The sequence below is a fragment of the Balearica regulorum genome, chromosome 6 (assembly GCF_011004875.1).
Source record: "Balearica regulorum gibbericeps isolate bBalReg1 chromosome 6, bBalReg1.pri, whole genome shotgun sequence".
In the NCBI taxonomy this organism is placed as follows: domain Eukaryota; kingdom Metazoa; phylum Chordata; class Aves; order Gruiformes; family Gruidae; genus Balearica; species Balearica regulorum.
Window position 1 is genome coordinate 39,118,852 of NC_046189.1, and position 144,179 is coordinate 39,263,030.

A 144,179-nucleotide genomic window follows, 5' to 3' on the forward strand; every position below is an offset into this window, starting at 1 on the left:
GGACATTTTTTTTTCCTAGGAAGGATTAGAGAACTAAGGAGTATGTGTGTGTGTCCCACACACTGAATAACTCTTCTTTTTTTTTTTTTTTTTTTAGTAGATCAATTTTTAAATGTTGAGTAACTGTAAAAAGATCTGCATTTATTTATCTGTTTCCCACTAAGCGAAGCTGTCTGAAAATAGAAAAAGAGGAAGAGACAGCAAAATCTTCCAAACAAATATGTTGTGAAAAAACTACTTTTGAAAGTAATCTAGGGTGAGATTCTATAAAAACGTGTCTGCTTCGCACGCCACCGAACTCAGCACAAGACTGCGCAAGCCTGGAGAAATCAAGTTTTATTTTAAGTCTTGCATGGATTTCTGTGCTGAGGAAGCTGGAAATCATTTTTTTATTGAATCTGGTCTTTCTACGTGCTACGACAGGATCCAGAAATAATCGCGGGGGTCCTGTCATTTGGCGGATAAACATCTTCTCTTGCGGTGGGCTCCCTAGGATTTGGTTTTAACCTGCACTAAGATGTGGGCTGATCTGCCCGTTAGAAATGTGCCTTTTCCTGCAAAATCAGAGAAGCTTTAGGGAACAGCCCTCCGTCCAGCATCCGCCCGCTGCCTCCCGGGCTCTGACACGCTGGTCTATGGGGACCAGGAGCTTTAACCTGCACAGCCCTTGCCCCAAGCCATGAGCTCTGGCTCTGGGGACATCCCGGAGCCTCCCCAGCAAAAGCTTTCGGTGCCATGAGCCGCTGCCGTGCGGGTCTGGGATGGGGTCTCCCATGGAGCGGGGTGGCCGGGAGCTCCCCTGCAAGCTCCCCATCCGTCTTCCATCACCCATCAGGAACCGTCCTGTTTGTTTTCAAACTCTCCCTGCGTGTCTGTTGGGCTGCCTTGGGTTGGCTCTGTTCTCAGTTACACCCATTGATGTCAGTGGGGTTGCGTTGGTGGAATCAGGAGTAAAATTTGGCTCCTCATCTTTTCATTCCCCCCCTCCCCTTTTTTTTTTCTTTTTTTTTTTTTTCTTTTTTCTTTTTTCTTTTTTTTTCTTTTTTACACTGCTCAGGCTAAGCCCAGCCCACTGCCTGGCTTGTCCCGGGCTCCTGCTGCCGCTGGGGTGAGAGCTTCTCCTCTGCAGCTCCTGCTGCTTGGCATGGCTTCGCTGCTTCGTATCCAATCTCGGCTCAAAACATATCTGTTCTGCTTTCTGCTTCCTCCCTCCCTCTTTGCTCGCTGTAAAGCATTTTATTATCCAGACTTTATGGAAGGCTCTGTACAAAATGAAGTTGTGAGGTTATTTGTTTTGGTGCAGCCAATCCAATAGTGTAAGCTACTTCCCTCCTTTAATCTTCTCCTCTTTAGATAATACATAGGCTTTTATGTCCATTAATTGTCAGAAATAAATGCTTCTTTAGCTATTACTTCCTGAAACAGAGCAGCGATCTCCCTTACATACAGCTGTTTATATTATGCATAGCATAGCCCTGTCACAAGAATATAAGTTTTCATAAGACCTTGTGCTCGCATTTAGCATAATTCCCAGTTCAACTTTCCTTTTTGCAAAAAAGGAGGGAAAAGGATCCAGTGGGCTACCGAACTGCAGTGCCCGCTGCCCCTTGGTTGACGTGGCTCGGGAGCAATCCCTGCTGAAGCCAGCAGGCATTAGAAGAAACAGAAGAGTGATAGGAGCGGTGGGTAAGGTTAGTGGAGTTTCACATTGCTGCTTTAGGACCTAATTGTTATTAATTATTCGCTTAATAGTACAGACTTCATGTCCCAGATGAGATTAAGACCAAACAGTGCCAGATGTAGTGCAAACACCTATTAAGTCATGGTCCCTTTATCAAACACTTTACAGTCTTAATAGACAAGACAGAGAAAAGATGGGTGATGAACAAAGAGGTGTCAGCACCGGAGACAGGAAATTGGAGGAACAGGGGCATTAGGGATAGGGAGAGAAATGAAGGCCACAATGTAATTTCTGGAGATAATCAAGGGAAGACCCACAACTGGAGTAAAATCATAGACACGCTCCTTTGGAAACCTACTTCGCCAGCTGAAAACGGTCCTGCCTGTCACCGCTGCCCGCAGGGCTCGGGGGAGGGGAAGACGTGGTGCAGATGCTCCTTACCCACTTCCACCAAAGCAACCTGAGCTCCGCTACCCTGCTGATGGAGAGCGTTTGAACTAACCCAGCCGGGTATTTCTGAGCTGGGCTAGAGGACGTTCACATCACCCTCTTCCGCTGGCCTTGCAGGGAGGCGAGCGAGCGGTGCGGAGGATGGGTGCTGCTATTTCATCGAGCGCAGCTAGAGCTGGAAGAAGACATCGCCGTAGCCCTGAGGGCCGCCTCTCTCCCTCCAGGCTTGGTTGGTGCCTCTCTCAGGGCCCTTGGCATGCAAGCACCACCAGCCCAGGCTCTCACACTCACTCACATCTACTTACACCTACTGACACAATTTAATTTGCATCGCCTTACAAATCACCTCCCAATTTGTCCCCTGGTTCAGTTCAACACTGAAATAAACAGATCTACGTGGTCGGCTACAAACGGTCTGACCGCTGCGGTTTGTCGTGGGGAGTACGTTGCTTTGACTCCCGTCCGTTTTTTAAGTTTAGCTCTGTGCAGCAGAGACGAGCTGACAACTTTCTGAAGTTCCTTAAATTCTCAAAATGCTACACAAATGTTAGCTATCTAGCAACAAAGTACTTAAGCTGCTTTGCTTATGTCTTCATGAATAACTTTCTGAAAGGGTTGTGACATACTTGTACCATTATTTTGTATGGCAATTGCAGGAAAAAAAAATTTGGAAGGACGTTTGTTTTTATTTTTCTTCTTCTGACCACTCTGTTTGGAAGAACTGCCAAGTTTGGCTCTAAACTTGCAAGTACAGTAACTTTTTTCTTTGAAACTTGGGTCTATAATGTCTGGAGCTGCTTTTGGTTGAAAGCAATTGTTTCGTTCCTGACTCTTGTGATCAATCGAAATCAATTTCATACAGAAGGTTAACAGAGAAGGTCCAAACAAATGAATCCATGTGCATTTATCTGACAGTATTTCATATACAAATAACGAAAGCAGTACATTATCAATTCTCCGTAGTAAGAAGTATTCTTCATGTTTTTATAAAAAGTACTTAAGAGCTGACTTTGAAGAAAGACTTTGAAAACTTGCCAAACCTTCTTTGTATTTTGAAAGTCCACATCAAGAAAGTAGTAAATAGTCATTGAGCGTAGGAAAAGGAAACTATTAGCATTGTTTTCTTTGAAAGATAAAAAGAAAAATGCAGTGCAAAACTTCATAATCTCTGAAATGTGTATTTGTTATTTGAATCAATTTAAAACAATTGTCACTATTAAGTTCATGTTAGCCTGCCTACTGAACTGTATAAAATGGCTCTGTATCTGCTAGTTTCATATATATGGGTTCCCCCCTTTCCTCATCTCCTTCTAGTTTTACAGGCTTAAACATTTCCATTTAACTGCAGAGTTAGAATTTATATGAAGGCTCTGCTTAAAAACCCTACTTCAGCTCCCCAGTCCTCCTCAGGATTTTTTTAACCTATATTCATTCCTCTAATGTAAGGATATCCATCCTTGATTTCTATAAGGAAAGAGCTCCTCAGATTTCCCTTTCTGGGGCCCCATTTCCATCACGCAGCAGTTCTCTGTAACATGTTCAGATAAGATATCCTTTTTTGTTGTTGTTGTTTGGGTTTTTTTGTTGTTTTTATTTTCAGATAGCTCCTGGGCCAGGCTTTCTGTTGTTGTTAGTGTGATTTGGTGCAGCATCATTTTAAAATCGCTGCTCATCACCAGGAGAGATGAGACCAGCGCCTTTCCATAGGTTTTTAAAAAAGAGAATCATTTCAGAGCGAGCTTTGCCATGGGTTTGGAAGAAACTAGGCATAGGCTCATACCATATACCACCTTTGAACAGGTACATTGCATGCTTGCACCCAACACAAGAAGCTTGGTATTGTTTAATTACGTGTAATCAAGTAGCCAACTTGCCTTTTACCACCGACAATGCAGGTTGTACTTATGCATATATTAATTGCAAAGCCATTAAGCTGTCCCGTGTGTGAGGTAGTACTATGAGGAAATGCCTGTTCACTTCATCTTTAATAAGTTCAGCATACATTCAGCTAAAAGGGGATCTAAGCTGTGTGTAACCTGTGAGAAACAGAAGTGGAAGTTGGTACGTGAAGAAACATATGTCTGCCATGTAGAAATGGGATATTTTCCCCTGTTTGCCATAGAAGCGTCTGTAGGTTATAAAATAGATATGGTAAAGAGCTTGAATGTTTGGGTAGGCATATTGGTGTGTTTGGTAGCCAACTAGAAATGCTGACCTTTTAAGAGGGATCGTGTCTTTATATAGAAAATGTATATTTGTGGATGAGATAAAGGTAGGATTACAGTAAGGATTTTTTGGGCAGGAGTTTCCGTGATTGTATTTCTTAAGAAGATAGTTGATGGATTAAACGATCATCTGAGATTTTCAGAGTTTGTAAAGACTTTCAGATTTACCAATTCATCATCTCTTGTCTCCATCTAATTATTACAAATCTGTTGCCTCTAAATATTTGTTGCTGCTGGATATTGACTCATCTCCTGCTCTAGTTTTGTTTGAAGTATCTATCCCATTTTACAATAAACAATCAAGAAAACATAAAATAGATTAAATTGTGATAAATGCCAAATGCATGAAAATATCCTGCTGAAAAGTATGAAAATTTTTCATGCTTCTCTACCTCCAGTTTTTCATTGAGAAAATAGATCTAATCACATTCACATCTCTTATGGTTTTATCGTAATGACCAGGCCAAGCCTGGACCTGCTGATGGCCAGTTCATGACCTTTCTCCTTGTGTGGAGGTGATGAGTGAAATTTGGTGGGATGAGGTTTTGTTGAAGCAGCTCTTTCACAGGGACAGTTTGTTCCCTGTGGATGGGACAGGGCTAAGGGTTTGGCCTGACCTTTTGGGGAGGGTAGAAGTGACGCAACGAATATGGGAGGATGCAGAAGGAGTTACTTCAAGCTTCCAGTGGAAGATGTGTTTTTCCCATCAACACCCTTGCAAACCTCCTTCTCCAAATCCTCTAATGTAGTTCTGTGTGGTGCTCTGAGATATGGCTTTCAGGGCAGCATAGGGATTTAGGATGATGACACTCTATCTGCAAAGACCCGAAAAATAAAACCTCTTAATAGCATCTTCTCTGTTTGATGGAGCAGAAGGGGTCTCCGAATCATGTTTACTTACTCTTTGTGAAATGGCACAGCGTCCTCACGTGCAAACTGGTCAAATTCCAGCTTGACTATTTTCCTAATGAAGATATCATGTGAATTTTAATCTTGCAGTGAAAACACACTTCTCCCCCACCCCGCCCCGAATTCTCTTTTCAATTTATTAACAAATCTTCCCTGAAGGTAGGGGTGAAATTTTAGAAGGGGTTTTTCCCTAATGACCAGCATCAAACAGGCAACCCCACAACAGATGAAGAGGAATGTCACATTTGTCCTCACGTCTAAGAGAGTGATGCAAATCACTATTCAGCATTTCAATTATAATTTTTTCCTTGTGTAAGGATGCTCCAAGGGACTGTTTCAAGAGCCTTTCCCACACTGTCATTTTGATTGTGACATCAGGATGTATCTGATAGATGAGTAAATGGTTTATTTTATCATTGGTGTGCACTCTGTAATGTTTAGCAAGCAGAACATAGCTTGAAAGAAGCCATTTTTAAAGTTGCTGGGAATTTGACTGATTTCAATGAGGCCAGATCTTCGTCACAAGCCTGTGAGCATTGCCACAGCTTCATGGAGCTGGATAGGAACAGTTTGGATGTTCATGTAAAACAACAAAAAGAATTTTATTTTTTTTTTTTTAGCAATGGCACTCGCCCATTTCTGCATTCCTGCTAAAAATCATCTACATGTAGTTCTTTTAAGGATGACTTTTGATCTAGTTACCTGTTTAGTGATAACATCAAATGCTCTTTATTCTTCTAAAATACAAAATTAATACTGCATTATTCTAGCCAGTATTATTCCTGCAATGAAGCAGAATTTCATCAAGTTAAACTTTTCTGTTAGAAAGATTAAAGGAGAAGGCAGAGGGCCAAATTCTCTGCTGTTGTATGAGTGTTGGGCTAGACGATCCATTGACATCAAAGAAATTAGAATTTACACTAGTGTAATCAAAACCAGAATTTCTCACACAGATTTTCTATATATTTTTGTTAACTCCCGAAATATAGGACCATAATAATCCTTCTGTTCCTAAAGATGCACAAACTACAACCCCACTGACAGTCATACTATAGTGGACGTGCAGTTTGGATTGCCTACGTGGAAGTCCCGAGATAGCTGCAGTCCAAACGATTTACAATGCATAGATGTGTTCGTTAAAGCTTTAGCTATTGTAACTATGTCTTGTGCTTCCTAGAAGCTTGCTGCCCGTATTTTTAAGAAGAAACCCAAGTTATTCAGCAAAGGTATACTTGTCAGTGCTTTGCTTTGGTTTGCCATTGCAAAAACGTGCTTTTTCAACATTCAGTGTATAAGTGCAGAAGAAACACGTTGGGGCTCCACGTCTTTGGGAAAGGGGCTTGTGTCTAAGCCATCGGGGGGGTGTCACCACGTGGTGCATCCAGCCACCATCCCAGGCACCCTCCGAGTGCCGGGGTGAGAGCATCTCGCTGCCGGCCCCCACCCCGCAGCCTCTGGGACATTCCTACAGCCGCTTTCCAGCGAAATCCCACGCCGGCGGGGTGACTCACATCAGAAGACATTCCAGAAAGAAGAATAATTATGCCGTTGCTGGAATTGATGTAATGGTGTTTTTCAGGATGCTTTAATAGACATGAGTGATGTTTTGGCAGGCAATAGAAATAACCCTAGATATCTGATTGCATTACTGACTGCTACCAAGGGCATCTCTGGGGAAAGGGACATTACTTAAGGTACTTTCTCCATATTTTTAACTTGCTGGAGCTAACTTTTAGTGCAGCATAGGGTTCTTTTTCAGAAGACAGACATATTGGAGAGCTTAACCAAGACATATAACAAACCGACCTCTAAACATATACAGATTCCAAGAGACAGGCCTGTGTAAACAACATCATAACTCCCTGGGTTATGTGCTGTTTAAAATAACATTCAGCTATGCATTCACCTCAAAAGATTGCCACTTAACAGCATTGTTTCTTTTTGTAATCTTTATTGATTAGGTTTACTATGGCTCTCATTTCTCCCCCCCAACCCCCCCGCCCCGAACACATAAACAATTCCCTTCTTTGCCCCGCGAGCTGGACGCCCGTGTCCTGGCGGAGCTTCCTCTGTGCTGTGGCCAGACGAAAAGATAACGAATGAGGGCTGCATTGAGCCTCCTTCTCCCAGAAAAAAAGTTTATTCTCCCTGTCCGTATCTGTTTTAATACCGTGCTCCTTAAGACGGTGTTTCTTGTTATTAATGATTACTACCGGCGTTTAAACACATCGGTTGGAATCGCGCTCTTGTTTAACACCCACACAGCCCCACCGAGGACTCATCGCCTTCATTTAGGCTATATATTAAAAAAAAAATAAATAAAAAAAGCCCTGCACGGTGATGTCCCGGGGTTGTTTTGCAGAGCCCCGTCGCTTAGCTGCTCTCTGCAGGTAAATAGGTCTTTTTCTTGGTCTGGCATGTTGATAAGCCTTCACACTTGGCTGGGCTCGAGGTGCGTTTGTGCAAAGGCAGATTGTTTTAGTTAACATAATCAGTGAACTCACTGTTCTACCTGGATGTCTGGGAGAATTGCCAAGAGATTTCCCAACATTTCAATCAGAGGCAGGGGCTATAAAGCTGTCAGTTTTCTTGTAGGCCAATTTGCCTTTGCCATGGTTCTAACGTTGTGCTCATTTATAAAGAAATCAGCCCAGGTCTTTTGGGGTAATATTTTATGCTGGTTTCAATTTGAAGAAGAATGATTTCTTTTTCTTTCTTTCTTTCTCCTTTTTTTTATTTTAAAGATGCATTTTAAAAAAGCATTTCCTGACACAGAAAAATGCCCCACTTTAAGATTCTGATACAATAGTAATTTTTTAAAAAATAAATTAATTAATATTCCATTTTTGTTCCCGGCAGTGGAGCCGAGCTCCTTTCACATATTGCACCAGCCTCAAGTAAATCTGTTCTTAAACAAAGAAATGGAGCTACTCGGGTCAAACGTTCAGGGTGATCTTGGTCTGCGTAGTAATTACAATCAGAGATATGTTAAACTACCTGAAAATAATTCACTTCCACAGGAAAAAAGTACACCTACAAGTTTATGGTTTGCAGGTCATTGTCATCTACCCTACTTCCACCTGCCATAATAAATTCCAGTGAAATATCTACTACTGAGTACTGAACTTAAAGATTTTTTTTCCCAAGCCTTCAATATTTACCACCTTGTGCCAGATTACATCATGTAACCTTCAACAATGTTGTGACATTTTTTTAGTTGATGGGATGTAGAGGAGCAGGGGACCACATCCGCTTGAAATTTCTTTGATGTTCCCCACAGGAAGTTTTTCAATATTTGATCACTTGGATGTTTTTCAAGTATTTCATTGTGGTCAGGACCTAGGACAACCATCTGCTGTTTTTGCAAGTTGACGATGAGAAAGGTGGACCCATTCATTTTGCTCTGCAATGCTTCTGGCTGCAGGGAGCAGCTGTGGTGAGCAGTGGCAGGAAAGATGCTGAGCATATGGTCCCACGTGAACCTACAGGACAGGTATGTGGTGCCATCTAACACGTTTTGCAAGAGCAATCTCAGTTGGTTCATGGTTTTGAAGTTTTGGGTTCCTGAGGGTCAGCATCTCAAGAGTGTTTTCGTGCAATAAAGAAGGATGGTGGTGACCCTGGGAGATAGGAGAGCTGGAAGTAAAACTAGGTTGAGCATCACCTGTAACAGGAGGATTTCACTCGTATCAGGAGAATATCAAGGCTAACAAATTCACCTGTCAGAGGCTTTGCACAGCTGATTTATTTGCCAGGACAGGTGGAGAGCTGCCTAGGCTTATCCCTGAGCAAAGTGGCATGAGAAGAGGCACATTAAAGAAGTTCTGCCTCTGATTGCAACAGTGAGAGCGCGACTGTTACAGAGCTGCAAATTAGCAGAAAGTTTTAAACCAGCTCCCAAGCACTGCAATTAAAAGCACTTAATACAGGAATCATATTCTCTAGCTAAGGCACAACGGGACTCTGGTGAATTTAGTTTATAATGTTTCTGTGTTGTAACAGAAATTTGTCTTTTTGAGGCAATCAGGGGAGCCACATTACAGCAGGACTTGCAAAGATTCGTGTTTGTGTCTAATGGCTGCAAGCACATTAACTCTTTCATGTGAACTTCTCTGCGAGTGTCGTGGTTTCTTCTATGCCAAATTCAGTGGACGTCCAGAAAATAACATTCAATTCAAGGTGAGTAGGACGTAGGTAACAAAATCTGCCTCATACTGCGTTCTTGAAGAGAAAAAAGGTTCGTGTCATGGGATTATACAAGAAAAGATATTATGGACCATCTCCTCTTGAGGTAATTTGTTGCAACTTTAACAATCAAGCAACAGTCAACCTCTGGTGATGTGGCTCACCTAACAACCATATCCATGAACGTTTCAATCAAGAATGCAATTTTTGAATGATTACTGTTTTCCAGAAGATATAAAATAGTCTTATTTTAACTATTTTTTTTTCTACCCAAAACGATATTGGGTAGACATGTCAGCCTTTCTTCCCTTTCTCTCAGATGTTGTCAAAGCACCACAATACCATGTATTGTAATGAGATAGCAGAGAAGACGACTGCCATGCTCATTACTGTTTCATTACATGGTGATGGTGAGAGCTTTTTTCCATCAGTGCCTGATTTCTATATTACGAGGAAAAGGGCAAGGTGTTTGATGTTTTGTAACATTCTTCACCGCCACTAGAAAACTACTTGTTTTCTTCCTTTGCAAGGATACTTCAGTGGTTTATAATTGATCCATAGCAGATCTTTCAGATTTAACCTTAGGTCATATATAAAATATTAAATACGGCCATTATAGGGTCTGTGCTTTTTTAAAAAAAATGCATGGGTGTTAGCTTTTATGTCCTAGACAAATTCCAATTTGGGTAATTAAATGATGCCTGCATTCATTTTCCATGCAATTTTAATTGGATACAATATTTTTCATTTCCAGTGCAAAGTGATAGTGCATTGTCCTGTGTTGTGAAAGGGTTAATACGTGCAGAGCTAGAGGTTGCTGCACTTCAGTAGCAAGTGAATCTACTACGTATGTTTGAAGAAACCAGCACAGAAAAATGCCAAATCCTCTTGAAATAAGGTACAAAATTTGTCAGCTGTTTTGCCATGCCAGGTAGCGGATGCTGTAAAAGTTTAAAATCACATTGGTGCCATCCAAGTTATCACATACATATCCTAAAAAGCAGATTTTCATAGTGTTCAAATATTCGGTATGCGGCTCATCAGATTGCATTAACCACCGCTACAAAAGGGAAAGGAATCAATACATATGTAAATGTGACTCTGGTTTAAAAAGCTGTTCTTGGTTTTACTGTTACCATGCTAAAAGACGTTGTAAACTGCAACAGACCCATTTCCTACGGGTTGGCTTCCCTCTGCCACCGGAGCACGCGGCTCACCAGAAGATGAGTGCAATGAAACAAGGGCTGGTGTTAATCATTTACAGAAGATCTTGTTCCATCTTGAGGAGGTGCCTAGAGATGAAACTCGTTTGAGAGGTTTTCCTGGAAGTTGGAAATCGCATAGATTGTTTAAACATTTATTATGGATTACATATCACGGGTGAAACATACTTTGGTTTTTGGATTAGGCAGTAAGTATTGTCATTATCACTAGGCTTTGTCTAATTTAAGAAATCTGAGTCAGTTATTCGAGGCTGTGAGGTTCATTAGCACATTTTTCTCCATCTGTAGAAAATTTTACAGGTCACCTAGCATTATACTTTTTAGTTTTCTACTCTTGAAGATAAAAACAGATTCAAAATGTTCACAAAGTCTGAAATTATATGAACAAAAAAGAGCAGACAAATAACATTTTCACTAAGCAGTGGTCCTTGAAGTTGTTTACATTCACATATACCAATAAAATCAAAAGCCGGGTGTTTTTCTTCATTCTCTCCTTTGTACAATGTATTTGTTTTCTTTGAAAAGAGTTGGCACTGGAGAGAATAATGATTGAAATCCCAAAGCTGACAGAATCTGACCCTGATAAGGGTTGAGAAGTTTGGCTGAACACAGCAAAGCAGCGAGACCCGTGAAGTGCTTAGGGGACAACGGTCACCCCAAGGGTGAAGTGCAGAAGGGTGTTGCAAGGATGGGAGCTGCTCTTGGGTAACCCCAAAAGATGTTAATCGCTCTGAGATGACATCTCCTCCGATAAAATTTGCTCACCCAGAGGTAGGGCATGGAAATCTGGCAAAGGCGAAGAACACGAGGGGAATTTTGGATCGGTTTGCTAACAGATGCCCGAGGGGGATCAGGAAGGCCATGTGAACAGACGTAAGGATTTAAACCGTTTAGGAGATAAACAGGCAGTAAGAGAAGGCAGAGGTGAGAGAGAACGGAGACCTGCTCTGCCGTCGGTATGGGGAACAGAGACTGGGGTTAGGGAGAAATAGAATAGCATGAATTCACGCTAAAATGCAAAGTATTTTGTAGAATCAAAATCTCAGTGAAGAAATTCTTATGCATGAAATACAGACAGGTGATCAATAGGGAAAGTTATTCATGAAAATATGATCTGAGAATATTCTGCCTTTTAAATTGAATAGCCGCAGTGGACCTTTGGTTTGTTTATGCTGAGGATCCCAAGAGAGATCCTCCAGAATATTTGAGGATAATCTGTGGGGATTTTTGCTCCCATCTGTGGCTTTCCTCCTGGAATTTAGTTTTCATGCTGTAATCTGAGCATCACTTTAGGTCATTCAAAAACATTTATCATCTTATTAAACGGAAGTACCTTCACTGCTCCTGCATCAAATTTTATGCAAATAAGCCCCCAAAGCATCACGAGTGATGTTGTGCTTTGTAGGTTAAAGCAATGCAAATGCAATTTTTAACCTTGTGTTTAAGAGAGTAACAAGCATCCTATTTTTATGGGGTTTTGCGTGTTCAGTGCTGCTTTACGGTGCACGCCACCACACCAGTGAAATGTCACGTCGTGGCATGTGCCACCCCTGCCCAGTTCCCCAAGAGCATTCATGAGATGGCTCGGCATGGAGAGCAGTGTACAAAGCCTGACACAGTTGGTCCTTCAGTATCAGTCTTCCTGTTTACCACAGTATTGAAATGAATGAGAGTTGTAGTCCTCTTCACAGTGCCGTTTCAGGCATTTGACTCTCAAAAGCCAGCAGCAAATTGGTCTGCATTGTCTTCAGGTTAGCATTGGTATGGAAAAGGATTAGGAACAGCAAAGAGAAAGGGAAGCTCTGTGTCCTTAGCATACATCCATCTTGAGCATGTTTAGATTTCGGTTGGGGTCCCTGGTGCTTTTCTAGCAAGGCATCCCAAGACTGTGCTGTACATAGTCGCTGTAAGCATCTCCCATCAAGGGGGAGCAGGACCCGTGTGCGAGCTGTTTCTGGCACTGTTAACTCATTGGATGTAGGGATGGCTGAGATATCTGCTGTTGGTAAAGGATGAGCACTAAACAGTAGCTCTCGCTAGAGGTAGAGAGGTTCTTGGCTCCACAAGCCCAGGGACTTGCAAATTCAAAGATCTTTATTAAAGTAGCTTCAGAGGAACCGGAGGGAAAGAAAAATTATGCTGTGGACCCCCTAGTCCTATGCAGTAACTGCTTGGTCACTTGGATATTTAACAGTGATTTACAAGCATTAATGAATCGGAGCCTCAATTACATCCTCAAGGGCAAGGAAGTATTGTCAGTCCATTTCCCTTCCCTCCCCACACAATTTGCAGATGGGGCAAAGGTAGCGCAGCAAGGAGAGGGCTGATGATTTCTCATCTGATGCTATTACCACTGGGATATATTTCCTCTTCTCTCTTTTTCCCCTCCCCCTATCCCAAATGCCTGAAAATGACACTTCTTTTCTGAGTATCTTTTGATACATCGGTGTAGAATGTCTGGAAAAACAAAGTTTTTGATTTGAAGTAATAGCCGCTGAGAACTCATTGCATATAGCACTTACTTTTCTTTCCAACCCTTTTTTTTTCTGCATCAGATCTCCAAATTTGTAATCTTTCAGCTATTATATGACTCCATTATGACTCTATCCAATGATTAATGTGGGGTTAATAATGTTGTCCGGTGAATGTTGGTGTAAAGGAGTGACTGCTGCCCACTGCACTCCTATTAAAGGTTCATTACGATTGGTTTGGAGAGCTAATTATTGTGTGCTTCACCTACTCAGAAACAGCTTTTTCATGAAAAGACAGAGTAAGACTGTATTTTTAGGAACAATCTGTTTTCTGTCTGTAATTAATATGTTCTGGATTGTTTGGCTACTTTGGTCGGTGTATCACAAACTAGACTATTATGCTCAAAGCTACTTTTGGGACATCCAGTAATAGCTCCTTTTGAAAGCATTAGGAGCAACCCCTGTAAATCACTGTGGGTTTGAGTAACTATCTAGCTTTGCCTAAACCATGCCAGGTTTCTGTAACAAGCTGATGAGCTATGACTGGGTAAAAAAAAATGTATCCTTGATTCACACCTCTCTGGTGTAAATCCTGTTCCAATTTTAAAAGCACCTTGTTATAACAGTGTTGGACAGAGGAATTCTGGAGGCTAAGTGACATTTACAGCCTATGATACTAGTGTATCTGCACTGTGTATCCATCAACATTTGGCATTTAAGAAAATCTGCTCATCCTCGCATCGCCTGTTAAACACTCACTCTATTAGCAAAAAAAAAAAAAAAGAGAGAGGAAAAAAAAGAAGAAAATCATCCTTTTTGCTTTTGAGTTTTTAATGGGCAAAAAAGGGGTCAGTTTGACCGCAATGGCGTAAAATCAGCCCCAAATGACCTCAGGCAACTGCACACCTGGAAGCAGAAGGTGGGTTAAAATGTCTTTTTTTTTTTTTTTTTTGTGTGTGTGTGTGTGTGTGTCCACAAGTTAATGCTGGAATAACTCGCACTCTTTAGCGTGCACAGCTGTATTATCCCGGGGCAGTTTTTGGCTCAGCGTGAGTTTACACATCTGTCAGATCGCTTGGAGATCCATAGGCAAAATGTAGCGCTCGGGAACATTGTGTGGATTTGGGATGTTTCCTGTAGGACCTGGGAAGCGCAGAAGAACGAACGGCTCGCCTTCCTGCCGCAGCCAGCACTCCTCGCTGCCCATCTCTCTCCGCGCTCCGAGGAATAGGACAAAAACACTTCTGTCTGCAGGTGATTTTAGGCTCCGCTTCAGAACTTCATTCTTAAGTCAAACCCACATTTTTCAGTTCAAAACTGCGTTCTTCGTTCAAAACCGCTCGCGCACTTCCTCCGGTTTATTCCAAATAGCGGTCCCCAAGGGGTGTTTGAATTCGCATTAAGGACTACAGGTTTGTCTGGTTTGGGTTTTAGGGAGCGTGAGCTGAACATCAGACTATGATTACTGAAAGCTAATCTACGGCTTCGTCCATGGATCATGTTCCTTTTTCCCCCTCCTACTTCCTATATTGCTTCAGCTGTTTCTACGTCCTCTCTTCTTCCTGGGTTACCATGCTGTAGTTGTTCAGCTCCCTGTATTTCCACGTCCTCAAAACCAAGGGCATATCCCACGTCTCCTCCAGGTGCTCTGCTGTGCGTGTGATTCTGATTTCCTCTCCAGAGCTCTTCATACCCTCTGGAAGTTGTGCCATGGCCTGAGCCGGAGCCCTGAAACCACGCGGTTCCTTGCACCTGCCTCTGCTGCCGGCTTCCCAGGTGGCCTTCGGAATATTTTCATTTATTCACTATACAGTGCTTTTACACCGCTCTTGCCTCTAACTTGTAGCTGAGGCTGCTGCCATGTATTTTAATGCATAATGCATTTTGGGATGCAGTTTGTGTGCTACTACATAAAATACGGTTGTATTGTTCATATGGCAAATTATATTTTAATTCATAACCCTGGGACAAGCTAAATGAACACAATTTTTCTTCAATTTTTATAGAGCGAAAGTGAACCCGGTAGAGCAGAAAAGGTTTTTCTTGTTTGCGGATCCGCGTTGCAGCGTTCGGGGCCATGTCGTGCGTGTTGGCGGAGCGCGATGCAAGGCAGACGCGCTCGCTTTGATTGGTTTTGGGGGAGGTTGTGCAGTGGCGTAGCTCGCAGTGGAGCTGGCACAGCTTCCAGGCCCGGGGTTAAGTTGCTCAGTTTGGTTCAATTGGTAATTAATAAAAGCAATGGCCAATTTGACTTTACACCATGTGTCTGTCTGTGTGGATCCTGGCACACGCAAACCCTCTTTCTACCGAGCAAGATGGTCAGTGTATTTTTTGACGTGCACATTGTTTTGGGAACTTGGAAGCGTGTGATGTTTCAGGGAAGGGGAAGAAGCCTCCTGGCCCCTGACATAGGTTTAAAACAGTAGTTAAACATGACTGTCAAAATGTTTCTCAAGTGCTGGTGTAGGTGCACCTCCTACAGCTTCCAGATTTTTAGTAGACAGGTCCATCAGAGTTACAGGACGGCATCTCAGCGGTTGGGTTGTCTCGTAAACCCAGAAGGGGCCACCAACATTTTGGTGCAAGACTTCCCCCCAGCCCCTCCAAAGAGGAACATCTGCTCCTTAGCATGCTGCTCATTTCCGTGGCAGGACTCCAGTTGCTCTTCCAACGCAGAGCTCGGCAATAGTAGCGCTGGTGTCTGAGCTCTGGAACAAACCAAGTGGTTTGCGTGTGCTTTTGTGTGCCATGAGTTATTTCTACTGTGTGCTTATTTATAATAATGGGCATTCATTATTATGAGAGCGCCTTTTTGCTCAGGAGTCATCACAGTACACGCTGTAAATGCATCTTGACAATAGTTTGCGTTTGTATATTATGGACTCATAATACGTATTTATTTGTGTGTATAAAACTGTGATACCGAATGCATAGTAAAAAAAAAAAAAAAAAAAATCCTTAGGAAATTGCACGAACAGTAGTTCCATTTAAAATATCATATCTTGGCCAATTTTGTTATGTCCAAATATCCTAGTCACATTGTAGACTAACAGCCTGCCAAATTTCACTTAAAAGCACAGCCAATTTTTAAGTTACAGAAGCACAAAGAGCAGTGGAATGTTCTTTTTTAGGACTCCTCTAACTTACACAAAAATTATAAGGTTTTTATTGTTTTGCTTAAATCCAAGGGAAAAAAAAAAATGTTTGCTGCAACTCAGCCTGGATCACACTGCAAAATTCAGCATTTGGCTACAGGACCAGAGTATGCTATTTAAAACAAGTTGATTTGCTTGCTAGAAGTTCAAATCCCATGTAAAAGTACATTTATTAGTAAACATGAGTCAGTTAGAGGAATTTTTATTAATGGAATCCAGTTTTATTTTTTTATTTATTTATTCCCACCCTCCCCTCAAAGCAGAGTAGTTCTCCCATTGGGCTATTAGCTAGAGATATTTTCCCCACCGACTGTTGTTCTGATTTGGGGTCTTTACAGACGCTTTATCTTTATCTCTCTTTTCAGATCGTAACAGGATACGTTGTCTTACTCACAGTGCAATAAAGAGAAAGTTGAACATAATCTAAAGTAAGGAATACTGACTGATTTTTGCTCCTAGCAGTGGTGGTCAGGAGCTATTATTAAAATGTCTTAAAGGAAAGAAAATAATATTCAAATTGTGGACATAACCCCAAATGTTTGCATGAAAGAATTGGTTATTTTATTTTAACTAAGATTTTGTTGTCAGGGAAAAAAAAAAAAAAAAGGATCCGCTTTTAAGATTTCTCATCTACATACTTAAAATCATTTTCCACTGGCATCAAAGGAACAAATGCATGGATTCATTAGAATAATTACAGAAAAAAAGAGAAAAATGGAGTCAGTGCCTTAAAAATCTCCATTTTAGCTCCGTATAGCGCCTGCCGTGCAGGGGGGAAAACAGTTAATTAGGACAGCAAAAGACAGCACTGAGAAAATGCGCTGCGTGACAAAGGTGGCAGAACTCGTCAAAGATTTGTATTGAATAACTAAGTTGCAACCATCCCTATAAGATGGCTTAAAAATGTATATATATAAGAAAAATAAAAATATGTCTATATAAAAGCCCCTATAGCAATCCCCCATCACTTGGTTAGGATATTTCCAAAGGTTACGGATGTAAAATAGTATTTATTTCTCCTGCGCAGCCGGCTGGCTTCTCCGTCTCCCCTCTCCGCGCTGCCTCCAGCCCTGCGCCGGGCTGCCTGCTCTTTATTCCCAGCGCAGCTTTGAGCCTGCATGGCCAATCGGGGCTGCAGCGCCGGCCCAGGACCGCGCTTGGTGCTGAGCTCCAAATGTGATTCCAGCCCTGACAGGGGGATTATAGGAAACAGATGACTTACGCTTCTAATTTGTGGCCTTAAATTGCAAACAGAATTTCAGGAGTCGAGCGGAGTAATAAATGGCAATAGAGAAAGCCACACACAGCCAAATCAGTATGTGGTGGTTGTAGGTTAAACTAAATAGGAAGAGACAGGTTATGATGGTTTAGTGTATTACAGAGAAGAAAGTCTTAAATTACTAGTGCTGAGAGGTATTGCACTATGGCAGACAGTATTGCATTGTGTAGTCTGCAGATATCACGAGCAGAACAATAAAAAAGCAGGTTTAGCATAAAACCTGTTGCTGGACAAATCTTTTTTTTTTTTTTTTTTCCCCCCTCTTAGAAATGGAAGCTGTGTTTTATGTTTGTTTTGACCTTAACTATATGCTTGCCCCTTAACATCTGTTTTCTACTGTTGCAGTTTTTCACACCAAATTAACTGTCAGGGCTTCAGATAAAATAAGTTAAAAATACTTCCAAATTATTTTTTGTTGACTTTCAGGTCTAGAAGAGTGTCCTGTTACTCTTCCTGTCCTGGATTACAGCGCTTATCTCTCGCAGGCGTAAAATATACACCGTTAAACATTTTCAAACGATTAAAAATTAGAATGGCAGATTTTAAACTTTTCCCCCTCTTTTTTTTTTTTTTTTTTCCTTCCTTATGGCAGCTCTGCCAGCCGCTGCTTTTTGTGTAATGGCATCAGAGTGCGTTTTGGAGGAGGTTTTTGCGCTTTCACGCTGGATCTGCTGACTTCTTTTGTTATCATTTGTAGCTTCTGGTTCTGAAAAGCTTCGGCGTGTTTATTTAATGATGATTTGTATCAAAAGCTTGGTGTTAATTGGTGCGTGCTCCTTGTAAGCCTTAAATTATAAAGATATATTCTTAGAACCCAGAGCGGTTTCAGATCTGATATGCCGACGACTAACGTGGGATTAGATTTTTTTTTCATCTCAGTACAAGAGGGAAGGAGAGATGAGGAGTATTCTTAAAGGTCTGGAGGAATAGCTGGTACCACAAAGGCATATGTCAATTGTTAGTATTTCTTAAGCCTCTTAATTTGAAGATGTATTTTAAAAAATGGAGCAAGTCTTTTCTTTAACAATATGTGATCTCTGGAGTCTCTGGAAGCCGTTAGAAAAACATTCCCATTACACACCAAGTATTATCCTACCACCCAGATAATACCGCCCTAAAATGACAACTGGCCAGACCTACAAATAGCATTAGCCCAAAGATTTAAAACAAGAGAGGAAAAATAAACCTTTGGCTCCCCGGTACTTTGCATTGCTGCACCGTATAAGGCATTAATCTGTGCAACCTGTAGGCTCCATCCTGGTGATTTCCCAGTCGGAGAAACCCTTCAGTCTTTCGGGGCATCGTAGCGGGGTCCAACGTCGACGTTTCATTCCAGGCAGCGAAGCCTGCCTGCATTTGAATGAACATAACTGTTATTATTGCAAAATGATTATTGTTTTAAGCAGGTCTTTTGATTATCATTGAAAATGACTGGCTAAATACATTTTGATTAATCACTTGCAAAAATTACGCTTGTTAGAGCTGTTTTATATTCTCTGTCGCTGTGTTCTCACTGTAGGTTATAGCCATTTCTTTACAGCTGAAGATTTTTTCCCTTTAAGTCACCTGGTGAGAAAGGAAAACAAATCTTAGTTGAAAGCTTTTGTCTGTGAGACAGACTCCTCTTTTCATCCCTATGTCCTTTAAAAAAATGCTCAATTATTGTCTGTGCCATAGAGGAAAGAATGGGGCCTACACAGGACCTGAACCTTTTCAGACAGGAGATGGCTTTTGTTTTTGCACCCCATCAACACCACTCACCTAATTAAATCTGATATCTCTGGCTGAAGCAAAATGATTTGTTAATAGTTCTTTGGGAATTTTCTTAATGAGTGTAGATGTCTTTTGTATGGTACATGTGGGGGTATTTTGCAAATGGAGCTGAAAAAGGAAAAAAAAAAAATAAAAAAAAAAAAAATGGGGCAAAGAGAGAGGAGAAAGAGCACCAAAGCAAGGAGCAAGGTGTGGGCTGCCGGCGGGTCCGGGTGGGCTGCAGCCAGTCATTAGATGCTCGGGAAGAGCCCTCCCCATCCCACGCAGCCAGGGACATCTGTCAGGGACTCAGATACTACACCTTGATCAGGCTGAGACAGTGACACCATTTTCTTTAGCAAACACCAGCAGCTTTTCTTTCTCCTTTATTTTAACATTTCTCAGGGGTTGGATTCCCTTTCTTCTCCTGCTCTGCTGAGAGTAAAAGGAGCTTGTTAACTTGCTTAGATATTTTGACTGCTGATGCACTTTGGCCACTTGCCTGTGGTAACAGTGTCAAAGCATTACTTGGGATAATTGCTATATTTGCAGTCTGAAGAGTGCTCTGACTTAGTGTTCAAGCTGCTGAATAAAAAAGAAATTGTCATTTTGGAAGAAATCTGTGAATTACCCTCCCAGTTAAAAAAGCGCACAATTTTCAAAATGCCTTTTCGCCTTGTATTCAAGCATAATGTTATTCAGATAATTAACATTTTAATAAATCGCTTAAAATATGAGATAGCGGCTTAAAAGGCTTTGGTTTCAGTAGGGTTTTGTTTTGTTTTTATTTTTAGCTTTGGGGATTAACCACTATGGGGCTCTATTTCTTCATTCTGTGCATACCCAAAAGTACCCACCGGTCCATAAAAACACCGTGCGCTTCTAGCTTGGGGTTTTCAAAGGATGCAGGATCAAGCCCATAGGTTTCGCCAACTTTACTAGTCTTCCTAGTTTCATACGTTGAACTAGTACTGTAAAATATCAGCGTTCTTGTAATTATGAAATAACTGGGATATTAAAAATATTAGTTACATTGTCAATTGTGTCTCAAGTCATACTGCATATGGATAGGCTATGACAATTTTTTGATAGCCCTTCATTTAGTAAAGATGTGAATAATTTATACACGCTCTTATGACATCCATTTTCCGAGTGGAAATTGAGACTATAATAGAATTTAATTGTATGAATATGCTATAAGAAATGGCATCTTTAAATTATATTTGTTATGCATTACACCTTTCTGATATGTTTGTGCACCCCATTTGTTGTGCAATCTTCTTTGAAAGATTAGGGCAGATACTGTAAGCAAGCTTTGGTCTCGGATAAAGTCCAGATTCCTTGCAAACTCACAGAATGCCCTCAAGCTTCCTCTGATCCACCTTTCGCAGGGACACCCGCCAGGATGATGTCTGGTACCAGCAAGGGGTTGGAGTCCAAGGACCATGTGTGTAGAGTCAGGTTCAGACTGCCATCAGCAGCTCAGGGCAAGCAGAGGAAGAGACGCTCCAAGCAAACGTTGCTTCTCGTGGCTCCTTTTTTCAAGTTTGCCCAAAAGCTCTAAAATAGAATATAAACAAAAAGATATTTTCTGATGGTCTGCATCATGTTTCAAGTGCTTTTCTTCTGGATTCACCCTTTCAAAATTGCACTGGATCTACTGCGTCACAGCACCTAGGCAACGTATAGTAGGCTAAATCTGTCTGGAAATCCATCATTCAGTACGATCTAGAGGAGATCCAATAGGAGAAACTGAACAATGAAAGACTTGAATGAATGTTTCCAACGCCCATCCTCAAACCCGAGTTAGTCAGCCTAGCGATTACCAGCGTTAGCAGCCCTGCCGCTGTTCTTCCCGTACCTGTGTTACGGTTCAGTCCTGTTGCATCTGGCTCCCGTCATTTTATGGCATGCTGATAAACAGCTATTGATTTAATCAAAATTACGTAGGCTGGAAGCCAGGACAGTGCTTGGCCCCAGGAAATCTTGCGAGGAAGCACCTAGTAAAATTACTCATCCTGCATTTTTCTGTTGCTCGTAGGCTTCAGTGCTCGCCCGCTCTAATGCAAAGTGAAGCATACTTTGTTCTACTGCCTCCAGATACCTTGTGTGGCTGCCTGATGCACTCTGATGTGCATTTTACCTGGCATTTGGGAGTATTTATTTAACATAGGCATGATTACTTCTCTGACGGTGTTCATTCTGAAAAACGCTGAGCTCTTCCAAAAAGTGCTGATTGCTCTACTGACGGACAAGGTGGCAAAGGGGAGAGGTACCAAGCGTGGTGCAGGGTCCCAGCTGACGTGACCTGAGGCTGTTGTTGGGTAGGGTTTAATGCGCATGACAAATCTGCTGCTAACAAAATTGTTCAGGGGCCAGTTTTTACTCTAGGTTATGTGGATTTAAATTTGCAACAGTTCCAGAGGCTTCATTTGGTACTGGAAATTTCACAGGTTGGTTAGGTCAGAGTCTGGCTGCCTGCATTTTGGGGTGCGTTCTGCTCAGTGAGGGAAATCCTGTCTGTTTTAACTCTTCCTTTATTTAGTTCTGCCTTTATAAATTACCTTTATGTTTTTGGAAGAGCTTTCTTTTTTCAATTGGCTGTCCTGCACATTTTCAAACTACTTTTGAATTAAAAAAAAAAAAAAAGCAAACCAAAACTAACCCCCTAAAACCCCCTAAAAAAAAAACAAAACACAGCCCCCCCCCCCCCAAAAAAAAAAAAAAAAAAAAGGAAAGAAATTCCAAAAGTTAAATAGTATGAAAGAAAAGCTCCTTTCTGTTAGGGTAGGATGACCAGGGCTGGGATAAACCCCTTGCAATATTATACATATTTGAAACATGAGAGCTATTGTTTTGAAGCTTTACTATGTTATTGTCCTGCTTGTCTGAGTAAGAAGCGTATATCTCTGGTGGATGGAGGTTAGCTAAGTAAGTCATGCATAGATGGAATTTATTAAGTTTGCATGGTAGTGACAGCTGTGAGTGGGAACAGTAACTCTGAACGTGCCAAGGGCTGAGAAAGGGAAGGAATTTTCATATGTGTCTTAAAGGAAAACGGCGGGGTAATTGTGAAAGCTCTTCTAATCACTCCATCTCATTACCAAGGGGGAAAGTCACTGAAATGATTTTTAAAGTGTAATAGTCTGGCAAGGAGCTGTCTTTGGACAATCTCAGCAGGCAGACGAGGACACGGAAGAGTCGGGTTTTGTTAAGAACCACTGAAAATCAGACAATTTAATACAAATCCATTGAAATAGACTTATAAATATACATCAGTGCAATGTAGCAACTGGTTAAGTTATCTGTTAAATTGGCTGAAAATGTTTTTTAAATATAGAATTCACCCCCAAATCGCTTCCTAGACATCTGATCTTCAGGAGCCTCTTGCGGAAACACTTTTTTTTTTTTTTCCCACTTTCTTTTTTTTTTTTTTTTTTTTGCATTCCTGTTCTGCCTCCTGCGATGAAATTCACCTTCGCTGCTGGATCATTAAAATGGCAGCTGTCACTTAGAGGGAGACAAATTCCAGTTGCTGGGGCTGATCCTGGCAGCACTGTGCGTGCGAGTGACACGCGGCTCTGCGGGACCGCCGGCAGAAAGGTCAGCCTGGCCTGCGAGAGGTGCCAACCCAGGCGGGGACAGAGGTAGAAACACTGGGAAAGGGGGAAATAATTATTAATAGCCCACCTGAAATTAAGTCACCTTGTCCTCCAGGGTTTTTTTTCCTCTGGTTGTGGTGGATGAGGCCAAGCAACAGAACTCATCTGGGGCAGGGATGCTCCAACCCAAAAATAGTGAGAGGAGCTGTCTCCTGCCTCCCAGTGCTATGGTGAGCAATTATGGACCAGAATTTACTAATATGGCTTTTTAATATCCCTTTGAAACCCAAGATCCGCCACCGGCAATTGTGGGGCCACCAAAATGAGAGGTGACCCCTTTGCACCTCCTCTGCCCCCCACCTTTTGTGTCCTTCCTCCTCTGCACCCTCCATCCCAGCCGTGTAAAGTGTATATATCAAACATGCGACAGGATCGGCCCTGCCAATACGTTTGCATTTGATATAGGTATTACACTGACCGGCAGAATATGATACCTGCCCTGTTTTTTCAACAGGGCTGCTTTGTCCTTTTGTTTGATATTACATATATCTTAAAATAGCCCCCATCTTTATAGCTCTCAGCACCACCCAGATTTTTTCCCGACAGATTAAAATTAATTCTAATTTTAGAGAGCTCTTTAGGTGGCATCTTTTAATTTTCACCTTTTCTGAGGCTTTTGTTGCAGCCTAAGAATGAGTTTACAGTAGGTTAAATCCATGTTCTTAATGAAGCACTTCTTGCTCTCTGGTTTTTTGTTGTTAGACCACATAGGATATGTTCTGTTGATGTGTGGGGAGTTATGATTAGATGAGAATTTACCTCTGAGGAAGCTCAGATTATCACACATAAAGCATCAGAAATAGAAAAATGATGTGCACAACCATGAAAAAAACAATGGATCTTATCTTTCGTTTTTTTTCTTAATCACCCTCCAGCATCACTACAGCAGTTAAGTTGCCTCAGGGCTCGCTAGGATTTATGGTTTATTATAACATTGATAAGAGCAGCTGAGCGAACAGTGAACTGGATGTTCGGTAAATATTAGTTGGAATTCACGGCAGAATTTTGATTCGATGTGTTCACAATTCTCCTGTATTTACACAGTTCACTGCAAAATCGCACTGCATCGACTAGTTTGACAAATTGTGTGTATGTGCGTGTGTTTTTTTTCCTGAGTAGATTCCTGAACTAACCCACGTAGATCAAACAGCTCTCGTCATGGCTGGAAACACAGTTTGAAGTTGATGTTCTGTCTGTCACACGAATTACGTATTTCAGTTAATAAGTTATGCAAATGGAAAATTTTATGTTCGGCTTTTGTAGCGTTGACTTTGAATTTTGAATAACATCCAGGCTAATAGTTTGATGGTGAAATTAGTGAATAATTGGGAATAGCAAATCATTGCTTTTGTGATCTGTCGGTGAATCATTTAGATAAAACTGTTCCCCGTGAATTGTTTTCTTGTCTTATGTTTTGACACTTGATGCCACATCATTAAGGGATTACCCCGAGGAGCTTTCCCTTGATTTGCAGGGGACTAAAATCCAGCCCCCAACGAGAAGCCCCGCGCTGATGGGAATACCAGCACTACCTTAATGCTACCTAATGGATGTCACCTCCGTGGATTTATGAATCCCATTGCATCTAAATAATGGAGGAGAAGTGATGCAATACCCTTCACCCCTTGTTCTCTGTGGCTCGCTGGTGCTGGAGTCTGAAAGTAGCTTCTCATAATCCAAATTCACTATTCGATGGGAATTTTGGTATTCAGACTTTTTCTAGGCATGGTCAAAGTTAAGAAATCCTGGGTTAGAGTCTTTTTTAAAAAGGAGATGAAATAACACAAAAAATAAACTAAAGGTTTAATTCCACATCAGTTTTTTTTAAGCAACAAATGGAAACCCATCATAAATCCCATTATGAAATGCGTGGCTGCAATAGGTTATAAAAATACCGAGTCACCTGTAACGAGCCCATCGGTTTGCAGTGTCTGTCTGTTAGTAGGAAGGCAGGAGATCGTGCCAGGCTTGATGCACGCCATGAGCCCATGCATGGACATGACCCACATGCCCAACCTGCCAGGACAGTCTCTGCTCCCCCAGGCCAGGCCATGCCAAGCTCTGCCACATCTGGCCTCATAGCTGCAGGGCAAAGAAACCTCCATCACCTTCCTGACAGCTGTTTGTAAGCTCATTAGAAATAATAATAATAATAATAATAATAATAATAATAGCCCAAATCCCAGCTGATCAGATCTTGCTGGATAATTTAGAAAAAATACTCATATTCTGCCCATTTCAGAGGAAGGGAGTATTTTCTTCCAGGATTTTCCAGACTAAGAAAATCTGTTGGTTCTGTGAACCAAAGAAGGAAGAAATGAACCCCCCACACACTTTATGCTTCTCTAACTTAAAGCACTTATCCGTGTTTTACCAGCATTTATCAGAGTTTGTACACTTGCTCCAATTAAATTATTTTTTCTTCAGGGGAGCTCGCAAGGCACTTACATAAATTCTCTTAATTTCTGAGTAATGCAGTCCTGACAATCACTTAAGACAGTATAGTTGATACTGCTGTCAGGGAAGACTCTTTTTCAAAAGAATGTTTTTACAGAATATCACTGTGACACTTTGCTTAGATGGATGTCTTTAGCAGAATTTGATTAATGTAATGTAATAAAAGAGATGCACACTAAAGTGTCTGTACATGTCTTGTTAAGTATGTTTGATTCATTATATGTAGTTCTCCTCACTTCTTTTCTCTTTCCTCAGTTCATTTTTTATCATTTCAATAATATATCTATAAATATGAAAAAGTTGGCACTTTCTTTGACATATATGGCTATTAATTCATAACTCTAAAAAATTGTATCTTTCAACTTGTCACTTTAAAGCTTGTACAGTTTATTACAGTAAGTAACCTGTGTTGGAAATTAGATTTTGAACTTTAGCAAGGAGATAAATAAGCTTGTGGACATAGAAGTTATGGAGAAGATACCTAGATATAGTGCTAGAATAAAATTGCATGAAAAGATCACTTACTTGAAGATGATAATTTCAGAGCTCCCTGAGGATCACATTAAGATTGCGTATTGGAAATGGGCTTCAGCTTGAATTCCAATAACTTTAATTCCTAGAAATGGCATTATTTCAGTTAATCCTTTTCCTTGGGTGGGTGTGTTTGGCTCATTCTGTAGGCCAATAATATATATTATTGAATTTCACTAAATATATGAAATTTACTTTAGAAAGACTCCTGAAAATTCATCCAGGGCAAGATTTGTCTTTCCTTTTGCAGCATCAATCAATCTGGGGAAGAGAAAAACCTGGAAAATTTAAATACCTTTATCACATAGAATACGACAACATTTACAGTGAGCCAGGTTTAGTTATTTCCTAATTGGCCAACTATGTCACAGGGAAGCAAAAATGGTCCTTAACTTTTTTGCTTTGCTTCGATAACAAAATAGCCACTCTGCTTGTTTTCTAGTTAGTTAGTCTGCGTGACTTTTTCAGAGCATGTCTGACGGGTCCAGTCCAATCTTTGATGGCATCAGGGCTGGGACTGCAGACATTGCCTGCACTGAGGCTTCTGCAGCTGGGATGTCTTTTCTGTGTGCATGCTTCTCAGGACTCATCTGGACTCGGGAAACTTTCTTGAGTTAAGCAGAGCAGGAGCTCCTGAGCTGGATGCCCCGGTGATACATCCCAGCAGGACAGCATCAGCCCTCCTGGTGTGACCATGTGGAGGGTGTTCAGGGACAAAGCTTGGATGAGCGAGCCATGGGGAGGGGAACAGAGGAAGGATGCCACTGCTCTGCAGGATTATCTCCATTCTCTCGCCAGCAGGATTATTTCGTTTGGTTAGGGCAGGGCACGGGGCGCTGATGACTTGAACTCGGCAGGCAGAGCGCGCGAGGAGCTCATACCACCGACGTCCAGAGAGCAGACCACATGAAATGGGGGGTGGGTGGAAGCTTGTGCCCCGGGGCCCGGCAAGGGATGGAAGATGGGTTTGTCGGCAGCAGAAAATACAGAAGTCAGGGCAGCCCGGGTGCGATGGGAAACCACACAGTGTAACTGCTGCGCAGGTTTACAAATCACGAAGCGCCTGAGGATTGCACAGCGAGCAGGGTAGACGTGGTGGGTAAAGATGTGTGAAATCAAAGCTCCCAAGTGAGGACAGATGGACCAGCCGCAGGAAAAGGGAGGCGAGGAAGGTGGAGATGCAACAGAAGACGTGCCGTTTGGTATGTGGCATAGGCGTGTTTTGCAGTTACGTTTTCTGCAAAGCAGAAACATTATTACTAATGTTCTGCCCTGGTTTCTGTTAGACCAGGGCATGTGGTGTTGATAGTGTGTAGCCTCAGAGTGCGGTTGTATTAATCAAGTGTACGTAGTAAACAGGATCAAAAAGGCGGCAGGGGGATTCACTTTTGAGAAGCGTTCAAGTTTCAGTATTTTCCAAAGCTTTGAGGAAGCATACGCGGTTCCCTGGAAGCCACAGCTGATTGCCACGGGTCCGTAGGCACCCCTGCAAAAGGAACTGAGTGTTCGCAGAGCAAAGGCAGGGTCCTGGGGCGAACACCACACCAGTTGCCCGTACACCAGCAGACATAACGTACGTGATGGGAAAAGACGGCAGCATTAGGTACCACCTCGCTGGAAAATGCTGGCCAGGGGACTGGGAGGCATGCCATGCCCAAGAGCTGGTACTCCACGATCCAGTCACATCTCAGATGCTGAAGTGCCTCTCTCCTGTGCAGGGAAGATGGTTCTGCCAGACGTACCCAGGGAGGAGCTGAACTCTGCTCATGACTTTTTTGTTTAGAACAGTCATTAACCAGCCAGGTAAAGAAAGCCCAGCAGGCTTTTCACCTTGAACAAGCCGTATCTCAGGGGAATCAAACCAGCTGTATTGATTTCTGTCAGCACACTTCTCTTTGGGGAATAATTTGTTTTATAAAACCAGATTGTCAGATCTCTACAGCAGAAGGAAATGGGAGAAAAAACAGGTTTTGAATGAAATTAAATAAAACTTCTAGGAGTGAAGAGCTCATATCAGTGACAATCTGTAATGTTTGAGCTTGAGCAACTGAGAGGCACCTGAAGTGATGAGTGAGAGGCAGGAGAGAGGACCACTGCTGTTAGAAAAAACTTCATGGACTTGCTTATCTCAGTGTGAACACTGCTCATCTTCAGGGTAACATTTTAGGGGTTGACAAGTATCCCTGCGGCACCAGGGAAATTCAACTCGCCCTTTGGGTGCCATGAGCCCTCCCTGCTCCTCCCTTCGCCCAGGTTTCAGTTCCTGACGCCCAGGTTCCTGTCCCGCACAGATGTACTAACACCTGATGCCAGCAGGCCATTTACTGCTTGCTTCGTGCCTAAAGCTGCTGCGATTCCCCACACCTCTGCTCCACACCTCTCCTGCCCGAGGGGCTCAGATCTGCGGCGGTCACTTTGAGCTTGCTGGGCTGCACGTAGGGGCAGCGAGTCACTATGGACAAAGGGTTTCCAACGGGAGGAGGTCAGCATTGAATATTGCTCTCTCCTGACTTGTGGTAATGATTTGGATCCAAATACTCGACATCCAGAAAAATTACATTGCCCTTGAACGTACAAGGATTTTTCCAAACCTCTTGAAACTATTGCACTTTAATTTGAGCATGTGTGCGAATGCAGCAGCACATTTGAGATCCTAGGGCTGCTCAGGAGATGCTTCACCCAACAGCTGCTCTTACTGTCTTCTTGAATCCACTACTATAAAGTGGGTGAGACCAAGAGGAGCATCCTCATCTGTAGAAACTGAGGGAACATCTCATCACAACTATTTGAGACGTACATGCTGGGGAGGAAATAAGCAGCTTCTACTGTGAGTCAGGTAAAGGGCTAGAAGGTAGGTCTACCTAAGTATTTTTACTATAGGCAAAGCTATATGTGACTACCACAAAAACAAGAGATAGGTGATTAGGATGCCTGCTCACACTAGGAGAAGGATTATTACTGCTCTCAGTAGATGTACACATGTAAGCCTCACATGTCTCGCTTGCCAACTTAGGTGGCATGGCTTGGCTTGGCTTGGCTTGGCTTGGTTTGGTTCGGTTCCTTGTGCACCCAGGTGTGCATGGTAGGGGAAGGCGTTGGTATTAAGCTCAGCATTGCTGAGGCTTCCTGGTCAAGGTGTGCTGCTGAGACAGGTGTCTTCATTTGGGCCTGACTGCAGGGAGGTGACTAGTATGGGAGCTGGGCTCTCCCTTTTCTTGGGTTGAGGAAGGAAGGAAGAAAGAGTGCACTCATTTTTTTCAGGTAAAAACAGCTACTGGAGGTGGGAAGAACAAAGTTGAGGTAATGTGCTATGATGTCTTATGATCTCTTTGTGTTTAAAAACTAAACAATGAAACCTGAATTTCCTTTTTGTGCTGGAAAAGTTTTGGAGTGGTTGGTCTTGTGGGTGTTCAGTGCTTGAGCTCTGGTTTTGCTGTTTGCTTTGGTTTCTTCAAACAAATCTCTTGAATATGTTCTTAAATAAAACAAGCAAATAAGGTTGTCTTAAAGGAGTTAGTGCATTTACTTGTGTGATCATATTAAGCACGTGCTTAACTGTTCTTTTAATACTAGCCAAGGTACATAGCTGCTCTGAGTAGTTTCTGTAGGCTGATATCTCTTCTTTCTGTATGTTTGTGAGTGAGGACTCCTCTACTTGTGTGTTAGCTAGTGTGGCTTATCAGATGGAAAAAATAATTGATGCAAAATTGCTGTAGGTGTAGAGCCCCTGTGCGCAGCTGAAGTTAAAGACATTACAACTGGTTTTCAATGCTGCTTTCCAGCAAGAGAAGTGGCTTTCTTTCTGAAAGATGTCTGTTCCTCAAGTAGAGTAATAAGAATAGTGTGAAAAAATGCCTGTGCCTGGTTCACTCAAGCCCCATAAATGCAATGAGTCAGGTATTTTGCCTTTATACGCTGAGTTGTGAGCTAATGGAAATATGCTAAAAACAGTTAAGCTGGAAAAATAAACCCTCTCTGATCGCTGATCCTGAAAGCACGGGGGGCTGATCTGATATTAGACTGGAAGGGGATGCCCAGCTGTGTGCCTCCAGGAAAGGGGGGAAGAGCTGGTTTGCTGCCTGTGGCCAAGGTGCAGGTTGCTGAATACCAAGGGCGGTGAACGGTTTGAAAATGAGGAAGGGGTGTTGCAGGGCATAAAATTTCTTCTGGAAAGAAGGGTGTGTGTTGTGGTGAGAGCACAAGGGAGGTCAGGCAAGAAAACTGTAAACACCTCTCCGACTGGGCTGTTTCCTTCCCTGTTCCCTCTGCAGTGCTGGCCTCCACCGTTATCCCCGGCAAGAAGAGAAGTGAGAATTAAAACGTGGTGTATTTGGGGGTGTCAGAGTCCCTGCTGCACCTGCTCAAGTGCTGAGCTGCAGGTGTTTGTGGCCACGTTTGTGCTACTGCTCCTGCGAGGGAAGGGCGAAGGGCTGCAACCCCGTGAGCTGTGCACAGGATGGCTGCTCCACGTTTGGGGAGCTGGCAAACCTCGGGTGCTGCAGGGATGCTCTTCAGGTCACAACAGGGAGGCAGCTGAATGCAAAGTTGTCTTATCTGTTCGCTTGCTGCAGCGCCCAGTTTATTGCTCTGCAATCCTCTTCCTCCCCCCCAAAAAGAAAATCCATGATTTATCAAACCTCATTTTCTCAAAGTGCCTCTACTGTCTTTCTAAGTTTAGTCTTCTCTCTTAATTGCATGCCAAGTTGGGGAAGGAGGGGAGAAATTGGTTAATTGATTAGTAATTTAGTCTCTGGTGATATGCTTATTTAAGAAATCTGCCGGAGTTATATATGTCAAATGATTCACATAAAAACAACATCAAGTGAATCATATATAAAAATGACATAATTGCTATTAAACTTAGAAGCCATATGTGTGGCTGAGGAAATTACTTTATTGGCTTTAGCAACTCTTTTATATTTCTTCCCAAAGCCAGTTATACTCTTGTGAACAGAGAAGGCATGTTTATGTGTAGGAAAATAGCCCCTACGTGTGTTATTTGGAGATGTGTTAATTCAAGGAAGTAGGTGCCTATTCCAACAGTGCAGGGAAAAACCAAAATTTCGAGTGTTGGGAAGCTGAGAAAGGGGTCTGTCGCTTTTTCTTTTTCTCATCAGCAAGATTAAACGGCAGCTCTTGCAATATGCACCATCTGAGATTTTATTGCTCTCTGTTATTTTTAGTACTAGGAGGGAGATTAAATGAAATCCGGGATTATTTCAGACAGCGTTAAACTTTTTATTGCTCATTTCTGCCGTCAGGCTCAGGCTGACCCAGTTGGATGGGCCATTAGAGAAGGTGGGCTCTCCTCCGTGAGCACCCAGACAATTAATTCCCCTACCTATACATTGTCTTATAGGAAAGTGGAACATAGCAAAAGCAAATATAGCTATTAACACAGCCAGTTTTTATTTGACATTACTCAGTTCTTGGAAGTCTGTTGTGAGCTGAACTTCACATATGCGAACGGTATTTTATATGTGCAGTTCAGCATCCGTATAGCCTCTGTGGGATCGCAGGTTTGTGTCGCTTGCCTGGGTGTTTTGGAAGCTTATTTTTATTTATCTCTTTAAGACTACTTGAAATAAACTTAAACTGATTTAATATTTTGCATTTCTTTATCAGGAGAAGATTAAAAGTAAGGCCTTTTTTTTGAATCTGTATTACTTCAAATATTTACATTAAAAAATTAGCTTGATACAGATGACTTGATGCATGTTACTGATGGTTTCTTCATTTTTATTCCTTTTTATGGGGTGGTGCCTTTTACATTAGTCACAGCCCTCGACACGTTGATATATGCAGTAAGGAAGGCTTTAGGTGGTGGTGTTGATGAATAGCTGTTGTAGCACTCCCCTGCAGTTAATCTTGGGATGAAGGAAAAATTCTGGTCTTGCTTCTGCAGGTTTCAGAGGTCCTGCTTGTCTTCGGGGTGGGTTTTTGCAGGTTCACGAGCGTGCCTGCCAGCTGGTGCCGGCACAGTTTTGGCTCAGGACATTAGCAAGTCCCCCTTGATGAAGAGGAGGGGTCAGTAGGCAGCTATTCAGCTTTGACAGGGTGCCCGTGTCATTGGCACTGAGGGATGGAGCGTCTATTGTAGCTTATGTGATGTGAAGAAAGCCCCCTAGTATTTTCTGTAATTAGTTGCTGATAAATCAACTTCTAGAAGCCACACATCAAAGACTATCCCAGTGGCATGTCATTATGAGCTATATTTGGTTATGTTTGGAATAGCATTCCCCATATTTTGGGGACTGTCCCATGGTCTGTCCTCGCGTGCGTGGCACTCGGCAGCGAGCCCGAGCACGCACCGCTTCCAGTGCGAGCGTCTGGGCTGTCCTGGCACAAACAGCTTAGTCAAGAAAGCGGGGATTACGCTGTGCTGGACTATGTGTGGTTTTTTTTTCCTGCTACATGTCTGTCTAATCTTGCTCTGAAGTCACTGATGTTAAGAGGAATGAGTTTGGACTAGAGCGGGCAGCGCAAAACTTCTGCGATGGGAATAACAATTTTGCCTGTAAACACGCGGCGCTAATGGAGCCCTGTGGCTCTGACTCAGCTGTCCTCTTGTTTTCAGCCCCAGCATGGGAAACCCAAATCCTTCCCCTTGCCCGTGCCTGCTGGCTCCGTCTTTCTCCTCGGACCTTCAGCTTTTCACCAAAAGCAGGCTGGGAGCTCATTTCTGAGACTGTTATCTAGGAGATGCTGGTTGTGTGGGTAGGACTGTCACTGAACTTGTCAGCAAACATAAAGGGCTTTTGTTTCAAAAAGTAAATGCAGCTGGTTTGCTTAATTATTCAAAAAAAAAAAAGAAAAAAAGGGACATCAGGGTAGGTAGGGGGATGTAAAGCCACCAATATTTCTAAGGAGTATTCTGACTTCTTGTAAACTTTCTAAATAGAAACACATCTGAATGGAGACTTGGTATCAGCGGTCATGAATCTTTTTTTGATTTTGGGAGCTCTTACTCATTTTCGTCTGAATTCAGGTTCAGAGCTGAGTCATTCCTTCTGCTCCTCTTCCCCCGGTGACTTTTCCATGCTGTTTCATTTTTCCCAGATACATGTTACTGGAGCAAGACTATGCTAACCACACTGCAGGCAGTGAAAACTCTGCGATTTTCTTGGGAAGCGGAGAACGTGTTCCGTGTGCGTTTCTGCAACGCATACGGCGATCACACGAACGGTCCGTGCTTTAGGGAAACGGCTCAGGATAAGGCGTGGGAGAGGCAGAGGCTGTTAGCATCGCTGGATTTACCACTAGCTCTGGCTAAAGAGGAAATAATGAGTGAATGTGGTGTAATCTTTGCTCCGGTTTAGCAATGCAGAAGGTGGAACAGGGGCTGAAAGAATCGGTGTCAGGAGCTGTTCTCGCACGCTTTATATTTTCACCTTGTTTGGTATTGACGCAGCACGGGATAGCATGAGAGAGACGGAGAGAAAAACGCATCTCAGAAGAGGAAAGGGGCCCCCATATAATGAAGAGTTCAACTGAAATAAGTGGGTGTGGGGGGAAATTTTCTTTGCATGCCAGATTTCTTGCCACTTTCAAGCTAATCCTTTCAGTTCACTTCAATACAGTCACTGAAGTAGCTTAGTAAAAGAGAGAAAAAGATCTTTGATATGCTAGATCAACCAAAGTTTAAAAATTCTCTCTTTGTATATGCCATTTATAATGCAAATCTCAAGTTGGCATTTTAGGCTCACTTACTGCTGTTACTGAAGTACCTTGGAATACAAAGGCTGGAGATGGAGGGAGATCCCAAATGACAGAGCGCCTTTGGTAGTTCAATAATAAATTAAAAAAAAAAAATTTCTTTTTCTCATTTCTGTAAATACCTTCTACCTCTGCAGTACGTGTGAGACACAGAGAAAAAGGGACTATTGCTGTACAGAGGCTGAAGTTATTGGTCTGAGTCTTCTGGGAATTTGAGTCCAGCTTTGCCAGTGTGTCCCCAGAAAGGATTTGACCCTGGCTGTTGTATCGTGTGACTTTCCTCCTGCTAGGGAGAAAGCGTATGTGCTAACTACGTTTGCTTAGTCAGTGAGCAACCGGTTAAGTATTCTTTTGGAAAGAAGCCTAATTTCTAAGAGTCGCCTTCCGAAATATATAACCTGATTTCTTTCCCTTGTGTTCCCAACATTTAAGCACTGATTAAATGTCACGAAAGATAATAGGAGGAATGCTCATGACGGCCAGCCTATTTTGAAATAGCATGGGCATGCTTAAAGCAATAAGTAATTTTGCCTCTGTTACACAGTGTGTTTAATGCATATTTAAATTAATCTGTAGCCAACTTTGAGCAAGCTGGATCTGGAAACGAGTTATCTTTTCTAATTGGGGTTATTTTGGGATTTGCCCTGCTGAATTGCACACAACTGCTCCATGAAAGGTGACTATCAAATGGGTTGATTGTGGCCTCCTGTCCCACGCGTGTTCTGCTGTGGGAGTGAGGATGTTGAGATGATTCCTTTTGCCTTTCGAATCCTGGTACTTTGGTGTTGTAAGGGCAGTGGGGTAACTCTCTGGTCTGCAGTTCACAACCCAACCTCATGCTCTGTTTCTAAACCTTGTTTTCTCTTGGTGCTGTGTAATGAGGGCAGAGGCGGGTTTCTTTATGACAATTTACAACTTGGTTTGCTGGGAATTGTCTTCTCACCACAGACCTGCAGCGCAAGGCATGGATTTCAGGAACTGGCCAAACACGTACAATTTCCCCAAATACTGTGGTATTTAGAATTGCTTTACAACAGTTTGCTACTGCTCTCTGGAGCATCTGCCTATTGATACCTGTGTCATGTGGAAGTCGGTAGGACCCTTTGTAAGGTTGTGATACGCTAGGTAGCTCAGCTAGCGTGAAGTGAATTTGTCCTACTCTGTTAACTATTTCTAAGCATTGTTATACTACAGACATTACTGCAAATAAAGAAACATTGTTGAGAAGTAAGTAAAATGGACCTTGATGCAAGAATTAGTTTTTTTTCTTTCCACTCCTGCTTGGTGCCAATGTCCTCTGTGTCCATTGAGAAACCGCGATGGCATAAGTGTTGAAACGTGGTTCAGGGGAGCAGCAAATAAAACACACCTTCTGGGAGTCAAAGCGTCAAGCTCATGGTTTGATTTTATTTATTTTGCCTACTGTGGTGGTTTTTTTAACTACAAATATCACTATAATCATGATGATAACATATGTCAGACTGTATTCACTGAATGTTCTGGTCTTTTATTTTGAGGAGTTTGGAAATGTTTCGTTGAATCTGGGGAATGATGGGTGGGGAAAAAAGTGTCCTCTAACTAAGCTGTTACTGATTATCTTAGTGCAATGTAGAGACTAAGGGCCTGATCTAAAGACCACTGGGGTCAATTGACTGAAGTGGACTTTGGATCAAGTCTTATGAGCGTTCAGCGCATGCTGTAGTGGAGGGTGATGAAGACGAGCACAGCACGCTTTCCTCTCCGATAAGCCTGAAATACTCCAGCTGAAATTCTAGAGTTGGTTTTCTGGCTTATATTGAAAAAACTCGAAAATGATTGCATAAGGGCTATTTTTAATGCATGATATGAGAAATATTCAGCTGGGAGCACAGTTTATTAGTAGCATCTCAAGAATGTGACTTTTCAGGTGTAGGAACTGGCGTTTCAGAGTTTCTTTTTGGACAAAAGGGTGTTTCATCAAACTTGCTGCTTTTGAAAACTCTCTGATCTAAGTTCACTAGATTACATGTTTTCCTGCACAATGGTGATTCTATTGCCTATTTCAGGCTGCCACAGAAAAACTCGAGGGAAAAATATAAATAAAATATGCCCAAGCACGCAAGTCAACGATCTGTGTGTTAAGCCTATTGGCACATGCAGGACAATTTTATTGCATGACCTACTGGTTAAAAACATCAAAAATATAAGTCAAGTCATTTGAAGAACTGCTGTTTAGTGAGTTAGAATGAATGAAGTCTTTATTGAGTACGTGCTTCTGGACTCATCACTGGTTCTGTTCTAGTCATGCCCTATCCTAGTCTTAACTGCCCCAGGCAGTCTTTTTGAGGCCACTTGACCTGTCAGTCATATTTCAGAAACTACTGATATGGTACTTGCTGATTTAGTTTAGATTCCAAACAGGCTAGCTGCTGGATTACAGACTAATGACCCATCAGATGCTAAAGGCAAAGGCTTAAAGTGCACTAGTGAATTAAGCCTCAACATTGTCTGAAGGGAAGAATTTATTATGTCATTAAACTTGATTCAATAAGTTTCATTTCTTTAGATGCATTGCACTAAGCAAGAAGTAAGGAATTAATGTGACTGAGAGATACCATTTTGATTCTATTCAGGTAAAGCATTGGTATTTGGGTATAGCATCAAGGGATGCCATTTTGTAGAATTTTAGCTATATTGATAGAAACGATAGGTTGAGAAAACTCTGCATAGCTGATTAACCAACCATGGACTCCTCAAACTAGGTTCACTTGAATATATGCTTCAGTTGGTAAATACTTAGGAAAGTGAGGCTTGCCTGATTTGATGAGACCCTTGGTGAGGTTTCAGGGGCTTTCCATCAAATATCAAAGTCTCAGTGGTGTAAAGATATTAGTAGTAAGTTATAGATGGCACTGGGATTTAATGCAAAACTTAATACAAGCACATAATGTGATGAGTCAAACGGGGATTGCAGCTTGCCTCTTAGAAGACTGTTATAGTGATCTGTAGGAAAAATCCTGCATAATGCAAAGATCACTTTAAAACATAAAAAAACCTAAACCCCAACAACAACAACAAAAAAAACCAACCCACATTTGGTGTTTTATCTATCTGCATATGTCTCCTAGTTGTGTTACAGCAACAGAAAAAGTGTTTATAAATAATAACAAAGATATTTTGGGAAAATGTTAGGATATCTGCCTGTAGCTTTTGTCACTCATCTCTCACAGTATCTGACAAAGTTCTCTTGAGTTCTTCAAGATGTTTTTATGTTGTAAAGGTGGTCACATCGTCAGAAAAGAAGTAAAAGGCTAGAAGCAATCAGTGATTTTACTGAAATTCTTTTATACCAGACAGTAGGATGGTAAAAGTGTATATCTTTGAGTTTCAAAATCAATTTAAGTGTGGTTAGATTATATTTTTAATAAATTATGTACTTTATTACAAATGTTAAGTTGCACCGAGACATTGTGAACCATATATATTTATATGACAGCAAGTCTGGGATTAGGATTTTTTTATTAGAAGATTTTAATCACTTTAATACAATTCATAATCAAAGGGAGTATTTAATATTCTGGTCTCAAAATTAAAATTGACCTAATGGGCTGATTGTCTCTTCCTTTGGCGGAGACTATTTGTTCCCTAAAATGCGATAGCTTTTCCTTGTGAGTTAAAGAAGTGGTTAAAGGTCGCTCTGATTTATGTTCACGCGCAGCCCTACTTTTTTCTTTTCTTTAACACACTGGAAAGGCAAAATTCACTGCTGTGCTAAAACTACTTTCCACTGTGATCTGAATGATTAAATCCTACAGATATGTGGGTATATACACACATACAGTTATGAATTCATATTTATCATTAGGCTTCCAATGAAAAAACATATATAATTCAACTGACCATTGCAAGATCTTAATCTACTGGATGGTCTTCTGAAGAACTAAAGCCTGGAAACTCATACAGCTTCAGAGATCCCACAGAACGTCCAAAATGCTTTTCCTTTCTTGTTAGAACACTCTTAATTAGTGTGATAGTACTAAGTAGGTGGCCCATAATTTGTTTCGGAGCAGTATGAAACTCGGCTTTACCTGGTTTATGGTGGTAGTTTTTGTTTTCGTTCTGTTCTTGTGTGTGTGATTTGAATGATGTGCTTTGCTAGGAATCGGGCAAAAGGACATGCCAGACCAGTGGACATCAACATGAAGACTTTTATTACTTCAGTGTGTGTGTTTGGGACTGGAATGGGCACTTAACAGCCTTACGTTTGCAAAAACTTTCAAAGGACTTGATTTGGTGTTTGTAAAAACAAATTTTGGAGTCTTAGAAGATGCTGTGTATAGAGTTGTGTTAGAGTCAGCTTTTCTACCATCCTTTGTGGCAGCATTTTTTTTTTTTTTTTTTTTTTTTTTTCCAAAAGCCCAAACTGGACTCTGCTGTGGACATCCTCAGATTTGTTCTTCTTATCATTCTCCACTGAAAGTGTCAGGAAGCTCTGAAGTGGCAGTGTGAAAATTAACCTGATTCTAGCATTGAGCTAAAAAGGCAAAACATGCTATTTAAATAGAGAAGGGTGTATATTTATCTTCAGGCATCATCTGTGGCATCCTATACTGATTGCACATAAACATTACCCCCAGCCAGTGCAGTAAGACCTGTTTCTCAGCATGCTCTTTGCATTCTGCTGGGTATGGGCCATTCTGGCCCAGTATGGGAGGAAACTGCTTGCTAGAGTTTGAATTGCAGATGTATTTCAAATTTATGGGACCTCCCAGATACCCAATGTGTGTCTCTGTAAGTGGCCAACGAGTGGTTCCTCCCAGGAAGGAGGGGGAACACTGGCCTGGGAGGAGAAGGGTGTAGAATGAAAGAAGGGAATGTGGAGCCACAGGTGGCCTCAGCATGCTTCTCCTTCTCCTTTTGTGAGTCAAAATTGTTGAGCGGTCCTATAGCTGGTATAGGGAAGGCCATAAAAGCATTAGAAACTGTCCCTCCTGCTTCCAGAAAATTCTCTGCATTTCAAAACATCCGGCATTTCCCTTTTTGGCATTGAATCTGGATACAAAAATGGGGACCTGAAGCTGATGAGAGCAAACTCCACTTCTGATGATTGACTCCATGTAGTCTTCGCGCAATCTCTGTCTGTTTTCCCTCACTGTGTAACAGGGGTAATATTTAACTAGCCCATGGTGGTGTTAAGTATTTATCACTTCTATAGTAGCATGTTTATTACCGATCCCACGTCTGTTCCTTGCTGACTTGGGCAACGTGTACTTGCCTGCTGCATTGTATAGCTAAGTAAGTGTTGTCAAGTGGCTTCCTCTGCGTGGCAGAGATGTGACAAACCAGACATGGAAGTTGGGGTGCTAGAGTATTAAGAAATGAGATATGCGGAAAGAGTTTTTTCACTAGCTTTTGAATGCACGTACACCTTTACTAAGCTTTCCTGGGGAATAGTTGCAATCTGAGGCTGCTGGAAAACTGAGAAGCCAAAATATTGCCTTTTCCCATGAACAGTGTGTGGGCAGAGTAAGAGAGCCGGGCTATGCTGCTTGAAGACCACCTTAAACTCTTCTTTGACTCTTCAAAACTTGTCCCATTTCAGTCAGTATTTGGAAATTTTAACCCAGATTTATTTTTTTTTTCATAGTATTACAAATGCTCATTCATTTCTCCTCTTTGATTACTAAATACATATCCTGCAAAAGAAATGAGCCGAGAGGGAAGGAGACAATGTCCTTCTAGATTACTGCCATCATAGTTCCACAGACCACTCTCTTGTGCTATGTAAACACCATGTAAAAGGATTCCTGACAGCAAATACATATTTGACTTGTGTGTGCCAGTGATGCCGTTCTCCTCTATGGTATTTCTTCAGCCATTTGAGAAAATACTATTCCAAAAATACTTTCAGGTTTGGAGTGTTTTGTAAATGTTAGCTTTCAGGAAAGGAGATCAGATTTAGGCAATTCTCCCGTTTTACAGACGATGAAGCTGAGGCATGAAGAACCACAGCTGGCCAAATTTCTTTTTTTTTTTTTTAATATTGTCTGATAACAAGAGGTTTCTTTCTGGAAATTAAATTTGTATCCTGTTTATACAGGAGATAATATGGATTGCCTTGGTCTCATGTTTTAAATAGGTTTTCCTCTTTTTCTGTGGAACTAATCCAAATTTGTTGCTAAAAATATACTTTATTTATATGTATGATTTATGCATATGTTTACTTGGTGTTTGTTAAAGTGTGTGTATGTATATAAATATAGTATTTAGCATTGTTCACTGTAGTCCTTGGTTCTTATTTCTGATTTTTTTAAATCTTGAGATACGTTAGAGTAAGGTGGGTTTTTTTCCCTCTTTTCCTTTAAGCCAGTTCTCCAGGTTTGTAAAGCTAGATAAGTTTTAATAAAGTATCAGGTGAGATTTCTTTCCTAGCTGTAGTGCATAGGCTTATCATCAGATCTTAGCAATGGGAGGAAAGCTAACTACAAAGACAACAAGCTAAAATGATAGAATGTGTTGTTCTTTTTTGCAGTGGATGACTTTAATTTCAAAAAGGGAGTTTCAGTTACCTATTTCATAATGCTTCACTTGGTCCCAGGTATTTCAGGTAGATTAATAGCCTGATGTAGCGTGCCCAGTGTGAAATCAGTGATGCGGTCGTGTTACCTTGGATGCAATAGGTACAAGGTACAAACTTCATATTGCTGTTTTCCTCTTACTTGCGTTCTGTCTTTCACCTTTTGGTAAATTTTAAACTCGCATTGCAGCTCTAGCAAGGCTGTTATTGGGTTTTTTTGAAAAATTAGTGCAAACTGGTTATTGAAAAGGGGAGCAGGTCACTATTTTGGAGACTGGGTTGATGCATCAAGGAGTTCTTGACTGTTCCAGGCGTCTTCCTTCTGATTTATTTTAGTAAAATATCCATTAATCAGATACAAAGGTGGAGTATGATATGTATTGTGTTTATCTACCCATTGACCTTAAACATTTTTGCCACTCCTGTTGCCTTTGCTTCTGGACCTGTGCTCCCCCACGAATGGCAATGCAGAAGGATATCTGTGGCTGGCTGCTGGATAATGTTATAAGGGCGTTACGCTCTCAGAAAAGGAATGTCTGGAAGTTTCTAGATATGGCCTCCCAACCACAGGTTGGCTTGGTCTTTGCAATGTAGATATAAGCCTGTGTGAATTTTGAATTCAAGAATGTGTTTGGACCCGGGTCTAATATCCACTGAGAAGTATCATGTAGTGCCTGAGGGTCTTGATCTTAAGAGCACTCTTTGAAATGGTAAGGGTGACTTCCCTTTACAAAGAAAATAAGGGGTGGAGAGACTGTCACATTTCTACGTGGATTTGGGTAGATAAATAATTTAATAATTTAGGTTGGTAACCTAAACACTTGCATAAAATCTAGCCCTCAAAAGGATTTCAGCAACTTTTGTTGGTATGTCACATTGCAAACAGAACAGTCAAATTTTCTGACCGAGGGCTGGCCAGCTAACTTTCTCTGGCTGTCCACTTTCTCTCCCTCTTGCTGCTTTGAGCAGCGATGCAACACTGGAAATCATTTTAGAAAGTAATGCTCATAGAAGGATATTTCCATTTAAGTTCATGAGATCAAATGCTGGTTTTGATTACAAAAGAGTAAACCTATTGCCCTCCACAGGGTTGTGTTGATGTAATACAGCCATAAAAGGGCACAATTTGTTTAGCCTAGCAACAATGAAGACTAAGAGGGGTCACCTTTGCTTTGTGGTTTTTTTTTTTTTTTTTAAAAAAAGATGTCAACACCGAGAAGGGCTGAGTGGTCTCAGTTAAATGACAATATTGGCATGAGAACAAACGAATATTCAAGAGCCATAAATAAAATCAGACCCTAGATGAGGAGACCTCAAATTATCAGAGGAATGCAGTTCTGAAAAAAACTTCCAATGGAAATTGTGGGGTTAACAAAATTAACTGGTTTTAAGATTAAGCTAAATAGTTTATGAAGAGCATTATCTCATCTGCTTTCTTGCAATAGCAAGGGACAGAGCTCTAACCCAGAACTGAAAAAGATTTCCTGTGTTTCTGTAAGCAAAATTTGGCCTATCTGGTCTGTAGTGCTTCCACTTAGGATATATTTATGTGAACCCTTTTTGCTGAGTATAACTGAGGATGTCCAAGATGAATTTCCAAAATAGGATGATGGATTTGCTTTCTTCAATAGGTATGCTGTAGGGTATTTGATGAACTGAAATAATTTGAGCCCTGCTCGTTTCCCCTTGCAGGCAGATGGGTTATCCTGGATATCTCCCTCTGGCAGGGAGCACAGGGTGGCCGAATCCTGGGTGAGGGCAGGAAGCCCTCTCTCCGTGTCGTGTGGTGGTGGTGACCCCCTGGTTCCCAGCGCTTGCCCTGTGATGGCAGGGTTCCTACACGTGGGGCTGGGGCACCGTGTCCATGTATGTGCCCTGCTGGGGACCCGGGGATAAATTACAGACAGTTTCAACTTCAAATTTTCTTGCTCTCTTGGAGGTGAAATATAATCCTTGCCCTTGCTCTAACACATCCTTTGTGGTTTAATTTAAATGGTGATTTTTACGGTGACATGTGATGTTCATCTGCTAACCTTTTACCCAATATGTTCAATTTAAAGAAGCATCAAATCTCTGAATGTGCCTCTATCTATAGCTATAGAAGCATGCTATAAGGTAGTTTACCTACTTAGGTTGGTACCTAAGAGCTTGTAAACAAATTCATAAATTTGTCATGCTGATTATAGTGTTGGCAAACACAATGGTTGATCATGTTATAAATGTTTATCAACACCCGCACTCACCCACCTGCTAAGAGGTGCTACGCTTTAATGAAATTGTTTGAATATCAAGGCTGGTTGCTAAGATACAATGTTCTTGTTACCAGGGATGTGATGCTTACAGATTTCTGTTATCAAATAATGATTAGAGATGTGCTAACCTCAAGGTGCTCGGTGCAGTGAAAGGTTTACTGAGCCACAAATTAGTAAACTGTCTGCCTGAGCAGACACTTACAGAAGGAGCACATGTGCATCAAACTTACCGAGCTGACATTTTTAAAGAAGACAAGATCTGGCAGTGTAAATGTTCCTATATATGATGAAAGACTGTCATAGGAAATGTTTACATGATCTGTTGCCTAGCACAATGTCTTCGTGCCATTTTTTTCCCCAACTTAGAATAGTGTTGAAATCTCCAAGTCAAATAATTGCTTTCTTCTTGCTTACTAAAATGTCTCCCAGCACTCACCTCTTGAAATTACACCGTGGCTTGCAAATGCTGATTTCTATTTTCTATAGGCCAGACAAAGAAGGAAACAAAGATGTGTAACAAAATGGCCAGCACGTGGGTCTAGTGGGCAAAAGATCGCAGTTCTGGATACCGCGATGGATTCAGGGTCGAAAGCTTTATTGATGTTAAAAACACAGCTAGATGTTAAAGACGACAAACATCAAATATTGATGATGTTTTCTTTTTAATGTAGGTGCTCCGAGCGCTCTGATTTGCTAATGCACTTTGTAATAAGGTATAAATATTGTACTTCATTTTATTCTTTTTAACAGGCACATTGCAGTGTTATTAACCATCAAAGAAAATAATGAATAGCACAATATAGGTGATCAAAAGGATTTTGCTCGCACTGCTGAAGTGCTAAGTAATCTTTAAGTGTAATTGTTGATCTCATTATTGAATTAAGGTTCAAGCTGTATTTACAATACCTACATTAGCATGAATTTGAGTTTAAAGCCAGTTCAGCTGAAATAATCTAAATTGTAAGCAGGGTTCATGCTTGCCTGTGGGACTCCATATTTTTACATCACCAGTAATTGTTTGTTTCAGTGTAAAGGGATGTTATTTTCCTGGTCCTGTAAGTGTCCTTTTTAGCTACTTCACAAGATGCTCCTATTACTATAACTACAAATCTGTTGGCAATTAAATTCAACTCTGTGCAGTTCTAGTAGATAGGTAGACAACTTTAAAATTACACAATTGGAAAAAAAAATCAGCAATAATTTACTGCGGTTATAATTCATGATATTAAGCTTACGCCTTGGATGTAAAATTCATACTTTATAAAATGATACAAGACTGCATCCTACAACAGGCTCTTAACATAACCCATGTTCTACCTACGCTGTGTGGGATGTTCAGACAAATAATCGCCTTCAGCAGATGCCTTTGTCATAATGAGTGTGATAGTTTAATATTTATGGAAGAACTGCTGATTTTCAATGCCTGCTTTAAAACCCCAAGAATAATTTTGCCGGCTCTAAGGACTGCATGTAGAAGAAATGTTGTGCAGAGTGAATGGGTTATGCAGACCGTTCTATGCCACTTCCCAATGATGGGAGAGGGTCTGTTGCAGAGGACCACCTGCACTAGGCTTCTCTCTCCTCCTGCCTGCCCTATATTGAGCAGTAAGGGGGGGATGGTCGTAAGAGGCTGATCATCCTCACTTAGGCAGAGTCGATGAGGCGATGCAGAATTACTAATTTCTGTTGCTTAAGCTGAGGTGGGAGAACCTGAAATCTGGCCTCTATGGGAATGGATTTGCACCGCGGCTTGTGTTCACCTCCTGGGACAGCTGATCCCCTTTGCCTGCTCTCCCACCTGTTCCTCTGCCTCACCAAGCTGGTTTCCACTGAGCTTTGGACCTGCATTGAATTTTATGACTATGCTATAATATTTCTGACATTTTTCCTTTTGCTGTAGTGTATATTAGCTAAAATAAAATGGGAAATGTTCTCTAAAACTGTCATAAAACTTCCTTTCCTCCCACCACTAGTGATCAGCGAGTTAGGACTGTAGCTGTGGCCACCATGGAAATAGAGGTGTACTGAAATGCCTTGAAATAACATCAAAACACAGATGCTCACCTGGGCATTTATGAGAATATAGACACTTTAACTGCTGCAGCTGTCTGTGAGGTTGGGTTTTTTCTTTTTTTTTTTCTTTAGGTTTGTTGTAATGAGTGATTTACATCGCATTAGATTATGTTGGGATATACTGTGTCAGGTGGCATGACCTGATATAACCCAACTTAATGCAACACATATGTTTAGATTGTATTACACATGAAGAAAAATTCCCTGAGAAGCTGTCAGGAGCAGGTGATTTCTGCAAATGGAAAATATTTGCACAGTGATATTTTATACGAGTCAAAATTGAAAGGTGTATAAAACTTTAACATGGATATAGGAGCCTCAGCCCCATTGACTTTGGTGGGACTAAACTTTTAAATGCCACGGTTCCCCTTGGAAATAGGATTTACCATCTGATGTTGAGTTGGGTATTTTGCAAAATCTTGCTTTTGTTATCGCCTGCTCTGAGCTGATGGAGTTGCAGCAGTGTAAGAGGGCTGCAAGTGAGACCCGAATCAATTGACTGGCAGCTAGCAATAAAGCAGGATGCAAGGAATTCACACAAGCAAGTTTGGATGATTATGTTCCTTTTAAAATCTTGCATGCTTGGTCGGTTCCCCTTTTGGAAATCAACTTGATAGGAATGTGGGCCGAAGTGCAAGGTTTACATTTCACTCTGAGATGACTATGTTGAGGTACCCAGCTCTAAATTTGGAGGCTCATATGGATCTTTATTTTTTTATTTTTTTTAAATTTTTTTTAATTTGGTGTCAGAAATAGGAGCCTAAATTTAGGCTGCGAAGTTCATTTAGGAATCTAAATATAAATGTTCTGCTTTTCAAAAGTGCTGAGCACCCTGCAGCTCCCACAGACTCCATTGAGACTTTGCCTTGGTGTAGGATGCTGCTCCCAAACGCACCCCAACCTGGGGGGGATGCTTGTGCGTATCGTATGTTTGTACGTCGCCTCGAGCATACAAAAGCTTGCAGTGCTTGGGATTCAGAAGTCAGAAAATGCCTGTGTGACCTTAATTGTATACATATGTAGTGGTGTTCTCATGTGTATACATTATGATACAGTTTGATCATGTACTTTGCTGTACTCGATGGAGTAAATGTTTAGAAGTGTGATGTGAGGCAGGTAGGGGTTACAGCAAGGCAGATGTTTCTGTGAAGAGGAGGGAAAAACAAAAGCCCATGGTTTGAGAAGCTGAGCATCAACGCTGCAAACTTTTTCGTGTGGGCTCTTCTGTGGACAAGGGGTTTTCTTCGTGAATTTAATACTGAAGCCAAAGCACATCATGCTTCCTTGCAGGATGGTTTTTACCCAGTGGCAGCCAGGCTGAAGGTATATGCTCTGGGGGCTGGAACAGGGAGGCTTCTCCATCCTTTCTGGTACCCAGCATTTCACCTGATCTTGATCAGGTTTTCTTCTCCCCTCTCCATCCTTTTTTAGCAGGTTCTTAGTTTCCCTCTACCCAGATTTCACCACAACCCCTTTTTTGTTAAATTTCCAGCTGAAGAGCATTGACAGTTTGAATTTGGGTTTGCTCTGGCTGTCCAGCCCTGCCTTGGAGCCAGGAGCAGCATCCTGGCTGAAATGATAATTTCTTTTACTCCTGTAGCCTTAAGCTCAGTGCAAAACTCTCCCATGCTGTGTAGATGGCTTTTGAAAACCACGAGAAACTGTAGGCTTGCCCTGTGAGAAAACCCATTTCAGCTTTTAGAAGGTTAAAAAAATCAGAAACTTGAGGTGTACATAAGAACAACCTGGCCAAAGGCAAATGGGTGATACTGGACAAGAGCTGCCCCTGCTTCCAACGATTCTCAAGTTCCCACTCTGAATAGTGGTAGGAACTTTGGCAAGAATAAGTCTTGCTGTTATTCTGGGCAAGGCAATGCATTTCCTCTCCCCAGCCCAGCCCTCATCAAAGAAATGCCTCAACTTTTTTGAGCTAAAGTGTCTCCAAAGCATCTGTCTCTAAAACAGATACCTGGCATAGAAATGCCAGCTCATACAGTTAAAATTGGCTAGACAAAAAGTGACTGAAACCAGTGTCTATTAATAAGAGGAGTTTTGGGCAAATGATTATATGCAATGCTGCCAGCGCCAATAATGCAGATATTTATTTTTGTGTACTTCTGCAGCACGAGCATTACGTACCAAGAGCTGCCTTTAAGCAGGATCATCCTGGTAACAACGCATCATCAAGGGCTACTCTGTGCGGAGCATATGGCAGGGCTGTATCTCGGAGAAGCGGGTAGTGGCTGGTAAACGCCGACAATTGAGAGCAGACCTGTCGCTACCCCAGGCGTGTGTGCCGCCAGGTTGCGGAGGCACCAGTTACCTGTTTTGAAGGTTTCAACTTCTCCTTCCCTGCCCAGGGAAGCAGAAGAGATCGGAGCAGATGTCAGGAGCCTCGAATTTGGATCTGATAAGGACTTGGATCAAAATATCAAACAAAAATATTTTAGGGAAAGTTTCTGGGAGGAAGTGAGCTATATGGGGAGCATGGCTTGCCAGGCTTTTTAAAAATAAAACGTTCTCACTCTGTGTTTAGCTCTCCCACAGTTTGAAACACTTGCGGTGATCGAGCCTAGCAGCCCTTGTCAGTCTACAGTACATCATCCCCCTTCGGCTGGCTGGGAACATCTCTCCTGTAAGGGCAAAATAAAGCTGCTCATTTTGCACACATGCTTTTAAAACTAGGCAAGGAATACCTAAATATAAAACAAGGGCACCTTGGACTGAATGCTTTCTGACTCGGGCTGTTATCGCGGTCACACATGTGCTTCTCCTGCCTTTTCTTATGCACACCTGTAGCTTGTTGACAACGCACTCGATCGCGTGTGCGAGCTGCTCAGATTCGTAACGCTGTTAAACCTCGCTTGCTCCCGTGCTCAGGAGCGTTTTCTTCCAATTAAATACCAAAACACAACAACATATCTACAAGGGCAGCAGGAATCCGCATAGCGTGGGTGGAGGCAAGAGGGACCTTCTGGTGTCTTTACAGACCAGTGCATTAGCCTTAGTCCTTTGTTCACAGGGGGGATACAAGTTTTGGGGCTCAGTGAGCACTCTCAATATCTTCTGTATATTTTACTTGGAGAGATAAATAAGCAAATAGCCTTGTGGTGTCTTGTGGTAGTGTGGCCAGGAGGAAGGTTTGTATGTCTTTAAAATTACTATTTATATGGCTCCTAAAAATATATAACATGGGATAGTGTTCTGCACCATTCTTTTTGTTGGCACTTTCAATTAAAATAAAAATAATTGACTAAAAATAAACTTGATAGTAACTGCCTCTAAACTGAGAAACGGACAGGGTTTTCTGGTATTTTTTGACTTGAGATTGCCTGGGTTGGGAAGATAGGATGCTTTTCAATGCATAGATTATGAAAGGGAAGGAGATTAGCAGACCTTCATCAAAGGACCATTAGCTATGTTAATCAATGAGGCTCTTCATGGTTATTAAAACCTAAAGCAAATGACACAACTAAATTGTGAAAGGTGCTGTAGAATTTTTTGCCAATTAACAATCAGAAACACTAAGATTGAAGTTCCTGTGATAAGTCATGATATGTCAGTTTGCAAAAGCACGCAAGGTAAGTTTTCTGTTTCATGGTAGGCTTCTTGGTTACTTTTCTTTAATTAGTTGGTAGTGAATTGTAGTGTAGCTGGTTTCCATTTTCCGTAAAGAGATAACTGGGAGTGTTTCTCTTGATGGCCAGGGTGGTCTTCTCCTCAGGGGTGGAGAGAGTACTGTTTTGGCTATAGTGTTATGTTCAGTCTGTGAAAACATTGTAGAAAGGTTTATTTAGCAAAATAAAATGCAAAATCGACTTAGGTGGTGTCCATTCCACCCCTTTGTATTGCAAAGTTTGAACACTGCATCCCAAATTAAGATGTAACATGGTTTATTGAGGTAGGTGATTTCGCCCCTCTTAATACCATAACACCCAAACGTGGAATAATCTCAGCCAACAGTCCCCATAAACCATACCCCTAAAAAAAATATTTTATAAGGAGCAACTGAGTTGGAATGAGCATATTGCAGAGCATTGCTTTGTATACTAATTATCTACATCAATGGATGTGCAAAGCGGCTCAGAGCACTGTACCTGCTGTGCCGAACAACTTGCTCGTAGTCACGGAGTATATGCTTCCTGTGGGCACCTGCCTATTCTGTGCATCGCATCACATTGAGTTATGTCACGTTATGTCACATCACAGATGAGATGTGACCCAGTGTAACCTGACACAGTGCAGTGCCAGCACTGCAGTGGATCAAAACTGGAGAAAACCTAGCAGTTGTGTTTGTCAAGGGCAGTAAAATACAGGCAGGCTACCCGCGAACCTGCAGGTACTCTAATTTTCCCATTAGCCTGGCTATTTGTAGATAGTTTGGCATATCTCTCTGGGATATAAATACAAGAATTTCACTGCTTGTGTTTATTTATGATACTTGTCGTTTGGGAAACAATAATCTTCCTACTTCTTAATCTAAATTGAACCACGGTGAGTACACCAATAAAACACGTCACAACAAACAAAGGAAATTCTCCCTGTATTAATAATAAACTCTTTAAGATTTATCAGTCTCTCTCTTTCTTCCCTTTGTAGGATGCAGTCTAAAGCAACTGCTACATTTATAGATGTCTGATAAAAATTTAATAGAAGAACCCATTACCTTTGAATCTGGAGTAAAGAGACTATATCAAAAACAGGAGTGTTGAGCCTGAGCTAAATATAACTTGTTAACTGAGAGCAGCAGCACGAGAGCTTTATAACGCCGATGGATTTCCTTTATTTTACAGTGAATATCGTAGCAGGTGAGGTGTCGCAAAACAAGAGCAAGAGATGTTCCAGCTACCAAGCACAGAGATGTCCAGCAAGAGCTGGTGGAGGCTGTATGAGACCCACTGTAGAGGATACCTCCATGAAACTATGAAGTCAGAGTTAACTTCCTTCATTTTGGGGGGTTCTAAAGTCTAAACAGCACTTATGTTCTTGCTGTTACCTTGCACTCCACGGGGGCTTCTCAGGAGCTGTTGGGAATCTGGCTCTGACTTCTGGGTGCTCTGCTCACCTGGCATTTAGTGCCTGCATAACCGTCTTGCTAGGGAGAACTTCAATTTTTGTGGAAATGTTGAAATTGGTTTTCACTTTTTAAAATTTTATTTTATATACTTAGTGATATTTCTGGTAATTTTTTTTTCCTAGCACAAATCTTTAGCAGAATGTTTTTTAACACTTTGATGCGTTACTAAATGAAAATTGACTTATTTTAAATACACACATATATACTCACACCCCCCATAAAATAGGGTATTTTCATTGTCATTTAGAGAAGAATTGCCTTTTTCCATGGGAGGAGGAGCTGTAGTTCAAAACAGTTCTTAGCTGTGTACGTTATTGCCAATTACTGCTAAGCAAGTAGAAAAGAGTGTCTGTGGCACTAAGAACTTACACTGTCCCATTGCTCTTAGAATTCATAAGCTAAAAATTAAAACTACACTCTTGAATACTAACATCTTTTTTTTTTCCCTTTGACTGGAAACATGCTATTTGCTGAAAGTGCTATATTAGCAAAAAATCCAGATATTCCTCTGAGAGGACAGAGTTCTAAAGTTTTGGTGAAAACATAAAAGTCAAATAAGGATCTCATCTGAACCTGTATCTATAACAGAAGGAAAGGTTTATTATTGAGCTAATACTCAATGGTGTAAGTGAAGTTGCATGATGCAGCAGGGTTCAGACAGAAGCTGATGACCTCTATTATGACACATACAGTTTAGAACCAGATGGAATGTAGTAAAATGTATTTAAAAATATTCCAGAAACATATGTAGCTACCAGAATCTGAAGTCCTAAATGCATACAGCCTCTATTTCTCCACTAAAAGATGAAGTCAGTAAATACAGTAGCATCTTCTCTTTCCTTGAGCTGAGCTGAATTTAAACTGTGAGCTTCATTTCCACAATTCACTGTCCAATATGCAATCTGATCACACCTCCACTTTTGTGAGTTGTAACCACGGCCTTAAATTAAATTACAAATCCTACATTGGACTGACATAAATCTGATTTTGGCCTGAACTTGAAGTGTTTGAAATACCAAATCACTACTCCCTGATCCCTAATGAGAAGTAATCAAAGAATTTAACCAGCAGTACAAACACTTACACATCACTACAGATGTAGCCAAATTGACTCAAAGTACTCTTTTTCTCTATGAAAAAATTGTGTGCAAATATACCTTACTGACACTGGCTATCCCAGTAGAATCCCTAAAGAGGAGGGAAAAAAAATCTTCTGGTTTACTTCTCAAGAACAGAACCCTAGTAACATTTTTTTTCCCCTCTTCCCTTCTAGAAACCTCTGTGTTTCAATACTGTGTTATACACCGTGCCACTTACACATAAATAACAAAATGCACTAAAGAAATTACCCAACCTGCCTGAACGTAACTTGGACAGTCCCTAACCTGGTGTGTCTGTCGTGTTCCAGACACCCATAAATTGGCCGAGGCTCCTTTCTCCTTTCGGTTGCCAAAAAGCTGGCTTGGCAGCTCACTACCCCAACCAACCGTGATTTATTTAACTGCCAAACTTCCTTGTTGTCTCCTTAAATTTTCCGCAGCGGTTCAAAATTTCAACACATTGGGGCAATTACGATATTATATAGTAATGCATATGATGGTACTGACACAGACGAGAAAAGATAACTGAAAATCAGTAGTGTTTGTATCCTTCTGCGGAGAAGCAGCAGAAAACTTGCTCTGGTGGGAATGTGAAAAGGTATGTCCTGAGTAGTGGCCTTAAGGTGATGTGAAGGAAGCTGTCTTCTCTAATGAATTGAAGCCCTTCTGACCCTATGGAGAACATAGATTCCCCCCCCCCCCCCCTCCTTTCTTTCTGTTTTGTCTGTGGTAGGAAACCTCTGCGTTTTTTGGGGGTGGATGTGAATGAGAAAGCAGTTGTTATTAATGTTACTCTAGGCAATTTTTTTTTTTTGTTTAAATTCCTGAGCAAATGGCATATAATGCCAGCTGCTCTGGTAACTGTATAGTGGGATTTAGGATACTTAAATAAGGTGACCAGACTTTAAGTCATTCTCTGACTGCTGGAGTGCAGAGCAAGATGTAATTTTACACCTGATATTTAAGATAATCTGTCTACGTCATGCATGTCATCTTTCTCCAATGTATGTTTTACTGCCTAGGAAGGCTTTGTCTCTTTCCTAGGCTGGAAGCTCGTGTTCCTTGGTCAGTAAAGTGCTGTGAATTATGCTTAGTCTAATACACCTATTTAAAATGTACAGCTATCATATGAGGAAAAAATGATGGTGGATGATTTGAGTAACACTGCAGGTGCTGACTGATATATACTCTTAAGGTTTCACACTATAAATTGTGCTGATCGACACCAATGACAATCCTATTGTACGCACTCTATGCGTATAAGATGTATCTGAGTGGGGGAGCTTATAATAACTTCTGAAGTGAAGATGATGATTATTATTATTTTATACCTGGCTATAAATGCTGCCCTCTGCAAGGACGTAGACTGTCATCTATTAAAACATCCATTAGCTATTAGTGCAATGCATGAAAGGTACTAGATGTAGAATAGGTGTCTGGCTGCAGTGTCTTCCACATATGAGCAATGCTTTGACTATCGTTTTCGCAAGATTTATTGTTGCCTCTGCTGTTAAGTAGCAAGCTAGACTGGTCATTGTTGATTGAATTTCAGAATTTACATGATGAATCAGGAGTTTTACATCCCTTCTTGTAGAATGGATGAGGCTGACATCCCTTGGTGGTTGTTTCTCTGGTTGTTTTCTGTATGGATCTTCTCTTTGGATATTTGAATGCAAGTCGGTAGAAGAATGACTCTGCAGTTATAGATCCTGTGATTCAGGAGTTAAATAAACAGACCACAGGCCAGTGAATCACAGGTTCTCTGCCTGTGCTCACACAGCATGCACGTATCTTTTCTTAAGCACTTGCAAAATCTGAAGTCATGAGGCTACAAATGAAAAGTTCGGAAAAAAAAGTTTCTGTTCCTTCTTTCTAAATGTCCTGAACTTTGCCATCCAACTTCCCTTGAAATAAAACTGATGGTCTTGTATTTTCACAGAATCATCATAGAATCACAGACTGGTTTGGGTTGGAAGGGACCTCAAAGCCCATCTAGTTCCAGCCCCCCTGCCATGGGCAGGGACACCCTCCACTAGCCCAGGTTGCCCAAAGCCCCATCCAACCTGGCCTTGAACACTGCCAGGGAGCCAGGGGCAGCCACAGCTTCTCTGGGCAACCTGTGCCAGGGCCTCACCACACTAACAGAGAAGAATTTCTTCCTAATATCTCATCTAAATCTGTGGCTTCTTTGTAATGACTTTGTTTTTGCAAAGGGGCAGCCCACGTGACTTGCAAAATGTCCATAGGGGTTTGTAAGAGAAGGTATGCAGAGCTCTCTACGCTGTATTGGGACAGTTGTAGGAAATATGCTCACTACTAAGGTGTCTGACCTGGGGAGAGGGTGTTCAGATCCCTTCAGCATCAGCTTTCTGAGGACTTCTAGCAAGGAACAAACTTAGGACTTTGAAGATAATTAGATGTCCAAAAATACAGGTATATGCCAGGTGGGATTTTTGAGATTTCATAGGGCTGGGGTCTAGGAAAGAACCAGAGCTTAATGTCCATCTGAGCTTTGGCCCTAGAAATCCAGAACTCAGAGCCCTGGGTTCTGCATCTTGCTGCCACCTAACTTTTCAGTAGACCTAAATTCCTTAGAGACGAAGTGTATGTTGATAAACTGTAAGTGCTTCTGAGAACTCCAAAATTGCTCAAGCACAGCAGGCAACAGAGAGCAGAGCTTCCACTGCCTCCCTCCTGCATTGTCTGCCCATCGTGTCAGCCGGGCAGGACTTCTCGGAAACCATGAGTGGGGTGAAGGGAAGCAGATGGGGGAGCAGAGGTTCAAGTCCTTCCTTCTGAAGCCCTTCCCTCTGACTGGTGAGGCTACTCCATGGGCAAGGACGTGCCTGTAAACACGTATGTTTGGAAAACCTTATGAAAGCACAGCTTCCGTGAAGAAGGAAGACCTAGTGTCTGCTCCAAGTGATCCTTTATTTAAATAACTGTAGGATCCAACACGGTGTGCTTCTTGCACGTTGAGCAGAGACAACCTCACTCTAGGTACCAAGTCCTGCCTTTCCACGTGGTCACTCAGAAGCAGCTGCATTACCTTTTACAAAACAGAGTGCCCGATGTATTTGCGGACAGAATTTGTGAAGACATAAAAGTGAGATCTGTCTGATGTCAGCTTTCACGATTGCTGTTCTTAGTGTCATCTGACCTCCTGAAGACCCAGCTTTTTTTCCACGTTTCCTCTTATTTATGGTTGTATGGTGACACTTAGGTGGAGATGGAGACCTAGGGGGAAGGCAAAAGGTTATACTGACAAAGAAAGTAGTAAGAAATTTGGCTCTCTAACTTAGAGCTTTCCTTGGTGCTTTTTTCACAACTCTTCCTTTGTTAAGATGAAATGAGAAGACCTCAAATGACATGAAAATTAGGGAAGAGGGAAATCTTTTTTTTTTTTTTTTTTTATGACAATAGAAGTATAAGCTCATCTATATGTGAAATTGGTTTGGTAGCTCTGGAAAAGTATCTTTTGCAAAAACAGTCCTACATCTTCATGAAGTGTTCAGCTGTGCTAATTGTTAGTGAGAGGTGAAGGAATGAAGCTATTTGGGTAAGATAGGAGCACTTTGACAGAGACTGACAAAGATGAAGTTATATAGGGATCTTTCTGCTGTGATAGTCTGCTCTGGGGATAAATAGGGGAGATTTTTCTCTTTAATGTTCATGGTAGTTTCTCGATTAACAAGGAAACTCAGTTAATTTAGGAGAGCTGGGGGGGAGGAGGAGAAGAAATGAAATGAGGAAGTTCTTAGCACAGTACCAGAAAAAAAAGCATATTAACGATAATTGAAATTCACCTCCGTGAGGGCAATGAATCATCAGAAACAGCCTGTGGAAAACAAGGTTGTGCAACCTTGACCAGCGTGTGTCACTGACTGGTGGAATTTTTAGAAAAGCAGCAGTTTGGGCTCATCGCTGTGGTTCGTGATTGCACACACCTGTTCAGCTCAGAGGTTTTGCAACCAAATTAAAAAAAAGGAAGCTGAACTTGCTGCTTCTCCTGAGCAGTGCAAAAAAGCAGAAAACCACAGCTGTTCTAGCTGTTAACAGATATCAGCAACATACCCCCTGTTACATAATTGAGGATAACGTTTTTGAAGCATATGGGCTGAAGGTATTATAAACTCATTAAAACTTTAGGTGGGAAACATTCTAGCACATTTCTAGGTTTGATATCTTTAACAAATGTTTACAATTAGAGCTCCTATAAACAGTTTATTAAATAATAAATGAAGGAAACACTTGATGAACAAGTAGAAAGTCAGGAATTTATGCGCAGTGACATGTGAGTTACGAGTTGTATCGTGAAAGATTGCTGCCTGTTGATTTGCTATCTAGTCACTTTGGGCAGCTCGAGATTTTGGGCAGCACTTGAGATTCAGGATGCCGTTATATTGGCTTGTATATAATCGGGGAGAAATACAGTTTTCAGAAAGCTTTGAGATGTGTTTTCTGGTGTTACTACCCACTGTTTGCAAACTTCCAGCATCTGACTGAGAAAAAACATGGAAAATTAGATGGTTACAAAGTGGGTCTTGAGATCCTCTGTAGTTCTGCTGATCTGATTGTTGAGGAGGAGGTGGCCAGAGGTGTTTCTTGCTGTAATTGTACCTGCACTAATAGTTCAGGGATGAATTTGGCCCATTTATGAAAGCCTCTTTGTCAGGAAAAATTAAATAATACTAGAACGCTTAAAGGCTTCACATATGGGTTTTAGTGAGCATAGGTGGTTAAAGGTCTGAAAACAGCTAATGGTTTCAGGGACGCAGCCTCTAGTAATGTGGTTTCTGATGTTGTACAGCCATCTTATTGATTTAGGAGACTCAGTTGATAATGGATTGTGGATCTCTGGCTACGGGTCAGCAGTTCATAAACAAGTCAGATCAGCGAATGAATCTGGGCAGTGTGAAGAAGTCTAAAGATTGGGAAATATTTGGTCCCTGAGTTTTCTACTGAATTTACTAGTGAAGCTACCAGCTAAAGCCAAAGAACACCACAATCTTGGTTTTGCAGAAACGATGAAGTTCATCAGGTGGTAGCAACTTCTGGTACCATTTTTGCTGTCCTAATGCACAATCACAAGTGATTCAGCGTTTACAGGGAAGTGGATAACGTATTCCGTAGTTCTTAGGAATACTGCGTCCCCAGAAAAGGATGAAGGCTACGTGTTTCATCCTGCGTTCTGTCCTCCTCTGGCTCACAGATCTCTTCCTAGGGTGAGCCTACAGGGCCTTGGTACCAAGGGGACCAGAGAAGAACTGTGCGTAAGCTAAGAGCTAGAGCATCCTGCAACGGGTCCGCAGTTTATCCTGCGCACCTATGTCCCGCTCTCCTCCCTGGGCGGCCGCTCGGCATACATAGCGCAGTGACCTGAATTCAGTGTAATTGTTTGCTTTCAATGGCATAGGAAATGTAGTTTGTTTAATTTGTATTTCATTTGGTTGGCATCAAAGTGACTAGAGGGCTATTGGCTGGCACAATACACGTTATATGAAAAACATGTTCTTGATGATTTATTATTGAGGACCAAGTTTTTCTTTTATGACTAAAACTTGGCTTAAGACTTGGCTTGCTGCTGGCTGGCTGGCGCATTCCCACAGCATGAGATGTGGGCTATCCTAAAAACCGGTTAGCTGGGCCTCTTAAATAAAACAACCGCTTGTTAACGAACGTCTTGATGATTTTGTAACATAGCTATGGCTCCAAAAAATGTTATTTAAGCAGTGGGTTTAATAAATAAATAAATAAAGTCTAAGATCTGACATCCTCTCATAACTGATCCAAATTGTGCTGAGGCCAGAATTTCATCCTCACAGTTCTGAGGAAACTCAGAGCTGGACCTGACCCTCGGGTGCTGCCTGCTTTCTTTCACAGGTGACCCAAACAGAGTGGGATGTTGTCTATTATGTATGGACTGTGTAAAATTTAGTTTATTTATCCAGTAGCACGAGGAAACTGGAGACCTGTGTTCCATCTGTCTGTTTTTTTGCCAAATCCTTAACATGATTAAATATATATATATTATTTTCAATTCAATCAGATGCCCTTTAGAAATAGGAATGTATTTGAAGGCTGTCCATACTGGATAGTTTCACAGAATTTTTTCTCTTTTTTTCTCTTTTTTTCTTTTCCCCCCCCTTTTTCTACCTACTTTGCTTACAGTTAAGATTTAAAAATTACGTATTGCATATTGTTACTATTCAAACTATTTGGGAAGTATTAGGTTCTGGAGAAAGAAATGGGAAGTTATTGGCTCGGTTAGGGACTTACAAATTATTCAGCTTGCTTACTTTAAGGAAATACCCAGTTCACTCTAAATGCAACAAATATTTGAAATGGATTCAAGCTATTCATCAGAGAGATTTTTCTCTGCGTGAATTTCAGCTCTGTAACTTCAGTGCAATTAGAGGCTAACCTGATCCTTTTGTTTTAATATCAATCCAAAACAACATAGCACAACTCTTTGTAAAGCCAGTAAAAAAACCCCGATGCTAATAATATTCTGGTTGCTTTGGTAAATCTCTGGTATTCATAACAATTGAGTATATCAAGTTCATATGTGGCATTAATTATACTCCAGTATTATGGATCAAGAACAGCTGAAAAGGAAGGATTTACTGGGGTAATAGGTAATCTGTGGAATATTTGTGAAAATTTGGCCAGGTGTATGTGGATTTTTTGCACGTCATCTGAACCCTGGTCTGATTAAAGTAGCGTATGGTTGTGCAAACAAATTGCTAGGAGAAACTCTTTATAAAAAAGTTGATCTGATAATGTCCTTGGGACCCATGTTCCCAAACTTGTCTTGTTGCCAAAATCCTAGCTGGTGTAGGGGTTGTTTCTGTTTTATTTCAGCTTGCTTTATTTATCCGCAAGCTATGGGGGAAGAGTGGGGAGCTACTTTTTTGTTACCACCTGACGTGCAGTGTTTTAACCAAGGTGTCTCACTCATACGCTATATCTGCATCAGGATGGATAACAGTATGGTACAAACTTATTCTGGAAGGTAGTAATAAAAATGAATGTTGGCGGGGTTTGTAGTCAATGAGCATTGGATCTCCAGGTAATCAGGTTATTTCGGACTAATTAAACGCATTTCTGAATCCAATATTTGTTTTCACTTATTTATGTATTTCATTCTAAGATAGTCTGTGATGCTTTCATGAAGTTAAGAGTGTTTTGGGAACAGTGGATAATTAACCTGTTTTGCAAAAAACACTTTTGTTCACTAAATCAAACTAGAAAATGCTGCTTAATCTATAACTTTTACTATGTGAGGACATCAAGAAAAGGAATGGTTTTGACTTGTAACAAAAAAAAGTTGAGCTATTGAAATGTTTTGAGCTCTGTGTAAGTATGTAGAATAACTTTACGTGGCAATTTTTATTAGTGAAATAGTCCTCCCTTCGTTAAAAGGGCTTTACTAGAAAGGAGAAAGGCAGAGGGCAAATTGCTAGGCATTTTAATTATCCCAAGTTTTCCATGAAGTTTCTCATCTTGTGGTGTGGGTGTTTTCTTTAATAACCTCCCAAATACCTGTAAGGTTTGAAAGCGGTAAAACTCCCTGTAGGGTTACAGAAATCCATTCCAGTCTCACCTTTGGAAGCGAAAGGTCAGTGCAAAAACATTGACTTTTCATGCATGCCGTAACGGAGACATTTGCCTCGTTGTTGCTGTTTCTTGCTTTTGAATTAACGCATCCACTTACGTCTTCCAGATTTCTATGGTAGTTGAGCGCTCCTGCTTAAGGTGGAAAGCATTCATGGATGTTTGTGTGGCAAGGAAAAGTCGTGTTAGGGTAAGAGACTGGTGCTTTCGAAGGCTGTCTGCAGCTCTGAGCACCTGAGCGAGGTGTGTACACACAGCGGCTTCAAACTTTGCAATGCTGCACGTGTTGAATTTTCAGCAGAAACCAAGGGCAAAGGGGAATTCATCATTTTTGAAAACTAGATTACAAATATCTAGGATCGGATGTCTACAGTAAAAAAAACCCCTAGCCCTTTTCAGGTACACGTTTCCCAGGCTATAAGAACGAGCAACTGTGTTAATTTTTTTTTTTTGAAGGATGTTTCAAGCTCTTTGAAATACTTGATTGAAAGGTACTGCTTAATTGTGAAATACTGGCAATTCCTGGAAACTCAGGGCTGTGGGAGGGTTGCTGCCCGTTAGCTGGCTAATCTGGGCATATCGTCCCACTGTTCTTTTAATAGGTGTATTTGTGAAACCAGAATAAGGCTTGCGTGATCGCTTGTGATGATACACGATACCCAGTTTCACAGCAAACTGTGACACTAAAGGATTGGGAAAAAAAAAAAAAAAATCTTTCTAAGTTATACTGAGATTCTCACGAATCATCCTTTTGTCTGCCCCCAAAATGTGAGTGCCACTGCCTCGGTGCCGAACACTGCTGCGACTGTGTAGTCTCTGTTTCTCTATGAGAAGACAGAAACCATCTGGTCTGAAACACAGCCCCCTTTGAAAATACATATCCTATTATGTTAGCTCTGAAACAGGATGAGCAGCTATGCCTCTGAAGGGGAGATGGTATCTTAATATGTAGAAAACTTTTTTTAAAGTATCTTTTTTTTGGCCTGGGGAGAGATAAAGACTTTTTTTTTTTAATCTCGAATTTGCCTTGTAAAAGAAATTGCTCCCAAAGAGACCATGAGTGTGCCGTGCTTGCAGGAGAACTTATATGTGACCCTTGTCCGCTGGGATGCCCTGGGGACCGTGGTCCGGTGTGCCCCGGGGGTAACCCAATCCCTTCCTGGCCTTCGGTTTGGCACCTTCTCTGTTCGTCTGTGCCAAGCGGCTTGGGCACAGGAGGGCAGCAGGCTGTGCAGCTTCTGGCCACCTGTACGCTCTTCCTCTTTCTCTCCCTCCTCCTCCTCCCCCCCCCCCCCCCCCGCCATAGCTCACGAGGTCCTGGTTGCTCGTGTCCGTTTGTGTCTCTTAGCAGAAAAGCCACCGAGCTGCAAGAGACCTGGCCCGGGCATCTTCTGCAGCCCTGTGCTTTGGAAAAATGTCACGCAGGCAACTAATCTGATTCGGTTTCTATTCCGTACTCGCAACTCCTTCGGCAAGAAAAGGAGGAGGGTGAGGTGTGTGGACTGGCAGAGGGGAAGGTCCATGGACCCTGGTGATGCTGCAGTAAGCCTGCTGCTTCTCTGGCTGGGAAATGGTCACTTTGCATTTACAGCAGCGAGTACAGAATTAGATTCACTTTAACTTTCCCTCCCTTCTCCTGACTGGTATTCCTCACTAGCAAGTTATGCTAGTTAAAAAAAAAAAGTGTATGATTCCCCTTAAACAAGACAGTGAGCCAAATGACTGTGCAAAGGTTGCTAAATGCAAATTTAGTGATATAATTAGGCCTTCACTATTGTTTTCCATTTTTAAAAAAGCATAGGTGGTTGTTTTTTTTACACTTATTCGCATTTTCAGTCTAAAGGTGCAGGGTTTTGCTTTGCTTCTGTAATAGGTCTTCTGATGATAGCACACTTCTGAATTTGGTTTGATAAATCAGTCACTGTACTGCTTGGGAAGCTGATGTTCTCAGCTGTGCGGAGCTTTAAAAAAAACCACAAAACCCAACAAGCACAACTACTCAAATCCCTCATTTTGAGTCCTTCATCTGGTTACGACAGGCAGCTCGAGAGCAGCAGTCATGTTTCTTCCCTCTGCGGACGCGAAGCGCACGCAGCCAGTAACATACACCAGGTAACCATTATGTTTAAGTCAACACAAGAACACGCTAGGAATGTTGCTGATGCTTTAAGAATGCACCCAATTAATTTAAAAGTAGTTCTGTGCGTATTATTTGCTGAACTAATCCTGAAAGCGGTGGCTATTTTCTTTTTAAAGGAAATAAAAACAAAGCAGAGCTTGCCTGTTTAGGTAGGAGAGCTGCCTGATTTTCAGGGCAGGTAAGGTAGATTAGTAACAGACCACTCATAAGAAGGTTTCAGATCTTACTGTCAGAGGGTAATAATTAATGATCAAATGTTAATGGAGATGCTGGGCTGTTGATGCCATTAATTCAGCTCAGTGGAGCCAGTCCTGCCCAGGACCTGCCACAGCTGTCACTGCATTCGCTTAATTATTCCAGCGCCTTCAGGCTCTTTTTCCCTTTTTCCTGCTAACTGCAGGACAGTATGTTTTCACTGAAGCAGAATTATGAAGAACGCCCTGCTTCCCGGGTACTGCTTGGCCAGCTACAAGCGCAGACCTACAGGCAACAAAGATGACCATGAAGTTAAACGAAATAACCTCCATCCTCTCCTCCACGAAGTCCGGGTTTATGCAGAAAGAAGCAGGATGGTTACAGATAGCTGGGAAGGAGCTCAGGATGGGAGGGATGCAGAGCTGGGGGGTGCCCGAGCATTGTCTCCAGGGCATGTTGTTGGCATCGGGGATCCCCTACTGGGGCTGGGGGACTGAAGTGCTGGTCTATACTGGTAGTTAATTTATATATTTCTACGTACTGGTAGGTAGTTCCTACCAGTTCAGACATTCCTACCTGCTGGTGGGGAGTTTCGATGTTCCCAAGGACTGCCACAATGAAGTGTCAACCTGTTCTTGGCTGGAGATGAATGTTGAATAGGGCAAGACTAACTAAAAGCCGTTAAAGTCCAAAAATTTGAAGATTAGCAATTCTCAGAGCAACAGTCAAGGCCAGAGGATCGCAGACTAGGGATGAAAACTTCATTGGTTAAAAGGACATTATCATCAGGCTTTAGGATGGAGAAACAGGAGTTTTCCATGTTTAACTCAGTACAGTTCTGCTGAAACTTGTGAAAAATCCAATTCTTCAAGCAGTGTTATAAACTGTGTTTTAATGTCTTGGCTCTTTTTCTGGTGCAAAAACATGATATTTCTCCCAATTCATCTTAAAGGGCATGCTAATTATTTTAATTGCCCTGCCTTTACCACTTCTCTCCCCCCCCCCCCGTGCCCCCCCCCCCCAAAAAAAAAAAAAAAAGAAAAAAAGGTTGGGTTTTTTTTGTGTTTAATTTCTAGTTCTGAGGCGTGCTACATTTTAAAACCAGTCCAGTGTGTCTTGAGTTGCGAGGCTGGAATGCTTCTTGACTCGCTTCCAAACTGAAGTGCTTAAAAAAATGTGAAGCACTACAACAATTTTAAATCACTCTATACACTGCACATGGTGATTTAAAATAATTGAAGCTCTTCAAATTTTTATATGCCCTTGAATTTGGAAGTGATCAAGGTTCTGAGCATGTGCAGTACACAATGATTTAAAATTATTAGAGCTCTTCAAATTTATCATAAGTGTTTCAGCTTGAAAGTGATAGGGAATCTGGACTTCAGCAGTGTAAAGTGATTTAAAATTATCAGAGCACTACAGATGTTTTATAGGTGCTTTAATTTGGAACTGATCTCGGTTCTGGACTATAGCAATGTATAGCATATTACTTTTAAAATCATTGAAGCGGTTTCATATTTTTCCAAACTGGTTTTCCTAAAGTCAAACATCTTTAATAATTTTAAAATACATTACGTTGCAAGTGGCACACTTTTAATAGAATATTTTGCACTTCGTAATGATAGCAGAAACGATTGCAGTTTGGTTGCAATTTGCTTCTGTGACTTTTTTTTTTTTTTTTAAAGGATCAAAGGTTCACGTACAGATGCGTATGGCTTCACCTTTCCAACACATCTGCTGTGAACGCTGTGCAAACCTCGGGCTCAAGATTTGCACAAAACTTCTGTGCCTACAGCCCACGAGGAACACAGGTTCTGTCCATGTGTGCACAAATTAAGTAACAGCATGTGCAAATGGGCGTTTAGCCACGTAACTACCCAATTTGGGGGTGCCAATGCCCATCTGCTGGTCCTAATTTCACCAGGACAATTCCGGTGTGCATCTTGGTGATTTTTTTCCTTAAATATTTTAAGGTCATTTTAAGAAAACAAGGATAAAATATTCTTGCATAACAAATACAAACTGAAATGGGAAAATAGGACTTAAGAGTTATTACTGAATTCAATGAGATTGAGGAGTGGGGACTATGCTGTTACCTAGAAGCATCATAAGCTTATTCTTTCAAAGTAAAAACGCTCCCTAAAATATATTTAAAATTGTGTTTGAAGCCATAAGTATAAGGTTTAAATGCTTGGAAGAAAATACTTATACATCTCCTACCGTTTGGTCCTGAAGTTTTTGTGTAATGCTTTTATATAATGAATAGTTGTATTTGCACTGGAGCTGAGTTTTTGGTGCTGGGATGAAAATAGGCTTTCTGGTTGCATCCATATTTCATCTCTGAAGCCTGCAGAACATGTGCTGTGTGTTATGAGGAGGCAGTCTCCTACAATAATCTTGTAGACCTGGCTAAACGTTTTCTTATGTGTAAATTAAAAAGCCAAAAGCCTGGGTACAGGTAACTGCATTTCAAGCTAAGTTCACACTTGTGCAAATGACTTCACGTCAGCTACCTTTTTCTTTGGGACAAGAAAAACTGCTGGCAGCATTTATGAAGGTGTTTTTGTTGTGAGGACCATGAACGTAGATAATATAGTTCAGATTTTGAAGGACAAATGTATTTTTTCTATAGATCATGTCCTAGGTGCCATGAATGCAGGTAGTTGTGATGGTGACCTGGGGGACTTGGGTGCCAGCTGCCTGCAGTAACCCCTGGCATAAGCTGGTTGCATTGAGGCAGGACCATAGCAGTTTTGGCAAGTGAAGGCATGGAATAGATCCGATATTTGTCCTGGTGAAAACAGCCCTGCTGAGCTCCAGCATCACAAGGCTGCCCCAGGGGTGGGCGTCTGGAGGGGTTCAGCAGAGTCCAGATCTTCTCACGGTTCTTGGCTCTGGTCTTAAGGAGATGTATTGCACAGTGCGTTTGTATGCAGAAGCCTTGTTTGTCGAAGATACAATAGATATTTCTAGAAACTAGAGCACGATGGGTCTGAGCCAGGGACTAACGCAGGCAATGAATGCTGTGACTTCAGTGTGGCAAGTGCTCACCAAATGGTCTTTGTCCTCCTTTTTCCTGTCCTCCAAATATTCCCTGATTCTTATTTACGGTTACTTTCACAGAGTTAAAATCCCAGTGTTTTCCCACTGACTTTCCATTCTTGGCAAATATTTTAGTTTTGATTAAAACGGAAGGGGAAAAAAAGTGGATGAAATGAAAATTAATTTACAGACAGAACAACCTCCATTTGAATTAGAAATTTCTGACACAGAGGAGTCGTTTGACCTGTGCTCTACTTCTCCAACTCTCCAAGTCGCTGTGAGAGTAGAAACTTAACAGGATTAGGAATAAAAGATGCTAATAATAGCAAGTATTTTACATTTAGGATTATGATGGAAGATACCATCATTAACCTTAGCCCTAGGACTTGTTCTAACACCATTAACATCCTGACCTAGAGCTTAACACCATCCTATTTTCCTTGGTTGGTGAAATACTTGGCTTTGTCTTAAACTTTCTTTTTCTTATTAAAAAAGCAAGTCTAACAGTTTGTGTTTGTTTAATGTTTTAAGGTCTTTCTCTTTTGATGTTTCTCATTTGGGATAAGAAGCTTATGATGAGAAAGGGGGAACGGTAGTCATCGTTTTCAGGTTTAGGCGAGGGATATTTAAATGCAGGGGGTTTAGCTAGGTGGCCTATTTCTGCTGCAGATCAATGGTGTTGAGAGCTTGACTGCCCTTTGTACTTTGAAAATCTCTTGCTAGACGCGTGAAGTCGGGAACATAAAACCATACATGGGCAGTAAATTGCTTTACATTAAAAAGTCCATCGTACTTGAAGTTTCCAAAATGTCTGATTCAGGTTTGACTAACTATAGGTTTTGGAGCCAAGCCAATGTTTTGGCTGGGGTGTACTTCCACTCCAGTTTTGGCTTAATTTTGAGTATAAAAGCTGAACTTGGTCACGTAGACCCAGACTCCATCTGCTTTGGTGCTGCAGCCTCTCAATCTGCTTTTAAGGGGTAAGAAAGTTGGGGAGCAGGGGGAGAGATATACAGGGGGTGGGTGGGGTGTGTGAGCGAAGGGGAGCAGGGGAAGCCATGGTATGGTAGTGCAGTGTATTCCTCTGCTGTGTTCTACAGCATCTCTCAGATGTCATTTCTGACAAAAAAATTACTATTAGTTTTTAGTCGGCATTGCTAGGTAACGTTTTAAGAGAAGGCTGTGTAATTTATGCTCTATCACTAATCCAGCATTTCAAAACAACAAATTTAAGAAAAGTTATTTATTATGTTCACCGATATCAAGAAAATTTAACAGTCGTATTGTAATAACACTCTTGTACTTTTCCACTGATTACTGAGTTTGACATAGCAGGACAATTAAGTCTCCTTCTGGCAGAAGTTGTTAGGACTACTTTAATGGCACCAAGTGCCAAGATTTTATTTCCTACCTGAAATGCAGTGCAACAGAGCAGCACAGTGCCGTCTCTTCCTCACTTCTGGCAAGCGGTATCTTGGAGATAAAAGGCACTCTTACAAGTTAAACCCATCATACATGATACACTCGGTTTTGTCCCACATTGTTGTCTGTCATGGGCCACGTTGACCAACTGCTTCACTCAGTCTAACTCAATTTGTGTTTGAAACAATATGAATTCATGCAAGTTAAGAACCTAGCTCCACACACTGTCTTTTTGTTGATCTCCAGGAATTGCTACAAAGATTTTTTTTTTTTTTAACCTCAAAATTATTGGCTGTGTACTTTGGACTCTCTTTTGTCGGAGGGGGAGGTTGACCCTCTCCACTTTGTGAGTACAGTGATGACAGTCGCTGGAACAGAATATTAACTCTTCAGGCATATAACGCTGTGAATAATGTGTACTTTAAACTAGATCCTGCATAGAAAGGATACAAAAGGATTTTTAATACACAAATCATCTTTAATGGAAATTGTCAAAAAATAGTGAAAACTCAGCTCCTCCCTCCTCGTAGTCCTATTCCGTTTTCAAAGTGCGTGAGAAATTACAGTTTTTAAGAAACACAGAAAAGTGAGAAATTTTTGCAGTATAAAGTGAACTATGATATATTGACACTACAAATCCTTAATTAGGTGGGTTTTTTAAAAGTTGACAGAACTTAGATTTTTCTAATTAATTTTTTGTCTGTTCAAAGAACTTGACCTTTTTTCTTTTCCAGTTGAAAGGATACATTACTTGGCCATTACTTTTTTTTTTTTTTTAAAAAAAAAGAGAGTCCTAAAATAATATGAGGTACATTATTTTTTATTTGCAGTGGTAACAGATTTGCACTTTTAATTTGACTGTGTTAAATGTTATGGAAGAAGCAGGTCACATTAGGGTGAACTGTCTTTATTGTTATCCTAATACATTTAAAGGGAGATATTCAAGGCATACTAATTTGTGTGATAATAACACCCTCATCTGGGCGGTCCCAAGCCAAGGAAATCACTTCATCTCATTCAGCTTTTTGCTGAGTTATATTACATGTATTATCATGCATTAGTACACTATGTAAATTTGCTGTCCTTTGAATGACAGTTTATTATAGTGACACTGGCTAGCGCCTCGTAGGTAGGGTTGTGTAGGCTTCTTAAAGCAGGTTTTCTTCTTCAAAATATGCATTTTTTTTTTTTGCATTTGAAAAATTGAAAGTAATGATATGAAAATGGCAATTTTTCCACTGAGGGAAAGCTGTCCGGTGTTATTAAGAGGACTCCAAAGATCCGTGACAATTAGTTTTGTTTTCCAAGTTGAGCTCTGTTTCCAGTTGGTCTCAGTTAGTTGCAAGCCACACGCAGTGGTTCGGGTTTCCTGAGAGAAGGGAATAAGGCAGGTGATGAAATTCAGCCACTGGAGCCATTTTGTCTCAGTCTTTTTTTGCATGGTGAATGAGTATTTTCCTACGCAGATGGTGAGCAGCAGCTCCATCTTTGCAAGCGCGTGTTCATGCTACGTGTGGAGGCAAGTCACTGAAGTTTCTCTTGAAAGTCCATCTGAGTAAGGCTTTTGCCAGATGGTGCTTCCTAATGTGGATTAAAAAAATGGTGCGATTGGTAACGGGCAGCGTGGTGGTGCTTCTGCTTGGGTGGCTGGAGGGATCGTCTGGCTGGAAATACCCATAATTCAGGTAACTGTGGCACATCTGGAAGATTACTACAGCAGTTGTATTTCTGGCGAAGCACTTCCACCTGGCTTAGCAGTGCTTGCTCATAGACTGAATTATTATGAGATGAAGAGAGTATATTTTACTTATTTTGGTTTGTGGTGGTTTTTATTTCACCCCCCCTAATTTAATTTTTCGTAAATGAAAATTTCAAAGGACACACTGTTGTATTTCCATGAAAAACTCCAAATGAGTTCTGTAGGTTAATCTATTAAAACCAAACAAATTATTAAAAAAAAACCAAAAAAAAAACCAAAAAAAAACAACGCAACAAACAAAAACCCTAACTCCCTTCATACCCTGGATGCTTAACGTTTAACAATTCATGTTCCAAAGAATGTATGTTAAGTTGCTATTTGGTGAAACTTTACTTAAGTCAGTGACTGTTTTAAAATAATTGTTACCATATATTGTGATTTTAAGACCCTTCCAGAGGCTGAATATATGATATCCTAGGCTAAGAACATTTTAAATACATGTTGAAAAGATAGCAAACCACTGAACTCACAGAAGATTAAAGTACTTATGAAGTTTAATGTGATAAGAATCTCAAATGTATTTCAGAAATTAGCAAATATTTTTCTGTTTGAATAAACTGAACATATTGGCCCAGGGAAGGTGCAGTCTCTTAAAAGTCCTTAATATAGATGAGAATGACACATCCAAGTCAAGAAACACTGACTACTGAATTAAGTACATATTGGCTGTTAGAGAAAGCATATGTATATATCTGTCTCCCTATCTACACGTAGGAGACGGGAAGCTGTGCGTTGGGAGGTCCTGAGCTTCAGGAGGAAGCAGTCGATCACCCTGTGCAGCAATACTGATGTACTGGGGTTTCTCAGGGACAGAAGCTTCTGCCCACACACCACCAAAAGCCACATTTCTGGAGTTCCCCTATGAATGTGCTAAGCTTTTTCCCCTTTTATTTTTTTTCCTTAAAAAAAAAAAAAAAAAAAAAAAGCAGCATTCTTTTACAAGTGCCTGGCCCAAGTGGGTAAGTGCAGAGGAGGTGGAGGATAAGCCAGCTATGACCTGTCTTCTTCTGCCTCCTGGGCTTCACATCTCTGGCTCCTCCGTGTATGCCCGTGTCACTGCAAAAAGTCTACGAACAAGCTATGGATGGAGCATTTGCCTCTTGAATTTTCGTGCTTTTGTTGATTTGTTGCATAAATGTTATATAAATGTAGCTTTTTACGTGTTAATATTACATACTGTTGAGGTGCTTGCAGTCCCTTCAGCGTTCAGAAGCGCTATTTAAAAATTAACTAAAAAGCAGGTTCCACCATTTTATAGCATTACCTGGTTTAACGTGAGTACATGAATTATTAACTGTCTGTCTTGTTAAGTACCAGATCAGTGGCTTTTGCTGTAGATGGGGAAGAAAAAAAGCATGCAGTGTAAAAGTACTCTGCTAAAGAGTAGTAAAATAATAAAACTCCCCAACCTAAACTCAAAAACGAACACGAAGTGTGGGTCTGACGTGGCTTCTTATGAGACAGTGGGAACTTTCCCCAAACTGGTTGAGCCGTCACAGCCAAAGTGCTCATCAAATAAAAATCACAGAAACTTGCATCTTTTCAAACTTATTTGGATGATGAGAAATTTGAGCTGAATAATTTATGTATAACAAATGCTATGAAGCTCTGTGAACTATTTTTCTGACCTATCTGTAGAAATGACTTAATTCCAGCATGGTCCATTGACAGTGGTTAGAATTGCCTTCTAAGCTAAGCTACGGTGCTTAGTGCTCATCACATCCTCTCCCTCAAACAGAGGTGAGGGGCTCAGTTTTCCCATCAGATGGGTAGCATTGTCTGGAAAAACATAGAGATATCCATCTTTCTTTTTTTTTTTTTTTCTTCTTTTTCATGAAAGAAAGCATTCTCCTTTAAAAAAAAAGATTGCTTCACGTTGTAGATTTTACTTTTTGTTGTCGCTTGCTTTGGAATAAGAGAAATCAGCCCAACAGTCAAGAAACAAAAGGATACTAAAATCTATTTGTAACCAGATTCCTCCTTAGGCAGATTCAAACCGTGGCTGTAACACGAATGAATGTAGGTGTATCACAAAACTGCTGTACTTCAGTGCCAAAGGTGGAGACGTCCAGTGGTTTGTGACTGGCCAAATCCTTGATATGTACTGGAAAACACTGGGCGTTTCTACTTTTCTCATGACGCTTTGAAATAGAGGCACCAAGGGGATGATAACTCCCTGCTTTCTGAAAATGAAATACCAGCATCATTCCAGGAAGCTAAATACATTTTAAGGGTTTGAACAAACAAAGTTAAAAAGCCCCATCTTACCCAATGGTATTGGTACATTAGACCTGAGCAAATATTTACCTAAAGAGCTGCTGGAGTAGTAGAGTTCAGAGAGAAGTGAAAAGTGTTCCTGGAGGGTCATTCCCTGTCACTCCTCAGCTCCAGCACTGTCCTTTCCCTTCTTCTGTCCACCAAACACTTGCACTAATTAGTGCCTGTGCACGCGAATGCCTGGTGAGTTGTTACTCTCCGTGATGGCAATATTATTTGTCTGGGTTTATCTGCTCTCATATCAGCTTTCTCTCTTCCACAGCCCCCATCCTTTTTATTTATTGATTGATTTAGTATTAATTTTATATCCTTAGAATGCTAGCTCTAGCAGAAATGGTCACTTCTGCCTTCTGTGCTGTTAAGAAATCAAGTTGAGCCAAGAAGAAATATGTGAACAACCTAGGTATTGAATTGAAATGCATTCATTACTGATGGTAAATGTTTAATTAGTGCATAAACTTACTAGCAGTACCCCCTTCCCCCCCAAAAAAAAACCCCCAACCCAACCAAACAACCCAAAAAACCATATAGTTTAGGTACTTAATCTTAAACAGTCTTTTATTGGAGATATGGTCATTTAAGGAGCTTGTTCTTCTCTTTTATATTCAGCAGAGTTGGTTTGGATGACACTGTGTTGTACCACTCACTCAAAAAGCTGAGACGCAGCCCACAAGCTGCAATATTTGCTCATCAGCTACCCGAGAGTTGGGGTGTAGCTGATTTTTGTGAAAGGTAAGAAAAAAGTGATGTCCAAGTATTAACTCTTTTCCCAATAATATATGAGCATTTGTTGTGGGGTTTTTTCCCCTCAAGCTTTCTTCCCTGTTTGACCCATAATTTTCTTGTGCAGAAGGTTCACTTTTCCTTCTCCCTAATTATCCTTGACCTATAGCTCATGAATGAGGCTCCTGATTGTCCAGCTGATTTCAAATCTCTGCGAGTGTGGAGTAATACATCGTTCCCAGTGATTTGGAACAAACAAGGCCATTCTCTATCCCCACATGAAGTTCTGCGTTTAAATCACACCATATGAAATCTATATCTCAGCGAGGTCTTCAGGCTGCAGCAGTACACAACTGCAAACTCCCATAGAGGACTGAAACGTCCCACAAATTGTGGCAAATTTCCCACAAAGTCCTGCAAATTGCAGCAAAATTCATGGGAAAAGAGACAGGAAATGATTTTTCCTGCCTGGGGAGAGCTGTTGTAGAGGTCTGATCTGCAGGTTCTCACAAATGTTGGAGGAAAAATACATTTTTAATATTGCACTATGGAATATATCTTTTCCTATTTCACACTTAGGGGAAAGCACTAAAAATTTAGTATGTGTTATAGATGTTACTCTTCACTGGTGTGATATAGCGAATGCCACAGGTATATGTATTAGTACAATATAATACAGGGATGCTGGATAACGTGACTGTTGCTGAATGTACGCTCCTGTTCCACCTACAACTTGTCGACTCCCTAAAGTGGCAGTACTTGAGCTGCTGCCATTTCAAATATTAGTAGAAAGCCACGTATTCTTTCATGCTTCGGTTATAAAGGGAGTATATAAATTATTTAATTGGGAGAAAGTATTGCATTAATATATTTACACTTCTAATGCATTTACAGAAACATGCTCCTACCTAGTGAGAATAATAAAACATTGGTGTAAAGTTGCACCGGAGACATGACCGTGGATTGCAAGGAGTTCTACATGGAGAAGCAGCCTGTTTTCATCCTCTTGTAGAAGGTGGTTGCTGCATTTTCAGAGCAAGATACAGCTGCCTGCTCTACCCTTGCTGGAGCTCTGCCAGAGCCTACTTTTCCCTCAAGAAGCATGTGGTTGTTATACATCCTTCTATTTTGCCTCACTGCTCCCTTCATCTCAAGGGCAACTGCTCTCTACAGATCACTTGTACCGTCCCAAACCGAGTTTGGGATAATTGCCCCACTGGTGCGGTGTGTCTTAATCTGATTGCCAATGTCAACTCAAAGGAATGTGTTTCCCTCAAAGTCTTCTAATTTAAGTGTACTGAAGCTTTTCCACTAGTTTAGTTAACTAGCACCCAGGCTTGTGATCTGCTTAGGCTTATGTTTCACAGGTACAGCTAGAAGTCTGAAATATTTAAAACCATATGCCTGTTTGCCTTGAAGAGGAGGCCCTGTTTTTTAAATTTCATTTAGTCTTTCTGGATTTACGCTTTAAGGCAATGGATTCTCAGCTGCTGTAAAAGCGTTGAAATTAGAGTCCAGATTAACCACAGAATTTAAGAATAGCGTCAACGCTGAAAGTGGCTTTGAATGAGATGTGGGTGTTTATTAGGAATGCTCTGCTACACAAAACCTGCTCCTGAGTCAGATAGAGACTGAGTTAATGAAGGAGGGAGCCGAAAGGATCAGGGAATACTCTAGGCTCCTGTGCATCCAGTGCCTGCGGTCACAAGTTTAGATGCCGGAACAGAAACATGACCAGGAATCGGCCACAGTGGGTAGACAAGATGTTGGTGTTGTCCATGGTCTTCAATGGAGCCAGTGGAGTTACCTAGCTGCCATGTGAGCGTGGCCGGCGGGCAAGGTGTGACATCCTTCAGATGTGCTTTCCCACCTTGCTGTGATTGCAGCTCATGGATTTCCAGAGCTAAAGACATACCTTTAACAAACGTATTGAGCTGCTCCTGGCACAGAGGGTTGGTAAGAAGGAACCGGTACATCTGTTTCATCAGGAAATGTTTCTTAGATCTAGGTTAGCAATTTAGATCAAAAGTGGGAAAGAGGAGGTTAAGGGAGAGGGCCGGTGAAGACCAGTCTAGTTTACATGGCACTTGCAGGGCTCTGCCTTGGTCAGGATGGAGTGGAGTGGGAGTGGAGACTGCAAGCATGTTATCACGGATTAGCAAAACTGCTCTGGTAAGATTTAGAGAAGGCTGTTGGTCTCCTCTTTATACTTTCTCCTATGTTTCTTGTTCTGTTCTTTACTTCTGTTGTGGCTGGACCTGGGCAGGTAAATGAGAAACAGGCTTCATACATGCTGGTGGCAGCAGGAAAACAACTCCATCTTTAATATGACTTCCACACAGAATAAACTCACCTTTGTCCAGATTGAGCTCCATCATATTTTTGCTGCTTAAGTTAGTGCTCGTTATGAGACACCAAAGCAAAACCACCCTTTGGTGAGAGTGGATTCACTGCAGTGTTGGATAACATAGACCTTCACTTGCTGCCTTGACCTAGAGTTGCTTTGTTGACAAAGTGCATTTATGCTAGTACTTGAACTAAGAGGGGACCTGTCAACAGCTCTTTGCAATTTTATTGCTTGCATTATTTTAATCACCCCCATATAGTACCAAAAAGTATGTGTATTTACTAAAAATAATAAAGAAAACTCCTCCTTGGGAAAAAAAGAATAAAAATAAATGAAGCAAACCCTCTCTTCCAACCCTGAAGTTAAGTGGAAATGCTTTTGATGCCTTCTTTTTAATAGAATAAAGATGTGCACTAAAAGTGCAACAGGCATTATAACAGAATGACCCTCTGTCCATCTACTGTTACTAAGAGAGCAGCAGCCTTGGTCTTGCTGTTCTGAGCTTCCTGAAAGGTGTTACAGCTTTGCCACAGAGGTCTCGTATCCCGGATAACAATGATTTACCTTATTTACGCAAAGCTGACCTACCCTTTAGTATACTGCTCCTTCACTTAGTCAGCTCGATGGGTGCCAGATATTGTTCTCCTGCAGGAAGTTCTTCCTGGAATTCTGCAGCAAACCAAAGGCTCAGGCAGTGGGAAAATGAAAATAAGGTCAACTTTCCCTTAGGACTAGAGAATACAAGAAATACACTGACACCATTTGAGACCTCCTTCCCAGAAAAATAGAAGCCACAAATACAGCCAGATTACACAACTGATTCCACCATTTCTTACCGTTCTCCCCCCCCCCCCAAGATGGATTTCATCTAACCTGTGTTTAGAGCAAAGATAAACATGATTTATTTCTGAGAAAGATTTGTTCGGAGATTGCTGTCTTATTTTAATATGTAGAAATGTTAATTTGTACTGGGTATTACTCAGTACAATCAAGCCTTTGCAAAAACAGAGGCACAGCAGATAACTTGTGTAAGGCAGAGTAGCAGTATTTATTTTTGCTATGAATTGCACTGTTAATCTAACTTCGAATAAGCAAATATTCCCAGCAGGTCTTAGCTAACGTCCTCCTGGCTGGCCGGGGAAAATGTGCAGGAGCTATGTGAAGTTCTGTAGTATGAGCAATGCTTAACATACGTCGGTGACAGGACTAAGGCATGTGTAGTTTTGGGATATTAATAGTTCCTTTCACCCCACTTGGCCCTAGTTTCCAGAAATTATGAATCATAGCTTTTGATAAAACAGAAAACAGTAACAGGGAGGAAAAAAAAAGTCATCCATATTTCCCAGGAATCATTGCTGAGCATCACTTTCTCAAACATGCCTCCTCTTCACGTGTATCTTCCCTTTCTGAAAAAGGGCTCGGCGAAAGATTTGGATCTGCTTTTTGAGATACAGAGATTACTGTCAGATTACAGACCTGTGATTAAAAAAGGGAGACGACGATGAGGACAGGAATACTATTGAGCTTGGGCAATAAAAAGTGACAGAGCTGAAACATTACCAAGGAATGTTTCAGAGAAACAAAGGATGTGGTCTTAGGGTCTCCAGAGAGCGCAGTTATTTTATTATATTCTGTTTCTATTATCACTATCATTTTGTTCCAGGGAGATTTTCAGCAACTTGAGAAATAGATTTTGGGGCCAGCTATCCCTTCGATATGTGCACGCAAGTTCTCTGGACTTTAATTGGAGCTCAGTGTAGGCATCCGAGGGCAAGATGTCGCCTTTGGTGGATGGCTCTCTGTAGTCAGCACACAGTGTCAATATATACACACACACAAATGCAAGTATCCAAAAGTGACTGCTTTAACCTCTCGTTAACATGAAAGGCTCCGAAGGCAATGGGGACATGTTAGTTAGGAAGTATTGAGGAAAAAATATATTTTGAGGCTTTTTTTATCCCTTATGCATCATAATCATAAGTTTTATATTTCTTTTTTTTTATTCATTGAAGCAGCAAGCACACGCAGTTGCTGTAAAACAATCACTAGATCCCATGTGAGGTACCGTTTCAATTTTACGGTAAATTTCCTGTTTTATGGATTCCTTTCTGAAAAACACCTCACAGCATTCTCCAAAGAATATGAACTTTTCTTTAAAACATAAGAAATTGCTGCCCTGTTAATAGCATTTTGCTTTAGTCCTGACTTTGTCTTCATTTTTTTTTGTCTCACCGGTTGTTGTTGTTATTACTTCTTAAATGTTTTATTTCTATTTTACATGCTTCTCATTAGGGTTGCTATTTTAGAGTCGTCTTAAAATATATATTTTATTGCATTCAGCTAATTACATAGAACTTCTTCAGATGTGAAAATGCATCTTATTTACAAAACCCCCCTCTGATCAGGCAGTAGTTAAAATACATGTATAGGATATTACAATTTGAAGTGTGCAAGACATTTGTGTTTTAATTAAAATCTTAGAGGAGAAACTTGTTCACATGAATTACTAGCTGGATTTTTAGCAGGTTGTATAAATGGTGACAAATTACATCTTTGTATTCAGGAAGAGTGTGGAGTTACTTGGTGAAAATCACTACATATGTTAAATCTTTTCAGTGTCTGCTATAAATATTAAAGATATGTGGGTAAGAAATTATATGAGTGCAAACAACCCAAGAGTAATTAAAATACTTGATCTGCGTCTGTTTGCTACAAAAAAAAAAAAACAAACAACAAACTGATTTTCAGAATATCTTTAAAACAAAAAAAAGTGAGGAGAAAAGAAACATCAATATTAGTTGTAGATTCCTCTTACAGTATCAGTATTTATGGTGCGATGGGGCAGGGCAGAGAAGGTTCCAAACAGCTAAGGAAAATCCTTGCAAACCATGAAGGGCAGGAGTTGGTTCATGCCCTGGTTTAAATCTGATACCTGAGATAACCCCGTAGTGCACTTAGGGGAAGGCATTCTGCAGTGTGGTTTGGTGTATGTTTATTCTCTGCGTCTACTCTAGGTGCATATTTATTTTATGCAAGAATCGGTCTTGGTGAAAAATATTTACAATGTTCCACCTCAACTAAGAGATGCTGCTGAAGGTGGTTCTTGCAGGTGATACGCCAATATTTTGGGGCTGTGAAGGTCTATTTGAACCAGAGCACTGGAAGACTACCTATTTCCCACCAAAAAGTGGTTGCATGTCCATGCATTTGGTGTAGCTAGAGAAATTAAAACTGCTGGCAAGAAACTGGCTTTTGAGAAAATGGAGAGTTTTTAAATTCAGTGGAATCTGCAGAGGAGACTGCATAATTACTGGTGAACCTCTCATGCTTGCAAAAATACCCTAATCCGTCTGTCTGGAGTACGAGAGCTCATCTTCAAAAATGACACCTCTATTAAATTAACTTGTTTCTGCCAGCCTCTTGTTTACTTAAGGCTACTCTCACTGTTTCATAAAATGTCAGTAATGGGGATGACTGACGTCATCTCCTTCGACATGTGCTCTTTGATGTGTTTTTATCCCGTATGTACAAAAAAAGATTTAGGTCATGTGATTAGCTCAAAAGACTTGTTTTGCCTATTGCTTGCAAGTTGTTTTGACCTCCAGTTTCAATGGTGCTGAATATTTTCAGTGGCAAGTTGAAAAGAAATGCAGCAGCACGTACCAACTTGTTGGGAACTTGGTTCATGTATATAAGTGTATGTACACCTATAGATATGTATTTACAAAATATATATATATAAAATCTGCTTTTAGTTTGTCTAATGACAGTGTGATAGTACCTTAGCAATTGTCCCTAAAGATTAATTTAATCCCTACAAAGCTGTAAGAGGTCTTCAGACAAAAAGTGATATCACTGTTCTGAACAAATGAAACGGAGATTAAAGGTTTCATTTTTAGGCATGAATTCAACAAGAATTTCCACTGGAAAACTTTTATGGGAGTTTTTCCCAGGGTTTTTGGACTTCTTTAGGCAGCAAGTCTCTGCTGCTTTAACTAGCGCTTGAACAATTCTTACTTTATTGAAGTACTGCATGCCCCATATGGAGAGTTAGCTGTTTGCACATGGAAATTTACTTTGCTTGTGATACATTATTTTTCTAATTTCAGTCTGCTATCTCAGCTTCTTCAGACTTCCTCTAGTCTGATGGCATGCTTTTAGAGGTGACTACAATTTAATGCCTTGTCTGGGTTTTATAAAAACCTAGATGGTGGTGGTGATTGTTGTTGTGATGATGATGATGATGATAAATGCCCCCAAATCTTTAAAGATCAAATGAAAAGCCACCAGGAACAATCTTTCCTAATTAACGTAAGTGTCCTTACCTTGAGGGAAAGGTGTTTGCAAAAATACATAGAACACTTCAATGCAGTACCTCCCTCCCTCGGGCAGCGGAGGGAGGGCTGCAGCCACCTTGTGAGCTTAAGGATTAGAGGGCAGGAGAATTTTTTGACTGTAGGAGGCACTGAACTAATCCCAACACCAAAGGATCCTCCCTGGTTTGCTTTTTCTTTCTAACTTATTGATTAATTTGTTCTTGTAAACCTACTTAGTGATTCTCCTATCTTTTGCATCTGATAATGTAGTCAGGACTCTTGCTGTGTGTTTTCAGCAAGATTTTTTTCTCTTTCCCTATTTAGCAATGTTTTCCCTTGTTCAAAAGCTGCATTAAGAGGAGGCAAGTGCGTTTTAATACTTAAGCATTACCTCGGGAGCCTACCGTGCCTCTGAAATTCAAACTCCAGCACTCAGCAATAACAATAGGAGTAAAACCATGGGACGCTAAAGCTGGGAAGAACTACTGACCCTCCAGTGCCTGATGTGCTGGTTCTCCAGGTGTGGCTGTGTGAGGTGGTTTTAAAACACAGACAAATAACTTCTAAGCATTCCCATAGTGGTTTCCATCGCTCAAATGCGTCGCTTGACTTTGTGCTTCTCTGCTTTCTGGCTTTGAGCGTTCGCAGCCAATTTTGGCAGAGCCCCTCTCTTACGCTGGCTCCTCTGCGAACATCTTGCTCCAGACACCACGCAGAGGAGGAAAAAAAATCGGTGCCTGGTTTTGTTTGTTGTGGTACGGGTCCTGCCGCCGCTTGCGCTGAGCCGAGGCATGAGGTTCATCGCCTTTTGTGCGCCGGGAGAAAGGAAGCTGCCGCTGCGGGGAAATCCGGGAGCTTCCTCTTCCTGCTGGTCAGCCTCTTTCTTCCTGGGGTTGGCCTCTTTCCCAATGGGCTGCTAAAAGCCCAAAGCTCACTGGCTGAAATCCTGGCCTAATTAAAATCGATGCCAAATCTCCCATTGACTTCAAGGCTCTCGCCCAACGCGTCATCGCGTCCAACGGTCGTCTCACTCCATTGTTTATGGGATTGTTCCGATGGGTTTTCCAGGGCGATGCTCAAACAGCTCAGAGCTCTCTTCCCCTGCGGACAGGCAGCCGGCTTCAAACCAAGTTCATCACCAGACAGCATTTTATCAGTTTTTAGCACAATATCTTTTGCAGATCGGGCCAAAACAATACCCAGTTCCTCAGCAGTTCCTTCATAGCTGCAGTCTGGAAGTGTCAACTTTTCTGGTTTGGTTTTGTTTACGCAGAGTGACTGGGAAATCCCTGTGCAATGCCTCCTGCAACGTAATTACATCCAAAATTTGGCGATGGGAATGCATTAGAGAGCCAGTGGGAATGGTAAGAGGACACCCAAGGAAAGGGTTTAGCCCATAAAGTACGGGATGCCACTTTGGCAGAGTAAAAGAAAGAAAACACCCCAGTTCTCAGATGATGCTGTGCAGCAGCAATGTTCATGCTGTTGTAAGAATATTTTTTTGAGTTTTTGGAGAAGTTGATGTGACAAGTAGTTAAAAAGCAGCTCAAAGAAATTGATTATTAATAACTAAAAAAAATCTTTATTTGGGCTTGATAGAGTGCTCTTCCCCACCCCCACCCCCCCCCCCCCCCAGTTTCATAATATATTAAAGGTTGGGGTTTTGTTTTGCTTTGTTTTTTTAAGGAAAAGGGGTCTTTTCATTTGATTAAGCCATTTACATGAACTTGTTTGGTGCTGTGTGCTATAAAAACAAAGGCAAATATAAACATAACCCAAACGATTATGCAAGCTAAAAGAATCCCGAAATAAAAGATTCAGACTTGATTTGGAAGTGGCTCACTCTGTGGTCCCTCTGACCTCAAGCACAACAGAAAAACACATTATTGAAAACCGCTAAAAAGTAAATAGCACTGTTGGCTAGTAATAGCGAGAGACACGGTCCTGCCCATGCCCTGAGCATCTCCGCTGACCTCCGTCGGTCCCTCGCCAGGTCGTCTCCCCAGTTCATCTCACGTGCTCGACCACGCCGCTCCCTTCCTCTCGCGCTGCCGCCGGACCAGGAAAATAATTTGTAAACCAGTTTGGAAATATTTACTTTCAGTGTAAGCTCTTAGTGTTTGTTTTTACAACTGCTCTAGCAGAGAAGTTTAAGAGCACGCAGATGGGTACGAGGTATTTGATGTGAAGGGCTCGATCTGAATCGTAAGAGCGGTTGTGTGCTGAGCCAGGTACATGAATGCTGACGAGGGAGCTAGGGCCAGATCCTGCCTTCCTCGAGGGTGCAAAATCCCTTCTTCCTTTGCTGGGCTCGGAGAGGTGTAGTAGCAGTGGCACAGACTACCAGCGTGTTCGAGAGCTGGTGTGCTCTTTGATTTCTGTGTAGGAAAGCATGAAATCTCTTTGATTTGCCATTTACTCTTGGTACTAGAGGATGAATCTGCATGTGCCAGAGCTTTTGTTTTGCAGAGTAATTTTTGAACCTTACGATGCAGCAAGGTAGGAGAAAGGAGACTGTGCAGCATACCAGAATCCCCCTGAAAACAGTCTTATCTCCTTTAAAAAAAAAAAAAAAAAAAAAAGGCAAGTGAGAGAAATGATTTCATAGATTTAATAAACAGTTCAAAGTCTCCTGCAGGACTCCTCGTACTATGCATGTTTTTCATTGTTCTTTAATGAGTAAATGACCCGTTAATGTGCAGAAGAACATATCAGAAGCACATGGCAGTGAAGAAGCTTGGGTGGTAGTAGATTTGATCAAAGATTTTCAAATCTGACCCCAAGTATTTGATGAAGAAGATTAACATGGAGACAATTTACCAAACAAATACAGCATTAAGAGCCAAGAGACAGGCTAAGGGAATTGAAGGCTCCAGATTGCCCACATAAAGAATATCGTTAAACATAAAGAAAACAAAGCCAGGATAAATGTCTGGGATGTGGAGTCCCACGGAACAGGACTTCTGCTGCCGGTTGATTCTTTTTTTTAATGCTATTTTAAATATAGCACGTAAGAATTTTTTTCCCCCCAAATAAAAAAAAAAAGAAAAAAAAAGTCGTGCCTGTGACCTGGGTTCTAACAGTGTTACTCCAAGCATTTAAAAAGATTTCTGGAGCAGAATTGGTTAATTAGTGCTTTGTGTTACACTGTGTTACATATGACCCAACCAGAGATAAAAAGGTTTAAAGGTCTCTTGTAACCCTGCAATGCCATTTGTAACACAAAAATAACCCCCTTTCATTACTGGCATGCCACTGTAGCAGGCAGGTTATTTTTTCCCTTCGCTGCAATGAGGGCAGCTTTCGCATCAGAAGAATTCTTGGCAAATTAATGCGCTACCTCTTGGGCTAATTAAATTAGAAAGGATCAAAAATACAGAGCAGCTTTTGTGGTGGACACAATGTTGTGCTTCATGCATCTTGCTCAGAGAGGAATTTCTGCCATTTAGCCCCTTTTTGCCTCTAGCAGCGTTCTGGACTCTCTAACACAGTCAAGTTCCTAATTTGCCTCAATGAGAGAGAATTATTAACTGATAATAAGAAAAGGAGCATTCACAGCTCCAGGCTGGGCTGTGTGGAAAAGGGTGAGCTACACAGCACCTGAAGCGCATGCAATTTTCATTAATTCCTGCCTAAAACAACGCATTCAGGAGTAAAATTGCTGTGCAAATGACAAAAACAATTATAATTTTGATTCTTCGGTTCTGAAAATATGAACTGCTTTATCTCAAATATGACTAGATTAAACTAGTAATAAGTTCACCTCTCCTTGGGTCTACACTAAGCAGTTTTGGTTGTAGCAAGTGCATGTCATTTCGAAGTTGGTTCCACTTAAATTGATTGTTCTTGTCTTTGGAAATATTTTTGAAAGCACGAGAGGTGTAGTTTTTCATTAAGCTAGCAACGTAAACGGTAAAACTGGTTTTACTCATTGCAAATAGCAATTGTGCTATTGAGAGAGAATAATCTATACAATAACAGGTATTAAACTGTGTCCAGGAGAATGCAAAACAATGAAGCCAGAATGCGTGTAGATGGATGTAAGCTTATAGTAGGCTTTTTTTTTTTTTCCTTGAAAGACATTTCTTGTTAGCACAGAGATACGTTTTCTAACAGCCATCATTGTGGGAGTCGGACTGGACTGTGCTCCTCTTCAAAATGCAATTAACGGCCACGACCAAACAGGCACACGGGGCCTTACTCTGCCTACACCTCGGTGGGGGAATGTTTACTAAAGCTAATGGGAGTTGGCTGGATAGGGAAAACAGGATGAAGACCCTGCATTTAAAGCTTAAAAAATAATTCTTTGTCCAAGAACCACTAAACTTTCTCTGCTTTCAAGATATTGAAAACTCACTTGTGTTTTTTCCTATGCAGATACTGACCATAGAAAAAACCAGTGTATTTTTGCCCTAATGGTTCCACTCACTGTCATACTGGAGTCTGCTGAACTTTCAAGTATCATCTGCATCTGCTTTATTTTTTATTTCAACCATACGTTCTCTTATATGTGTCTGAAAAAAAAAAATAAAAAAAATTTCAAAGATCTTGAAATAGTAAGGAGGGCATGTATGCAAGTTACAGCAGCCCCAGGGTAACAGTATCCCGTTCGCTAATGATTCACGTGGAGTTTGTGACTAGACAGACTCATGTTTTCTTTTCTTTTTCAGAAAAGTAAAAGTATGCTCTTGAAATAACTTGTGTTTCATTGGCATAATCAGCACCTCAATTTTTATTTTTTCATGTATTTAATTTGGAGAGGGAGGAAGCATATAGTAACATGTGAAAATCTGGAGTTTTGGTGATTTTTTGCAAACACTTGAAATGTGTACCAGTGTGTGGCACACACATTTTGTGTGACATATGATGACAGACTCTATCTGCATTTACATAAAATAATGCCTGGAGGCCTTGGTGCGATCAGACCCGTGTTGTGCTATGCACAGGGTACCACAGGGTTGCAGAGGCAGTTCCTGCCCTGAAGAATGGCAATCTAAATAGATCGGGAAGAGAAAAGAGAAAAAAGTTAGAGGGAAAGGAGCACCGAGGAAGAGAGAGGCTTGCCTACAGGCACGCAGGAGAGCAGCGACGGGATGGGAGCAGGATAGTGCCCGTGCACTCCTGGGACCCAGCCCCACCACATCTGCTCTGCTCCTGCTGCTCATCTAAAAGCCCCCAAAATCATGGGGCAGACAGGAGACGGGAAAGGAAAAGAAAGTGAGAACTGAAGGATTTAAAAATTTGTCTCCCATATTCCTGCTGCTTCAGAAGCAGCAGCTTGAAGGGGGGGGGGCCGGGGGGGAGTCCAAGAAACAATGCAGAGATCCTAATTATTTCAATTAATTACTTTTAAAATATTCTTGACATGTGTAAAGGTGGGAGATGGCGACACATAGCTTATAGAAGAGAGCATGTACAGTACTTGGGCTGGAACTCGGAGACTAAAGATGCGTTTCAGTGGGAAATGGCACATTGGTACCTGAGCCCATGGCCATGGCGGGAGGACGCTGGTCTGTGGACTTGTGGTTACGACAGGCCGCTGTTAGGGGTTGCTGCATTCACGCATAAACTCTGGCAAAATATCAGATGATAAAATAATTCTGTTGTCATTTTTAAAGACTTTTTAGATGAGTTGGGTCACAGGATGATCAGATGAGTCACAAAAGAAAAATGTTCTTTCTGTGTGTCTGAGCAGAAACAGAGTTTTATAGTGTGGATTTTGTGATGGGGGGGACACGGAGTCAAACTCCAGGACAACTAGAAGAGCTTCCACGAATAAGTAGACACTTTCTTGTTGCTGGATTAGCAAGCTGTAGGTAACACAGGAGCTACTTCTCACTACACCAAAATCGGTCATTGGCATAGCTTACCCATTTGCTGGCAAAGGAGATGGCTTCAAATATTGCTGGCTGCTTAGTTGAGGGATCAGGGAGGCTCTTACAGCACACTGTGGTGCAGTATAGGCATGAATAAGAGGCGAAATAAAACCATTTAAAAAAAAAAAAATCATCTCTTAACCAGAACTAAAAAATATTTTTATCGAATTATCGAAGAAGTGGGAATGATCTCTTACAAGTCTGTGGAAGTCTTTTGAAATACTATTTCTCGTACGCTCATTAGAACAATCTGGTAAAAAGAAATGATGATTATGTATGTAATCTAGGAAAGAGAAGAAAAACTTGGATATTTCAAGCAAAACTGAAAGCTTTGTATTAGTCAATCATTCTGAAAAGAGAAACTCCTGAATTTTCATTTATACATTTATATGAAATAATTTTGTGGAAACATCGCTTTCAATTTCTAGGCCCTTACCAGTAAAATTGGGAAACTTGGAAAAAGCGATGGTCTGATTGTAGTTAATTTTTAGAGCTAGCTAGGGTTCACTTGCCAGGAATTTCCACAGCCCACGGATGATAGACTTTCTGTCCAGGTGACTCCCAGTCGTACAAGACTGGACATGAAAATCATCTCACAAAATATCCCACGTACATGCAGAAAAATGAAAACCCGGGTAGGTTCTGATTGCTTTTTACAGTTTGTGATGTGAAATGAGACTTTTGGCAAAGAAACCATCCATGAATTTTTAAAGGGCTAGAGAACCCACTCTACTGGTCCTGTGTTTCCAGGTCTTGTTTGCAGTGTTGTCCCCTCTTGTGCATGGTTTGCACTGCAGGAATGGCTTCTGTCGCCTGTGATGGCTGTGATATTTTACTATCAGGACTTCAGTGATTTAAATAAAGCATGGCACACATCATGTTATCATGCACGCAAAAAACACTGTTGGTTGCCCTTACCTTGCTTTTGCCTGAGGTCGCTAGAGAAGCGAGGCTCACGGGTTTAAGCCTTTCAGCGCTTTTGCACATGCCTGAGGTCTTAAACGTGTTGCTTGTTCTGCTGCTCCTCTGTTATTTAACGGGAGCCGTAGGGGATTATGCAGCTTTCAGACTGGTGCAAGCAGCAGGGCTCGCGTAGAAGGACGCGCAACAAACCCGTGGAACCCGTGTATGGCTTTTTGCTGCAAACGTATCACTGATACGTAAGAAATTATTTCCATGTACAGGAAATAATAACATATTAACCTAACTAAACTGAAGTTCAGCTGCTGCTACCACAACTGCGTTTTCCAGTTTGTAAATGGCAATGAGGTGTGCGAGGTTGTAAACCCTTCTCTGCTCAGGTCAGCCCTGCGAGAGGAGCCGCAGCCGGACCCTCAGCCAGGACGAAGCGAAGCCCCGCTGGCAGCGCTGCGATGAGCCTGCCTTCTCTTCTTCTCGAGAGGTCACATCCCCACCCCAAACATATGTGCGCTTTTCTTGAGCAAATTTTGTTGATGTCTGTTTGCTAAACGAATGTCGTCCTAGATACACAAACTGTTGCGTGCTTTTAAAGCAAAACCAGTTTGGAGCTGATGATTCACTCCACGCAGCTCTGCCCAAGCAGAGTGATTCTCTTCTGGGTTTTTCTTTCCTTTTTTTGTTTTTGTTTTTTTTTTTTTTTCCTCCCATGAAATTTAATTTCCTGACAGTTGAAACGTTTCTGAGCTGTATTCTTTTCAGTGGGGACTCCCTCTTTTCTAACGTGCTAAAGTATGATATTTAGTTACTGGCTTGGTATGTTGGAGATGCAGATTTAATTTTTTTTTTTTTTTCTCCTTAACTTGGAGGTTGGTAATGAAAAAATGCACTCTGCATCCAAAAGGATGGCTCTTGCTCTGGGTATGTGTTATTTGAGGGCCCTTATGCTATCTGCATAGAAGAACTGAGGACTTTGAATCTTGGAAAAGCAAAAAGAAAATCAAAATCTGACAGCTTTCTCAGCTTTTTCTTAATGATTGGAAGTTTCATTTTGTTTCCAAGCAAAAGGCATTTTGAGATGATGTAAATGGAAATTCATTCCACAGATCTGCTCTTGGATCTTACTCTGAGTTCGGGATTGTGTGAGGACTTTGTATCCATATCTGAGCTTGAAGTATTGGTGTTCCAGCAAGGCACTGGTGGGGAATGTTGCCACTTTTTTTTTTTTTAATAGAAATTTTTTCACAAGGACACCGTGGCTGCTGCTTTTGCTCGGCTTTAGTATCCATTTGGGAAGTCATACAGTTTACGAACAATTTAATTTGTAAAGGAACGAAGGCTACAGAGAAAATTTCGGTGTCCTGATTCCACATTTTGGATTATTTTTGACTTTTTTTTTAATTTCTCTCTCTCTCTCTCTGAAATTGCTAATAACAGATGCTTGAATTCTAGTCAAGTGAAAAATTCCATTGGATTTCAAAAGAAGTTGGATTGGATCCTAGCATCAGTTTGGCACCTATGAAAATACAAACATATGCAAGGGCTTCACTTTAAACTGCACTCAAAAATAATATTAAAAAAAATATTGAACAGCAAAATTTTGAAATTACTTATTTAGAAGAAAAATCTTCAAAATTTACAGCCATTTCTGATAGGAAATTTAAGATAATGCTTAACAGCTTTGAGTGAAGACTTGAATAAAGGCCATGTCATCTATTTGTCAAAGGCATTGCCTTTGATCTCATCATCCCACTTTTTGTGGGTTTTATATGCAGCAATACTTGGTTCTGAAGACACCGTACTTTGGCTCGGGATTCCCGTGTGTATGTTTGATTTGGGTTTACTCTTGGGGTGTTCTGTTCTAGTTGGGCTCGAGCATATGGTTTGACTTTAAGTTAACTGACACCACTTCTTACATATGCACATTACTCATTCACCATGCAAGTTCAATAAAATTATGGCATCTTTTATTTTTTTATTTAAAGCTGACAAAGAAGTCATACTTAAAACCAATCTAGGAAATTACTTCATTGTCAAAATTATTTCCTCTGATCATTTCCATGCTTTAATTTTATATTATTCTTTCTGTAGCTGTGGTGGAGGACTTCTACCACTGGAATGAATGGGAAAATGACATCATAGTAGAATGTCATGTTTTTTCAGCTCTTAAATGGCTGAACTACAATTAATCAAAATTGGTGTGATTTTTATGAAGTGGTATGACCAATAATTTAGGGTTTTAATTGGTACCTGAAATGTCATTTTTTTTTTTTTCTTTGGTAAGGCATAAACACGTAGAAATAGTGCACTTTTTTTTTTTTTTTTTTTTCTTCCTTAAGAACAGCGCAAAAATAATATTACCATGCATTGCTAACATTGAGCATAGTCTGTATGGTCTAGAATGGTAAATATAATATGGTTAAAAGATGCTTATTTTTCTTTTCACTATCCAAGAGGATGCTGTGCGTAACTCTGCAAAAGATAGCTTGTTTCATTTTAAGTTGCGCTGAGCAGTGTATGGGATGGCAGCCTGCCAATTAGTGATCCATTTTCTCAGAAACCTAGTCTGAGGCCATGCCAACCAGTCACATACATCTTATCTTCAGCATCATAGTGCAGTCTCGTAATTCGTGCAAAATTATGTTTGACGTTAAATTATAAACCCTTAGTGTAATAATAAAAAAAAATAAATAACCCTAAAAGCAAATTAAAAATTATGTTTTCACTGGAGCAGGTTATAAGCCCACTAGAAATGTGATCTGTAGTCATCAGTCCATGGGCAAAATTCCATTTCTCAAGGGTTTTTTTTTCCCCTCTACCGAGCAAAAAAAAAAGCTGCAATTGAGAAAATTAAGTTTAGTTAGTACAGGAATATCTTTTTTTTTTTTTTCTTTGAGGTGACAGATAAAACCTTTTTCATTAATTTAAAAAAAGAAAAAAGTCAGATGTGATGCAGGAGGGTGCCTCTCTGCCACATCCCTACCTTTTGTGAAGTGTTTAGCATTTCTGTTTGAAAAGGGGATTTCTTTCAGAAACAAATAGCAAAGATGTAAAGCAGATGCTGTCCAGATGCTGTCCCACATCCAAAATCTTCTAGTGTGACCCATTGCAGGGGTTCAGCATGACCAGCTGCGGGTTTTGGGAGGCAAAGCTTCCTTGTGCCCTGGAGACCTGATCCAGCACCTTGCTGCTTCATGTCTCTCAAAAGCTCACAGATAACCATTGATATTCAGCGGCTGAGAAAGAGAAGATGGAAAGACTGGTTGAAAGTAGAGCTAAATGGAGGGATGAAAACTATTTTTTCTAATTTTTTTTAAATTATTATTTTTAATCCATTGCAAATTTGGTAAATTACCTCTGGGCACTTAGCGACATCTATAAGCACGCATCATATTATTTTTGCACCTACCTTCAAAGTTTTCTGAGAGAATTGTGGAGGAATATTTTCAGAAACACTTTAAATAAATGAAGACTTGTACTAAACAACTTCAAGTCCCCCCACATAGCTGAAATCCTAGGCCAAGTTCAACTGTTTGCTGGTGTCATCTGCCTGGATGAGTTCATGAGGCTGACAGTATTAAAATCTTGGTAATGTTTCTGTACATAATTTTGCAAACGTTGGCCATACAAGTAAAAAAATATAATTAGTGAGAATATTTCTGAACAGTCTAAGATTGTTTGCATGTAAAATTCTTCTCATTAAATGGAATTCAAGCTTCAGTGAAAATGGTTTTAGGAATACTTCAGTGCCCAAACATATGAAAATTAATCCAAAATTACTTAGAATCTGACTTTAACTTGCTTTACAGAGTGGACTTCACTTTAAATTCACAGCCTAGATAATTACTTGACACCTCTAAGTTCATATTTATCTCCACCTATTCATAAAGTCAGTGAGATGTTCATATTCATTTAGTGGTATAATGGACAGAAAAGTGTTTATTCACTTTAAATTTAGATATTATCTCTTTCTTTACGTGGACTAGGACACCAAGGTTGGGAGTTGACCAATTTAAACACCCCAACTTGGCCCATTGCTCTCTTCTCCTTGCCTGGTTGTTTCCACCGTTCCCAAAGGCAGGCGGTGGGTTGGGGTAAGCTCCGTTCTCCAGCGACCGGGGTGGGACAGCATAGGTCTTCGTGGCAATGGTGTTTCTGAGCCCGTGTCTCTGCCTCTGTGAGGTAGCACACGCTACTGCACCGCATCCGAGAGAAGACTTCAAAGTGATTGCCAGGTAACTCTAAATGCTTTCATATCTTCTAGCGCCAAATTAATTCTAGTATCGGAAATTAATTTCCTAGCGTGTTTTGGAAGGAAGAGGTGAATTAATTACCGCGGCCACCATGATACCATCCAAAGTCTACAGTTAGTCATTGGTTCAGATTAGCATGAAACTAGTTGTAATTGGGTTCCGCTTCTTTATCATTCAAGAGTGCTTTTACATGACAACAGGATATACGCATCTCCAAGGGATACCTTTGGCACTTCCACCGCTCTAATTTCTTTGCACACTCTTGTTCATTATTGAATCTTGGAACTGAAGCAGGATATGGGGAGGTCTGTCCGTCTGCTTTATTTCACCTAAGCAAACTCTGCACTCCCTTGTTAGCACAGGAAGCATTTACAAAAGTTGTTTAAAGAGCAATTGCTCTTCTTCACCGGGGATGCTAGTCTTTGCTCTGAATTTAAATCAGGTTCATGACGCAGAAGGGAAACGTAAGGCTTCTGCGCTGTGTTTGTGAGCTGAACACTGTTGATGGGCTTCACAGTGCCTCAGCAGAAGGAGATCTCATCGGACTGTTTGTGAGTTTAGGCAACTATATAGCCCCATATTGCTCATCGTCATTAAAATTGTGTACAGAAGACAGAACTAGGAGGTTTAAAAATACATAATGTAAATAAGTTCTGAATGCTGTCAAGTAAATGTAATTGTATTGCTGAAACTAGAGATCCTAGAGCCACATCGGTGAAGAAAGCAAGTCCTGTGTCTATGGGAAAGAATTTAACGAATGCAGATTGTAGGTCAACAAGTGGTGTCTACATTGCCTGTACTTGTTTTTGTTGTTGCCATTACGTTTCCTGTGTGTTTTGCTATGAAGTCTCATTCTCTTTATCTGTCTTGACAGATGGAATCAGTAAATGTTACATTATCAACTTTTATCTAAAAATGTCTTCCATTGATAGAGCATTTATATCGTGTCATAATAGCTCTTTGTACCAAAGCACTGAGAACTGGGAAAATCCTAGCTAGTGAGTAAGCTTGCATTTTTAAAGTAGTAAAAAAGTTCTTTGTTCTACAGCATCCTATTTTTAGAGTGAACTTAATTAAAGTGAGTAAGGAATTTCAAAATCTGGAATAGGAAAAAATGGGTCATTATTAATTATTATGTATATAATAAATCCAGGGGCTGTGGTGTTTCTTCACAATGCATGTATGTCTTTTCCTTCCTCACAGGCATTTTTCATTACCAAATGACTCTACTTCCCTTCTCAAAGGCCCTGGCTTAGCAACTTACTGAACCGAGTATCTAGCTGTAAGCAGATGAAGGGGAATTTTTTTGGTGTTCTTTCTAGACATTGTCAAGAGCATTTGCGTGCTGAATTAAGCATAACGTCAAAACCCAGTTTCGCTAATGCACCTCTGCAGCCACTTTTCCTCCTCCCAGTCCTTCAACACCTTCTCCCTTTCACCTGCTCCCTGTCGGTCTGCAGTCGAGGAACACGCGTTTCTGTAAATGGGAAAGTAAGGTTGTCAGGACCGCAGAGAATAGTAATGTCCTCAGCTCATATTATTTGCATGTGGTGTTCGTATTCCCTAATCAATATAATTCAGCTTGATTTTTCTCTCTCTGCCCCTTTTTTCTCCCTCTGACTCTTTTTCAGAGTCAGCATTCCTCTTTTCAACCGCTTTTTCTTTCCCGTTTTCTTTCTCCCCATCACCCCCAGCTCCTGAACTCCCCTGTGACCTCCCCAACTTGGTTCCTTTCCTGTAGGTACTTGGTCCTATTGTGAGTTCCCTTCCACTAAATCGCCACCACCGCTGCTGCCGTGTCTGTAAAAGAATGTGCTCTGGGGCCAGGCAGGGCAAAACTGGCCCATCCTTATCATCTGAGCCCCCCCTTGCTTCTGAGTCCCCTGGGGGAGAAAGTGCCCAGAACCAAACAGATTACCTGCAATTCCTGGGCTTGGAGTAGCAAAGATGATCTCTTCTGGCTTGTGACACGATTTCTACTCCTGTGTGAGACAAAAACACTGCAGAAAGTTGGTTTTTTGTTTTTGTTTTTTTTTTTAAATAGTTCCTAACTAAAAAACAAAAATGTTTTCCTACATTTTTAGCTAGTTTTAAAAACTAAAGTCTTGATTGTTGCTTCTTTTGAGAAATGGGAAAACACTGGGATGTGAGCGGTTCTTCCCTCCCTTTCTTTCATACTTTTATGCCCACTTCAGTTGGAGTTTAGCAATGTTGAGCTTTCCACAAAGATTTCCTAAATCATTTGTTTTAACTATGCCATTTTGGTAAGAGATTACCATTCTTCTGGTTATACAGGGATTACTAAACTGCCAGGACTGGACTGGCTTGCGCTACTCAATATCCTGTTTTTACACTCATAATTCTAGGATTATTCCCTGTGACATCCTGTCAAATGACTTCAGTTTGGACTCTTGTAAATTATGCCCCTTGGGTTTCTCTGAGTGCCTACAAATAGACAGGAAACGTTCAGCAGTGTTTAGAGCCCATCAATATACTCTGTCAAGTAGCTGCTGTATTTAAAACTACAGGTGGATAGATCTTAGCAGTGGAAAAATTGACTAAGTAAACTAATTATGATGGTTATTTTTAGGCTAGATAAGAGGACTATAAATACAATACCTATAACATAGCTATATCATACAATGCATTTATAAGAATGAAAAAGAAAATAAAGAACAAATAACTCCTAGTAGAGTTTGTATTTTGCCTCATAAAGCTCCAGTTTATTTTAATTGTATGTATTAACTACTATATGACTACTAAAGTGTAAAAGTAAATATGAAAAGAAAGACCAGAAAATTAAGTTTTTACTGCAGTCCAGCATTAGCTTTTTTCACTTGACTGTTGGTTTTTCCATATGTGACATGCAGTCGTAATGGAAAAACGAGTAGAGAGATTATTATTACTAGCTTTCCAGTAACAGGTGAAGGGTAATTCCTTTGTAGGCCAAAATTTCTCTCAGTGGTGAATATCAGTCTTGAACTGTTGGTTTGAGTCTTCAAGTTTGTAACTGGCAGCTTTGCAGAAAGGACTTTTGATCTGCTTTACGTGCCATTGGAAGGAATTCTTCTAAAGTTACTCTAAAGTCAGAGTAACTAATAGTGGGGGGGGGGGGGGGGGGGGGGGGAGAAAAAACAATGAAAACAATAATCTTGGAACCGGTCGGTTTTCTCTCCAAAAATGTGCACAAATCTCTTGATGGATCCAGTGCAGAAGGTTATCTTTGCACGTGCAGTAACGCAACCTGTCAACCCACCAATGGGTACGTTGCATACTCTAATAAAGTGCATTAATTTAACAATTTTTTCGGCCATGGTGGCAGATTCATTTGTTCGCTTGGTTCTTCATGGGTGAACTGTAACTCTGTAAATCTGTAGTGGTGGTGTCTCTAAGAAGATCACTTTCAGAAATATAAAAAAAAACTACCTCAGGGGCTATGTCTTTTGTTCACTTGTGTCTGCTCTTGGATTGAGAGGGAGCAACTTATTTTGAAAAAAACCCAAACACCTTTGCTTTGAATGACCTGTCCTGGAATGAGTCAGCCACAGCCCTGCCTCTTGTTATGTTATTTCTCACTTTTAAACATAAATGGAAAGGTGGTTGAGACGTAAAACCTTGTTGTATTTCAGGTGTCCAGAGCCTCATGCTGCAACCCCTTACAGCAATGTGTGTCGCCTCTCTGCTGGAGCGATGGTGGGTTAGACACGAAGCCAGCACTGTATTTGGGGCTGCTTACTGATTGGGCTCCAACACCCCGAATTTTCCAACTGCTCTATGTGGGGTTATTTTTGGGGGGAGAGGGGAGCAGGAGGACAAAAAGAAAGTGATTGTAGCCAAGTTTTAAAACTGGAACCAAATTTCAAAAGTCCTTAACTTGAAGGGATGTGACTTCAAGTGCTGGTGTGGTTCAGAGATAGTGGCTGGTGACAGGCAAGATTTAGATCTGTAGGCACTCACACTCCTAAACTTTGGAGTCTGGGCTTGGTTTTGGTCTGATAATTGAGACCTCTCTTTCTCTTCCCCCTCTCCTTCTCTGTTTGTTATATGTACACAAAACTTCTCAATGTTCTACCAAGGCACATACACATGCCATAAATACCCGCTGCAGACATTCCTTGCTGCCTGTAGGCGCCAATATTAAGCTTGCCAACCTATTACTCCCATCTAGGCTTCACGATGACTGCTCAGATACATTTAATTAAAATGATAGAGTTCGACCAAAAAGTGTTTAGATAATTTCATTCCATGAGGGAAGAAACAAGATTAAAATCCAGAAGGGATTCCCCTTCCGTTCCCCTTTCTCCAGAATTACTGTCAGCCATGGGATTATCTTAAGGGTTTCATGCAGATGCATAAGCCAAAAGCGTGCCATGAACACCTACCCTTGAATGGAATGAATCTATCATTCATTCAAACAAACAAAACCCCTTCTGAGCCTAATATCCTTAGTGTCATCGTTAATTACAATATGCAATCATAATCATTTTGGAGGTAGACCTGGGGTTAATTTGGCCAAACAACTGCTGATCGCTAACAGTGGCCTATTCAAGTGTATGAAAATGATCCCCTGTAGTTCTTACATGTATGACGGAAGTAATATATTGTGTTCTTTTTTCCTACAGGCTGCGTGCCAAGGTATTAATTTTCCCTGCGACTCTGATTCACAATAACTGGATACTTTTAGTTCTATCTTTTTCTATGAACAGGTGGATAGGAAATCGTTTTGGCATAAAATAAATAGCGAGAGGTGCTGCAATGGGTTGTCTCTGTGTTAAGGGCTTGCTGCCAGTCTTTTTTTTCTTTTTTTTTTTTTTCCCCCCCTCCCAGTTTTCTTTTTATAGCAGGCTTTGAAACAATATGCGGGTTTCTTTTGTCAGAAGGAGAATGAAGAAGGGGTCTTTTGTGGCACTCAGTTGTGTCACTCTCCTTCTACCTGTGCTGACACTGCACTGCTCCCAGGGAGCTTTGCTTCACTTGACAGTAGCCTGGTAAACCTGTTCTTAGTGAAACCCCAGAAGTAGGAGAACACATGGAAAAATCTTAACTCAGCTTTCCTTTTGTGGTTGAGCGTCCGTACAGCAGCTAGAGCCTGTGTACAATACTTACGTATATGCTAATGTACTTACAAAATGGAGGGGGATGCTGATTGAAAAATAAAAATAAAAGCAACGTCTTTTTCTGTTTCACAGCTGCACAGAGTATGCAGTTGTGAAGGCAATGGTTCTAAATGGTGAAACCTTAAAATATTCCTATAGTGTCTGAGCAGATAGGCTTTTAATTAACTGCACGTCCATTGATTTGATCCCCTTTAATGGCACCCCAAAATAAGTTGTTTGGATTTGAAGTTATAAATGGAAATAAGTGGATCCATTAGGTTCCTTTCCACTGACAAATTAATAAGTAGTGGCCCAAATGACTTTAATAAATGGCTGATTCTTCAGATAGTGGGAGGCTGAATAAAATTAGATGTGTACAGCAATAATTTTTTTTTCCTATGTGTAAAGAAAGGTTTCCTCAAATCTAGGCAACCAATCACACATTTGGTTTTTAACTGCAGTGAATTGAACTGGTTCAAAGTAACAGACGAAAAAAATAAAATGATATCTGAATGATCATATTAATTCTTTCTCTTATCTGTTTAAGGATTATTGTCTCGCAGAAGGGAAAGAGTAGATGCTGTATCTGGAAGAAAGCTCAGGATGGAACAAATTGATAAGATGATGTAAGGTAAAAAAAAAAAAGACAGTTGGAGGATATTTCAATTTTAAAACATTATTGCCCACGTACTAGCTTTGAGGAAATATACATGGGCATAAATATCTAATTTTAATGAAAAAGAGAATTGATTCACTCATAGGCAGTAGTAATGTAACTTATTTTATAATAGCAAGAGCCAAGCATATGGTATTCATCATTAGCAGTAGCAACAGAAGCAGTTTGTGCCGGGCCGTGGCTGGATAACACCACTCCAGCCGCGAGCCCCCGTCTCGCCGGGCCTCCCACCTTCCCGCTGGCGGTGATGCCCTGGCACCACTCCGACAAGCGCCCGCCGCCCCCAGCCTCCCCTGTCGTCTGAGAGTTCTGCCCCATCAGCTGCTCCTGTACCTTCTTCCATTTGGTCCTCGTGGTATCCTCAACAAAACAAGTCCCCTAATTAATAGAGTTTTACCTTTGCCCCTTTCTCATGCTGCTGTTTGAGCTCTGTTAATCTGCAGGACTATTAGGTCTATCTGAAGAAACACTATGTGATGGAAAGAGCTTTTTATTTATTTTCTCCACCTCCTCTCCTAGTGACTGGTTGAGGAGCTTGGAGATCTGAATCAAAACGTGAAGCTGTCAGCTCACTGAAGTAGCGAGTAGCTTTTAAAAATCTTTACCGTTCACCATTATCGTGATGCTTATATACTACAACAGCAGCTAAGCGTTGGTTTGATAGTCGCAGTGATCATCTGTATTTCGCTCTAGCTTTCAAAACATTCCTCTAAAATACAAATGCTTGGCAATCCATCAGGATCGAGACAAATGTTTAATATCCATGTTGCTAATGGTAAAACCGAAATACAGCTCGTCTTAAGTGGCTACACCCAAGTGCATCATGCTGTGAGAGAGCTCTCCGAGTTGGGTAGCAGCCCCGCGAGGTCCCTATCGCACCGGTCCGTACTGCTGGAGAGGCCAAACTTTTATCCCGGCAAACACTTCAGTTCGCTTACCACTGACCTTGGGCATGCTCTCAGCAGTTATTGTGCTGCTAGGTGAAACTATGCTCAAGATAAGAGGAAGTTTATACAGCTATTTGTATTCAGATATCAAGGTGGATGGCAAATGTTTTGCTGGCTTGCGATGGATTTTGGAGTGGGAAATCTTGAGCTCTGTGCTTTATTATATTTGTAGGCATTTAGAAATAGGAAATGAGATGCATGTAGATGGCACAAAAAAAGAGTAGCACCTCTAACATTGAGTAGAAACTACAGAATAAAAAGCTGTACAGTATCTAGTTGATGTGGTAAACCCATTGAAACCATTATTACCTGTTAACATTGTCCTTTGTAACCTTTATTTTTAAGTCAGTGGTTCCTCAACATCAAGATTCCCTCTGTTCATTCCTGTATTCGTTTAAGCTACAGAGTACGATGAATCTAGCGATCTGGGAGCGCTCTATCGTTGTTGTCCTCAAAATTCCAATTCAGTTTGTATTTTGTTTTTATCAAATCCCTTGATATTGCATAAAATATTGTTATGTTATGTTGTTACTAGATTGTGTCAAATCAGGAAAATAATTGGAAGCTACCATTAATCTCCGAATATTTTAATTAGTGGATTTTGTTATCTGTCTTAAATTACTAACAATTTCCTCCTTGAAACTAGGAAAGATTGGACGACCTTATTAATTCTGTCTCTATATTGTACTTTAGCACTTCTAGAAATATTAGTTTGTTACTGAAATGTGAGTTTTACTTTCAGTACCATACATTTACATTCTAGCCTTTCCTCCTGCCACCCCCCTGATTTTCCATATGAAATACAATGCTTCTGTCTTGTCTTTTTCTTTAAAGGTTGGTCCATAATGATGATATGACTATGTGAATACTAATATCTGTATTTTGTATTCTCTACAGTGAAAGCAACATAATTTTTGTTCTGTAAATATGTATGACAGTTTATTACTTTTATGAAATATTGGGAGAATGCTAAGATGAGAAGTTTAGTAGTTTGGTAAGAAAGCCAAAATCCAAACAATGCTTCAAAGGCTTTTAAAATAAATCTTTATGTCGGTGTTGACAAAACTGTGGATCATTCAGCAGAAGCAGTTCCATTTGAAACGGATTTTCCATTGAGAAGTGATTTCAAAAACACAATTACATTCATGTTTGGCCAATCTGTCATCCTATCTGAGGCCACCTAGATGCAGAGCAAGCTGAATCCTCTTGGGCTAAGTTAAAGTACCAGCCTCTACCCGGAGCTGAGGGACCTTTGGGATCCCTCTGGCTTCCAGGAAAGCTTCCCACTCACACATAAGCTTACAGAGAAGTTGATGGCAGCTTAGGACTTTATTATTTGTTCCTTAGTACGACTCATTCAAAATCCTTTGAGGTGGAAGAATTTCTTAACTTTCGCTTTTGACCACTTTGCTCCCCTAAACTTGGATGCAGGGTTAGCTGAGCCAAAGTGTTAGCCATTGCCTGACCAAGGAATGAAAGTCATTAGTGCAACAAATTAATTTTTAGCCTTTAAAAAAAAAATAAAAAAATTAATAGGTCATTTTTTCCTCCTCCTCCTTTGGATTCTTTTGTGTTCTCAATCCTGGTAAATATTTGTGAGAAAACTGAACAGACTTGAGTTTTAACTTGAAAAAGAGGATATGCTTGGTACAGCCTCTGTGTTCAGGTGATGTTGAATGCTCATCTAGGACAACTCTTGTCCTATGATCTACCAAGTAGGGTAGTAGCTTCTACCTGTCAGGCCCCTAGCCTGCAACAAAGCAGAGGCAAGCTAATTAAGGTAATCAACGAAACAGGAAATGGGAAAATGGCTGTGGAAAGTGAGGGAGGAAAAAGGTACGGGAAGGAGAAGAGGGAGTTCACTTGCAGTTCTCAGGATGTGACTTGCCATCCCTTCCTTCACCCTTTGGATGAAGGTGCCGTGTTTGCACCAAGTTTGCTCTTCCCGGGCCCATGGTTGCTGCTGGTGTCCTGGGGGGGAGGAAGAGGAGAACGGTGAGGCTGACGGGAGCTGGGGGGGCTTCGCTCTGCCCTTCTCTTGCCCCTGGGAGGAGGAGATACAGCACCCTTGATGTTCAGATTGGTGGATGAATGGGTTGGGATGAGCACTTTGGAGATTTGGTAGGAGCAGGCAGATTTTACCAGTTTATGTTGCCAAGCTACATACCACAAATGTGTCTGTAAGCCCTGAGAAGTAAATATGACTGCAGCTTTGTTTATAAGTGGCATAAAAACAACAGAGACAGCCAGTCAACCAGCTTTTATAAATTATAATTTTAAACTGAAAACATAATATGAGGTCAAGACTGCTGCTCTGATTTCCAGGAATTTTTTTTCTTTAATTCATTGATTTTTACCTCTTCCTCCCTCATTCACTTTTCCCTTTGTTCAAATGTACAGAGCAGAAAGAAATGAGGAATAAAGAGTATGATCTTTAAAGAGTTGAAGAGGATGACTTCAATTTAATTTATTTGACATTTTAGCTCTTTGAGCAACTTTTACATTTTCCTGTGGTAAAAGGTGTGTAGCCTTTTAGCTTCTGTTGCTGTATTTTGAGACTTCAGCTGGAGACGTGTTTGTGAGCAGCCAAAATGGCCTTCACAGCACATGGGGGAACGCAGATTTTAAATTAGGTGTTTAAATTAAAAAAATCTAATAACAATTCTGCTACTGCTGTAAAATTATCCAAAAGTCAAAGGTGTAGTGCTTACATTACTGACATTGGTAGTAGATGGAGGAATTTGTATGAACTTTTACCAATTAATTTCAACTGTTTATTTAAATTGAACAATATTTGCTTTTGTTGTTTATCATGCAGATGTCCTCCCTTAAATTTTTTTTAAGCTTTTAAGGCTTTTATTGCCGTCTAATCCCTTTAACAGTACTGTATATCACATTTATGAAATGTATTGGTACCAGAAAGAAGCAGACGACTTTGTTTTTAAACAAAGACCCCAGGATAAGGGGCAATGTTTTTCTCCTCACAGGTGATGGAGTACGTACAAAGAATGCAGCGGATAATGGCAGTCCTGTCCTCTGAACAGATGGTGATGGTCCTGTTGCTAGGATAAGGCCTGAAGAATTTAGTTTTTAATTCCACATTATTTGCCTCAGTGCCATGAATATCCCTAGGTTTCCTCGGGCAAAAATACAACAAATACACAGAAAGAGAAAGAGAAGTGACATGCGGATAGAAAAGGAGACAGAGCACGGGAAAGGACTGGAGCCAGGTCAATAGAAGCTTTTGGGAAAATGTCTGCTCAGCTGTCTGCAATCACCTGGGTTTGAAAGGCAGGCAGGAAGGAAGATTGGTTTGGCATGAGAACCAGGCCTTTGATGCTTTAGATACCACAGAGAAAAATACGCATTTCTTCCCATTAGAAGTCTGTTGACTTTCCTAATTAAGATAAACATGTTTCTGAAGAAGTTAGCTCTCACAGTACTACATTTGGAAAAACAACCGTGCTTTTAAAATATATACACAGACAAGGACGTGTGCCAAGAACTAGTGCTGGTGTGGTCTTACAAATCACTTTACAGGAATATTTTTAAATCATTGCCTTATTTAAAAGTGAGCGAATTTCATTCCCTCCAGTCAATTAAATATCTAATTTCAACTCAAGTAGATAATAACCAAAGTATTTTTATATAAATGAATGAACAGTTAGAAAACTGTTAAACACACAGCCCTCAAGCATGAAAAATATATTCGTTTAACTGTTTTATTCTTTTATCGCTAATTTACTACAGAGATTTTGCACTTACATCATTTTAGTTTGTGGCACTGGGGGAAAGAAATCTTATTTCAAAAAGATTAATTCAGATTGAAATTCTCAAGGATCCCTGTGCCACCTGAATTATTCCAACCACCACATTATGTATGTGGAGGACAGTGCTGATAGACAGTTGTGATTTTCCCACAACGGCTGTTTTGCGAAAGAAGCCTGTGAAAACTTTCAGTGACCCAGTCCCCATAACAAAGCACATGCAAAATGTCAAAAAACACATCGAATTCATAAAAGGACACCGTCCCTGTTCAAAGGTGCAAAGTCTGAAGTTTCGGGGATTAATCGTAATATTTTATCCTTTCTAGGTGCCTGCACAAAGCCAGACCCTACCAAGTGATTTAAAGGAGCCCCCACATCATTTACTCCCATTGTTGGGTGCTCTGCGATGGGTGAGTGTCTTGTTCAAATTGTTGATTCCACCTCCGTAATGTTTCTGCTAACTGGGATGTGATCCACACCATCCATGCTGTGATCTGTCACATAACGCAGTGAAAAAGAAATTGCGTGGTGCAAACATCTCATGTTTGGTGTCTGAAAATAAGTTGCGAAAAATCTGGGGGAGAATATAAGGGACAGATAACATAGCGTGTGCCACAACACAGCATGTGTGTTATTTACGTGTGCATGTATACCTATGTATAATTCATGCCTTTATCCTTAAAAATCAACAAAATTTATCAACCACAGAAAGTTATTCTTCAGTGAGAGAGTTTCAATATTTGCTCAGTTGGAACAGATGCTTTTGCAGGTCTCCATAGGGTTGGTTTTTTCATTATGTGTCCAAAACCATAAGTAGTGTAAAATGGATCAGAATTTATTGATGTTTGACTGTCTGGGTACCACATTGTCTTGGAACCTCTTAATCTCCAAACAGGCAAGTGAACACATTTTCCCCTCTCACTAATCTATTCTTCTCTTTCCAATAGCCCCTAGCACTCCTTCACTTTTTACTTCAATCTCTCTGGTAAGATTGGTGATCAGTTCATAGACTTTCTTCTCCAACCATCTTCAATGTCTTGAAAAAAATCCAACCATCTGCCTTGTTTTCTTTCTTAGTGCCTATAGATGATACCTGCCTGTTCCCAGGCACTCTTCTGTGGTACAATAGCTTGTTCTACCACGTTCAGAGAATTAATAGAATTTTGCTTAACATTAGATGCCTGTAAGAAAGATGGCCCAGGTGCAGACAGCATCTAACTATCTGGGGGACGTGACTCTGCAAGTTAGATGCCTTAGTGAGGCTGCTGAGTCGACGTATTTTTCAATCTGTTGTACAAAATGACGAGGTGAATTTGGTTCACAGCCCTTCATGTGTAAATAAATAAATAAAATAATAATACCTCTGAAACTTGATCAGAGATGAAAGAAACCATTTCCTTCAGAGAGCTAGAGAAGTGGTTTCCCATGCCGTGTGCTTTATGGTACACACAGAACCCTTTGTGGCTCGTGTTGTTTATCCTTCATATTGTACGAAGGAGTCAGACGCAAGCCTTAAAATGAGATAATGTGTCACTTCTGACATTTCACTTTTTCTATCGTTTGTGTTCTTTCTTTTAAATACTGGCTGTTCTTTTAGAAGCCCATTACGAAGGAAGATGCGTATACTATTCTTCTCAATTCCTGGTTCATAAAGTATCATACACTGTTATCTTTTTAGGTTATCAGAATGGAATCCAAATTGGAAAATACTTTATTTCTTAATCTCACGAAGGTTTGATATGAATTTCCTGAAAAATAAGCTGAGTTTTCTTTTCTTGCTAATCTTAGACCATTTTTTTCATACAAAAGCAAAAGGTGCCAGTGGCACAGCTACCTCATGTAATGAAACACATAGATTTCTCTTCTACTTATTTTATTTCTCACATTCATCATTCATATTTAATGCCACAGGCATTTGACTTCTTAATTCCCTATATTGAATTGAAGAGGCATGCACAGCATGCACTCCAGTTTAATGACTTGTAATTCTTCTTCATTGATGACATACTTTTTCACCTGAAAAACTTGTGGTGCAAAGCTTCCTCTCACATCTGCGATGTAGTCAGTATCCTTAACAAGGTGGTGACGGCTGAAGAGCTGAATGCCTGGGAAGTGTAAGGTGCTAACCTTAAATGACTCTTGGTTTGAGAGAATATTGGCCTAAGGGTTTTTCTCTTGATTTATATACATTTTTTTTTCTATAGTTGAACTTCAGTTGTTGACTTCTCTCCTGTCGGCTCTAGAACGTGCCTCTTTTCTTTGTCGTTCTCCTTTCATGAGCCAAGTTTAAAGTATTACATAACTCTCTCGCCCAAAGCTAATTAGTGTTAATCTACTGAATAGGTTTGCCAATAATATTTTTCAACAAAAAGGTTTCATAGACTTCAGCAGAACTAGCAGATCATATGAATGACAAATTACAGTATCTGATGTCAGTATTTTGAACTAAAGTACGATGGACTAAGCATTACCCTGAACATAATTTTTTTTATTTACAAATATCTCATAGGAATATCACAGTTAGGGTTTGTTATTTGCAAAAGCTTAAGATTTTGGAATAAAATATTCTGCAGAACTGCAAAGCATTAAGGCCATTATAAAAACATTGCACCTTTCCAGGTTTTCAAAGCACTTTAGAAACATTTACCAACTCTCATAGCCCTGAAGCTTGGGTAATCTTATCTTTTATTGATTTCCCAAATGGGTAGACTGAGACATTGAAGAGTTATGGTTTGCTAACTGCGAACACTCTTGATAGCCAAATGCAACGTCTGCAGGAAAACAAAAATTGACACTGAATTTCCCCTCTAACTATTACAGAGAAACCTTCTGGAGAGTTTCCTTCTGACACTTTCAGGAAAGCAGAAGCAAAGAGCGCTGAAGTTGCCTGGTTATTCAAGGAGAGCATGCCTGAATGAAGAGAGGAGAACGTGGAGGTGTTTTACAATTATTCTTCCTCTAGTCTGGAGTTAAGTTTATCTTTTCCTTTGAAACTTACTCAAGGCGTGTGTCCTTCATGGAGATAGGTGGAGGGCAAAAAAGATTTTCAGAAGAGGAGGTCTAGGGAGGAGAACAGGTCCCGTTTGGTTTCCCCTGTAGGCTTCAGGCTAGGCACTAGCTGATGAAAGCTGTGAAGAGTGAATGTATAGGTTTTTGAACAGCAATAAAATCTTTGTTGTGTTAGTAGTGTGTTTACCAGGGTCCTCTTTCCCTCCTGGTATGAGATCCTGTGAAACCATTTACTGCCTGGCAGTGACCTCTCTGTATGTGGCTTCTTTGTGTCTGTGTGTCCAGCACAAGAAAACCACAGCTGTCCTGCTGTGAAAAGGCTTTGTTCATCATCAGGCACGTAGTCAAGAGGAGGAGGAGAGCTGGGGGTTATCCAGGTACTGGTCCTTTTCAATGTAACATCAACTTTTTGGGAAGCTCCAAGAAGTGAAAGAAGTTATACTTGACTGAATACAATGATCATGAGAAAATGAGAATTATTCTGTTGCTGAATGATGATTTAAACTTAGTCTTTGTAATATTCTTGAAGTTTTCCTTTGGAATATATCCTAAAGTATCCAAAAAAAAAACCAACCCCCAAACCAACAAACAAACCCCAACAATACAGGTTGCAAAAGATCTTCAAACATTTCAGCATAGAAGTCCAAAACTTATGTGTGGGAGGGGTTTCAGAGGTCACGTAGTTCTGACTCCTGTCCCAAGGCAGGTGTGGCTCTAGCTAAAATGCACTTCAGTTATCAGGGGGTGTTTTTTCCTTGGAAATTTTCTGTTATTTTTATAACTTTCCAATAGTTCTTTTTTTTTTCCCCCTCTGAAGATCTTAATGTATTTAGTGTTCTGATTTCTCTTTAGTAGTTAGAAATGTCTCAGAAAGTGGTTATTAATAAATCATTAAAGGTTTGTATCTCATTTCATTTCCTTGCTTCTCTACTCCTCTGTATTTTCAACCATAGTACAAAGTCATTCTGAAAATATAAAGAGGAATTTTTTATAACAGAGTCGAATCTAAATGATGAGAGCAAACCTAGAAATTTTTTTTCTTTACCTGTAATACTCCTTTATTATTCAAGCTATTTGCTTAGATAAAAGATTTTTTTAACCTGATCTTGTTTTATCTGGCATCTATGAGGAAGAAATAATTGTACTCACAGGGCTTTACAAACTGCATATCTTGAAGAGCACATGGAGTCGTGTCACCAGTAGGGCTTTCCTGGGAATAGGGAATAGCAAGGTTGAATATAACGCTTGATAACTACAGATATTTTCAGTAGCACCAAAGGAGGTATGGGAAGTGATGAAAAAACTTATGAAAGGTAAACGGACTATAATTCATACTAAATATCTCCCCTTGTGCAGAAGCTCTTTTTAAATTACTCAGATAAATGAGCTCATTTATGGAATATTTTGTACTGCATGAACTTATATGGGCACCTGTCATGTATATATATTTTTAATACTGAACTCATATAGATGGCTTAAAGTCCCCCTTGCCCTTTAGTAAATTTAAATCTCCCACAAAGCTGCTGTACAGTAGTCATAAAGAAACATTTATGGTTCAACATAATTTCCCTTCATTTCTTTTTCTCTTTCTTTTAAAAAAAAGGCAGTTTAAAAGTAATAAAGCACTTCCTTCTGTAAATCTTTGATCTTTTTTCTTCCTAAGGGAAGATTAATTTGTAAATATGCTAATGGATTTGTATAATATGAAACCTTCATAAGAAAAACTGCATTAGTTCATATGAATGAACACATCTATCTTATTCAATTTATAAACTAATGGCTGAGAGCATCAACACTGTGTTCTGCTTGGTCTCATGTCCAAAATCACTGCTTGCATTTCTAAGACAACACAGAATTTTACAAAAAAAAGTGTTAAATAAGACCAATTTTGTCACCTCTGTGTGTGGGTTGTTTGTTTTTTTTTTTTCTTGATTGTAATAGTGATAATATAATAGGTTCCTGCTTTCCAGCCAGATGACTACCCTGCTCTGAAGAAATCCAGTGTGATGGGAGTTGAGCTATGTGGACGGAGGGCACCCAGCTGCATGCCCCGCTAATGAATCCTGCTGGTTTCCAGCAAGGTGCTGAGCGTGCCAGCAATCGCTCATGTGGACACCCTCAGAAGCCGCAAGACTGAGGCGACCATGACAGCTAAGTGTTCATCTAGGTTGCTTACATGTAGCTGAGAAGCTGACCCTAGCCAGCATCTCGCTGGGGTAGAGATATTGCCGCTTTTACTTCCAGCTAGAAGTCTTAGAGGACTTTGTTCCCACCAGTGTCTCCCTAGTTCCCCAGCCATTGTGGTTGCAGTGGGGGCAAAGCTGACCTCCCTGCTCCGTGGCAGGAGGGTCATGGGACATGGGCAAGGTCTTCATAGAGGGGATTCACCCCCAGTGGAGGTGCAGTAAGAAGTGGTTCACCGGAACCTCCTCTTACTCTTATGTATTCCCTGGCTGCCTTCAGGCATTGCAGCGCTCCCTCCTCATTCCCTTTTGCTCTCCAAGCCCAAGTTCACCTCCTTCCTCTCTCTTTCCTTGCTTTGGTTTATTCTGGTGCTTAGCTGAGAAGCCAGGGAGGGCTGAGGCTTGCTTCCAGCCTTGCTGCTAGTGAGGCCGTAGCATCTCTACCACATTTTCTCCAAAGAGAGGGGTGGGAGTGAAGATGGAGAGGACATGGAGAGGATGGGTAGAGCCTTCTATGTCCACCCTTTTCTTTCTGCCAATGTCTCTTTGTTATTTAATTTACACCATGCTCTTTCTCTCCTGGTTTCCCTTTGGCCCTTTCCTTTCCTGAACCAAGCAATACTAATGGAAACTTGGCACTGTGTTAAGTCAAGCAGATCTAAAAATCAAGGTCTGCGTGTTGATCCGCTGGGGCTGTGCTGTAGGACTCCATGGTCACCCATGGCGCCCAAGACCGCGGGGAAATGCTGCTCTTAGCCATGAGCTCATCTCTCTGCCTCTCCACAAGGAAGAAATCCATGTGTTTTGTTTTTAATCCCTTAAATATATGGCATATATTTTAACAAAAAGAGTGTGGGGAGGATTTAAATTGATTTTGAAGTTAGCCTTAATTTTGATCCAATTTTGTCTGCAGAATGAAGCTTAGTGCCGGAGGAGTCTAAGTGGTGACCCTGAACCTCTAAGCTTTATATGGGGATTTTTCGGCATTGTAGGCCTGGCTTATTAAGGTAAGGATAGATATCTTGAACTTCAAGCCAGCATAGTCAATGAAGGATTTGTTTGATGTGCTTGCGGTACGCAGTGCCGAGGAGGAGCGTCGTTAGCGGCTTCGGCGGTGGTGTTTTCCCAAGGGCTGACAAATTTGTGTCCGGCTTCATCGCATGGCTTTCATCCTGCTAGCCATAAACAAAAGGTGTGCATTTCTTCAGGCATGGAGCTTACCAGGACGCCTGCCCACCATCATCTGACTGCTTCCTTCTGATGCTGTCGCGCTCTGGGTGAGAATAGAATCGTAACGTGTACCTTAAGGCTGGAGAAGGAGCACAAGGAGGCAATCCACAGCTGATTTATAATGGGGGTGGGTGGGAAGGAAGTGTCAAACACTGCTCAGAATAGATGAATATTATAAAGTGGCCTGGAAAGATCAGAAATAAGAGAGATTCAGAGCTCTTTTTTTTTTTTTTTTTTTTCTCCTTCCCTCTCCAGGAAATTCTTTCCAGTGCTCCTCAATAATAGTGGGGACGGAGGGCGAGCAGAGCAAAACTTGGTGGCTGTAAAGAACAGAGACATGAGCTTGCAATGTGATATAGTCTGTTCTGTTTTTAAAAGGAAAGGCAGGGGGGTGCAGGCAGGTTTAGGCTTTTCTCTAGCTAAGTTTTCTTCCCAACAGTCAAAAATAATAGAAAGTAGACATAGAAGAGATCTGTTAATTGATCTTGTCCATTTCTTGCCCAACACAGGATTATTCCCTGCAGCATATTTACTAGTGCTGAGTTCAGCTTTGTTTTTAAAACCTCCGCAGTGACAATCTCCCGAGGGAAGTGGTGAAAGCCTGATTCTACAGCCTACTACATCTCCTTGTCGATCTGCTTTGCAGAGGGAAACTCTCACACCCAGGAAATGTTTTCTGACGTTCAGCCTACCTCCCACCCCTCCTCCCTTTTTTTTTTTTTTTTTTTTTTTTAAATTCTGTATTATGAATTCTATTTATACTCTTCTGTATCATGCAAAATACTGTCCTTCCAGGAGCGCACCATGGGTTAGCTTATAACACTGAAAGACTGCATTCTTGAGAAGGAAGATCTTTGCCTCATGTTGATACTCTCTCAACCAAAGCAAATGCATAATTTAACTACCTGACCCATCGCTGGCCCATAGATGGTTGTTAAATAACCACCTTAACTGCAGGTAGAGGTTTTGAGTTGGTTACTTGCATTTTCTCTGCCTCTGATTTTGAGATATTCTGCATGAAACAAATCCAAGAAATCAGTAGTATGACTCTTAGCATTTTTAACATTTATTTTCTGATTTTTTTTCTTGCTTTGCATTACCAATAGATGCCTGTCTGCAAAGCATGTCCTTTTTCATTGTCTCCCCCCGCAATCTTAGCACTAGATTGTGATTTGGTCGAGGTCCTATTTAAATAGTTTTGGGGTTGCCAACATGGTGTGTTCTGATATTCAGATCTCATAATCCAATTTTGAAATTAAAGAGCTTGAGGCAAAAACACTCGCACAACTGAAATGCATGTTTTTGAGCACTGAGCCAGTGTTTTCTTAAGAAAAATATACCAAATCTCCTCATTCTCTTCCCAATTAATGTAACAAATGTCATGCTCAAAATCTTCCCTTTTAACTTGTGCCCCATATAAGCACAACAGACAGCAGAAATTTAAGCTGGACTATGATTTCAGGCAAGGTATCTGAATTCCAGCTGAATACAGAAAATATGCAGAATAGCAACTGATTTATAGTGCCTCATTTACCGTCTTAACAGTATCCCCAACAATAAAAGCAACGGCAAGGAAAAAAAAAAAAAGTCTTTTAATTTTTCTTTTTTCTTCTCCCTCCCAAAGGTTTTTCTCCCCTCTGCCCAAGTCATTATTTTAAGTTTCTCGGTATTAAATCTAAAGGTTCATCAACTCACATCTTTACAGCTCTGTCTTTCTGTATACAGGACCCTGTCTGCCTGTTTCCTCTATTGCACTATTTTGTTTGTACTACTGTAATCATTTTGCTGGCCCAGATCTGTGTGGGTGTGCTGGCAGCTTTACAACAAAGTTACATGGGAACTGAGTTAAGGTTGAATATTTATTAGAAGAAGCCATCTGGCGTCAGGCTGTCTGTACAGGGGGGCTTATTTCTTTAGTAGTCTCTCCTTTTTCTTTCTAGCTCTTCCTCCCTCTCTCTCCGTTTCTCATTTACACGCCGCATATATGTGAAAAGTGGAACACACATCTCGACATATTGATTCGATTCTTCAAATTTACAGTAATTAACCCCGCTTGTGTGATTATCCTCGTCCCCTCGCCCCATACCTCTCTCCCCCCCTCTTTCCCGGTGTCGGGGGCTGGTTCCCGTGGTGGCAGCCCCACGGATGCTGCAGGGCTCCCGCCGCAGACCCTTCCCGCTCGCGCCACTTCCCATCGGCTCCGGGCAACTATAGCTTTGCTTAAACATCCCTCTCCTGCTCCTTCCACACTTTCCCTCCTCCAGCTCGTGAGCTCATAAAAAAGTGCTGCGCTCCGAAAACTCCCGACTCACCATATTAAACAAACTAGCCAGCAGAAGGGTGTCCGTGCTATTTCACCATTTGTATGACATAGCCAGGCTTCAAAGTGCAGCACTAAATTGCCAAAAGATGTTTACTTTACTTGCTTAAGAGCTCCTCGTAATTCAATTGTTCTCTCTCCCGCAGTAGAAACACACATGCATCCTGAGAGCCGTGCTCTTGTGAGCTCCCACTAGTTATTTACCCACGGGGTTTCCTCCGTTGTATTTTGCAGTGCTTGACTTTTTTTTTTTTTAATATTATTTTTTCCAGGGGCTTACAGCTCAAGGTAATTTGTTTTTTCTGGGGTGCTCAACTACAAGGACCTTAAAAGATGCAGCTGTCTGGCTGCCTTTTGCTTTTTCCCCCAATGACAGACATTTAGTGGTTTTTCCAAAAGAATTCTTTTCCTTTTTTTTTTTTTTTTTTTTCTTTTAACATGCATGAAGTTGGACATCCAAACATCCAAAATTGACGGTCACCTTGGAAAACCTTGACCTATTTTTCCTAGCAGGCCAGGGAAGCCGATACAGTCTAGCTGGCAGCCCTTTCCCACCGTTCCTGACTTTTTCAAGTTAATATTCCGACCTCGCAGCCTTGCGTAACCTCCCTGTTCGTCGGTGTGGTGGTTTTGGTGGCGATGCCAGGTAGGAGAAGGGGAGCACTGGGCAGCAGAGATTCTTTCCACTGACAGAAACAGTGAGTCACTACTGTCCTGTGATTATTCCCTGGCCTTCTTGCAAAAGGCTGCCTGCAGGGATGAAAGGAAAGTCCTTTCTCCGTGACCTACGCTGGGGGTTAGCAGCCTACTAAGCTCCGGCAAAGCACAACACGTGGGCTGATTCTGAGCAGCGTAAAGCAGGGAACGAGGGCTGTGAGCCATGGTATCTTGAAGGACACAAGCTGGGAGAGATGGTGGTTCCCAGCTTCAGCCTCCCACTACTTTTCCAGCAACTGCTGCCCCATGATACCACTGGTTGGATGATTGGAAGCATGTTATCTCCTCCCCCAGGTAGTGTCTCTTGGCTTGTCATGTCTCTTATATGTTTAATCTGGGAAAGAAAAATAAGGATTTTTCCATGCGGTGTACTAGGATGGCTGAATTAACTGCACTGCTGGTGGGAAAGGGATGGGGAGTGGACCAAGGAGGTGGTCCAGTGAGGGAGCAATGCGAGGAGGAGGAGGTTGCTGTGAGGGGTGGGTGATGGAGGAGGTAGCTGCTGAGCTGACCTTCCTCTTTTCTAAGTGTAAATGAAAGAGTTGCTCACCTTAACTAGCCCACAGTTATTCTTCCATCCACAGTATGGAGAGGGGCACGACAAGTCTTCTGGTGAACGCCAGTAACCTTAGCTCCTGATTCTCTGGCAAAATGGGAGAGGAAGAGGGAAGAATGGGCAAGAGGCATTGACTTTATTACCACTCTTATTCTGTTTGTCCTTTGGCAAGACACTTAAGTCACCTTGTCTCGCTTGTAAAAGCATAACGATAACTACCTTCTCCTAGAAGCATTGCAAATTAAAGATAGCTGTTGGTAATAAAAATCTCTGAGATGCTTAGAAGAAATGTTCTGCCAAGGTGTGTAGCTTAGTCTCCCTTGTCAGACCTAGATGTCCGGCAGCTACGCTTTGTCACTGATACAAAATCTATTTTATGTACAGAAGAACAGGCTGAACTGTTAGTTACTGGTCTGAACAAAATAATAAAAAGGCTTTTGAATTCAGTTTTGCTTTAAAGTTTGTTGCACTTATCAACTTTCCATGCTCTCTGGACAGGCAGCGTGAGTATTAATCTCCGGTGAAGTATGCCAGTGCTCGCCCCGAGTTGGCGTTACACAGACCAGACCAGATAATGCCGGAGCGAGGACAGTAACGGGGCAGCAGCTTCTCACAAGGACGAGAAAGCAGCCGTGAGACAGGATGAGCGCTCAGGATGGAGCAGGACATGGGAGAACATCGGTGCCAGATTGAGTATGTTAAGCAGCGACTACTGTCACCAATTAAAATAACCATAAAAAGCCAGACATTCCTCACTGAAATAACTCGTAACAGATCCCAAGCGCTGCGTTACCTTTCAGCAGAGCTCTGCGAGGGAGCTGCGGCCCCTGCAACGTGTAGATCTGATCTGGAAAAGGGACAGAAAAAAGCTTGTTCCCATCTCCCTTCCCAGACCACACCATCTGCTACAGCCCTTCTGAGGCTCTTTCCCCACCTCTAAACCCTCTGCAGCTTTTCAGCAACCCGTTTTCTGGTGTCCCCTTCCCTCTCTGTTAGCACAGATGCTCCCAGACTATAACCCTTCTGGCTGATGTTGGGGTAAGTCACGAAGGTGGCAACCGGCAGCTTCACCTTCCAGCTCTCCTGTCGTACTTAAAATACCAAATTTGGCCCACCGTGCTCCGGGCACGGATTGGGAACTGCTCCAGAGCGGAGGTAAGGGGAGCTAGGAATGCAAACCAAGCAAGTAGGACAACCTGAGGTCCTCTGCTTGTCTCCTTGGAGAAAGCCCCCTTAGTCCTTTACTTAAAAAAAAATTACTCGGGCAACCCCAGAGCAGCTAATCTAACGTGTAAGTGCAAGGTAAGGCAGCGTGTGTTTTCACGTGTGCCTCCAAGCTGACAAGTAGTTTAGTTTTCAGTACAGAAGTGAGTAAATGCTTTAGATTTGTCCGTTCTCGCCTTTCCACGTAGTCATTAAAACGTTTCAGTTCAGCCTTTTTTTCTGTTTGAGAGTAGTAATCAAATTTACCTGTAGCCAAATTTACTACATTAGTTTTTAAACATACACGTGTAAAAGTGCTGGCGTGTATTTGAATGAAAAATACAACTTGAATAATAATAGGAAAGTAAAATACAGGCTTCAAAATATGAATCCAAGCACTGTGATTTATCTTGGAAGAGGAGATGAGTATCTGAGTTGTAGTAGGAACACGTGGCCCCTGTGGTAGAGCAAACTCGTCCTCCCAGCCCAACAGTTCCTCAGAGAATGAGCCAAGTGACACAATTTAAATAACTATGCTAAAATCCTCATTGGTTTAGTATTTTGCAGGAGGAGGATGAGGATATGACAAAAATGCATGCATTTTGAATTTTAAGTATGAAAGATATTGATACCAAATCCAGCGGATACAGTATCCATAGTCTGTTCTAGGGAATATTTTTTACAGCAGTTGAAACATCCTGAGGACCCTAAAATTAAACTTTCAGATGTCAGTGAGGAACTTACCATTCACTTATTCTGCAGGCTTTGAACGTGCAGCTTCCTTTAAGTGGCTCTTTTTTGTTTGTTTTTTGGTGGTTTGGGTTTTTTTGTTTTTTTTTTTTTGCGGGGGGGGGAGGAGGGGTTGAGTTTATATTAGTTGCTTTGACATTCAGTCGCTATTGACAATAGCTGCCTCTCCTTGTGCATCAGGTGGGTGGTTGTGCTACCAGTGCGGCTGCACACGCGTGTGCACACACGGACACGCGCACACACGGACACACGGGGTCTCTCTGCCTTCTTGTCCGTTGTGGCTATGGACAAGGGGATGCTCTCGTTCAGGAGGGGGGTTTATTCGATGTTTTCCAGTGTTGCCAAACCAGGCGTGCTATAGATAAGACACTTGGTTTAGAGGGATTTATGCTGCTTCCCCAGTTACTCGGAGAAACCCAGCTGCTTGAATCGGGCTGCATCGGACCCAGATACTTTTGCTTCTGAAATAGCATATGGTTTTAAACCCAAACTCTTCTCTTTACTGCTCATTTAGTCAAACAAAATATTTTTTATTGTTGTTTCTGGACTTTTTCTTTTCAGACACAATTCCTCTAGGCTATTGTTATTTCAACAAGAGAGGGGGAGGATAGGCTCAGCTAGTTACTCTGTGGCTTTCTGGTGAGGAATTAAGAATTACTCTAACAGTTTAATAATGATAATCTCCAAATAGTTCATAACGGCAGTAAGGGTAATTAATGACATTTGAACAGAAAGAGTTCTTACTCCCTAGGGAAATGTGATATCCACAATTTTATTTACATCTGAAGTTGTTTCAAAGGTAAAGGAAAAAAAATAATAATCTGTTTTTAAAAGGGTTTCATACTCTCACTGTTTCAGATTTTATCTTTATTTATTATAAGCAAATAAAAATAATAGAGTTTTCGCTAATAATAAAAACTGCATTCCATGTTAAATCCAGAATTAGGTTAAAAAAAAAAAAAAGAGGAACTCTTATACGTTTCCTGTGGGATTAAGATTTTCTGAAAATTATAAATCACCAGTGATACTGTGGTTTACAAAGAAGGATAACTTCTTTTTAAGAGACCCACATATTTACATTTTAAAAATATTTTTCATAGCCTTTAGAGCCATTAAAAGAACTTAAATAATTTTGATGATAAATGCTACGTACTATAGCTTTTATGTTTTGGTAGCACTTTTTATTTTTCCTTCACATAGCTGACCTCGCTAAACCTTTGAAAAATGCTGTTACATCCTTTTACGTTCTCACAATTTTACAATGAGGGGAAAAATAACTCCTGTGATAGTTTTCAAGATAATACTTGAACTAGCCTGATTCAGATGTTTAGGTTTTGAAAGTCAACAGAAGGAAAAGGGTTTAGTTGACCTTGGGTTTTGAGAATAAATAGGATAACACCTGATTCAAGACAGGAAGCTTTAGTTGGGGTAAATATACAGAGCGAAGCAGAGTGTGTCAATCCCGTTTAGCATTTGAATGCAGCCTCTGCTCTTTTGGTTATGCTCTTGAGCCTGTTTCTACTTTTGGCTTTTACATTCCACAGAACTTCTGTAAAATCAGTAGGGACAGTGCTAATAAATTTATAATGTTGTTTTGTATTTCTGAACATAGTACCTCAGTAATTAAGTGAAATATTTATGATGAATATAAAACAATGCAAATTCATTTGTTTGCCTGAAAGCTAGCTTGTTATTTATTTAGATTTATCTTTGAATGATTCTTTAAATTGAATCACAGTATGAATGAGAGTGATATTTAAAGCAGAGAAAATTTGCCATAGTGTATTGGTGCATTACACTGTATTATCTAGTGTCAAAACTATGCAGAGAATGATTAAAAAACCCCCAGAAAACAGAAAAACTTTGACCTAACAAGCATTTTCTAGTTTTATGGGGTTTTTTTCTTGTAGAAATTCCACAAGCTAAATCATTTCCCAACGACTGAAATCTTTAATAAACCTTATGCTTTATTATAGCTGGCTGTACATATGCAAACCGGATCTTGAATTACACGACAGGTAGGAGAAGGTTCAGCACAACACTATCTAATTTTTGCCTTAGCCGGCTGTATTTTGCTTCATGGGCTACTACTTCCAGTAGTTTTCTATCGCTTAATATTTTCAATCTGAAATCCTCTAACCAGTTCTATTCCAATGAGAGTAGTGACCTATGAAAGGAAATGTCTGTGCGAAGTGTCCCTGTGTTGATGATTATGAACTAAATTGTTTACTTCAGTTGGACTTTTTTTCTCCTTCCCTAAGTAAAAATTATCTTCCAAAAATAACTTCCTTTATGAACGTATTAATGTCGTTCTCCTCATCTTTCTGGTTGATGGTCATCATGTTTATGTCATGACTAAGGAATGGTTATTTTGATGTAAGACCAGAAAATATGATTGTTTAGTTTAAAAAGGATATTTTATTTCGAAGCTATTACACGATAAAGTGTTGCACATCCTCTAATAAGGGTAGCTATATATAGTATTTTATCTAACTCTGGATGGACTGCTAATGTGCTGAAAAATTGTTGAGACTCATAGGTGGGAAGACTCCCCTAAGATTTTGGAAAACTTCAGCGGTGTACGGTATGCATGTGTCTTCTCTTTCTTGTTTGATCTTGGTTTGCTAAAACACCCCTGAGCAATCAAAGGTGACCAACTCTTGCATGAGTTGACAATGTACAGCTTCCATAAGGTGCTACCTTACTGGCTAGTCTACAGCCAAAGTGTGGGTGCTCGGGGAAAACCTGACCGTTACTTGGAAGCTTTATTTGGTAAAGCATGTTATTCCTCAGCCTTGTCATAACGTTATGTTTGTTTTACAACATACAGATAGATTTTAAATGCTTTGCTTCATTACACGGAGGCATCGAGGTTGCCATGTTCAGGCCAAGGGCACGGCTCCTGGACATTAGCAAAAGCAGAGACTGACGTTTCTACCTTATGGTGTCTTAGGTTGCCACCAAATGTGCTGCCACCGGAGCACGTGTCTGGTGATACGTGAACAGCTGTGTGTGACATAGCCGATCTGCAATGCGTGCAGGCCACGGTGAAGGTAGGCACCTGCAGGAGTTTGCAGGTTGGCGTTTCGGTTTGTTTGTCGGCTTTCCAGCAGCTCCAGAGGGAGAACGTTAGCAAGGTGTTACGAGGTACCAAGTCAAAGGTGTGCTGTGCTGGCCAGGAACAGAACAAGGAGTTTTGAATGACTCTATTGACATCTTTAAGAAAGTTTTGTGCGCTTTTTTTTGTCTTTTAGAGAAAAGCAGCAGCTTAGAATTAGCAGAAGGACTTCCATATTTGCTTTTGTTTTGTCAGTGAATATATTTTATTTTTACACCTCTTGTGCCTTAACATTGGTAATTTTGTCTATTAATAAGTGCAACTCACACAGACAATCAATGAGATAGAATATAGGCATTAACTCTAAGATTTAAAAGGGTAAAATTTCAATAAATCAGCCATGCCTGCTGCTTACTTTCTGGGCTCTTAGAAAACTATTTGAAGCATGCTGTAAACATAGAGGAGGGCTCAGTAAGTTTAGTTGGCTTGAAATGTGCTACTGTGTGTTACTGTAAGAATGCTGTTTGGAGTCCCTTGCTGCCGCGTACGCTTTTTTTTCTTTGAAAACAATTTCCTTTTTGGAAGTGCAAATCAGGCACTAGAGTTTGATGCCATAGTAGGGCTGTGAAGTCAACGGCTGAGAAGTAGGCCTCCAATGATACAGAAATATTAAGCAAAGAGAAAGGGAAACGAGTGCTGTGCTATACTATTTATTACTGTAGAAATTTAACTTGTGATTATGCCTTAGAAGTTTAAAATCCAGACACGATGGGCAATCTCTGTCCCTTCTTCTTTTCCCAGGTCAAAAAAAAGTCCTGCTGGACTTTCCTTCTTTTCAGGCATTCCTGGGAAGAAGATGGAGTTGCCAGCTTCAGTAAGTACAATGACGCTCCTCTTTTCCTTAAAACCTCAATGGCATGAAATTTTCAGCTTTCCTCATTTTTAAAGTATAAAAATTTATTTCTCCTGGTGGATTCCCCATGTGGAGAGATTTAAAGAAATATATGAAGCACATTCATAACGATGAACAAGTAAACATTCCCACTCTCTCAATTATTTTTGATTAAAAAAAAAAAACCAAAAACAAACCAAAACCCACAGCATTTTTGAACAAATATCATAATTTGAGGGCTGCCTCAAGGCTTCAGAGCCCCGGGCTGGCAGTGCCGCAGAGGTACCGGGGTGTGCTGCGGAAGGGCATGGCAGGGGGAGTCCTGCGATCCTCTCAATCCAGCCTCAGAAAGGAGGCTAAAAAAGCCCTCTTTGAAAGGGATATTTTGGTTAAGGTCATATTTCCTGATATTCCCAGATTACACGTACAGTAGAGTCAAAAGAGTATTCAAAAATCTCAAAATAGAGTTCAAAATACTCAAAATAGGACTCCAGTAGTACAAATAGCATTCAAATCAGAAATAGCCCAGGCTCAGCTCCGTGGAGGGTTGCGATGGCCACGAGGCTCAAGCCCACGTTGTCCACCCTTAGAGCCGTGCTGCTCCTTCGGGCTCTGGATCGCAAGCTCACCGTGGCACCCGTGGCCCCCGTGGCCATGGCTATGGTTAGACTTCCTAGCTGGTTTTTGTTAATATAAATAGTAATAATTTTATGTTGGGTCTTAGCAGACGTATTAAATTTTTGGCCTTGGCTTGCTGATGTCATTTTAGAAAAGTACTTGGAAAAGGCCCACGAGAAGTTTAAAGTGCATGTATTCTGAGGAAAAAAAAATAAATATTAAAAATAAAGTTGTTTACACTGACCTGAAAAACGTTATAATCTCAGAAGGGCTTTTTGCCATTGAGCCCTGCAATATGTTTTTAGTAAGGGGATTACTAGTTCCCCTCCCACCTTCTCCCCCCAACCAAAAAAACCCAAACCCACATTAATGTTGTTAGTAGTATAATTGCCTCAGTCCTAAGATGTATTTCTCTGCTGTGGTTGACAGTGCTGGGGAAATAGCTGGCTAAGTGATTCTTGGATTTTAAACCACAAAAGAGTGATCATGAGTCCAATATTCACTTTTCAAACTTGGGAGGAACATGATTTTGACCTCAGAAAAGGCACAATGCCTGTACTCATTAACATTTTCATACAGAATTTTTTTCTTTAAGGGTGGCTCTATAGGAAGACCATAGTGTACCTGTAATATTGACTCCTTTAACTTTTTTCTTGGCTTTTCAGCAGTTGCAGGTCATGGCCTAAAACTGGTAACCTTCCTGAACAGGCTCTGGGTCTGCCTGTGATGAAATATATGCGATGGACAGCAGACCCCGACTTTGCTTCAGTAAATAATAATATTATCTGCCTTTGTAGAGATGTTAATTACTAGGAGCTTGGAGTTAGGCAAGGTAACTTTTGGTTAGAAAAAGGGAATTTACAAAGACTGGAATGTTCAATTTTTTTGGTGGTTGGTAGGCTTTAATATGCGCGTCTTTATTGGATGCTGTAGAGCTGTCAGTGGGGATCATTGGATCAAGTGGGCTCTCTGAAGCACGTGAGTGTGACCCAAACACATGAGTATTTAGCGGCGAGTGATAGATGACGTTTTGGTCAGGGTCTTGTGGGAACAAGTAAGAAATGTGCAGTATGCTACAAAACCCCGTTGTTATGCAAGGAGGCAGGTCCAAGTGGCGCCTTAGTAGCACACAAATGAGTGTCATAATTTCAGAAAAGTTACTAGCAAACCATCAGACGCAAACCCAATACATAGTCAGACTATGTGTAGGGCTAGTAGTAGACTTGTAACAACAATGAAGAATGGTGAAGAAGTAAAAACGAGAACAACTCAGAAACCAAATCTTACCTAGAAATTCAAATGCAGATATTTTCACCGTTCTTACTGGCTTTCTGAAAGCCACTTGCACTAACAGAGCTTTATCTCTATACATCTAAGTGGAGTTCAGATACCATGCCAGTAGCAAAAACTTGCTTTAATTATGAAATAAAAATAATTTTTAGTGGAAATTGAAGTGGTTTAGGTCTCAATACTGCAAAGAGTTTTATGCTTGTGTTTAATTAGTGTTAATGTCTCTCAGTAGTCCCATGATGAATCCTATTGATGAAAATGGTACTGCTCAACTAGGGTATAGCTGAGCATATAAATATGTCTTTACAGGATTAAGGTTTACAATTGTACAGATTCATTTTCGCTAGAGATCTCAAAAAGAGAAGCTTGAATTTAGAGTTAAAAATACATTTTGCTTTCCCTTTTTTGTTGCCCCAGTTATTAAGAAAAAGGCTAGACATATTAACCTGCGGCTCCATATACACTAAGCTACACACAGTGCTTGCTCCTGTGCATAAGAAAAGGTTTAAATTCCTTATCATTCTGCTGGCTTGATTTCCACCCTCTCATAGCCTGTCATTCGTACCAGCTAAAGTATTTCCACTATCCCTCAGAGAAAAGCAAAGCCAAAGCAAATTAATCAGAGTAGCCACCTGCTTATATAGCTTAGATCATCTAATCAAAGAACTAGAGCACTACAGTGATGGAACATTCGGTTCAAATAGCAAATAACACATACCAAATATTGAGAGGAACAGTGTCTCAGTGTTTTGAGGGAGAGTAATCCCTGTTTATCAGTTGGCTATCATGAAACAGTCAAATATTCTGAATTTTAGATCACACACTGCATTTGTTGTAACTTAATACTTTTCCCAAATAAAAACAAATGAGGCAAGAAGACTTTTGTCCCATTAGCAATGTGTAAGTGAAGATCTGCAAATAATTAGATATCTAGGATACATTATACTGATAAACATTTTAAATTATTAAAAATATTAATAAGGAGCACTAAGTTTTTTTCCAACTAAGAAATTATTTTCTGATGAAAGTGAGAAAAATTATTCTGTATCAGTTAAAAATTTGTATGCGCTGCTGCTGAAAAGTCCATAAAGTTAAGTAAATTTCTGGTTTATAAAATAAGACTAATTTTCCTGGAAGAACATATATACACCTGTGGTGGACACATGCGCATGCTTTTTCTTATAATTGCTCTCCAAATTTTGAATTTGTATTACACATTTTCTTAAAATTCAGACTATTAAAGTGACTTCTTTCACTAACAGAAGGTAGGAGTACTGAGATCACAAACACAATGTCAAGAAGCATCGTGCGTGTAGGCATGCGTTATGCCAGATTAAGAGCAGTGCTTCCCATGCCTGTTCCTCTATCTGCCTTTGTTCAGTTATGAACACAAGGAGAGATATTAATTTGCTTACATCTAAAAAATGCATTTCATTCCTGGTTTTGATGCACAATAAAGACCGGAGAAAGCTTTATTTTAAGTGAGAAACCATGTCTATCTGCCTTTCTTCTCAGCATCTTCCCAACAGCATTTTACTAACCACCGATGCTGATTATTTTTAAATACTTGCTTCTCTCTCTTTGCCCCCAACAGCAGTGTGTCATCCAAATCCACTGGAGCTACTCAGAATGAACCCTGTCAAATATTAACATACATTCAAAATGAAAGAAAAAGCTTCCTTTGTGCCTGGCCTACTCTTACACAACTGGTGAAAGCCATGAAGAGGTTTGAAACATCTAGCGATCTTCCCGTGCTGACCATCGTTTCGCAGTGACCCTCCTGATGGACCTGTCCCAGGTCTCCTCTGTGGTCAAGAAAATTTTCCTCACAAAACTTTGGGCCTGCTACCCTGCTTGCTGTCAAACTATGGAGCCTTCCTTGGGCGTTCATGGGATATTACTGACCTGATGCAGTGTAGGATGGTACCGGAGAAGACACGTGTATCTATATGTGCTGCAGTGAGTATTGCAGCTGAAAGGAGGAACAATTTTATTCCCTTTCTCTCATGTGTGTTTTTTTTGGGTTTTTTTTTTTGCTACTAGGAACTTCCCAATAAAGGTGAAGAAATCACTGGTGTCTTGCAGAGTTCGAAAGCAAAACATTAATGGAACGAAACGTGCATCTGCCAGTGATGCTCAAGATAATGTAAAATTGCAAATATGGCCAAGAGACACTGTGTCCTGTATTGGTAGGCAGGTGAAGTTGCAGAGACAAAAGTCATAACTTCAGCTTTGGTTCAGTTAACTATAAGCATAGGCAGTGTAGAACAGAATAAGTCACCTGAAAATTGTTTGCCATAGTTGCCATTGTTTTCCATGGTTTCTACAACCATGGAAAAATCACACAATATCTTTGTTTTTCAGTTTTTTTGCTTCCTCAAAGTGGTAAAAATAGCACTCTTTACTTCAGAGGGGCACTGCAAAGAGAAATATCTTGAGGCTTGCCAAATGCTAAGATCCTTTTGTGTGCAAATAGCCATAGTGTGTTTTCAGAAGCAACTTCTGTAAAGGGCTGTGAAAGGGTTTTATCTTACCTGACCACTGTTCTCCCATGACATACTATCTATGCTATCCTACCTTTTCTGGCCAGGAGGTACTCGCAGTGTTTTATTAAGTCTGTTTGTCTGCTTGACCAGTGTCCATTTGCTGGCACTTTTGTGCTAGAAGTTTCCACCGAGGGCTGAGATTGATGCTTGGCAAGGGAAGTTGGAGGATTTGAAGAGCACTCCTTGGTGAGATGATGTCCTTCTGACCAGAGTGAAAATCAGGAACACCTTCTGCAGGAAAGTTGGGCTGATTTAAGGGGGAAAATGTGAGGAGACAAAAAGAAATCACCACGGGGCTGTGAATATAGGAACAGGAAGGGAATGAGATGCTTTGAGTGGGAGGAATAAAATGTAAAATAACAGGGTCAGTACCTTGAAATCTTACAAGGCCTTGTGTTTAACTAGGCATATCAAAGGCTGTGTCTTCTGCAGCATGACATGTGCTCCTTTCTTCCCTCACTTGGTATTTAGCCTTTGCCTGTGATGGCGAATCAGACAGGTCACCCCGGCGCATTGCTCCAGCCTGTCTTGCACACAGCATGGCACCAAATTGATGGCTGCTCCTCACCCTGTGACTCCCAGCTCCTCTCGGCTTTAGCACAGAGAGTTCCCTCTGATCTGAACGTCTTCAGCTGTTGTCCTCCACGTAGGGGGCCCTCGTGTTTGGCAGTTGCTGCTGGATCAGGCCCATGCAACTGCTACCACAGCTCGTCTTCTCCAGCTTAGCTCCAGGTTATCGGAATCTGAGAATGAAGTCAAAGATCTTTGATCCCGATGATGCCGCAGTGCATGTGACAAGCACATTGGCAGCTGGAAGGACCAGGACAGGTTTCATCCGGAAAGGGGTTGAGCAGTACAGGAGGAAATTATTGCACTGCTGGTTCTGAGAGAAAAACACTCTCAAAAAAAAAAAAAAAAAAAAAAAAAGTTTTGCGGTTGATTTATTTCTATTATGGGCTTATCCTGCTAGCTTGTTCTTAGAGAAGAGCTGTTCCCTGAGGTACGATTTGTCCATTTTAGAAACTCTCCTCTCCCAAGAAATGTGCAACAGTGGAAAGAACAAAAGTTGGAGCTGTGTTTGAGGGAGAAATCTAGAAAAACTGATTGAGCAGCTGTATTCAAGCTGAACGCAATGCGTAACTTTTCTGGGGTGCGACCACTTACTGTAAATAGTTGAGGAATGCCTATTCCTCAGAGGGACTTCATGAGAGTTATAATGTTCATTTTCAAGGTTTCCCCAACAGCAGCATTTCTCCCAAATTCTGTGAAGATGGTGTTTTGAGAGTTATATAAAAAAATAATTTAGGAATGATTCTCTAACAATCAGATGTTTGGGGTTTTTTTGGTTGTGGGTTGTTTTTTTTTTTTCCCCCCCCCAAGAGTGTCATGGGGAAGGTTGATGATGGTAAGTGTAGTGGGTGGGCCGGATGGGTGCAAGAGACATGAAAGACAAAGTCAGGCCAAGAGCTTGCAGAAGGCAGAAGACCGTCGCACCCATGAAGACACCGCTGCTGAGTCAGGCCCGTGGCTATGTGCACGCCCAAGAAATACACATGTGCTGATAGAAAACAGATTTAATAGGTAATCGTGAAATTGCTTTAGAGCTCTGGATGTGTTTGGAAGTTTGTGACTGGTTGTCAGTGATGTCATAACCATATTTATTATAGCTCATAAATGGATGGGTCTGACTGTTTTCCTTATTTTAATGTATAAATTGCAGTTTATAATGGCAATAAAACACTCCAAGCTGCGCATTTCAGGGTGATTATTGCATTTCTCAGGTGGTTAAAGTTACTCTAACTGCCTTTCAGCTCAGATTTCAATAGTATTTGCCCAGTGTTCAGGCCATTTTTACTTGTATTTTTATGTACAAACCTCAAATTAAAGTGTTTTATTGCTTTTTAATTAAAATGTTGAAGTGTAAAGAAGGAATGGTCACAGGCAGATAGAAAGTCGCAGTAGTAGGTGATTTGATGTAAGAGGGAACGTACAAGAAGGTACATGGGGAGAGGAGAGGCTGCGGAGGCTGTCACTGTGTTTGGGTATTTCACAGGTACCCACTACTAGTTCCAGGAAACGTGGTTGAGCAGAAACGTTTGTGGGCCAAAGGTGTGGGTGTCTGCCCCGTAAAAATCTAGAGCAGAGGAATTATGGACTGAATGGCTGTGTACCCTTAATTAACTGCTCAGCGCCAATGTGCCCTCCTGGTTGAGGCTGAGACATTCTGATGTTCCCTGTGACACCTCAGCTCATGGTGTTCCTGATTTTTAAGAGGGGAAAAAAATACTCTAGTCTCCTGCACTCTCACTCTTTGAGACACTGGCCACCTCACGCGTGGCTGATTGTGCAGGGCAGGGTCCAAATCCAATGGCAATGGTGGGCTTTTAATGGAACATAGTTATTCTGGAAGAAATAATTTCCTGGGTATATGAATGAATTAATTCACCAGTTTGGCCCATGTGCAGGACGAAAGGTCTGCTCATTGAAATCCTTTTGGATGATGTCGTGTCTAAATGTCTGCCTGTTAAAGCAAAGCACCAAAGTCCTTGTGCTACAAGTATTCATTGAGTGGTGGCTGCTGTTTCTGTCCCATAGAGAGGTAGGGCTGCTCACCATTGCCATGGGCCTGATGGATCCACAGTGACGTCATTCCTCCACACCCTTCTTGACACAGCGCCGCTACCTCTGTTACACCAGGGCACCATCGAGCCCTGGACCAACCCGCTGGCGAAACACTCTCTTACTGGAGGTCCCTTCCTAGCTTGGTCCTACAAGCTTCTAGGAGGGCATTGAAGATGAGCAGCACAGCAGGACACAGCATCCAGGGGGCTCGTGCTCCTTCGGAAGGCCCTGACACTGACAATACCTACGGCCACGTCTCAGGTTTGTGGTCGTATGTCACTCTGTACTACCTTTCTTCTTGCAGCTTGGTCATCGCACTGTTTTGATGGGTATCTTGCTCTTTGCAGTCATATACTCATTTCCATGATTGGTATGGGGGTTGGGTAACCGTGCACGGGGTAGGCTTTTTAAATGGGATTATCTCTTGTGGTATATCTTTATAGGAACTAGTGTCAGAGTTCACATCTTGCAGGTAACCATTTTAAATATATTTAAAAAGAAAATCATGCCCCCACAGACATGCCCCTAGCATTGAAGGGCGTGAGTATTATTTGCTTCATGGAAGAAAGTTGTTAGGGATTGAGCCTTTTGCTAAGGGAAAAAAAAAAAAAAGAAAGAAAATCCAACTGGTTTGGGTGTCTAACTTTACACAAAAAATGTACATAAAATAATTTTTTCAAAGCAGTTTTTTCCATTGTTTCTCCCATCTTTATTTCTATTTCTCCTGTGCAAAATATCCCTCTTGCATACCTTCCCTTTCTTCCCATACAAGAACGGAAGAAATGCTTAATGGGAAGCAAAGCACATTAGGAATATTAAGGAAAAATTACAGTATATACACTATGAAATGAAATGCATCTTTTGTGAATAAATCCCCCCAGAAATCTTATATTTCCAGGCATCCACTCACATACCTTCATGTAACAACTTATACATTCGTAAAACATTCATTGAAAGGAGCTCTGCAGTTTTATAGAAAACAACATGCCAGGGATGCAAGAATCTTGCCAGTTCTGTGAAAAATGACACCAATTAAAGCTTAAATTGCTTGTTTTCTCATAAGGTACATATTTTCATAACTTTGAAATCAAATAATTGCTGCTTTTATATTAAATACAATAAAACAAAAAGGATGCTAGTTTAGAGGAACTGCTACAAGCATTTTAATATAATTTTCCCACCATTTAAAGTCACAAAATATGGAAAACAAGTCAAGTATGCAAAGTTCCAAGGAGATAGAGAAACTCCTTCAGATTATTACATCATTTGTCTTTTGTGTCAGGAAACGTGTATGTGATTTCATTGTTTGATTAAATGCCAAAAAAAGGCATATTGCTCTTATCTAACTGATTACAGATTTTATTCATCTGAAAAAGTATTTGTTCATACTTTGACATTAGAAGGCAATATTTTTTTTAATGGTCCAAACAAACATTTTTTTAAAAAAAAGAATAATCCCAACTTCCCAGGCTTGCTTTTTATTTTGTATTAACAATGCACTGTACTAAAATTTCCCATACTGGAACACAGTCCCTAGTGGTTTTCAAGCTATAAACTGAGTAAACAGTCCCTTTCTTATTGAGTGTCTGTGTGAATGCATGTTGTTTCTGGAATACATCATATTCATTTGCAGAAACCCTGTGTATGGATCTTTAACACTTTTTTTTTTTTCCCCTCTTTTTCTGTGGTACCTAAAATAATAGCTTTTTAAGACAGTATTACAGTCATATAACTTGTTGGGAAAAGCACACTATGGCTCACAATCTGAATTAAACATGTGTGGGTAAGTTTCATTTAAAATACCTATATCTGCTAATTATTTAATATGCTAATGCTATGCTGCTGTACTATCTCTGAATTATGTTAGCATGTTTTTGGCAATGCTGCACTAAGTAGAATATAAGAAAATCAACTAAAAATATTTCCATATTTAATTCCCTTTTTTTTTTTTTTTTTTGTAAGTGCATGTAAAGGTGACACTTATCAGTGACATTTTTTGGACTCTCACCATATCAGGGTTGACAAACTCAGCTTTGCATACTGAAGAATCCTTAAAAAAAATACATAAATAATCTAAGGACAAACACGAAGCTTCATCTGGGGACTTCTAGGTCAGTTGCCATTGGCCTGGCCTCCATTAACCCCCCAGGAAATCTTCCAGGATCCTTATTTTATCTTGAGTGGGTGTTCCCAAACTATCAGTCTTTTATTTTTTTACCACCAAAATAGAGACACAGTTTCCTTTAAAAGACATGGATTTCATCTGGTAGAACATTTTGAAAATGTTTACGAGTCATGGAGAAATTTGCAAAGAGAATGGCGAGATTTTAAATTGCTCTATTAACAAAACTCTGCCTAAATTTGGAAGAAGGAAAAAGAAGGTTTGAAAACTTAGTAAGAGATTAATAGTAAGATATTAAAAGACAGCTAAGCGTTCTCAGTCACTAGGGAAAATAAACTGGTATGGTATAATGAGATCCCTACAGTCTTGTGATCAATCCAAAGTAACAAGAATGTAATACCAATTGGTTAACTAATTTTATATATATATACAGATATATATTTAAAAAGTTTCTCAGTAGTCTGAATCGTGTCCAATATGAATACTGAAGATTACATGACCTATTATTAACCCATTAGTATTACACTTTCAGTGTGCTTTGGCAGTGAAGAACTCTGACAGGAGTAAACTGTCTGAAAGATGTGTCTTTTTAATAAAGTGGGTAATTTTTTTGTTGGGGAGGGAGAGTATATCTTATTTATGGTGTCATTTTCAACTCAAGTTACAACCTCTTAGATTTAAGAGACAGGCCAGTAATGCAGGCAAGGGTGTCTCCTGCAAGGAGACAGAGATTAATGCCATGTGTACTGATGATTCTCCACCACAATTTAGGATTCTGGTGGCGCCATGATGCCCCTGTTTTTTATGGTGGTTTGCCAAGAGAAAATTACTTAAACCAATTGTGAATGCATTCCTGTTATACTTTTACACAACCACATTTATGTACATAAATAGCATAATGAGTATTTTTTAAATGATCTCTCATTCCAGATTCACCTACTTTGCATAAAATGTCAAGCGCAGGAAGGAGAGGAGTCGGGGGTTTGTTTGTGTTTTTTTCTTTTTCTTTTTTCCTAAATGAGAAAGGTTTTCACATGGGAATATACTTCCCCCCCCCCCCCCCTTCTTCTTTCTCCATGACAACTGACCACAATTGAAGTAGATTCTTCTTAACATACTGTAATGTGAGAATTTTCTTCAGCTGGAGGGTGTTTTATTCCCTAAATTGAAAGCTGTTCTGCTTCACTGCATAAAATGTGAACTTAAAGATTAGGATGGGTACCTTTGCCAGGTAAAAACTGGCATGGGGAGAGCTTGAAGGTCCTCAAAGCCATATTAAGCTTTTAAGACTTTACAGGTCTGAGATTGAGAACAGCTTGCAGGCTGAAATGTTCTAAGCTGAGCAAATGATGTCCTTATATTAAGGAAAGTTTACACCAGGCAAGCAGAGTATTTTTAAGATGTTTTGGCTAACTTCACAACTGTTTTTATTAATTTACTTGTGCATGAGTGTAGGTATTTGTGCAGCATTCATCTTTTTGGTTTAAAAATTTTGCAAAGGAGGCATTTATTCTTTTTTCTCCGATCTGTGAAGAGGGGTTTGTTGAGTTGTCTTTTTTATGGTGTTATTTTTGTGAGGCTGCTGTAGGTCAATAAAGCAAGATTTATTAGCGGCTTTTAGAAATGCTGGTATTCTAATTATTGCTATATTTTTAGGATCAAGTCTCTTTTTGTTGCCTGAATCACTTAATCTGTCTGAGTTTGAGTCTTGGTTGTGTTCCTGTTTGAAGGCAATTCTCAAGTGGGAGTGCGTGCATGCTGGGTGATGGAGCCCACAGAGCTGGTCTGTCCCTCGGTGGGTTTTGAAAGCTCAAAATGAAATGAAGTATCTAGCTTGATATTTAATGGGAGGAGGGCTGCATGTGAGGATGGTGGGCTTGGAAGGCCGCGTCTGCTTCTGGTTTGTTGTACTCCCAAAGATTTGTAATTCTTTTAAAGTTAGTAGTTTCCTACTGTGACTATGATAACTATGGTAATCAAGCCTGAAGCTTTTGAATGACAATGTCATTGTGTTTAAATATTAATCTAGCTGGGATGGATAGAGATATATTACTGTAGCTGAGAGAGAATAATATGCATATATAGATAAGGTCTTTGTCCAAGGCCAAAAAGAACATCCTCCCGTAGTCCCTAGGCACGGACAGCTCTTCTTGGTTTGACACGTGGCATGGGGGACTCTGATAAATAATCTTTAGTGAGAGTTAGAGTTTTTGTTAAGAACTATGTCAATGAGTTTTCTGAAAAGTGAGAGGTTGTTGGCTGCTGTCTTGCAGCCACTGCAGCAAAAAATAGGCAGTTCACGTGAAACTCGTGTAAAGCAGCTGACCTAACCATACTGCTATTTTTACGGTGTTCATGGTGAAGAGGTGTTTGCTAAGCAGGGCCCTCTTGTCCACACAAAAAAGGTGGTCTATAGTATATCTTTATGTGTTCTTCAACATAATATTTTGGTTTTGAAATTAGAGATTGAGTTAAAATTATTACCTATAGAATTTGAAAAGTAATTTCCTCTTGATGTGCAATTAAGGTCAATGTTTACATATAACTTCAATGTCATAATACCATAGGTTTTTACTGCTGCATGTGGTTCCTGCTGCAGTTAATACATCCAGTTGTATCAATCCTGGCTGTTATACTGGTGCAAATACACAGGGTGGTCTTGGCAATACACTTTCTCTGGAAATTGGAGAAATCTTCTGGCAAAAGTGAAGAAGGGCTAAAAGATTAAATAGTTGGGCAACCAGGTCAGAAGAGGAGGTCTGCTGGCAACTGAGGGAGAATTATTGGCACTGCAAATGAAGATGGTATAGCAGCATGGAAGGAGAGAGAGAGGACTTTGGAAAAGAAATGGAAGGGCCAAGTACACAGACAGAAAGGTCAAGAGGAAGATTGGCAGGAGAGCAAAAGAGTTTGCCTCCAGAGAGAAGCAGAAAGGGATGACTTCTTAAAATAGAAAGTCCAAAGAGTATCATCAAAGGATTCAGCTGTGGGAAACCTGTCCAGCTAAAGAGGCAGCAAGTCTGAGATGTTTATTATTTTTAATTTTTTGGAATGCTGCAAGATGTAAACCAGTCAATTTCATTAAAAAAACATGTTCAGCTTCAGACTAACAAATTTGCCTTTCAAATTTTCTTCAGTAAACTTCTAGTGCAGTTCAAAAAGCCCCAAAGTAGAACCCCATGTTATCTCAGGGTCTCACCGTGTCTGGGTCATAAACTGACCAGCTATTTGAAACGCAGATGAAAATGGGGATAGTGGGCTACTTTGCAGACACATGGAGCCTTGTAGTAAGAAAAAGTTATCGTTTGACTTTTGAACTAGGTGTATTTTAGCCCAGTCTGACTCTCATCCCTGGGTGAAATTTTCAGACTTATTCGTATGTAACTGCTTAAGTACCTTTACGATCACCTATTATATGCACGTCAGTATTTATGCTAGCTTTCAAGGTCAGGGCTTGCTGTTAAAGTTTTGCACCAACAGGTAATATCTGTTACTTTTTATGAGTGCATGAGAGAACACAGTGTACATCAGCTACATTGATAAGGAACGTTGACTTGTGACATAATTATGCTTGATAGCTTGGTTATTCATTGCTTTGTTACTTCTTGCTTTTATAAAATTGGTTTCTTTCATTTTTTAAGTAAGTTGCCTCAAGACCCAAACATGGAAGATACTTGCAAAATCAGCTGTACAAAAGTCTGCACTTAATGAACATGTTTACTTTTGTACCTGTATAAATAATTTATAACGTAAACTTCTTAGGTCTAGGGTCCCTTTCCCAGAGGGAGAGGTAGGTCTGGTGCAGGAATTCAAAAAGTTAATACAGCGCTGCTTCTGCTCATTGCAGTGCAGCTTATATATGATACGATATTAAATGATAGTACATTTGCTTTTCACTTGAAGAGATCAATAATGTCAATGAATATTATAGAAAAAGAGAGCTGTAGACTTTTTCAAGTGACTGCTCTTTAGAATATCTTACTCAAGGAGATTTCCAATTTATGGCTGTCAGGCGTTTGGAGAAGACACGTGTATGATAAGGAAATGGTTGGGTGTTTATGGGAGCTATTCCCATTGCCACCATGGACCTCTGTCTTGTGCTCTGGTTTAAAGGGGAATTAACACAATCTAACCCTAATGCGCAAAATATTTGATACCTGTCATATTACCATTGCAGCCCCATACAAAAATGATACTACAGTTTTGATCTATTTTACGTCCGTAATAAGGAGAAAAAGTTATCATTTTACCAAAATACACGTTTAAGTCTTGGGCCCCATGATGAGAATTTTGATGTTTCAACACTGGTACGTAAGAAGGAAAAGAAATTCAAAATGTCCTTGTAAGGAAACTTCTGTTTATTCATGATTTCTAACTATCCCCAAGCAAGTCTTGTGTACTGGGCTGATTATAATGCAGTATTTCAGAGGAAGAAAGAGGCAAAATATTTTGATGCATTTGACTGAATTTAACAGAAGCAAATGTTGATACTGGAGACTGGAACATGCCTGAGTTTCCAACAGCTGGATGAGAATTGTGTTGTACAACAATAATCCTACCTAGGTTTCTTTCAGTGGGATCAAAGCCCACATTTGCTGAATTTATCTAGGATGTGAAGTTTTGCACACCGTTTGCCTGCCAGCCTCCTCCGTGCTCACTGCAAACGATGTCCCGTAGCTGAACCATCAACGGCACGAAGAGTCACCTGAACGTACCCGTCAAAGAGAGCCAGCCATCTTCCTGCGCCCGCGTAGCCTTCTGTCTGGGAAGCTGATTGTGAACATTTAACGTGAAAGCATATTTTGCACAGGTGACAAATGTAAACATTCATTATTTCTCCTGTGAGGAGCAGGGCTTTCAGGGAGGGCTCTGGGAAAGCAATATGAATCCAGCCATACTGTCATATTCAGCTGACACAGCTGTTCATTGTACAGCCTCTCCTTTGTGCTTGGACAATTGCCACGTATGATTTAAGCGTGTTTGGAGTCCTGGTGGGTGCAAGAGTCTTGCTGGGCGGTCTCTACTGGGACCAGTGATGGAAGAGGGCATCAGCCTTACTATCTAGTTAGCAAATTCATGCAACATGAAAAAATAAGGCAATACAAAAGACATTAAAAGCTAACGCTCTTAAAATGGGCAGCCTGATGCATAATGGAGACGGGGTATCGAGCCTGGGTATGTCAGGAACATAATTTTAACACAACAAGACAAATGTAACCGGTCATAATGCATTGGCGTGCTGACATGTGAACCAGTGCGTCTGAAACAAAGGCAGTTTGCTGAAAATCATATAGACTCCCCTTGCCCTGAACAAATTTCAGTTTACAAGATTTCATGATTAACAAGCTTTCTAGAATATTTACAACTTTCTGAAGAGTTGGGTGTTTTTTGGTTTTTTTGGGGGGGGGGGGTTGTTTTTTTTTATTTTTAAAAAAAGGAAAGTTAAATGGAACACACACATTGCCTTTGAAATGTAGCCATAGGAAGGTCATATATTTAGGTGTTACATATTAAAATATTGATTTTTTTAAAAATATAAAACCCCTGCTTACAATAAATACAATGCAAGTCATAACCTTTATTATAAAAATATTTTCAGTGTTCCACAGTAAAGGGTCATTAACATTGCTAAACTGTAGAATTTGATCATTAGTGGAGGATACTACATTTTGTTTTTAATAAGGCAGTGATTTATATAGAAACTTATTAAGAAGCAAGATATGGCTCATTTCTGATCTCTGACATGCTTAAAAGATGTTGCAAATTAAGGGATTGATCCTGCAGATCGCTGAGCTGATATGAAGAAATGTCGATAAACAAAGCGCTCACTCTGTCACCGGCCTTTACCTTGCACTTAAGCAGATGTACAGCATGTGATAGGGGAAAATAAGATGGTAAAGCTTTCCTGATCCCAGCCATTTCAGATCTTGTATACTAGATGGGAAGCCAAGCATATGATTTTTTTTTTTTTTTTAAATTCTGGAGAAATGGTTGAGCATTTTTCTGTGGAGAAAACCTCACCCGCGATGGTGCATTGGGATGGTCTCCCGTGCAGTGTCCATAAGGAGCTGGCTTTGCAGCATCTTGTACTTGATATAAGCGCGTGTGGCCAGCCATTGTGCAGGGCACCTGGGCGACTGTGAATATTGTGGAGGGTTGATGGTAAGCAAAGGTGAGAGGGGACACAGCTATGAAGCCTACCTACAGCAAGCAGATGGTGTCACACACTGGCTCTTCAGCTCTTTGTAGTAAGGGCTGGAGGTCATGAGCCTTTTCAATGGAAAAAGTGTCTGAAATTCAACTGTGCAGTGGCAAGGGGAGTTCACATGAATGGCTTTATCTGCCCTGCAAACTTATGACGAACTTAATTTATTCAAATGACCCAAGGTGCTCTGCATCACTTTTCCTGGAGTGGTGCAACGAGAAGGCGTGTGCTGGGGTGGTCTTGGCTCCCATCAGCATCTCCAGTGCTCACAGAGCCACTCCTTAAGACAGTGACAAGAAATAGTGTCCCCTACAAGCGTGACACACACCACCTGCCTGGGATGTGGATCTGCCTGCACAGCTGGGACCTCCTGAGATGGGCAGAGTTGAGGTCTTTGGGTTGAAGGACGCTTGGGGTGGTGGTAGCAGAGCCAAGGGCACTGAAGGGAGAGGAATGACGCATGGCAATTAAAATAACTGCTGGAAATGGAGAGTTCCTAGGGGAAAATATCTTGCCTTCGTATAAGTCCCTTTATGTGTGCAAATCTGTGGACAGTGTGATGAAAATGCATTGTTGTATGTTGCCCAAGAATATTTCACAGGGGGTAGAAAAAATTTCCTCTGCCAGAATGATCCTGTTACACATGCAGTACTTATTAATGTGAGTGAGGTTGGGTTTTTTCTTTATTTTTTCTTTATTTTTTTTTTTTTTTTTAATGTAGTGCATGTTTTTCATTATTTTAATGGGGAAAAGCCTGATAAAAGAGAATGTACACTTCACGTGTCAAAGAACATGCTAAAGCTTTTTTTATTCATATGTGAAACCTGCTTCTATGTCACTTGATATGATTTTCTTTTTAAATTTTATTAGCTGAATTTTAGTGCTCTTTAAAGTAAAAGTGATAGCAACCAGGTGCATTATGGGGTAGATGACACAACCCTGCCAACACACCTACGTGAATAATTCCCACATTTCCAGTCTCTGCTGTTTGTGCAGGATCGGGCGGTTGTTTCGTGCTGTTGATACATCAAAGGCTCTCAGCCAGACACCACCGGTCTGATTTTGAGACTGTAAGCTATATTTCACTTCTCTAAAATGAAATACTGATTGTATTTTTTTTTTAAAAAAGGCATTGTTTTTCACAGATTTTGCACTTTCATTTATGTCATTTTTCTTTAAAATTTTTCTGTTCTTATTAGAATTAAAAGAAAACTAAATGAACCAGCCCCCATACACACACTTCACCTGCTTTCTGTCTCAGCTGATTGAAGCCTTCCCATGGCTGTTCGAATAGCATCTGGAAGGAATGCCAGTTTGTTAAACAATCAAGAATAAATATATGCATTTGTGAGGATAGCGAGAGGCACAGACTGCATCCCATGCAGCTGCTGCCGCCAGTACCTACACAAGCCTGTTACTCCTTAAAGATTTAAAAATTTTCTATGGTGATTCATTTTTATTTTTTTTTTAATAAACACCTCAACACAATGAAGAGAAGACATTCGCAACCTGAGTTAAAAAAACAAACAAACAAAAAAGTAGTTTTATATTCTTTCTCTGCAAGGCTTTGATCCTGACTCTCCTGTCGTGGGAACAAGGAGAAGTCGTCTTCCGTGCACTGTGAGTAGGAAGCTGCGAGGGAATCAGCAGATGAGTTTGAACATTAGGCCTTGTTTATACTGGGGATTAAGTCATTTGTGGTCAGTAACCAATGCAGCTGGGCTGCTGCAGGCTCCCGGTTCACATCAGATGACATTGCTGGAGTGAAAATCGGGGGCACGCTGGGCGGGGGGAGATCTCTGCCCTGCCCGTGTGCGTGGGGACGTTTCACTCCCCATCAGGTCGGGGTGAATCCGGACCGGAGACAACCTTATGTTCTCGGTCCTCGTGTTTCCAACGTGTCAGGTTGGAGCAGCGCTCCTTGGGCGAATGGAAAACTTCAGAGGAAAAGGGTTCTGAAGAGATTGATCAAAACCATAATTTTATGGGTGTAGCAATAAACAGCCAAGCCAAGCCTGAGCTGCAGAAAAGAGCTGCTCAGAGCGGCTGCTACTTGGTGTTTCTCAAGGTCCTAAAGAAGACAACAATCAGAAGATAGGGAAGTGAAGGGGGAAAAACACCCAAATTGCTGCAATGATCTGTCTGTGTAAACATTTCAAACATCTGTCTGCATTTGGAAATATCCTGGGTTGTGCTCTGAAAGTATTAAGACTTTTTTCAAAGGTGATTTTATTGTCAACTACTATTACGGCAGATTTATTTTTTTTCTAGGAGGCACATGGTTAACATCTTTCTGTGCTTCTAAATATAAACTTGCTTCCCAGTAGTATTATCCAGGTCTCATTCCTTCTCTATTTCTCTTTCCTTTTTTCTGCTCCTCTCCTCTTTCTCCTTCTCCTTCTGTCGCTATCTGCGTGCATTCGATGAGGCTCTGAGTTACAACTGGACTCTGCGAGGATGGATTCCTTTTGTGATCTGTGCTGAGTTATACCAAAACTTTCTGTAAAGTTTTACTTTTGTGGAGTGCTATATAGTGACTTTTTATGTGTCTAAGAAATGGAAACATTTTGTCTCGTATAAAAAAAAAAAAAAAAGAAATATTTTTATACTGTGCTCCATTCACAGACCACATCAGAGGTATTCTAAGAATAGAATAGATCAAATATATTTTATGGAAATATAATGAGAAAAGGATGTGTTCCCAAAACTCACTCTGAACAAAGGAATGCAACATAGTCAGGAATACTTTAATGCGCCTAACAATTTTCTCATGTGAAAGGCTGAAGGAACAGTCTTGGTTTGAAGAAATCTTCCAATTCTCCCCAGGCACCCTGAACTTGAAATCAGAACTAGGAAAGCTATATATTACAAAAAAAGAAAATGTATGGAAAAAGTGACTGAGGGCATTAACCATAAAAGACGTTTTGAAAAGAAAAATAACATCAATATGAAACATTTTGTCATGTTTCATTTCATTGATCATATATTTATTTTATGTGCTCTGGAGCGCTGAAGCTTAGATGTAACTACATTTCAGGAGCCTCATATTAGACCTGTCATTCTCTTTGTGGTGAAAACTAAATAGTGAGGGAAAAAATAAAAGAGATTGCAATTACTAGATTTGGGTTGGATTCCATCGGATTGTGCTTAGAAACTTCAAAAATTGAACTTGGAAAATGAGACATAACACTAACAGCTATTAAAGACACTGCCTGTGTGACAGATAGAGAAGTAGGAGGTACACCTACAATGTAAAATAATGCATCTTTTTCACAGTAATGCAATATGTTCACCTTAAACAGACTTGTAATTAAAACTGCCAGTGTTGATTAGATCAGCCGTGTAGGAAAGATGCATTTGTATTAGTTCTAATTAAATCTATTTTAAACAAGTAGAAGTTACAGATTGGTGTTTTGGTTTGGTTTTCGGTTTGTTTTGGTTTTTTGTGTTTTTTTTTTTTTTTCTTTCCCCCCACTCCCTGATACAATGGCATGTATTTCAGCTGCTGTATATAGCTCCCAAGTAGTACAGACCTCTGTTTAAAAAGCTCAGCCTTTTCTGTAGCTGGTCTCTGATCCCAGGTTACTTCTGCCTCAGGTCTGGATTTCTTTCCTAGGCATAAACCTGCAATGTTTTGAAATAGGGTTGTTACAGGAACACGATGGATGGGATCAGGTCGCTGTTAGCATCGTCAGAATTTTTTTTTAGTGTTGGTAAGGAAAATGAAAGCATTTATCATAACTTAGGCTCTTGAGTTATTTGTCTTAATGTGTTTTCCAATAAATATAAGGTTGGCTTAGAAGTTGATAGTGGAGAGAAGCAGGGTAGGGAAAGGCAGGAGCACGGGGAGCTCTGGCAGCCCCCAGCACATTCTCGCAGCTTTCCCCAGTGCTGGGTGGCGTTTCTCACACTAGACATCTCTGAAGATTGCTGGTATAAAGCCCAATGAGATACACTGTGTTTTCAAAACTCCCTGTTGGAGTCTGACACCCTGTTATAGCTGAAAGTTCTACTCTCGTGGAATGGAAGGAGGATTTGGCCCTAAGTGGATATTTTCAGATATATCGAGGAACGCAATCTACAAATGCTAATGAAGTCCCAGCGTAGTGGTAATTTATGCAATGGCATTTTATGCAGTTCAGGCCTCTGAACAGGCTTTCAAAGGCATAACTCCAGGGGAATAATATCAACCTTTCTCTTGGCTCCTCATCCATCCTCTCAGTGCAGAGCAGATCTTAGGTGCAAAGCGAAAACGAAGTGGTTGGAGCCTTTTGGCTCCTCTCTAGCGCCGAGCAGCACTGTTGGGCTTTCTCCTTCTCGCGGACCTGGCAGCTTTGGGTGGGCACATACCAAGACTGTTTTCTCCAAGGCAGGATCTGTCTGGAGCACAGAAGTCCATCACTGGGGAGGTTCCTGGGATGGGGTGATGGTCAGAGATGCTGATTCACCTCTGGGCATAACGTAGCTCTGCTGCTTTGGATCCCTACCTGACCCTTGGTAGCCAAGCGGGTCAGGATTGATGCCTGTGGCTCTGTGCATGCCAACTCTATTTTTGAAACAACCTGAGTGCATGGGAAACCTCCAGGAACTCAGTGTGCTGTGTTTCAGCTTGTAACACAACTGGAAAAAATAAGTTGTGCTATGTATTCATATTGATTTTCTTTCTCCTTGGTGCAACGTTTTCAATTTAAATGGCAGCAGACTGAGGCACAGAATGGGAAAAAAATGTTCTGAGCTGCGCAACTGGGAAAAGAGCCTGATTTTCTGATTTTGTGTCCATGTTATCCAATTAAATTTTGTCACTGTCCTGTGATTTTGTGTCCAGGGCAGTATTGCTTCCACAGAAGAGCTAATTATGGAATAAGATAAGTACAAAAGTGCCCATATTTAATTAAGAATATTATATAGTATATCCAGAAAGAAGATTTTTTCCCTAAAATTGTTTTAATTAACATGAAAGAAAAGCTTCTGCTGACTTTTTATTGTCGCAAGATAGAGAGAAAATTATTTCATGCTAACGTTGGACTATATTTAGCTTCCATCTCTCTATCTACTGACGAAAAATTGAAAATTAGTTTATGTTAGATTGTATTGCTCCTTTTTATCTCATAAGGGTTTCCTTCAAGTACCATTAAATAATGATATAATCTCTAGAATATTAGTTAACAGATGATAAATATTTAATTTTTGTTGTTTGGTTTTGTGTTTTGTCCTTTTTATATTTTTAAGCTGAGGAAGAAATCTTCCACCTTCCAGAAACCTGCTATTTTGGACCAGATCCCTCTCTGAACAGGTTGTATGCTGCCCTTTTCAAAATCAAGCTATCAGAAGATGCCCTTCAGCAGAAGCGTTAAGAGGACTTGGTGAGCTTAACATGTTTCGCCTGCTTAATTTAATTTGGAAAAATTCAACCAGAAAATGAAGTTATTAACAGGTCGGTACATTCAGAGATAAGATGATGTCACAGGAAAGCAGTCAAGTGGGTTGCTTGTCAAAATATAAAATATGTATCTGTCAAAATCAAATGATAGATAAGCTGTGGCTGGGTGTGGGATGCAGTGAAAATAGTGTGCTAAAAATTGAAACCGAATCCCACCAGTCTGGAGCACAAGCTTTTAGTAACTATTGTGGTGATCAGAAATATAACAAATCTGGGGACATGAACTGCACTGCTTAAACACGATACACGTAATTTCTTGGCACCAGTAGCCAGAAGCACGTACATCGGCACTAGACCTCGAACAAACAGGAGGGACCTTGGAAATGAGGCTATTTCAACAGATGACTTTGAAATTGGGACAACCCTTTAGCTCAGATATGCCAAAATGAGGATTAATAAGTCTTTCCCTGGGTAACTAGGGGAACTTTAAGGCCTTAAAATGTGAAAATAGAGTCTGTCGAGCCAAGGTGATGAGGGTTTCTGCATTAGAGAGGTTCAGATCAAAGAGAGAAGTGTCCAGTGTATTCTCCAGGAACACGTACGTGTCATGTCAGTCACAGACCTCCTCCTGCCTTCTGGCTTGCCGTGTAACATAGCTGGCACCAGGAGTTTAAAGTTAATAAACTTGGGAATTTTAAATGGTAATTTGGAGTCTTGTATGAGCAAAACAGAAAAGGCTATTTAGCAAGGAATGCAGTCAAACTCCCAAGTACTGTCATGGCAAAAATGAAAGAAATACAATCATAATACGTGTTGGTATTGTGTTATCATCGAATTTGGGAAAATGATCCCACCAATGTGCAACTGCATTCACTGCAAGTTGCAAAATTAAAATTTAAGACTGCAAACTCTTGGGGATGGCCCATGAAATCTCTCTCTGTCTGCTCAGGATCTTCCATGTTGCAGAGTCTAATTGTGACTGGGAACTCTCAAGACTAACAGAATACAAATAACAGAAGTCCTAAATAAAATGCTGCTCTAAAGGTCAGAAGGGACTATTCTGACCTCTTGATCTATAGACCGTAGGGTTTTGTTCAGTAATACTATCATGATTTTTCTAATTTATGCTTCAGTTTAAATAGTTCCTAAAGCCTCAGCTCAAGAAATATTCCTCTTCAGGAAAGAATAAGTTTTAATATTTTGTTCCGATGTTAATTTTCTTTCAGTATTTAAAATATTTCTCATTTAAATATCTTTAGCCTTAACTTCTAACCTTTGGATTTTGATTCTTTATACTTGAATAAATTTATCTCATAGCAAAAAACTTCTCTCTTATAAATGAAACAGGTGGAATTTAAATCTGTAAGATGGGTTCTTAAAAATTTCCGTGTGTCCTGTTTTTGTTTTGTGTTTTTGTGTGTGGTGTTGTTGTTTTTCGTTTTTTGGTTTTTGTTTTTCCCCTAAGTCAATTCCAGGGGTTTTACCATACTTTTTATTGTATGAATGCCAGAACTGAATGTTGGTTTTTTTTGTAATGACTTCCCCAATGATGTACAGAGAGGAGACAGCAACTTTCTGCTGTTACGTGTTATCCTCCATTTTATGTACTCAAGGATCACGTTCATCCTTTGGGACTTCATGCTGTTGGAATTATATGTGCGATGCTTGCTCTGTATCATGCTTGGATTTTATTCAGCAATAATTGTAATAGTGATATGGAATCATCTATATTGCTGCCATACTTAAGTTTATGACATCATAGATACGTATCAACTTTTACAGATGAACATATCATCCTTTTTTTTTTGGTTAAAATCTGAAAATAAATCTTAAATCTCCCAGCATGAGGAACTCAGTTTTCGACTTGTGTAATGACAATGCCCTCATAATTGAAAGAAAAAAGAAAAAGGAAATTTGGGAGACTATTAGTCTACATGTGGTATAATTTTTTTTCCTAAATTGAAAATAAAAAAAAAAATCCAATGACACATTTGGGCTGAAAAATTCTTTGCTGCACATGTTTTATATATGTGGGTTTATTACACAGATCATGTGTCTTAATTAGGTAATTTATATTGTGTTATCCAAAGAAGATGTTCTTGTTCAATTGGATACACAATAAAAGTTTCAAGAAAACTTGTTAATCCTGTATTTACAGAGATCGGTGCATGGATACAGAATAACAACAACTACAAATATACCTCTACATGCTGGTACAGTTATTTATTAGATTACTTACTAGATTATGTTCATATATATATACACACACACATACACAATATAGGTAAGGATGAGTTGTCTTTTCAGTAGAACTTTTTCTTTTTTACTTTTCTTCCTGAAACTAAATATATTATCTTTACCCACTGGGCAAATTTTAATGGAAAACTAAAAGTTTAATGATAAATAAAACTAGCCCCAGTGAGGAAAGTTCAGGCTGTCATTTTGTTATCCCGGACAGTCTGGCCCTCTTTGAGCTGTGAAGTTTCAGAGGGGTAAGGGCAACTTGAACTTGAGATCTCCTTATTTTTGCCTTCTTTCCACAAAACCTTCATATTTCCTAAATGAGTGTTTTGTTTCCTTGTACTAATCTGATACTGTTCACCCAGAAACAGAATCTAGTTATCGCTGGTTACGCTAATTGAGATTTCTTAGTTTCTCTTCCCCTTTGTCATTAAACTGGATTTGAGCTTCACATACCCTTGCAATTACTTTGAAATTCCAAGTCTCCTTGCAACTACTTTGAGAAATCTGAAAGCTAAATGATTCCCAAGTTTAAAATATGATGTTCCCTAGTTGAAAGGCAAAAAGCAATATTGTTATATTTGTATTCTGATGAAATTCATTATGTACAATATAATTTCTGTCTCCATAACAATCTACTCTTCTTCTATTAGAGATTAAGCCAGATACTGTATTTCTTCCAGATCTTTGTAGTAATTTTTTCTTTCTTTCTTTTTTTTTTTTTCATTGCGAATACAGAAGGAATTTGAAGTGTGTGTCACTGGCAGTAAAATACAAGTTTACAGAGTTTTTCTTCTGTTTACTGTAAATCAACTACAGAACAGCAACCCATGGCATTAGTCCAGGAAACTGAGATTATAAAGTTAGGAAGTAGAAAGATGAACAGAAAATTGTGTTTATAAATCTCGATGAACATCTTCCTTGCTCTGCAGCGAGGACCTGCTTCAGCTCTCTTTGAAGTCAACGGGAAAACTCCCACCAACTTTCAGCGGGAGCTGGCTCAGACCCTGATTGCTTACATTTGAAACTTACATAGTTTCGAGTGGGATATGGTGAGATGCAGTGCGTGCAGAGAACTGGAACTAATGGAGTTGGTCCAAGTACCTTGGATGCACTGGGAAACAAAGGTGAAGAAGTGAGCTTATTTATCACACCTTATCAGACCAATTTCTTTATTCTTGGGAACCCAACAGCAAAGGAAATGATGCCATATTGATGGCCTACTTGTTGATGTGTTACAAGCCCTAGCTGCTGTCCACAACTCCGTTCCTCTGAACAACATTTGAAGTGTAGCCTAGGAGAAATCTGTTGTAACTTGCTCTCCTCCTTTCTGTATTTATAAGCCTACAACATTGTAAGTTTTTACTGTGGGTGGACAAGCAACATCCACTCATATCAAAGAAGATACAAGTACAGATAAATATAACTTTATACATTCATTTTTATATAACTTATGCAAATGTATGCGCAAGTTAGTCACAGTCCCCAGGCTGGCAGCAGATAGCTGATGTGGCCATTGTTGTAGCTTTGTTGGGACACTTGTGTTGCTGGATGATCCTGCTGCCTTTAAGCAGAGCTTTGCATATGTATGTGTGCTCTGTGCCCACTAGAGCCAAGGTCTGGCTGGAAGGAAATGGCAGGATGGGAGAGAAAGAGGAGCACAGGTCCTGGCAGTTGTTCATCTCTACTGCCAAGGTAGGGCTTAGACATATTGCATGTCGAGGCTCCTTGCGTTTTTTTGTCTTGAGGGCCTTAGCAAGAAGGGTTAAAGTCTGAAAACTGAGGAATGACCCATGAGGAGCTGGTGTGTGCGTGGAGCGTGGTCCTCACTGGCATCCATCTCCTTGCTCCATGCCCCAGCCATTCTCCTGTGGCAGTGGGATTGGTGGTCCCCACCTTTTAAGTGGAAAAAAGAATAATAGCTCTTTCTCCCCATTACATCACTGATCGCTCCAGGAATGGCTTGTTTAACCTAACTCTTGCTGTTAAGGACTAACTGACCATCTTAAAAAACAAATCAAAGTCTATAGGCACAGCAACTTATTGTTCATATTATATGGGAACTTATCTGTTGTTCTCCAAAGACTGAACTAAACAAAAAGACCAATTTTGGTATGTCAGGTTCAATTGTCCAAATTAATGTTCTTAATGTTTATCCTTATTTTAAACACCCATGAATACCTTGGTCTCTACTGCTTAAATTATAGGTTTTACTGTATTAATTTTAATAATTCCAATTAATGATGCTATCTTTATTACATTACTTTGTACTTGTGTTCACTCTTTCATCATAAGATCTCAAAGCGCTCTATTAAACTGCACCAAATCTTTGTAAAGTATATGAATTTTATCCGATAGAGTTTATGTATCGGATAACGAGAATGAACAGTTTTTCCAAAGTTAATTTCAGAGCTTTGCATTGATTCTCTGCAAAATTTAAACACTGGGAAAATTAGGCTCCAGAAAACTTGACTCCCACTTCTACCCACTAAATTATGGATCTCCCTACTCCCCATTCTGAATTTCAAGTAATCTTTGAAAAATTTGTATTCAGGAGTCTTCAAATATGAATAGTGATAATTATATCAATATTATTAATATGCACTATTAAAAGACATAAATCTACATTTTCAAAGCTTTGATGTGCTTACAAAACTGAACTTTTAAATGAAAGTATGTTTTTAAATCGTGTATGTATTATAGAAATCTATTAAGACTAGTCTCAAAGATCTGCATATGCTTAGAGCAATGACTCACGTCCTCCTGCAGTGGTGAGCTGGGACCATCGTAGACATCTGATGGAACAGATCTATTCAGCCTCTCTCAGGTTGTTCCTTAAACTATTTTTGTTATTAATACTGGGATTTTCTTAAAATCTCTGTTTCCTGTATATATATATATATTTATGTGATTCTGATGGCACTGCAATTGTGAACTGTGAGGACTACCACCTATAGAAACTATAAGCTAAATTCACACCAGATCTCTGTGGTGGACTCTTATCAGTTAGCTAATCTTCCCTTTCAAATCCAGACACACCAGTTACTATATGTAGCATCGTACTTTTCTTAAAAGTTACATAGGTCTTCCTCTACTTTCCACGTGCTGTACAGCAAGGTGAGAGGTAGTCATCTGCTACCTGGATTTCCTACTTCTAAAGGATTTTCATATTTCAGCCTTGTTAGATAGTTCAAACTGGAACATCATTACTCTTTCTTTTCCGTTTGGACATTTTAAGACTCTTAGATAGCTAGTTTTAAAATAATACAATTGTGACCTTTATTTGACATTATAAGATTGCCTTTTGAAGGCTGTGCTTATATTTTGAGGTTGCTGGCTAGGAAAATCAAGACTAACTAAACTGACTGTAATTCTGACAGCTTCCCTCATTTTAATGCTGGTTTTGTTGTTGGGAATTTTACTCTAGAGGTGCATGCTTAAGAGTTGGTCTCTGACCAGGTTGCTGAAGGCAGAAAGTCACTGACAGAGCAGCAGAAATGTTTTTGAAGAGCAGTATTGGTCTCCCAGTCTCTTTTGCACTAACCGTCAACAGCTGGAGAACAGGCAGCAGAGAAGCAAGAGGATCACGTCTCATGGACGCGTGTGCACAGGCTTCAGGCTGAACAAAGTTTCCTGGGGAAAGGTACAGGGGTTTGCTGCCTTTGTTTGAATTTCTGCAATTACGTGGAATGGAAATTTTTAAGTGCTAGTACAAATCTTTGTGAAGTATGTGAATTTTAGTCTATTGAGTTTATGTATCAGATTAGTAATGTATTTTTTGACTTTAAAGCTGTATTTCCAAAGATCTGAACAATGGAACTAAGCAGCAACAGGGAGAGAGGACCTAGCTGTGGGAGGTAGGAAAAAGAAGGGAGAGGAGAAAGGGATGTTTATAGGTGACAAGGCAGGTTTCAGACTTTCAACTATGCTTTCAGGCCCTGGGATTGTTGGATTCTGCCCTTTTCGGCAGAAATGCCAAGCAGGGCAGCAATATACGGGCGCATGTCCCATCTTAATATATGGCTCTGAATGGTGACAGGACAGTACCCATATCTATCTGGTCTCAGGTCATATGTGGCTGAAAAATGTTTGATCTCCTTCAGAAGACAAGGAGTGTCCCACAGCCACCTTTACTTCACCCGTTCTTGCATCTGCTGAAACATCTGGTGGTGGCTAGTGTTGGAGACATGACAGTAGACGTGTTGGGGAACCAGTCTGGCTCAGGATAAGAGTTTTTATGCTTCTCTGTGCTGCATAGCATTGGGGGATCTGGAAATCTTTCATGCTCTGACCTTTAGGAAGTTGAAATGCTCAGAGCACAGTTTTCATTGAGTAAACAGCATTTCCTGCCTAAGACTTCGGGAGGTATATTTTTATTTTGCTTGTATTCTTATAACTACTGATTAAAACCTGGGCCTTTTAAAAACTTTTACCTTAGACCATCAGTATTTTAGTATTAAAAACCCCATGCTTTTTTCTTCAGTGGTATACTTTTGTAGAATGCAGTCATGTGGGAATAGTGTTGACTAGAATTATTTACTTGGTCGGACTGGTTAGTTTTCCTTCAAATGAGGTACTTTGTTTTAGCAGTGGCATCTTCTCTTAAATAGTTATTTAGAGAAAAGCTGCAGAAGATAGTAACTTCACAGAGGAGAAAAAAAAAGAAAAAAAAAAACCCAAACCATAAAAACAACCGCACACAAGTTGGAAGGGCTTAGAATAAATTATTGCATGTCATTCTGTGGGAAAATCTTCCCGTACGAATGCTGTGTTGTTCGCAATGTGAGTGCCAGATCCACTCAGCTCTGCTTTGCACTTCTGTCACCCTTATCACTCATGAGACGATACTCTTCTACTGTAAGTGCTACCCCCAGCGGCATGTATTCATTTATAGGACTTGCATACTTATGCTTAAGTCAGACACCCAAGAGGCACAGGATGAATTGACAGTATAGGCAGATGCTTTCAGCAGAGAAACTGGGATGTTAAAAGAGCTTTAGCGTGGTTATTGTTTTGCCAGGCAAATCCATGTACTTGTCATCAAGGTGTTCGGGAGTATTTCAGCCTCGTCGTACAAGCTGAATACAAGAGCTGTAATCAGGAGTTACATCATTTGGTGAGACAAGACCTTAAGGAATACAGCAAAGGGAAATGTGCATAATTAGAACAGTTCAGTTACAAGGGAAAGGGGCTTTGATAGCGTTAGAAATGCAGCTGAAACACGCAGTCTCTGTTGCCCTGTCATCAGGCATTAGATGGTAGATGTCAATGGGCCGGGGAGACCTCAGGACGCGGTGAAGGAGTGTGGGGATGCCTCTTTGAACCTTCTTAGCCCTCAGGAAACCATCTAAGGTGACCATCTGCCGAGCCATAAGGTCTCCTCTCTGTTTGTGGGTAAACACCAAACCAGAGGTTAAAAAAAGGCTCACTAACTAAAAACTTAATTTGAAAAAAGCAGTTTGTTTTGATAGTTGGTCAACAAATGTTGAGAAATAAGAGCACAATTGATTCCCCCCCTCCTCAAAATTCCTGTAAAGGAAGAGCTTGAGATGAAGAAAGGCCAGACATGATAGCCATGGTGACAGGGAGCCCATCGTAGGTCGTCGAATGCGTTAGGGCCAATGTGTTTCTTATGGTGCTTTCCATGCTAACATTTTTGCCACAATCCTTCCTAGAAACCTTACTTAGGGAGGGGAAGAAAAAAAGTTCTCTAGTGACACTCATTGTGAGTACGCAACATTTAGGCTACTTTATTTATACTTTTTACAAAATATTTATCTGCCATAGTGATAACTAACCTAAAAAAAGAGACGACATTTCAAAGCAATTTGACCTTCTCTAGACCCTATCTAGAGACATCTCTATTCTTACACATATATAATTGGCAAATGTTTTGAATTTTTCAGTTTGCAGAGGAAAATGTTCAACATCTCCGGGATTCTCAAGCCATGGGAGACTGCTTTCCACCCAGCACTGAGCAGGTTACCAGACAATACTTAACATGTAGGTGTCAAATATGTTGTAACTATCCCTGGACCTTAACGTGCAGTGAGTTACTAATGTTGTTCCTCTTTGTCTTTTCATTGTTTATTATAAGCCAAAGCTGGCAATTGCAGCAGTATGTAAGGAGGTGACTTCCAAGAAACACCATTCAGTGAGCGCTGGAGGAAGAGACTCGGGTGCAGCTGCAGAGGCGATGCTTCTCCAGGATGTTAGCACCAACTGGCATCATCGGCATTCATTTTTCAGGTGAGACCATGGCCGAAGCCCTACCTCCCAAAGCAAGCACTGCAGCAGGGCTCTCCAGGTGAACAATTCTGAAAATGAGTTTTTTAATTACAATATAAAAGTCATGGTTAGGCATTTTTTTAATCGAGGCTGCTGGTCGAGTGCTGCTGGGTGCTGTGGAACGTGAGCAGCGCTATGAATATCAGGAATGCTAATAATGGGGTCCCATTTCTAACTTGGGAACGAGAGTTTCATTGCGTGCACATAACTTCCACGGGCAAGCATTCCTCTTGTCTTGCTGGATGCGGGGTGTGGTTCTGCATGAATAACCCCGGTCCTTTAAAAGAGTACTGGAAGACAGTCAAAGAATTGTTTCTTTGCCAATAATCATAGCGTGGGGAGGCGCCAGGCTCAGGTTTTAATCCTGAAAATGACTCCAGTGCAGTGAAGGAGGTAAATATAGAGTGCAATTTGAGATCTAGGTCTTCGTTGGTTTTGGGGGGTTTATTTGTTGCTTGGGGATTTTTTTTGTTTTTAATAGTTTAATTAATTAATCAGAATTTTCTCTGGAAATGTTTGACAGTTCATCGTGTTGCTTGTTAATAAGGCACTAATTGACTCCTGGGTGGGTGTTTAATATGGAGTGCTAAAGCCAATAGCATAGGTCAGAGGAAAAGCATCAAAAGACCGCATCCTGCATATTAGATTTGGTTTGTACCAGATTCCTGGCTATCACCGTCTTAGGATACCTAAGAGGGTCGCAGTTGTCATAAGCACGTCTCAAGTGGATCCTTCAGAATTGTCCTAGGATGGTATCGAGCCATTCTAGCAGCTTTCTCGTGCGAAGTATGCGCGGCGGAAGAGGGAGAGAGGGAGGAGGAATG

The 144,179-nt window shown here is 40.6% G+C and overlaps 2 long non-coding RNA genes across 3 annotated transcripts; one reads left to right on the forward strand and one right to left on the reverse strand.

Annotated features, from left to right (window-relative positions):
• The first annotated feature begins 14,249 nt into the window (after nt 1-14,249).
• On the forward strand, nt 14,250-101,072 carry LOC142602279 (uncharacterized). Of its 2 annotated transcripts, none has more exons than XR_012835944.1 (4): nt 14,250-14,398; nt 87,373-87,621; nt 98,452-98,535; nt 100,946-101,072. It is a non-coding gene; the product is annotated as an uncharacterized LOC142602279 (long non-coding RNA). The 2 variants fall into 2 exon arrangements; XR_012835945.1 differs by lacking the exon at nt 14,250-14,398 and adding an exon at nt 69,826-69,938.
• A 1,970-nt stretch (nt 101,073-103,042) lies between these two features.
• On the reverse strand, nt 103,043-106,952 carry LOC142602395 (uncharacterized). The gene is made up of 2 exons (XR_012836192.1): nt 106,860-106,952; nt 103,043-104,731 (listed from the first exon to the last, which is right to left on the reverse strand). It is a non-coding gene; the product is annotated as an uncharacterized LOC142602395 (long non-coding RNA).
• Between the last annotated feature and the right edge of the window lie 37,227 nt (nt 106,953-144,179).